This window comes from Xenopus tropicalis, chromosome 8 (genome assembly GCF_000004195.4).
Source record: "Xenopus tropicalis strain Nigerian chromosome 8, UCB_Xtro_10.0, whole genome shotgun sequence".
NCBI lineage: Eukaryota > Metazoa > Chordata > Amphibia > Anura > Pipidae > Xenopus > Xenopus tropicalis.
In genome coordinates, this window is record NC_030684.2 from 77749087 (window position 1) to 77885628 (window position 136542).

The window sequence follows — 136542 nt, forward strand, 5'->3', positions numbered from 1 at the left end:
GTCAAGACAGCTACTTGTCATGGCTACTAAACTAGAAACTGCTGATTATTTACTGATAATTTTCTCCACATGTGTTTTAGCAGAGGCAATTTCCAGTGCTTTCCATGGCACGGTATTTTCTGGGGTTTAGTAGCCGTAACAAGTAGCTACTACTAAGAAGCTCTGTGTATTTTTGACCTAAAGAATGGCTGAAGTTTATCAGAGCACAAGTTACATGGCTGTAGCACCCTGGGAAATGAAGCTGGCTAGCCCCATATGAAACGTCATAATTAAAAATAAAAAATCTGTCTGTGCTTTTGAAAAATGGATTTCAGTGTAGGATTCTTCTGGAGAAGCCCTCTTAACTTATGTGTTTTGAAAGAGATAGTATGTTCCCCTCTGGTAAAATTTAATAGGACTTTTGTTGAAATTACATTCTGCCTATTTTAATTAAAAAACAATATTTTCCTATGTGTGGCCATTATAAAGAACTAATTTGAAAGTTGAGCTATATTCAATGAACTTAGCCCCCACTTGTGTTATGAACAGGAAAATTTGTTCTGAGCTTAACAAACAAACAAACCCTTCTCTTCTGTAAGCAGCAGGCTTTGAGAATCTTATTATCAGGGGCTTCTCAGTGGACTGGCATTTTTTTTTTTAACAGCTCCTTTAAAGCTTCATGAGATCAGGAAGTGGCATGGAGTACTAAAGTGAAACCGGCTTCCTTTTCAGAAATAAATATTTTTGAATTAAAACAGGCAGAAAGTATGGTCAGCACAAGTCCTATTCATTGAGCTCATGTTAAAAAGGAGTTATAATGTCCCTTTAATACAGAATTGCATTGGCTCAACAAAGTAACATAGTATAGGGATAAATTAAACAGGTTGTTCAACTTCCAGTTTATGAGTTTTCACTGGTACACCAGTAATAAAGACAGTTTTTTAATTGCTTAACGTTCCACTACCTAAAGTTTAAGACTGGCATCTCAATAAGCCAGGGGCAGATTCAGATTTACTGTTACACTTTGCTACATTACTTGATACATTTCCCAGCAATATCTGTGAAATATTAGTAAACATGCATTGTCATTAATGTTAATACATCTTTAAGATTATGCTAAACCCCCAGAGCTGCTCCATGGAGACAAAAGAGAAACGTTAAACATCAATATTAGAAAAAGGTTAAGAGTGAAATATAGAAAGCTACTGTACAGAAAAAGTAGTTGTGGTTTGTTTTTCTTTAATGAAATTAATTCTGTGAATATCTGTGATACACATACTACTAATACAAGTGCATAGAGTAACTGCTTAAGAATATCTGCAGGGTCATCATTAGAGATGTTCTAAGGACCAATCTACCCCACCCAGCTTCTCACCAAACACAACTAAAAAACTACACTTACATTTTTGAATGGAGCAACCACCGATAGGTGTTCATATTTAGGCAGCTTTCCACTGTACTCAATAATACCACTGTACTTAAACAGAGACTTGTACTATGTAAAATAACAGCATAAAATCTGGTGTTCAGACAGCAAACTTCTCCATTAATTTTACACAGCTTTTACAAAGTTTTTTTGGTGGATTTCATTTTACACAACATAATAAATATGCCCCATAGTGTAAAGGTGGCCGATTTCAGCTACCAATATCAGTCCTTTAGACAGATTTGGCAGCTTATCTGCCCATATATAGGCAAACACTGGCAGTCCTCCCCGACCAACATCTGAGCTGAAATTGGCCAGATTGAGCAGGTTTGATTTTTCCCCAAAATGAAAGTGCCTGGGGCCAAACGATCAAATTAGCCCCATGGGTGGGAATATCAGAAGATCCGCTCACTTAGCGACTTCTAACAGTGTATGGCCACCTTTTAAGGTGGCCATACACTTAGCAATTCCAATCTTTTGTGCGACCACTGAAGTTTAGGGCTGAATAGTCACATATGGAGGTAGAAACAACAGAATTTCTACTTCTACCTGACGATTCAGCGCTAAAAGTAGATTTTGCTTGGGAGCGACGAGACGACCGATATCTGCAGGCTTTTGTGATCTTGGTCACCTCTTTGGGCCGCCATACACGCACCGAATACTGTGCGAAACGAGATTTTGGACGATAATATCAGTGCGTGTATGGCCGGATTAAGGCTCTCCTGACTGGAAGGCTCATTTGCAACCTAACTTGTTGTGATATATAGATCTTCACAAAGAATATCATATTCATGGCTGCTACAATCCCAGCTAGGTAAATGGTATCAAAATGTTCAGTTTCTGCTGAACATTAAAAATAACAATTTGTTACATATAAAAACAAAATCAAGAGAAAATCCCATGCTGGCACCTCCCCACTTAGTGATTACTAAGTACTTATAAAATTTAACTTTTAACAGTCTGCATCAAAAACAGCTATTCAGTTCTACAGACCAGACACCAAACAGAAATCCCACGGTTAAAAAACCCTGCTCCAAGACACTAATCATATGTGGACCTATTAATGCAGAGTGCTTAAGTGAACAACTGAAGTAATCCAGGGCAACATAGTGTCAGGTGGGCTCAGCCTCACCTCTATCCATGCCTCACTACGGGAAAGTAAACCGTGACACCAGTAGTACACTATTCTTCCCTAACCTCCTTCAAGCCCTCAAGTGTTTTGCTGGCTTTGTACTGTGCAGTTACTCACCAGTTACCATTTGATCACTCCTTGGGCAGTCACAAAATTAAAACAAAAGTACGACCCTCAGAGAGAAATACCTGATGCATGTTTCACTCATAAAAAGCTTTTCACTTATTCACAAAAAAGCACTCAAACGTCATCTGCAAATTCTTTACACATGGGCTAACAATATAATTTGTTAGGCATCCTCCAGTGACTACAATTTCTCATCTTTCCTCTGGACAAGCTCTCCATTCGAGGCACGTTCCTACAGACTACGGCCATTGCTTTTACTTGGCGCAGGGGTTAACATTGCTGTTTGTAGCACTGGGGTCCTCGGTTTAATCCCAGCCAAGGTGCTATGCGCAAAAAGTCTATATGTTCTTTCCAAGCTTGTGGGGATATTCTTTAGGTTATTCTGGTCACCCAACCCCACAGTCCAAACATACAAGAATTACTTCAATTTTTAAATTCTCAGAATTTGTTTTATTCTTAAAAATAGCAAACCTGAGAATTCTGGGCTCACTACAATAAGAATAAACATTAAAGCTGCAATAGGCACAGAATGGCGACAGGAGTTTGAGAACAATAGCTGTTGATGGGGGATCTCTGACACACACAACCTCCAACAAGACCCTACTTGCATTAACCCCCTCAGGGGAAGCAACTACAAAGATCCTGAGGACCGATCTCATAACCTTTGGGATTCCTAAAATACCAATGTTAAATCCGGCAGGTGACAACACTCAAAAATATTACCACCTAATGAGACAGACAAGATCCTCATAAAAAATGTGAGTATTTAGTGACTAACTGTAGTTATCCTTGCCCTCAGTTCCTCTAAAAATCTTAATGAGGGAAAGAAGTAGAGCATACCGGAGCAGAGCAAACCAAAACTGCGACAGATATTTTGTGTCCTATTGCACTGGTCCAGAGTTGTTAGATTCCACTAGGAATTTAACCCAAAGTGGAACTGTCCGTATATCTATCATTCACTTCTGTGCCCACCACTCACAGGCCAACTGTTGATCAGTATTAATGCAACCACATGTGCAAAATCAAGTTTTTTCAATACATTTTTTAATGTGGTTTATGTGGCAGGCCCATACACTGCATGCACTTTAGCAGTATTAGGGTATTTATAAATCCTGGTGCAAATGAACCTTTAAATTAAATGCGTCAAACTGTGCAGCAACCTTAGAGCACAGCACCATTGCTTGGAACCCAATCATATTACATGCTGAATTCTGTCATATTTTTTACCAATACAAAATTCTGAGTTATAGAGTTACCATGTGGTATCAGTATTGAGATTAACTGCCCACTGCATTGTTCACGCCTCATATTCAGGCTGTAATCCCCTGTATTGTTCACAATTTTAAGACCCTGCATTGTTCACCACTCGGGCTCACGCTGTAAGATTTCATATTGTTCACATCTCAGCATTGTATCACTGTATGTATTCCTTGACCTATGCTACCTGTTTGTGCCATACTCTGCCTGCCCTACGCGGCCTATGGGAAAAAATTCCATCCCTCTGCATCATCACAAAATTTTATTCTAACTGGCCCATTCCCAATTCAGCAAAGGCTCTAAACAGTTTATACAATGAGTAGGTAGGACACAGAGCACTCTGGGCCTTTCTTTGGGTGAGTATGCTGCCTTTTAAACTCTTATATAAAATGTGATATGTGTGTATTTATATATGCACTGAGAGGTAAACAAAGCAGCCCCCAAAATACTGCAGCTTCCTTCTTTGAATTCTTTGTGCAGTTCGCTACTTTCAAACCAGATATTACGTCTAACAATGTGACTTGCATACCTGTAGATTTGCTGGAGCTTACAGCAACTCTTAGTTGTTCCCTGAGAGGGTCACACTGATGTATCATCTCTGTAAAGGTCTGCAGAATATGTCAGCATTATGTATAAAATTATAATAAAAATAAAATAACACCGATAACAGCATAAACAGCATCAACTGGTGGCCAAAACTGCGCAATTGTAAAACCTACCCTGGGTGCATAATATCCATAGTGAAGTCTACAATTCTGATATTTTAATTGTCATTGAACTGAATCTTGCAGAAGACCTTAAAGGACAAGGAAAGGGAAAGTCACTTGGGGGTGCCAAAAAAGTTGGGCAACCCCGAGTGACTTAAATTGCCTACCTTTTACCCCGGGCTGGTGCCCCTGTTCGGAGAGAACAGCACCAGCCCAGGGTACCTGGGGCGCTTCCTCCTTCCTGTGCGCATGCACAGTAGAGTGAAAAAGCCGAACTTTACCAGAGAAGTCGGCTTTTCACTCTACTGCGCATGCACCGGTCATGGGGTCCTGGCAAAACGAAGCAGGAAGCGCTCGCTACAGGTACCCCGGGCTGGTGCTGTTTTCTCCTAACAGGGGCACCAACCCCAAGCTACAAGGTAAGCGATTAAAGTCACTTGGGATGCCTAATATTTTGGCACCCCCAAGTGACTTAGCCTTTCCTTTTCCTTTAAAATATGAAGAATGAGAAGTGTCAAGTTGTTGAGGTTTAAGCCTGGCCTGACAGAATTTATTGACAGTAATCTAGAAAAAGAAAATGCCATAACCAGTGCCTGATTCCTATTGTGATGATTTTTTAATAAATCCCCGAGATGAGATAAAGAAAAACAATTAAAATTAAGGTAAGATTGTCTAAAGGACCAAAAAGACATTGACATTACACTATCCTAAGTTGGGTATGTAACTATGAAATTACTATTGCAATAATTCTGGGCTTGCAGAAAGTAGAAGAAACATGTCAAATGTCAGATTTTAAAATGTCTCTGGGTATTTTATGGGCAAGCAGTTGCACACAAGTCAAATACTGTAAAGTGTTGGCTTGGGTGGTGTTAAGGTCACCACCATGGGGCAGTCTCTAAAGTGATGAAATACCATCTGGCAGTTTGATGAACAAGTCTGTATGGCATAAGTCAGGAGAACACTACCACTTTGAATACATAATGGCAATTGTAAAATTTTGTTGACAAGATATAATGGTCTGGGCCTTTTTTCATGGTTACAGAACTTGACTGGCCTGCACACAACTCTGGCCTCAACACAAAAACTTCTGTGGGATGTAACTTGCTATTTCTCTCTTGCAGCTGAATGGAAGCAAACCCCACCAACTTTGCTCCAACTTCTAGTGGAAAGTTATAGCAGAAAAGAGTGGGTCAACTTAATATTATACAATGAGGGAGAAGTTACATATTCTGACAAAAGTCTGGTACAAACAACTCATTTGTATACTAAGCAATGTACATATGTACACAGGTTGAATTGGAGTCCCTGGAATTAATTTCTATTTTTGTGTAAATATAGGCTGCATATTATCACTAACAGATGCTAAAGTAATTAAACTAAGCACTGGTATATAGTTACTTGCAGCAGCCCGTCATTACAACATTACTTTCATTTGTGTATAAACAGCAGCCTAATAATTCAGTTTCCCCCCTAGCAGTTTTTGTCCAGTTCTGATGCGTCTTAAAGCTTCCCCCAGCCTTGTCCACTATAATAATACTTTTCACAGGCACTGGTAGGATTCTGCACTTCTGCAAATACACTACATACTGAATTTGCATAAGCGCACAGTCCTATCAGCACCTGTAAGACATGTTTTCTATTACGTTAGGTGAGGTAGGCAATATTCTTTTGCACCCGCCAGGGTGGAAAGTTCAATGGGAAGAACAATATGCTTTTAGTATATCTTCTCAGGTGAAGAAGCCTCTGCATAAGCTTGATTTGAGTGCTTGCTATACTGTTTTTAAAGGGCGAAATCTGGAAAACAATAGTACAGATTATTCTGAAATGAGATTTCTATATGCCAAATGATATTGCCAGCTTGATACCCAATAGCTTTCCCCTGTTCTACAAGAAATACCATGGAAAATAGTGGTTTTCTAATTCAGTAATTAAGCAGTAAGTTGACCATTAAGCCAAATTAGCACCCTATCAATTCCATGCTGCATCTTCTGTTCTAGCTCTAAACTTTTATACTGACCTATATTGGACTTAGAAAACAACACATATTTTGGCTACATTCTCTATTTGTTGTTAAACAAGCACAGTCCAATGTCAAAAACAGTGTGATTACCTAAAAAATAAATGAAATGTTTCCATTGTATCACTGAGAACATTCTCTAACACAGTACAAAGTCAGGCTAGTAGGATTCAGTACTGGAGAGATCCAAACGTTTTATAGTTTACACTCTTTCGTGGAAACGTTATAAAATGAATTCATAAAACGCATAAAGTAAGCACACCATCCTTTAACCAGACACATTGATCTACAAATGGCTGCACCACTCAGTGTACATGCAAGCAAACAGCTGCTCAAAGAGTGGGATGAATACCCCAGACAATGCTGTATGGTACCAGTAAAAGAAATATTTAAGTAGGTAGCTCAAAAGATATCATTTTGGTGCTGGCCCACTTCAACTTACCTGGAATGGCCTGCTGTTGCTTTCTGTGTAGCCCTGGCACGGCAACCACTCTCAGGGCCGCCATCAAGGGGGGGGGGCATGGGGAACAGACGTCCCGGCCCCGGTGGGTTTCGGGTCTTAAGGGGGAAGGGGCTATGCTGCACTTACTTGGATTATCGGGTTCCCTGCTGTCACAGAGCTGCCTACTTCGGAAGGGAGGGCGGTTGCTAGGGTGCCTGCAAGTTCTTTCTCCTACAGCCCCAACACCGCAGCTCTCATCACGCGAGACTGGCGCAGAGACGTAAGCGCAGTGACGCACTATAGCCTACTTGTGGGAGTGACGAGTCGGCGTAATTCATACAGTAGGAGCTGCTGCTGAGACGCTGTAGTTCTACTCACAATTTGTTTTTCCTCTGCTCGCACCTCCTACTTCTGTTAAAGAACAAAAAAAAAAAAAAAACTTGTTTTGTGTTGGTTTCCCGCCGTGCCCCTTGCCACCTGAGATCCCAGTTTCCTTAGAAGTTATGCCAGGGGACTAAAAGAACACTTTTTCCTGATTGCAAAGGGTGCCTGCTGGCAGCAGAGGCTCTTCTCCGAATTTGACAAAACAGGAAAACAATTTTTGTGCAAACTTGTACCAAGTGAAATTGTATTTTTTATAGTCTTTTTGTGCAAACAAGGGGGGAAGAAAATGGGCGAAGTTAGCCAAAAGTAGTCTCTAAAACTGGCCATGCCCCAATAAGATCGGTTTTGTACGGTTTTTGGACCGTGAGTAGGCTCAGAATTATCATCCCGATAATTTTCTTAACCGCAGCATTAAAGGCCCCCATACATGGGCCAATTTTTTACTGTCAAACGACTGATTCCCGAACGATCCGATACTATCGTTAAGTTATCGTATAGTTGATGGTGTGCAAACGATCGTCGGCCCACTAATCGACCCGACATTATCGTCCCCAAAATCGATCGGCCAGGTTTAAAAATTTTAGTCGTTTAACGATAAAATCTGCCAGTTGGTGTGAGTGTCAGACATTTGTCTTCGAACGATTGTTTTCTGCGCATGTCATGATTGCCAGCAGCGGAAGTCAACAAACATAAATAAATAAATACCATTTCCGCCACGACATTGGATCGTACGTAGATGTACGATCATACGTACTTTACGATGATGATACGATGAAATCTTTTGCAAATTATCGTTGGCCGTGGATGGCATATCGTATGGAAACCCAATCACCATACGATCGTTTGTCGATATAATCGTTCGTCGCACAACGAGTGAAATCGCCTCGTGTATGGGGACCTTTAGTTGACTGGGCAGGTTAGAACATTTGGGTCGGATAGTGATAATATCTGTGTATGTATTGTGTATCTGACTATATCTTTGGGGGACCTACAGTCTCCTTCATACGACTGGTGTCTGCCAACTATCTTGTGTTCAGAACATCCTCCGATTTGTTATTTTTAGGGCTTTATCTTACAGTTTGAGTCTCAAATGTTAGTTTTAGATAGTTTCATTTAAATGTATGACAGATATCCTAACGTTTTTTGGAAGAAGACTAAAACCTGAACGTGTATGGCAGGGATCCCCAACCTTTTATACCCATGAGCCACATTCAAATGGAAAAAGTGTTGGGGAGCAACAAAAGCATGGAAAAAGTTCGCAGGGTGCAAATAAGAGGTATAATTAGCTACTTAGTAGTCCCTATGTAGTCTGGCATTATACTTGGTTTTTATGCAATTGAAACTTGCCTCCAAGCCAGGAAATCAAAAATAAGCACCTGCCTTAAGGCCCCTGAGAGGGTTGGTGAGTAACATGTTACTTATGAACCACTGGTTGGGGATCACTGGTGTATGTCCACTTTAACTCTTTGTTTACTCTGGTCCAAACTCTGTGTGCAGGTTCCCAGTCAGTTTTGCAGCAGAAAGTTTTGGGGTGTCAGTGAAAACTGGCGCTAGCAGTGTTTTTTATCTTGTTTCACAGAGGAGTCAGACCACATTGGCTATTACCTATGGTTACCCATAAATAGACTTTCAGATATTTTGAATTCTGGTCTGGTGTTTTATGTGACGACAAGGACAATATTTTTCACAGTTTAGGGTTCCCAGGCATTTTTTTCTGGTTGCCAAAAGTACCTGCTGCCATTAGCAGCTTCCAATTTGACCACAAAGTAAAGAGTTTTTGTACAAAACTAACACCAGGTGAAATGAAGGAATCTTACACATTCTGGCTGTGCATTAATATGATTGAAATCCTTATACTCTGTCCTGGGGGTACCCCAAGCTGTCAACCTGGAACATAAGGCAGTCGGGGGATGAATGGCGATTTTTTTTGCGCGTGTGATGTCACCGTGTACGTGTGTAACCAGAAGTGATGTCACTGCGGAACACCGACATTTTTTGTTACCAAGTAACATTTTAAGGTATGTGCACCAAAGCACCCCATAGGAGTTGAGAGACAAGGAAGTCACAGCACTTTCTTGCCAGTCTTCCCGTTGCTTCTGGATTTGCTTTACTTTCCCAAAAAGTGAACTCTGATTTGATTGGGTCCCTTTGACTATTTCTCCAATCTGATTGCAGCTCATATTTCTGGAGATAAATCATGCCCAGCAAGTGAAGTTCAAATAGTATGAATTCTCAAAGCAGCTGACTTGTTCTTCACCACCCATTCCTGTCTGCCAAGCAAGGATACTATAAAGGGTGGGGGCGAAATCAGAGAAGAAGTGAAAAAGGGAATGCAGGTTTAAAATAGGATTGCAAGAAATTGTGGAAAAATAAAGATAATATGAGGAAAAACACATGGACGGCTGAAAGTTAGAGTAAAGGGTATAGCATAAAGCTAAGTCATGACTGCCAAAATCTGGTTTGGGTTTCTGCACATAGGTTGACGTTAGGGCAGATAAATGTTGAAGAGCATCAGAGAGAATTCTGGTGGAGAGACGCCAAGGCACAGCTTTTTGCGCCCTTACCTTCTGGCACACTGAGCATTTTATCTGGCAGGATAAAAGCACTGCTTATATTTGCATCTTTTACCTAAAATCTGCCTCATGTATGTAGTGATAGGCAGATGTTTTTCCCAGCAGCCCTGACCACTCTAGTTACAACTGTGGCATTTAGCACCAGGTTATAAACTATATCAAGGGTGCTTGAGGCACAGTGCCTAAAGGGTTTGCAATATATAGTGAATAAAATACCCCCTAATGTAAAATAAAGGGATATTGTAAGTGACCATAAGAGAGAACACAAGATCGAAGGCCAATTGCTTTTATACAGGTCATGGAATTTAGAGGTGACTTCTAATATCCTTATATTCTACAACAGGGAGTACTTTATTATGATATGCATGTTTTAGTGAGTCATGAGACAAAAATTACATCACTAAGCAACGTTTATAATATACACTTTTTTCCCTTAGGGAAATGAACAAACTATATTATAACAATAAACACACAGCAGACAGCAGTGCAACATGGTACTATAGTGCAAAGAAAGTTGAGTATGGGAGTCGAAAAAGTTATTGGGCTCATTTCATTGTTGGCTTACTCTCATCAACCAGTGGCTATTGCTCCTGTCGCGTTACTCTTCCTTCTGTCTTTCTTCAGAATCCTGGGTCAATGCATGTGCACTTAAGTGAAAAAGCTGGCCTTTTTGTTAAAGTTGACTTTTTACTGCGCATGTGCAAAGACCAATGCGGGAAGAAGAATATACCCTGGCCAGTGCAGTTTTCTCCTAATAGGAGCACTGGGTCAGGGGTTTCAGGTAAGTGATTATAGTAACTGGGGGTGCTTTCTTTAAGGCTTGATAAATATTATGAAGAGGTTTCTGACAGGTGTCAAAGCAGGCACTTGACTCTTTAACGTTGATGGACTGAGCTCCTTCTCAAAGCCTGTTTGCAGATATTCAAGAGCATCCTTTCCAGCCTTTTCAAAAATGTAGTAAAATCTAAGCTTAAACTCTAACCACATAAGAAAGTTACTCCAGGTCTTGTAATACTTTTGTAAAGGTAAAGCTGTCTTGTAAGCCAACAGAGTCTCAGTGGTGTTATGCTATAAGCCTCTTTTTATTTTATTCCTTGCCTTTCATCTTCCAAGCCTTCAGCTTCAACAATACTCCTGTGCACGTATAAAAAAAATGAGCCCTGCAATAGAATCTGTAGGTCTGCTGGCAGCTTGAAAGGCTTCAAAACTGCTAAAAACAGTTGTAAAAACCAGGACCTCCTGGGCCACCATGGGAGTCATGGGAATCATAATCACTGATCACAATCACTGAAGCCCTGTCCTGGCTGATTTTCTTCAAGCACCAGGAAAGCAAGGTAACTGTTGAAACAGATATGCCAGCCAGAACGACCATTGAATACCATAGGCATCTATCACTTCTGTCCTGAAATCTCAAACAGAATCTCTGAAGCTTACAATTCACTGAACACACCATCAAGTCTATCTCTGGAATACCCAATTTCCTGATCTCCAAATGAAATATCTCTTGCTTCAATTCCCATTACCCTTGAAGAAATATTGCTCAGTTGGCCTGCCCAAGCGTTCAGTTTCCCTGGAAGATATACTGGTGCCGGATCTAGTAGGTTCAACTCCAAGAAAAAATGTTTTCTATCAGAGATATCAGACACTTGACCTTGGTGCCTCCCTGTTCATTCACGTACGCCACACTATGTTTATGGAATTTATTCTGACTGCTTTACCCTTCAGCCGCTGGTGAAAATGCAGTAGAGCCAGGTGCCTTTAGTTCCTTCCAATTGGAATGGAACCTCTTCTGATCATTTGACCAAATCCCCCAAAGCGACTCTTGAATAGTAAAAACAGGGAGGCACTAAGACCAAGTGTCTGATGGCTCTGATAGAAGAGACCCACAGGAACCATGCAGATAACTCTCTTTTGCAACAACTGGTGAACAGCCTCTTATAGAGCTATTTAGGCTTCCTGAGTCTTTGGTACGTTTGAACAAAATAATGGATGGTTGCCAACATCTTTTTGAATTCCAGAAGGTAACCCTTCTGTGTGGTATCCAGCACCCATCTGTCTGTTGTGGTGTCCAGACAGTACAAAAAAGAGACAATCTTGCTCCCACAGGGAACTGCTGGACTTGCAAACTTTAAGAACTGTTTGTTATCCTCAATCTTGGCCTCCTTGGCTGCCTGAAAAAGACTGACTTCTGTTCCTCCATCTATGTCTATTAAATAACTTGCTGGGTGATAGGATTTAGCATCTGTACCACTCCTGTCCTCAGGGAGAAAGGCAGACTTAACCACTGACACCTTTGAAATTATTTTATCCAGTTTGTAACCAAAAAGCAATTCACCTTCAAATGACAGTGAGGAAAGGTTTTGCTTTGAAGAAGTACCTGATCCAAAGAGATCTTGCTGCCACAGCCAGACCCATCACCAAAATTAATATATTAATTGAAGCCCCAATACAAAACTCATTCGCCAGTTTGACATCCACCAAAGATTTCAAGATCTCATCCCAGCTGATCTTAGCACATAGAGCACCTTCCATATTCTGTAGCCATAACCTGTTCCCCCCTAGTGAGGGATGTTATCGCCATGAGTGGCCTGAATATGGCACCAGTGACTGCATACAGCTTATTTAGAGTCCTCCATTGCATCTTTAAGAGACACCCCTTTATCCACTGGAAGAGTTGTCCTTATAGCTACTCTTGTTATAGAAGCTTAACTTTAGGAAAACAGTCCCATTGCTTGGCTTCCAAGAAAGGAAACATCATCTTCATATGTCCAGGCAAAAGAAATTCTTGTCTAGTGTCTTCCACGCCTCCTTTATAGTAGTCTTAATGACATCATGAACTGGAAACACATTAGCCCTTTTCTTGGCAGATATAAATATGACATTCATTAACATGAGGAATCCTCATCTACACAAAGGTTCAGAGACATATGCATGGCTCTAATAAGTGGTTCTTCTGAATCCAGTCTCTATTAGATACAAAAGTGGCCCCGTTTGAAAAGCTGATCTATAAATGCAGAGTAGGCAGTGGATTTCCTAGCTCCATCTATGGTGAAGATAGAAGATGGCTCATCTTCTGGATCTTCGCCATAGATGGAGCTTTCTGGCACATGCTCCAGAAAGCTTAGTGTCGGTGAACCTACTGAACAAAATCTGAAGACCTAGAACAAAAAAAAAAAAAATGGTGCATCATCATCCAGCCAGATAAAAAGCTTCTTTTCCTGGACTGTAATATGGCAGTGGGCACATGTTTTCCTTCTCCATCCAGGACATTCATAGAATGAGAAAGTTAGGTAGGGAAGACCAATCTATTAGCTAGGTCATTTCCTGTCCTTTAACGTACTGTAGCTGGGGGTTAACCTGTTGGTTGTCACTGCCATGAAAAGGACCAGGAAAAGATTGCCTGTACTTCTTAGGAGGTTAGGCCTAAGGTGCTTAAAGGAACAGTAACACCAAAAAATGAAAGTGTATAAAAGTAACTAAAATGTAATGTGCTGCTGCCCTGCACTGGTAAAAGTTGTGTGTTTACTTCAGAAAGGCTACTATAATTTATACAAATAAGCTGCTGTGTAGCCATGGAATCAGCCATTCAAAGGAGAAAAGGCACAGGCACATAGCAGATAACAGATAAAACACTATTGTATTCTACAGAACTTATCTGTTATCTGCAATGTAACCTGTGCCTTTTCTCCTTTTTTCCAGCTTGAATGGCTGCCCCCATGGCTACACAGCAGCTTATTATATAAATTATAGTAGTGTTACTGTAGCAAACACTCCAGTTTTACCAGTGCCGGGCCACAGGGCATTATATCTTTATTACTTTAAAGCTCTTTCATTTTTTGGAGTTACTGTTCCTTTAAGTCACTGCTAAATGTAATGTTACAAGAATTCTCACAGCCACAGTCCTTATATGCCAGGGATCCCCAACCTTTCGTACTCGTGAGCCACAGTCAAGATTTGGAGAGCAGCACAAGCATCATAAAAGTTCATAGAGGTGCCAAATAAGGGCTAAAATTGGCTATTAGGTAGCCTCTATGCACAATATCAGCTTAAAAGAGGCGTTATTTGGTAGTAAATCTTGTTTTTATTCAATAAAAACTTGCCACCAAGTCAGGAATTCAAAAACTACCTGGTTTGAGGCATAGGGAGCACCGTTGAAGGAGTTGGTGAGCAACATGTTGCCCCAGAGCAACTGGTTAGGGATCACTGTTATATGCCATAAAAATTAATAGGATGGTAACAGCATAATATGTGACTAAGTGCCTGTTTCTTCTTGGACTGTACTGAAATTCTGTTAAACTGGTAGTATACCCTTTTTCTTAAAATTATGCTTTAGATCTATTCAGACATTTAAAATATAGGGTTCTGACTCTTGGCAAATGCCATTTTTTAGAGCAGCCTTACAGGGAAAGCTACCATTGTCATGACCCATCTTATACACAGGTCTAGAAAAAAACATTTTTTGTGTGTGGACTATTCATCTAGATGTTGCCCACATTGGGTTTATAAGCAGCCAGCTCACCTGTATTGGTGTGTGTTTGTGTAGTGCACTCCAGTCACCTGTGTAAACTGCCTGTTTCCTGTACATTATCACCACCCCAGTCCAATGCCCATATAAGTAACACATGGTTTGTTATTTCTATTCAGTCCTTAAAAATATTTACTCAGTAGTGTTTTCTTATGTCATTCAAAGCCATGTGATAGTTTTATGGCTATTTACCTGGAATGATAAAGTGCAAATTAATCTACAGAGTGAGTGTAAAATAAGCATGTGTACATTCTCAGATTCGCAGCGATAAAGTAATTTTTATGTCAAAATAGCAATAACAAGTTTTATTTATATATATATAGAGTAGAATGTATGAAGCCGGCACTCATGTATAAAGTAGTCACTGGATGCCTGGGTGCAGTGTTGAAAAACGGAAAATTTACAGCAATATAAATACCGCACTCACAGGACTTATGGTGAAGAAAAAAGTTCATTTATTGTTCAAACATCAAACTGATGTTTCGGCTGTGTCCACAGCCTTTTTCACTTTGATATATGTATATATATATATATATATATATATATATATATATATATATATATATATATATATATATATATATATATATATATATATAAATAACACAGTTCTACAAAATAATTCTATGCTGCACTCATCATCCTGTGAGTGTGGATCCTCACAGGATGATGCTTGTGCTAAAATGATTTGTTCAATATTGAAGTGAAGTGAAGTGACCTAATGAGCCTGATAGATTTGACCCTAGTGTATGTTATATTTTTGTGCTTATGGTGGGATATTATAGTTCAGGTGGAGCATTGACTGATAGCTTAAATATTCTCTGGAACACTCTGGACTAATTAATTAAGACATAATAAATATGGTAAATAATATGAGCAGAGCATGTACTTTCAGGGAGCGGGAACACACCAGGTTCACACAGTTTCATCTGCCCCAATAGAAGTTCAGGAAAATTGCAACAATTGCAACTGCCCAATATACAATGTTAATATGAAGGTGGGCAGAGGGCATGAAATTAAGAATATGCTGGTGACTGGGGGCAACAAGGAGTAGGCCCCAGGTTTAAATTTTGTACCAATGCCTATGTGCCTCTAATAACACCACTGATTGTAGGGTTACATTTGTTCCCTCCAGAACCAAAGTGACGCTGGTTCAGGCATGGGATCCCTTATCCAGAAACCCATTATCCAGTAAGTTCCGAATTACAGAAAAACCATCTCCCATAGACTCCATTATAAGCAGATAATTCTAATTGTTAAAAATGATTTCCTTTTTCTCTGTAATAATAAAACAGTACAGGTATGGGACCTGTTATCCAGAATGCTCGGGACCTGGGGTTTTCGGGTAAGGGATCTTACTGTAATTTGAATCTCCATAACTTTAAGTCTGCTAAAAATCCTTTAAATATTAAATAAACCCAATAGGCTTATTTTGCCTCCAATAAGGATTAATTGTATCTTAGTTGGGATCAAGTACAAGGGACTGTTTGCTATTTACAGAGAAAAAGGAAATCATTTAAAAAAATTAGAATTATTTGCTTATAATAGAGTCTATGGAAGATGGCCTTTCCGTAATTCGGAACTTTCTGGATAACGGGTTTCCGGATAAGGAATCCCATACCTGTACCTTGTACTTGATGCCAAATAAAATATAATTAATCATTATTGGAGACATCCTATTGGGTTTATTTAATTTTTAAATGAGTTAAGTTAAGTTATGGAGATTGAGAGAATTCAATTTGGAGGGTTTTTCACCTTCGATTATTTTTTTCTGTTTAAGAAAAGCTTTGGTAATAACAAAAGGAGGCTGAGCACGAAGGAAAGTGAGGCTGCTTTACTGATTGCTACAGTGTTGTCACTATGTCCCATTGCCTATAGGAGCCTATAGGTACTTTGCTATGATGAGTTTAGTATTTGAAATACTAGTAAAGGCAGCCCTGCATTATCTATCCAACCGGCCATCCGTCACGCGCACGCACGCACGTCGCACACGACCCCCCGTGCGCGCGACTGTATTATTTTTCTATAGGATCAACTCAGTTCTGGTCTTATATATGCCAGTAGATAAAGTGCAGTGCCCATGGAACTAAGTGGAGAGGCACAACTTCATGAGTTGGGCCCCCCACAATATGACCAATGATCTTCTGAACACAAGCATCCTACTAAACACTAGTAATGCACAGGCTGGTTGCACTGCCCCTCTGCCAATGTCTACTAGCCCTGTATTACCCATCCAACCGGCCATCCGTCGCGCACGCACGTCATGTCGCGTCACGTCATGTTTAATGTCATCAATTTAATTTCCCGCAGCTGAAATTGTTGAACATCTTAGCTGACATTTGCTACATATGTGGGTTTCTGTAATATCACAATTACAATGCTCAAATATTGCACATGTAATTTTATAAAGGAGAAATCTCATTACATTTCTGTCCATACCTCCATACCACAGAATTCATTTTAGTATCTCAATTATGGATTCCAATTACTTGGGGTGGGGTATATTTTTTAGAGATAAAAAACTGGTAAAGAATAAGTAAATAGCACAGTTATTTTAATTCTACAGTGGAGTTTGGCTACTGCAACAAGAAATAAGAGGAAATGTAACAAAATAGGCTTGAACATGAAAGCATATGTGTTTGTAACATGCATAGGTTTGCCATCTTTTCAGCTTTTCAGCGTCTAGTCCATGACGTTGGGGTGGAGTTGTGATGTAAATGGGGTAAAATAGTGAGTAGGGTAGCCTAGAGAGGAAGGTGGGATAGGAGGCAGGCCAGGGGCCGAGGACAAGTTATTACAAATTTACCAGCAGGTACATTGCCGGTAAATTTGTAATACTGGCCCTGGCTGGTATTTTACTGGGTAGGCTGGTAAAATACCAGTCATGTGGCAACCATAAATATGCAAAGTAGAAAACAACTACTGCAAGAATTAGTGTGTTAAAAACGACATATTTGCGAATCTTAATGTGCAATTACATTTCATTTCACAGATTAAGAAACCAAGAAGACTATAATTATGGCATGCGCAAAAGGTTGTCCAGTGAGAAACTCATGCAATATAACATTGCAAAGCATATCCAGCTCCCAATTTCCACCGTCCATAATATCAAGAAATGGCAGTTAAGGAGAACTGTAAGTCAAGGTAAGATCTGGAAGATGAAAACTTTCACAGAGAACTGCTTGTATGCTGGCCAGAAAGGCAAAGGCAAACCCTCTGCAAAGGAACTGCAGGGCAGTTTGGCTGACAGGAGTGGTGTTGCACTGTTCCTTGGTGCAGCATTGCTTGCGCAAACACGGTCCTCATGGAAAAGTCATCAAAAGGAAGCATTATATGTGACCTCATCACAAATGTCAACATGTGAGGTATGCAAAACAGCACCTAGACATGCCAGACGCCTTTTGGAAAATAGTGCTGTCAGTCTGATGAAGTAAAAACAACTCTTTGGCCATAATGACCAATGGTTTGTTTGTATAAAAAAGCAGCAGCATTTGATGAAAAAACACCTTGCCAGCTGGTAAACATGGGGGTGGATTGCTTATGCTTTGGGTCTGTGTGGCAGCCAGTGACGCAGGAAACACTGTAGGTGTAGACAGAAGAATGAATTACACTAAATATCTGTAAGTTCTGGATGCCAATGTGAAACAGTCAACCTGCAACAAGACAGTCTCCTGCAAGAAGACAATGATACTAAACGTACCTCAAAAGTCGAATTTCAAAAAAGTCATCCAATTAAAAACCTGTAATCTCATAAATGGAAAGTACACCAACATTCCATAGCATACTAGGTGCTCATGAAAACATGTATAAAATATATTTATTTAATTAGTAGTAGCAGGAAACATTAGTCATAGTTTGTACCATAAGTTTATCTGGTTCCTAGATAAAAGATCAATTTAACTTCCTGTCTGAGTAGTTCGTTATCTTATCTGCCCTGTGACCTCTATAATCCCGATCCTAGAATTAATTTTTCCACCAGACCTCTTTATAAAATCGCAAGGTTATTTTTAATAATGTTGCTGACTGCATTGTAATGTGGGCTCTTTGGATCTTTAAAATAGGGACGAGGCAGCCTTATAGTACAAACTATGAATTTAATGTTTACTGCTGCTATAAAATGTTTAACAAATGTATAGTTTCTAGTGATAACGTCTGAATATATTTCTGAATATAAATATATATTATATACGTTTAAAATTAGCATTTAGTATGCTCTATGGGATATTGGTATAGTTTTTAAGAGATTACTGTTCTTTGTTTGAAACTACCTTCTCCCTTGAGAGGCGGAATGACTTTTTGTTCTTTTATTCTGCTTCATCTCAATATGTTATCTTCCCGAAATGTTTTTAATAATATTTGATAAATCAATAGTAAGGAATCCAAGTTTGGCTTGGGACTCCTTTAGTTACATGGGAGTAGAAGAAACAATAGGTTACCTGAAAGCAGTTCTAATGTGTAGCGCTGGCTCCTTCAGAAAATTCAGGCACAATGCACAGAGATGGCTGCCTACACACCAATATCACAAATAAAAAAAAAATTTTTTTTGGTTTAAGAATAAATAAATGTTTAAGAATAAAGTTTTAAATGGTAGAATGAATGATTTGCTATGTAAACTGTGTAATTTAGAAATAAAAAGAAAATCATAAAAATCATGACAGTATCCCTTTAACCTAGGGAGGAGACACAATGCCTCAGTCATCTTCACATTACAGAGATTCACAATTTTGCAAGGAACCACCTTGTTTGGTACCCTAATACATTGGTCATGTACATGGGTCCATTTGCACTGGTGACCAGATGAGTGACACCTGCTTAATCTGGCCACACAAGTGATGGGTCAAACATTTTTGTTTAGAGTCAACAAGAGACTGAAAAAGTGAAGTATACAGTTGCTTGGATGAATAAAGTCAAACGGAATATGATTTATCATATATTATTAAAAACATTTCGGGAAGATAACATATTGAGATGAAGCAGAATAAAAGAACAAGACGTCATTCCGCCTGAGCTCTCAAGGGAGAAGGTAGTTTCAATTCAAGAAGTTTAAATTGGTGTAGAAACTCATATCCAACAAAATCAGTAAAAGCCAGTTCTTCTCTGAAACACTGCTTGTGTGCACTTGTGTGTACTTGTGTGTATGTTTGCAATATTTAAAACCTCTCCTTACTTTTTTCCCTCTGTCTGATAGTCAACATAATAAAGACTTTAAACCTGCCCTGTCACCTCTGTCTCACACACAAAGAATGAGAGAGAGTCAACATTTGCACAACATCCTAATGAGGCGGAAATACCCGACCTGTTTGGCTGCATAGTGTAAGTGTTCTGTGTTTACTAGGAACTAGTGCTTTGGACCCACCAATGAACAACAGCAGAGAATAGTAGGTGCTTTTCTGTTTTCACTCCCCAGCTGTTTACACTAAGCAAGGAGGCGGTAGACTAGGAAACCTTTTCAAAGTGTGGATTTAAAACTTGCATATCCTACCAATACATGTAATATGTTTCTATATTTTATACCATCTTTTTTCCTTGGATTATTTACATGGGCCCATACACTGTATATTTTCTAAAATTAAGAACAAAAACACAACTCAGTAAAGGGACAGAGCTGGTATATCACTGCACGCTCACAGTTAAATAAAGCTGTAAACATCTAAAAAATATGACTGTTGGACACTTAAGGAATTCATTCTAGTTTATCTACATTGTTTGTATAAAACCAAAGAATATATAAGACCCCTTAAAAATGTGCCTGATCTGGAACAACCATGCCACCTTGGTCTCTTATTATTATGTTGGGTTAAAAAACCCAACATATTGTTCTTCGTCTTCAGCTTCTTATTCTTAGCTCCCCCCATTTTCTAAATGCTACTCCTCCTACAGTTTTAGGGGTACAACACCCAAACTCTCCACACTTTTCAAGATTTTCAAACTGCTGCCACACTTATCAAATTTAAAATGCTGCCTTTCTCACACTATTTATGTCAAGGTTCCCAAACTTCACCAATCACTGGCTGACTACATATTCAGGGTTAGAACAAGTGGGAGGAGCCACTAACAGCCAATCCATTTCCACCCATTAAATTTAATTGGTTTATATTTAAGCTAATACCATTATTTAAGTATTACAGGTAATTTCAGGGTTGTTAAACTTTCCAGAGTTAGTCACGGGGTATTTGCCGTTCAAAGTTAGAAAAAGTGGGTGGAGCCACCAACAGCCAATAACATTTCACCTATTTACTTTCAATGGTGAAGTGTAAAATGCTGCCAGTCTCACAATTTTTAAACCTGAGTCCCCAAACTTTGCAAAGTTGGTCACTGGGGGACTGCAGTTCAAAAATAGGAAAAGTGGGTCGGGCCAATAAGAGCCAATCGGATTTCATCCATTGAGTTTTATTGGTTTAATTTTAAAATGCTGTTATTCTCACACCATTTATGCCAGGGTGCCCACTGTTTTACCTATTGACCTTTATTGGTTTAAATTTAAACTGCTGCCGTTCTTTAACTATTAAACCTAGGGTCCCTAAACTTGAGTTACTGTCGAGTTACTGGGTAACTGCAGTTCCAGGTTAGAAAAAGTGGGCGGAACCACCAACCGCTAATCAGATGTCACTCTTTGACTTTCAGTGGAGAAATGTAAATTGCTGCCATTCAGACACTATTAAAACCAGGGTCCCCAAACGTTGCACAGTGGTTTTTACTATATAACTGTGCTCCAAGGTTAGAAAAAGTGGGAGGAGCCAACAACAGATCAGATTTCATTCAGTGACTTCACATTTTTCAAAGTTTATTCTCAAACCTACCGTTCTAGTTCCATATACGATCAAATAAAGGAATCCAGTTATTTAAAGAAACCTCTTGGTAAGGCCTAAGAACCATATTACTGTCTGGGCAAGAGCAAAATTTTACCCTGTTTCTTGAATAATCAAGGATTTATCACTGTGTAGATATTCACATTTAAACTAATAAATGTGGACATTCTCCTTAAAGAAGAATCAAAGGCTAAATCACTAGGGAGTGCCAAATGTTAGGTCCCCCCCAGTGATTGTAATCCCCTGGCTGGTGCTCCTATTAGGAAAAAAATGCACTGGCTGGGGGTATAAGCGAGAGTTCCTCTTCCTCTTGTCTTCTTTCTTTTGAATCCCAGGGCAGATGCATGCGCAGTTGAGCGAAAAAGGCAGCGTTTTTTGTTAAAGTCAGCTTTTCAATCTACTGACAGAAGCAGGATGACTAGATGGATGACAAGCTCGCATACACTGCAGCACCAGCCGGGGGTTTCAGGTAAGTGATTACAATCATGGGGGGGGCTGGGGGCATAATTTTTTGTTACCCCTAGTGATTTAGACAATATATACAATTGTTTATACAATTTGGCCAGACAGGAGCAGTCAAATTTTTACACTCATCATATTAAAATTCTGATTTTAATTATGTGCCTTCCATTTTTTTTTGGTTTTCTGGATAAGGGCCTTTCCGTAAATTGGATCTGCATACCTTAAGTCTACTAAAAAATTGTTTAAACTCAATAGGATTGTTTTGCCTCTGTTAAGAATTAATTATATCTTAGTTAGGATCAAGATACTCTTTTATTTTTACAGGAAAAAACAAAATCATCTGTAAAAATTTGAATTATTTAAAATTAGGAGATGGCTCTTCTGTAATTCGGAACTTTCGAAATAATGGATTTTCGGATAACAAATTCTATGTCTGTATATATTATGAAATGAGAAATGCACTATGAAATATGCATTGACCTTTATTAACTGTTTTCACTTCATAATTAACTGTTTTCCCTCCCACACAATACAGGCAATTTTCCCTGCCATCATAAGCAGAACCAACAAGTTCTGATGTACCAGTGTTACCCTGTAAATCGGTTCCAGTCTTTACTCAGTTTGTCCCTTCCTGACTTTCTAACATTCACTTTGTTGTCTTTGGTGCTTGGAAACACCATTTTAAAGCCCTTTTTATTAAATATATTCTGTTATGTAACACATTCTCTTGCCACATGTATTATATGTTCATATGTTATATGATCATCTTCTTACAACTTATTCAACCAATCTGTAGCTTATTTTGTTTCTTGATTTTTCTGTATAACTCCTGTTAATGTTACCTTTTCATTTACCCTTTATCCCTTATATTCAGAAATGCCAAACACAGGATATTTAATATATAGAGTCATTTTTATTCCATTTTGCTTGTTACCTCAACATATCTATAAAATGGAAGTGTACAAAGATATACTTTTGCAAGTGAGAAAGAGTTGTCAGTCTTTTTCAGAGGAAATATGGAGATTCTTTTTAAAAGTGTAAGAAGCAGAAAGGCATAGTGTGAATGCTTGAGACATGTGGGCATTGGTTAGTTTCCACCCAGTTTGGAATGCATGGTTCCTGTTAGCACTACTGAGACATAATAACCATAACGTCACAAGATGGTTAATTTATTGACTGCATTACATTGTTTTATTTTCATAAAACAACTTCATTTTAAATGCCTGATAATGTGCATGGGAAGTGGCATATAAAAAGGAATGAGGAAGGCTAGTTATAATCAAGCAGTGTGTTTACTGTTACATGTTTCATGGAATTAAGTGAATGTTTCTGGTGTGTCTGGGTAGGTACCCTTTATTATAAAGCAGAGGTCTGCTTGCAGCCTTTTATCTGCTGTTGGTAAACTGCAGCGGAGGGCGACCCTGGTAAAATGATTGTATGTTGTATATTTGTGCATATACAATATTTAAAATTTATGAAGTTGCAGCAACCACATTTGATGACAGAATTATTCATCCGAGTTTGGTTCCTGCTATTTAGAATTTACAGTATCATATTTGATGCATAAGGAACATGTAGAGTAAAGTGAAGGGCTGTTAATATAAGAAGCTTATGTCTTCATGTCAGAAAATCACACTTTTGTTTTAGGTTGCTAATTGTAGATTAGAACAACAAAAAAAGAACATCATGGGCCAGGGTGGGAGATAATCAATTTTGGTTGCAGTGGGTTTATGTCTTCATGGTTGTGTTGAGCAAAAAGCAACAAATGTATTTTAGCAAGAACGTGCAGCTAGTCTGATAATTTATTTAAAGGGATAAAGAGGGCTTAGGAAGAACAATGCAGCTGGACTTCTGGACATTTAGAAGCACTACATGAATCCTGCTTATAGGGGCACCCATACCTGTCGATGTGTATGTCATTAATACGATTTATTTTACACCAGGCTAAGCCATACATTGATGGGTTTTTTTATTCACTTGAATCTGTTACCTATAGACATCGTGAAAGGTCCAGTAACCCTAATCAGTGCAGTGTCTACTTTCCTTCAAACAAATACCATTTATAAACTAACAAATGTCCTTTGTATATCCAAGGCCAAAGTGATTACACAGTATTAGATTAAGGCTTTTGGGTTATTAGACACTCTTGCATTGCCCACAACCAATTTCTCCTGAGTAGGCCATAAAACCTTTGCAACTATATACAGAAAAATAAATATATTTCCGCCTTTTGCCAGTTTCTTGTAGATCTGTGGCCTATTTGATAAAGTAGGCATCAGAAAGGCATGGTGGAAAGTCTTTGGTTCTTTGAAGAATGGGTCGTGTCTGTAGTGCTCACTGTTGGATGGGGAGACAGTAGTTGTGATGGCGGGAGAGGACATAGCCCCGGGGACAAACACATTCATAGGATCCATCTGTGTTACGGCATTGCCCATTTAGGCACAGAAGTGATAGGTCCTCTGCTTCATCACACTCATTGATGTCTATAACAATATTAGTAAAGGAAAGATTATTATTCCCAAGTTACTTATTCATGTATTTCTTATTGCTGCCAGAAGGTGGTTTATATTCTCACTAGTTATATCTTTATACTAAAAGGCAAAAACCATACATAGTTATATTCTAGCAATTTTACATTTAGGGCATAAAATTGTTTTATCTTCCTGTTCCCAAACTCTGAATCTGATATTGGCAAAAACCATACATAGTTATATTCTAGCAATTTTACATTTAGGGCATAAAATTGTTTTATCTTCCTGTTCCCAAACTCTGAATCTGATATTTTCCATATAATTAAAAGTATTTTTGTCTTATTTTAATTCAAAACTATGGTACATGGTCCATCTTCTGTGGTATGCAGTAGTCAACTGCAGTTCAGCAGCTTATTATACTGTACTGAACTATCGCCAAATCCATACAAGCATTCTGTCTTTTTCTGGGTGATGTTACTTCATTAGAGCAAACATGGCTCAACGTAAAGTAGAACAGATACCAGTGTGTTTTGCTGAGCATTTACAAGAAGCTAAAGTAGGGTATACAGTATATATGCATTCCTGCTACAATGGGCTATGCTCAGTTGAACCCACCTAGCTGTGCCACTCTTCTTTGTGGAGTGTGTGTATGTATGTGTATATGTGTATATATATATATATATATATATATATATAAAAATAACCAGCCTAGGGTATTTCTGCATAGGATCCTCATTGCCCTCTTTGTATTCTGCCATCTTGTTTTCGTTCTGGTCAGGGCAGGTGCATATGCAGTAGCGTGAAAACCGCACTTAGAAATGAAAATCCGTCCTTATCGCTCTAGTGCATATGCACGTACCCACGCCCACAGAAATACCCTAGGCTAGTGCAGTTTTCTGCTAACAGGAGCACCGTCCCAGGGTATCAACATCTGGGACTCCCAGTGATTGAACCTTTAAAATGACTGAGTATTTACTATTTCAGCATGAAGGCCAGGGGACGAAGCCTACAGCAGGGTTTCTTGACCTTTTTCGAAAGGGACCCAAATTAGTCAGGGACTTGACTTTGTGACCCAAAAAACTGCTTTTGCATTTAATATGCATCTTATTTAATTACAATTACCTATTGTACCAGGTCATTTGGAGGTCAGGGAGACCCACCCTAAGCAGCATGTGGGCCCAATTTTAGGTCCTGAACCATAGGTGAAAATGATTTGGCTACAGCTTAGTTAGGTATTGTATTTATTAGCAGGGTTTTTACACTCTTGTGCTCTGTTGTGATCATAACACCTGTTGCTACATCAGTAGATACTTGTTGTGACTATGCTGAATCTGTGCAACCTATTATCACAATATAACTTTTGCTTTCTCCTCACTTTCTTACCTACGCATGCCATCAGTGTGATGTCCAGCCGGTACCCATCATAGCAGTCACAGGTGTAACCTTCTGGAACTCTGATGCATCGGCCATTCTCACAGCCATTTAGTATGCCACATTCCTCAGCCTGCAGACCCTCAAATTGCTCATACCGATCTGTGTGGGCACAACATAACATGTTTTTAGTATTGTGGTACACCAGTAGCTCTTTACAGACAGACTGCTTGTTTCAGACAACTGGGAAATTTTCTTCTAGAATGTATAGTCTGTGTGCAGTCCCTCAAAAGGGTTGTCAGCAGGAAAAGCTGGACAAAGCAGTTGAGCCAATGACAAGGGGTGGGCTGGTTGACGGTGATGATATCAAGGGGACAGGCAAGTGATGTTTGGGGGCTGTCCATTGACAATGTAGACATGACTATGTCATCGCATGCCACATGGTTTGATGCTATTTGTCCAGTTTTTTAAAATTGAAATTCTGGCTGTCCAGTTCAAAAATGGACAGGTGGCACCCCTACCCAAAACAAGCAATTTGATGAAACATACAAGCTCTTACATACCATACATAAAATATATTGATCAACGACTCATGCATTGGTGCAAATGGCTACAAATTGCACCAGTGAGTTTGCTAATAGAAACAAGTCAGCAAACAAGTTTGATCAATCTACTGCAATTGTGCTCTCTGTACTAGTGATGCAGCCCCCCCTCAACCACCTCCAACATTAAAAAAGGTAAATGTGAGGGGCGGCATCAGGTAGGCTGCCTCAGGGCGGCCCTGAGGGCAGAATCAGCCCTGTTTACCAGTGATCTGTAGATGTGCACTGTAGCTCCTCATCTTCTTTTTCTGCAAGTGTATACATTGTAGTTAGAAGTTTATGATCATAAAGTTTAAGCTACCATACCATATCAGTGCAAACCTCATATATATAAACTTTGTTTGTGAAAATGTATGCAGTGGTGGAAAATAAATCATATTAATGACATATACATCGACAGGTATTCAAAGACTAAATTACCATTAAAATGGGACTAGGGAATATGTGTTTATTAAACCCCTTCAATCAAGCCAAGTTAATTAAATGTAAATGGGTTTCTGCAGAACTGGGCAAGGCAACTTTTTTGAGGAAGTTATGTAATCTTTTTATTACCATCAAATGCCTCTCTTGGGTCTCCTCTCCAGCTTGATATAGAAGAAACACTCCCAGGATCACGGGATCCAGGTCTTCGTGGTTGAACCCTACGTCCCCCTGCATCAACTTCAAATCTAGAAGAGATATCAGTACTCCTTGATCTTGATCGAGGTGCAGATGGATAAGGATTGGGATCACGTGAGGAATCTGTCCTCCGAAATGGGTTTCTCGGCTCTTCAACAGAAGGGTCAGGGTAGTAAATATCTGAGTCAAAGTCTGGGGATTCATAAGGAGGGAGGCTGTAGAGTGAATCACGTGGGCCATAAGGTAATGATGGCCTTGATCCAAAACTCATTCCACCTGGAGCTGCAGGGTAAGATTCATATCCAGGTCTCACTATCCTAGGTGGGGGGTTGGCAAAGGCATCTGGTCCATATGGAACTCCATAACCTCCATATTCTGTGCCATAATCATAAAGGCTAGGTTGTGGTGGGCCAGGGTTTCCAGTGTCTGTAGGTCTCCAGTCAATACAAAGGGATTCAAAATCATCTAAAAATGGAACCAGAGAATATTTAGCTAAGAATAAGAAAATATAAGCATAAAGCATATCTTTATGATGTGAATTTGCTCTTGTATTGAAGACTACAATTCCACACAAAACTGAATCTCTGTCTGTTTTTCAGTCTTCTCTATAAACTGTTTCTCAGTCTCTTGATTAGCAATGTTCCCTTGTCTCTTTCTGTCTCCAAAAATGAACACTGACATTGCACTTATTGATGCTGATTATTAAAGGTACTTGCACCTATACCCAATCCCTGCGCAGATTTGCAGCAAACACCATAGTGCCTGTCAGGTCTGTTTTGATGAATCATGTGCAAGTTTTTTTATGAAAGACTGGTAAACCCTGTGGCAACGCCGCCTTAAAGGTGGTGATAATTGTAGCGGCTGGCTGCATCAATAGGTGCACTTATGTCTAAATAATGACTAAATGACGTTATTTTAAAACAGAGCAACACAAACTTAAACTACAAAAATGTTGATCAAAATATGTTGAAATATGGAATTGTGCTGAGGTCAAATCCACAGGCTGTGCAATGATGCTGGAATAATGTGGAGAATAATGGGTAAAACACTTGTCAAATTGTGTTCTAACTTCACTAAGCATCTTGTTTGTATTTCTTTCCTATAATGTTATTCTTTTTTTCTCATGTCCGCATTGCTGTTTGTTTGCACTTTAACTTTGCACCAGAGCAGGGATTGATATCTGTAGAGTGGCTAATGTCTATAAGGCTCTATATACAAAATAATAATAATCTGTTATAGTTTAGTGAGAATACCCCTTTCTCCTTACCAGTATCCCTTCCAGGACACAGGGCACAATGTAATCCCCAGGCTTCTCCATAATGACAGCAGCACTCAGTATAAGTTGTTTGTCTTTCCAGCAGAGGGCGTTTACACAACATATCTGCTCCAATCTCCTGCCAACAGTAGGAGAGATTTTCATCTAGGAGAAACAGAAGCATTAGAGCTCAGTATATAAAAAATAAATATATATATTGTATGTGTGTACAGCCGCTATATTTGTACTAACCTATAGTCTGACTGGTGTTAGCGACACACCTCCTCTGGGTTGAATCCAGCACCAATGGGGGGTTGCAGGTACAGTAATAGGATCCTACTGTGTTTATGCAGTTGCCCCCTTCACACAATTCCTCCTCATGACATTCATCATTATCTGAGATTCAGATATAAAAAAGTACAAATTAAGAACATAAAGAAGTAAGTTAAAAAAATATACGGTCCTAGTTAGGAGACATTAGGGCTGATTCACTAAAGTGCGTTAAAACGAGCGCTATTTATAGCATGCGTTAAAAATTTTATCGCGTCTAATTTTTCGCGTCTTAACGCACGATTCACAAAAAGGATACTTGCGTTAATTTAGACGTGATGCTGTTTGCGTTATTTACGTCGCGAAGACTATTTTTGTGCGGTATTTGACGGAACGCGCGCTAATGAGGGCATCGCGTACAAATAGTCGTCGCGTGTGAAAAAACACATGCCATATTAGCCATACACGGCATTACTTTCGTAAAACTACTTTTAAGAAAATGACCATTTCCCTGCAAACTGGAGGCTGCATCACTCTAGGGCCAACACATACTTGAATAAATCACACTGCAAAGTCTATATTTTATTGCCAAAAGCTCATTAACTGTACTTTAATATAATTACCACCAGCCTCAAGTAGGTATTATTTTTTGCACAGACAAAAGCGATATTTAGCGCGTCTAAGTGTTTGTGAATCATGCGTTAGTATTATTTCTGTGCGCAAATTAATACAATGCGTTAAAATGAACGCATGCGGTAGCGCGACTTAACGCACGCGATAATACTTTAGCGAATCACGCATTTTTTCAATTTTAACGCAAAAAAACGTGCGATAAAACTTATCGATCTTTAGTGAATCAACCCTATTCTGTTTCAAAATATATCAAGTTCATCTATCAAGTCCAAAGGTAATTAGTTTAAGAGTGAAGACACACTAGTAGCAGCTACTTGTCACTGCTATTAAAATAGACAATGCTGATCTTTTACTGATAATTGTCTCTACTTGTGTTTTAGCAGAGGCAATTCTCAGTGTTGTCTATGGCAGGGTATTTTCTGGGGTTTAGTAGCCATGACAAGTAGCTGCTACTAGTAGCTCTGTGTGTCTTCATTATTATCAGGGCACTATAAGCGAAATAATACTAACACCATGGGTACTCGCTTTATTCAAAATATATATTAGAATTCAATAGCATATTATATAATACATATTTCAGAATAAAGATAATATATATTAATTATTTATACATTCAAATTATATTTTACTTTTTATTATACTTTGCATAAATCTTCTTTACTTTCTGCTTAAATACTTGTTTTTGTTACCCTAATGTTTTTTTTAAATAACTAACCAGGCTAGGAGAACTTCAGCCCTAATTAAAAAGATTTGTTGGAAAAAGAAAAACAATTTTCCACACCCTATTATATTATGCTCAGAAGGAGCTAGTCGTGTACTGGATGGGTCACTCACCTACCTAATGTAGCACTCCCAGTGAAAAGATCTGGGCTATGTATTGGGATCTCTTATAAAAAAACCAGATATCCAGAATAAAGACTATACAGTCTATTTATAGCAAACATTTACATTTGTAAAAATGATTTACATATTTATGGTTATAAAACATTCTATGCACAAAGTAAGAAATGTTTTAATGTAAAAATTGATAATAAAGAGTGTATTTTCCCTATAAAAGTGATGAATATGATAATTCTAAAGTTCATACAGATTACGAGGAGATTTAAACTAAATTGTAAATTTTTCACCACTATAGGTTTGTGAAGGTTTTTATTCAATTTGCATTAAAGGAGAAGGAAAGTTACTGAGGCAGTTTACTGCCAATTGATTAGTCACACTAGTGCAGGCTAGAATAATATATTTATTCTGTAGAATGCTTTATTATACCTCAGTTAACAGCCCTAAAGCTTCCTGTGTTTAAAATAGCAGCAGCCAATTTAGCTTCACTTCCAGGCAGCAGCGTGCAGACAGGCTCTCGGCTCTGATTACAGCAGAGAGGGGAGATGGAGAGAGGAGCAAACTGAGCAGAAACGTGCCATGTCCTGAGAGAAGGAAGTCTGACACAGAAGATCATGTATACAGAACAAGTTTTTTCTTTTCACTGAGGAATTGAAGCAGCGTTTCTGTGAGTGCTTATGGCTGTATTTATATAGACCTTTCTGATGAAGCTTACTTAGTTTTTACTTCTCCTTTCACTGATGGATAGAAGGCCTAGGGAGTGCACTCAGGTTGTTTCCCTTTTCTATCTTACCTACACACTCAAGCCGCTGTACATCATAGTAGTACCCATTGGAGCAGTAGCAAGAAAATGAGGGGATCTTGTTCAAGCAGAAACCTCCCTTGCACAATTGGTTCCCAAAGATTTGGCATTCATTAATATCTGTCAGAAAATTAGAAGTTATTCATCTTGTGTATCATTTACATTCAGGCTTCTGAGTTTCACTTGTATGATTTAACCACATAATATTCATAAATGAACCTCTTATTCAAACAATCAGAGACCAGATTATGCTAAAGAACACACTACATCAAGGGTACGTTTTGACCTTACCTGATAAAAGGTGCTTCACAGCAATTGTGACTATTTATTTAGAAAATTATATTTCTGTACTAATAGTTGATAGAAACATGTATGCTGCTACCTAAAGGACAAGGCCAGATATTACATTTATCTGTATCAGAATTTCATAAACAAATCCAGTGAATTATCAACACTAGAGAGCTGCAGAAAATGATGAGAGATGCAGGGGGTCAGCGGGGGTGTACAGTATTTGCACATTTTGCAAGTTTTTAATTTCCCTACCGCTCTGATGTAGTTGGAAGTTCAGGATTTTGCAGACACTTTTCTAAACGCTGATATAGGCAAATTTTGTTTCTCACTCACCTTTTCATGTTTGCATCAGCGACTACTTAACCACTGTTGCTCACTTTATAATGTATTAAAAAATTTTCTTTACATATTTTATTAATTTTCACTCTGTTCGCCCCAAAAAAGTTTTGGTTGCCGTTTTATTGCATTTTTAGTGATTTTTTTCCATTTTCAGCTCATCATTGTTTATGACCATCTGTTTTAACATGTAAAACATTCATTGCTCAGTGATAGTAGGGCAACTGGGATTGTGGCAACCAATATCGCTGCACAATATATATATTTTTCTTGTTTTTAAGTGCATAGATTACTGATTTTTATGCATAAAACATTCATTAATATTTTGCACTTTTTTACTAAGAAGCCTCTGTATAAATAAACCCCTTGCTTCCTGGGCGTCTTAAGGTGTAATTGAAAAAGTGCAGGCCAAGGTGCAAAATGCAAAAAAGGCTGCAGCCTGCATGTTTTTGCACAGCACAATGGGTTTTTTTGTGAATGTTGGGAGTCAGACACACATCCTGGGAATATTTCTGCCCAGTCTTCCTGATACATACTAGGCTAGCAGAGAAGTGAATAAGGAGCAGTGTTGCATAGCAGGCTAGCGATGCATACTGACCATTCATGGTGTCTATCCTGTTGGCACAGGTATCTAACATATTAACTAATATTAGGTCTTGGATTGAGTGTCTTTTAATTGAACTGAATTCTACAGTATATTGTCATTACCAGATGTTTTTAAGAGAACTGTCTCTTGTACCTGTAATGTTTGATTTAGGTAGCCCCTTGAATGCCTGTTCAAGTTTGCATTCTTGTTTTAGATAACCTGTTTCTTTTAATATTACACCTTACCTTTTAATCCTTGTTGTGATATAGTGTATCCCCCTCCCCGTGGACACAAGGCCTGGTATTCAGCTGAAAAATATCAACACAAATATCAAAGGGCATACAGAAAACAGTAATAGGGACAATACAGGTATTTTAACACATGTTTCAACTGCATAATTGAAACACAATTACGTTTAGTAAACAGTTAAACGTAGTTAAATAGTGCAGCAGAGCCTCGCCAGGGCCTGCTATCTTGGGCACAGCACTGCCTAATAAGGGGGAATTGTGTTTCTGTGCTTGTATAGGGAATAACAAACAGCACCCCAACTTCCAATGGCCATAGGCAGTCAGGTCTGTATTTGGAGGCTACTTTAACTCTAAGAAAAAATGCACTTTGAATAGCATTAAAGGAACAGTAACACCAAAAAATGAAAGTGTATAAAAGTAACTAAAATATAATGTGCTGCTGCCCTGCACTGGTAAAAGTTGTGTGTTTACTTCAGAAAGTCTACTTTAATTTATATAAATACGCTGCTATGTAGCCATGGAGGCAGCCATTCAAAGGAGAAAAGGCACAGGCACATAGCAGATAACAGATAAAACACTATTGTATTCTACAGAACTTATCTGTTATCTGCTATGTAACCTGTGCCTTTTCTCCTTTTTTCAAGCTTGAATGGCTGCCCCCGTGGCTACACAGCAGCTTATTATATCAATTATAGTAGTGTTACTGTAGCAAACACACCAGTTTTACCAGTGCAGGGCAACAGTGCATTATATTCTTATTACTTTAAAGCTCTTTCATTTTTTAGTGTTACTGTTCCTTTAAGTGCTATACACAGGATGCTTGTCCTGTGCTTGACCTGCTAAATGATTTAGATTTCAGCTGCAGTATCCCATAAACCAATATAGATCTGGCTGCTCAAGAGTTTTACAACCCAGAACAGCCAATCTAAAATGGCCTTTAGTCAGATCAGAGTTGTTATAAAAGCTATTATCTGATTGGTAGTTCTGGGATACTGCACTAATGCAGCTCTTTGCTTTGTGTATCTTTTCCTTATGTTTCCTGCTACTTGCAGGAGGGGTAACATATATGCAAACTGTTAAAATGATGCTCAGTACACAATATTTAACACTTCCATTCACTTACCTGTGTCTATTGCTGGGCATCTCTCACAGTTTTGGCCCCATCCTTCACCTATGCTACAGCAGCATTCATCCCGGCTTACATTTCTAGCAAGGACATTCCCACAAACTTCAGACTCTTCCAAATTGTAATAACATTCCTTGTGACCTGAAGTCAGTGTGTCCACTTGAGATGGGCTAGGAAGGCTGGGCAGCACAGGGCGGACTAGGAGTCAAATGAAATATAAAGAGTCTAAGGTATCATTTTTGGAGACACCTTTAATTTAATAACATGATCTGATTTACTACTAACTGCCAAGAGATTACTTTTTTGCGATTGGTAAATTACTTACTAGTAGAGTTAGATCTGATGCATTTTCCAGACATTGGATCAAATTCCTCCTTGCTATTTGGACATGTACAGAGAAAGGAGCCCTCCACATTCTCACAGAGAGCTGTGCCACAGACACTTTGCAGGGTTAGACATTCATTGACATCTGCAGATGGCAGAAAGAAAATATAATGTGTGGTTAGAAACCCTAATTGTCAAATACACAGGCATATACAAAAAAAATTCCTCAGTCTTAGGCCCTTTAATCTATAAAAAAACATTGCTAATTAGGACACAGACAGTTTCTGCATGGGTTTGACCCCCAAAGGAGAATCCTAAAAATGAATATGGCTAGAAATGACATTTTATAAACTGAAGTTATTGCATCAGCCTAAAGGTTCAGCATCTCTATAGAAGTAATGATCCTGGCCTTTTATGCTCCCCATCTTGGATTTTGTTAGGAGTGTCAGTGACACTGCACATGCTCAGTGCTCTTTGTTTATTTGTATGGATTTTTTGGAGCCATATTCTTTTAAACATTTACTTTCACCAGCTGATAAATATGAACCTAAAATCCTACACAAGTGACTAGAGAGTTGAAAATCCCCCGTGGCTCTGCTTTTATAGTTTAATAAATATGCCCATGTAGTTCAATCACTCACCAACACAGTGACGTTCACCCCTTGCTCCCTCATATCCTTGGTCACACAGGCATTGATAGGTTCCTGCCAGATTGTGGCACATTGCATGGTCACCACAGACAGTCTTGTTCAGACACTCATTGATATCTGACAAAAGAAAATAAGGATTGTGCTAAACTTTACATAGGCATTTAATCCACTGAACTGGCAACTATGCCAAATACAAGATTCTGATTAATTCTGTTTAATTATTGTTGTTCTAACTGTCCTGCATGACGTTTGCAAGGGATTGTATGTTCTCCGTATGTTTCTATAGCTTCCCACTGCCTGCAAAATATACTGGCAGCTTAATTTGTTACTGATCAAATTGACTAGTGTGTGAATATAATAGAGTTCATAGATTGTAAGCTCCCTGGGAAAGGGACTAAAGTAAGTTTTAAACATCCTTTTTTAAACCAATACTGGCCTATACAGTAAAAATACATGGTAATAATAATTATAACTTCTAGGACCAGCATTTTCCTCACCTGTGCAGTCACCTGAAGAAGATAACTGGTAACCTGGCTCACAGTCACTAATACATCTATAGGATCCCGGTGTATTTTCACAACGCTTTGTCCCACAAATAGATCTTCCATATTCTAAACATTCATCAACATCTGAAAAAGATAAAACAGCCAATGTTTTTATGGTCAGGTAAACAAATTTTTGTAACAATGGGAACCAATTTCAACAGGAATAAACTATTTTTCTTGCAGAGGGGATGACTATAAAAAGCGATTGGAAGTTGATTGTTTCCTTCAAAAGTTTATAGGAACAAACAATGTGTTGAACAGAAAAAATTCCATGAAAGCATTTTATTATACTTCTATCTGCTGTAAAATTGTAATTAGTTGTCTCTAGTATAATATGATGAACTTTTCTAGGCAAGTTAAATATATACAATGTCTATTGAATTAACACTTCAAAGGAAAAGGGCTAGGAGGAGCCGCAAATGTTTTTTTCTGTATGTATTTGGGCTAAATAAGCACTTATTCGCGGATTTACCTTCTCAGTGTGGTACTGGATTTTTTTACAACTGTATATTGATCCCTATACAAGGTAGGGCTCTTCCAGTAATTGCACCTGACATCCTATTTGGGTCCATAATCAGAGGGTTGAGCTCCCCAATAATAGGAATATTGAATTAACACTTGTTTATGCTAGTCAAACATGACCTAGAAATAAGTCACATACCAATGCAGTGCTGACCCTCACTGGACATCTCATGGCCCCAGTTACAAGTGCAGCGGTAGGAACCTAAAAGATTTTTACATACTGCATTGTCCCCACATATTGTAGAATTGGCACATTCATTGATATCTGTAAACAGAAGATTTACAATGAAAATTAAGTTTCCTTGTTTTCTGTCTATAACCTGTTTAATCACAACCACACTATAACTATGACATCTTCTGCAGCAAAACATATTTACATGACAATGTGCGGATCTCCCTGCTTACAGGGGCTTACAATGTAATATGTACAAATCTACTGAGGTTGCCTGAGAGCCGCACATATGTTCTTAATGTGCCAAATGGTACCATAGTTACATAGGGTTGAAAAACGATCAGAGTCCCTCAAGTTCCTTCAACCCTTCCAAGTAAACACAGCACACAATCCTATACTATACAAGACCTATTTAAACACTCACATGCATAAACAAGCCTTGGATACTATGATTGTTCAAGAAATCATCCAGGCCCCTCTTAAAGGCATTAACAGAATCTGCCATTACCACATCACTAGGAAGGGCATTCCACAACCTCACTGCCCTCACCGTGAAAAACCACCTACGCTGCTTCAAATGGGAACTCTGTTCCTCTAATCTAAAGGGGTGACCTCTGGTGCGTTGATTGTTTTTATGGGAAAAAAGAACATCCCCTATCTGCCTATAATCCTCCCTAATGTACCAGAATCTTTTAGCTCAGAGAGACATGTGTAGCACTTTTCTGTACCTTCACAGTCACCGGATGCTGTCAGCCTGTATCCCGTATCACACTGCGCAATGCACCTGTAAGAGCCCAAAGTGTTTTCACAGCTCTGTGTGCCACATAGGGAAGTTCCTCTTTCCTGACACTCATCAATATCTAGGAGGAAGGCATGAACATTTAGTTTTTGGGATTCTTCTCGGATAATTTTTTCTACCATCATCTTGTCTATACCTGGATTTGTTATTTTAGTTGTTAGTTATTGAATTTAGTTACGTTCCCAACCAATAGACAATAAAGACTGGTATGTAATTCTCTTTTCTTACAGTACAGGGACTGCTGTGATCATTATTAGGCCCTTCATGCACCCTCTGAATACAGAGCTGCAGTGGCGTAAGTACTAAGTGCAGGGTTCCCCCCACAAAAAAAATTTCATATGAGCCCAGAGCTCACTACAATCGCTATCTGTGGCTGGCTAGCTGATTAGCTTGCGTACCCCACTCCCCAACTGCTCACTGTCAGGTAGGAGAGCACCCAGGGAGCAGGGATCTTTATTGTTAAAGAGGAAGCAGACCCCTCTGTCAGGACCCCCCATCACCCAGCCCATCCCACGACTGTGGGTTCTGCTTCCTCCTATTATGTTCTGGATTAGTTTCCTCAATCTTACCTGTGCAGGCTGCTTTGTTAAAAGTGACTCTGAAGCCAGTAGGACATTGGCATTGGAATGACCCTTGTGTATTAATACATCTCCCTCCTTGGCAGAGGGTGCCTTGTTGACATTCATCTTTATCTGACAAAGAGAAAAGAAAAACATGCTCAACTTATATACTGTATTTATAGCATATCTTTACAAGCTGTGCAAGTTTCACCCTGATAAACACAAGCATCCGTACACACTGGCTAATGTATAAACAAGTGCAGTTATATACAAGGGAGTGCTAGCAAATTCCTTCAGTACCACTTCTCTTGGGAGAAAGATGATTGCACATATATTAAAAAAGACTGCATAACACCCCCCATAGGCAATAAAAGGCAAAATGTTTTGCTCGGGTGCAATAAACCATAGCAACCAATATAATGTTTGCTTTTAAACAGGTAACCAGTAAATGCTGAGTGGCTGCTATAAATTATTACACCTGTAGCAAATGCTGCAACTTTTATTACATTACCCTATCTGTCTTGTAAACAACTTGAATGTTTAGTGGGTGTTGTTCCATAAAGACCTACCGACACAGGAGGCACCATCAGGAGTAGTGACGTATCCCTCTGCGCACACACATATGTAAGAACCCTCTGTATTCTGGCACTCTCCACGTGGAAAACAGAAATCTCCCTCCAGACATTCATTAATATCTGAAAACAAATGAGGGAAAAAAGAAATGTAGAAGGAGGCAGCATATGAGTCCAACTGCTGATTTTACAAAACATTAAAAAATCTGCTCATATCTGCTCATCTCTTCCCCTTATTTGATATTTGGAAATCTTTTTTTACTTACCTCAGGTGCCTTTTGTAGCACAGGCCTTTAAAAACTCTGGCAATTTAGTTTTAGGTATTACGTCAATTGTGCATTTTTAAAGTGGAGTGTGTGTGTGTGCGTGCGTGTGCGCTAAGTTAGGATGATTTAGCCCTGTCCTCAGCTTGAGCTAATAAACATTTCATTGCTCTAATTCATCTAGGGCTCAAGATTAATAATGAAGAACAAGAAACACTTAGGGGACGATTTATTAAAGTCTGAATTCTGAGTAAAATTTGCGAAAATTCGTATTAAATACGAAAATTTCTGCGTTAATTTTGCAAAAAAGTTGCGTCATGCTTGTACGAAAATATCGTGGTACAATCCGAAAGTTATTAAATTAACGACGCGAAAACCTTTCTGACTTTGAACCTTCGGTGCATGATTTTGGAAGCCTCCCATATTACTCAATGGCACTCTGCAGCTCCAACCTGGCCAAAGGAAAGTCACGATACTGAAACTTGAATGAATTCCGAAACTTTCATACAAATACGACAAATACGATTTTGTATGAAAGTATGAAAAAGTTGTGGAAAAAAATTGATAAATGGGCCCCTTAGGGTTAATATTTTATCATTTTAATCTATTAATCCAGTTTACCAAAATTTGCAGTTTACCATCAGCATAGACAAGTAAGGTCCTGCTTGCATCTGCCAAACCCAAACTCTTCCATCAGATTGCCAGATGGTAACCACCCAGACAATGCTTGGCGTCACACATGGTTATTACTGTGTTCAAACAATGAGCATATCAGTTCAGACAAAGGGGCAGATTTATCAAAACACGAGTTCGAATCCCAAATGGGAAAAATTCGGATTGCAAATGAAAATTTCTGAAGATCGCAAATATCACGAAATTGCTTCTGAAAAAAATCGTATTAGTCACGATAATATCGTATTGGCGATCCGAAAGTCACCAAATTTTCGTACCGACCGATTGTAAACAGCGGCAAAACCGATCCGATTTTTTTCGCGTTCAAATACAAAAAAAGTCGCACAAGCGTCGAAAAAGTTGCGCAAGGTACGAAAAAGTCGCAGAAAATACAATTGGACCGATCGAGCGAACGGTCGGAGCGTTCGTGGATAAGTAAATGTGCCCCAGAGTGTCCAGATACTTGGTCTTCTAGTTTTTCTGTGTTAATGATTCAAAATGTGTTTGACTACTTTCTGCCTTGTAGAGCGATAGTGCTGAACACTAACGCAGGTCCAAATCTTCCGTAGTGCACACTGTACATGCAAAGAAGGAATTTAAGCAAATATTTTCCAAACTGGAAGAGATTCCATGTTATATGCCCCGTGTGACTTAAACATTTTAAATCAATAGGCTTATTATTTGTCATTTTGAATGTTTCGAAGCGTATCCTTTCCTTCCTATGTCCCATGGGCTTAGATCAAGTACAAAATGCCATGAGATTTTTTGAGATCGACATAACTGGATTAGGCACCTAGTCAGGGAGATGGTGGGCAGAATGGATTAGAGTTATGCTGAGGGTAGGGTGATGAAGAGGTTATTCTATGAGGTGGTGTTCAGACACATTTATGGGAGTATCAGGGGATTGGATGCAGTCAGAGATAGAAGGGTGGCAATTAGTTTTCCTTAGAAACATAGTCTTCTACCTGTACAGCGGTTTCTGTCATTAAGGTGGTATCCTGGGAGACACTCGCATTCAAAGGAGCCCTCAGTGTTAATGCATTTTCCATGACGTCCACAAGCAGAGTCTGTTTGACACTCATTAATGTCTAGAAGAAAGTGAATGGTACTCATTGCAGCTCACAGTATGTGTCAGTGGAAATAGACTGTAAAAGTGGCCACTTACCCACACAACGCCGGTTCTGCAGCCTATATCCACTATGACACTGACGACATTGGAAGGATCCAGGTGTATTTAGACACTCCTGCCCAGCGCAGGCTCCAGGATTCTCACACTCATTTATATCTGAAGAGAAAAAAAGCAATATTTGAAATATTTGATTGCTACTTTGTTTTACTTGACTTGCACATTTATATATAGGGGTCAGTTGCAAAAGGGAAGTCTGTTCTGCAAGTACAAGCTGTTCAGGTATTTTTGCACTTTCTAAATAAATACATATTAATTGATGAGTTGGTGGGACTGGTTGAATTTTTGTAGTGAATTCCTATATGAATTTAAAATACTTTGTGAACTTTTTATTGTTTTTTAGCTCATGTAATGAATTTTGTGAACACTTTAGGGCACATGTATATTCGCAAGTGCAATCGCTGTGTTTTTTTTCCCATTACAAACTTTTTTGCTAAGAAGCAATAGTAGGAGGCAGCTCTAAATAGAGCTTGGGGTAAAGTACAGATAAAAGCAAACAGAAAATATATAATATAGTGTAGTAGTTTTAGTACAGATTCATTCATTCCACCATAGAAGGTATATACTCAGTGGAAAATGTATAATACACCTTCTTAGAACAGTAAAACTATTCCATACTTGTTAAATCTTATTGGTTCACCATCCGTGATATTAGGTGGGTACATACAGATGTTCATTGGAAGTCTGTGGTGTCTTACATATACCTGTAGCTGGAGAACCTTCCTGTATGTGCTCTTTCTTTTTAAAATTGCAATGGCAATACATTTGCATATAGTCCCCATAACCATCTGAACTTTAAGCTGCTTCTGAGGGAGTAACTGTGCTGGCATTGTATTCCTCTGTGGCGTGTTCATGTGGGGGAGCTCCAGGGTGACGTCAGACGCAGTCCACCATCTGGCATCATTGCGGTTGCAAAGGGGATATGTAATTGGACTGCGCCTACCACAATTGTGTCCGATTCACCAAAATTGATGCAACTGCATGTGTGCTTTGTCGCAGTTGTGGCAAATATTTTCGAAGTCTGTCTGGCATCATTTCTGGTGTTTGGTGTGTGAGTGATGTGTGCACCCTATTCTTTGAGCTGTAATTGATGCAGGGCACTTAGCAAACCCTGGAGCCGTCCCGTAGTCCAGAGGTGAGAGTAGCTCCAGGGTTCTCCTGCATTAGTAGGTTAAGCAGCCCTCCATTAGGAATGGAGGGCAGGAAGGACTGAGTGGCGGAAAGCCAACTATAGGGATGTGCATATTTTGATGCAAAGTACCTTTAATGAAAGTGCTTTTACACACAACTGACTGCAGGGAAACTGTGGGGACTATAACTGCCCTTGTGTACATACAGGAGCAATTTTTTTTATTTCTAAATGAGTAGGCTGGCTAGCCAGCTGGAGCTACCAACTGGTCAGGAGTTGATGGTAGCTCCATGGTTCTCCTGCGTCAATGGGCTCGTCATCGCTTGATTTGGAATGCATGAAGGACTGAGCAACGCCAAGCACAACTATACTGAAGTGCAAAGTGCGCATTTTAATGCAAATACCTGTAATGAAGCAGCAGAAGTGCATTTTTATATTTGCTTACTCTTGTATCTCAATAACCTTAAACAGGAAAGTGAGTATTGTTTAAGTCCCCAGCAATTTGGGTTTCTTCAATAAACTATTTATCGCATTACATTTAATATAATAATATAATCATTGCATTACCAGGTAAAATAGGTCTGTCTCTCCTTACCAATGCATTCATTGCCCTGTGGTGTTAGTCTGTATCCAACTGGACATGAGCAACGGAAACTGCCGGGAGTGTTCTGACATCTACCAGATCCACATATTCGAGGAGTCTGACGACATTCGTCCGTGTCTAGAAGATAATTTTTTAGGTGTAATCTTTTGTTTCATAATATATATGTGATAATGACCCTATGCTGTTTGAAGGCCAATAGAAGTTATTGAGGAGCTCCAAAACTGTAGCAGAATGCCTTTAAGTTTAGGTTTAGGGACAAGAGAAAGAACCCAAGGGAAGTAAGTGCTTCAATACTTTTCAAAAGGCAAAGCAGCTTTTAAAGACTGCAAAGCTTACATTATTAGAGAGAGAAAGATCACAGAAGACAAGCAAGCCATTCCCACTTATCAAAACTTAAGCCTTAATATATAATGTCTGTTGGGTAGACACACTTTTTTTTATCAGGAGTTGTTGTACTGGCTCATCATTTCATTTGATTTTGTGGGCTTTTTATTTTTTAAATAAAGGTTATTGGGTAAGTAAAATTAATAATTTTATTTAATGTTCTTTTGTTTATTGGGGTAAATGGAGGATAAAGGTCTTAGACTGACTAACTACTCATTTACATAGATAGGAGGGGGTGAGGGTGTGCTGCTTACCTTGGCAGTCTGTGCCTTGTGGATTGGCAGTATACCCTACTGGACAAACACAAAGGAAGCTCCCAGGGGTATTTTCACATCGGCCACTCAAGCAGAAGCGTCTTGGGCTAATACGACATTCATCAATGTCTGCAGTACAGAAGACAGGAGGATTAATACATGGCAGAGTTTTTGTAAATTATATAACTCTGCATCCAGTGTTTCAAAAAGGTGCATGGAGTGAGTACAAGTAACAGCCAATAAGTGAGTCCCATTTCAGCAGCCAAGAAAGATACCTGTCTAGATCTTTTATCCTTCTATCCACTTGTTGGTTAAAAGATAACAGCATCCTTTTGACTTATTTACAATTGTTCTTTTTGTATGTGCTGTGATAAAATGTTTACTAGAATCAATTTTTTTCAAATGTCCAGCTTAATACAATTTCATGCATTGTATACAAAAAAAGCCTTTTGGAAGCATAAGCACTGTACTAAAAGTCACATAGTATCCCCCAGCTCATTGCTTGCTAAGGATTACTGGGCTTGTTCAAATTGTTTGGCTTTAATTACATTAACCTAATGCTAATATGATATACTGTATGTAGCATGTTATTTTTAGCCTAATGTGGTCAGATTATCATTATTACAGTATCTTTTTGATTATTTCTCTTTAAGATCAGAGCTATTCCAGAAACTGCCTAACAAAATAATGGTTTGTAATACAGGTATAGGACCCGTTATCCAGAATGCTCGGGACCAAGGGTATTCCAGATAAGGGGTCTTTACGTAATTTGGATCCCCATACCTTAAGTCTACTAAAAAATCAATAAAACATTAATTAAACCCAATGGGGTTGTTTTGCCTCCAATAAGGAGTATTTCTATCTTAGTTGGGATCAATTAAAAGTTACTGTTTTATTACTACAGAGAAAAAGGAAATCAGTTTTAGAATTCTGAACTATTTGAATAAAATGGAGTCTATGGGAGACGGGCTTTCCATAATTCGGAGCTTTCTGGATAACGGGTTTCTGGATAAGGGATCCCATACCTGTATTGTAAAGAAAATAAAAAAATCTCTTCCCTGGGATAATCTGGATTTTATAATCAAAACACTCGCAATTTACCAGTCATTAAACACTGTCAAAGCCAAACAATTTGTGTATTTACCGATGCATAGTTGCCAGCAACTTTTTTTTTTAACATACAACGTACATTTTTCTAGTTTGCTGTCAGCCAGTCCTTCTTGAAGGATTCAGTATTAAGCCAAATCCAAAAATGATGTAGTAGAAACAGACTACTAAATTTACCTAGGCACAAAGCTATCTGGTTCACATGTTTGTTCTTGTTTTTATATAGTGGACCTTTACAATGTGGCACTCAAAAGGGAAAAGTCAATTACATGCTTACAGTTCTCCAGATTTACATTGTGACAACTGTAATATTGCCACATGAGAAACTTACTCGTAAGCATTTTACTGCTATTTTATTCTTAGTAATAATGAATATGTTACTGATATTAAACAGGCAGTACCTTTAAATTATCTTTTAGTAGACTTTGCAAATTTGCAAATAGTCTTAATTTTTATTTCTTGCAGTTTTTAAATTATTTAGCTTTGGAATTTAGTAGTTATCTGGTTGCTAGGGTCTGATTTACCATAGTAACTAGGGAGTTGTTTGAATGAGGGACTGGGAGATAAATAGGAGACCAGATGAATACAAAGATGATTAATAAAAAGTAAAAATAAAAATCACACTTTAGCCTCATCAAGAATTAGTTTTTTGGCTTGTGTGGTAAATGACCCCCCTATTTTAAATATGGAAAGAGGCAGGAGCAGAATGTAAATTATTCAAAAACTATAAGAAATAAAAAATAAAGACCAATTGAAAAGTTGTTAGGAATAAGATATTTAGTAACACACTAAAAATGAACTTTAAGGTGAACTACCCAGTTATGGTGGAAATGATTGACATGTCACTGTCATAAGTTCACTTTGGCCCTAGGAAAGGTTGATCTATATGTATATCAACTAAAGGAGAGATGGCACGCACTCCTTAATTCACTAAAACTTGTCTTTATTGTAGATATCTAAAACAACAAAGTCCATAAAACTGAGCCACTTATCTTCAGTAAGACTGATAAACTATACATATGCCACAGCAGATCATTTGATCCTAGTGAGGACTGTCTTATAAACATGGCACCGTTATTAATATACAGTGCCTTAGCAGAGAACGCTTGTAAAAATATTCCTCCTATTATTACATGCTGGCTCTGTTAGTACTGTATATTAGTCTATGCGCTTATTACCTATGCAAGATTTGCCCTGGGGGTTCAGGGTAAAGCCTGGAGAGCAGAAACATCGGTAGCTTCCTGGGGTGTTTTCGCACCGGCCATTGTCACAGGGTGTCTGATCAGTGCTGCACTCATCAATGTCTGAACCCAGATGAACCCAGATTCCATACCCTTCTAATAAAGTAGAATTCATGTAACATTTTTTGGGTATCCTGAGAGCCCTAAATAGACCTGAGCTCCACTAGAAGACAAAAGCTTTCTGTATAAGTCTGAATATATTGCTAGCAGAATTATATCTTTTATTGTATTCCACTAATTATTTGATTTCTAGATAGGTTCCTGCGAATGATTTAGTAAAATGAAAAAGTCACCCCTGCCAAACCTTCTGAATGCCAACAAGAGCATTAAAGTAATTTCTCTGACCTGTACACTCTGTGCCTTGTGGGTTAGTACTGAATCCAGCAGAGCAAGCACAGCGGTAGCTGCCCACAGTATTCTCACAGCGCCCATTGGTGCAAAGGCTTGGCCTCTGTCTGCATTCATCCATGTCTGTTTAGAGTAGGAACAAAGTGAGCTGGGTATGCATATGAAGGCACTTGGCAATCAACTGTAAGGTTTACTTTGGTGTACCTATTAAGAGACTCTACAGCTGTTTGTTATTACTAATTACCAGCATTTCATTTATAAAAATTAGAATAAATAACCCTGGGGCATTTTACAATGAAGGCAGATTGCCAGCGACTGTTGTTTGTTGGCAGATATCGGCTGAGTGTGCCTTAACCTGGGCGGATACAATGCTCGGTGAAGGCACAATTAGAAGAATTTTCAAGTGTACAGGTGGATTGCCAGATTGTGCTTATAGGCCTGCTGACAATCCACCTGTACACTTGAAAATTCTTCTAATTGTGCCTGCCATGTGGGGCCCTTTTCTTAGAAGTAGTTAAATAGAGATGCCTTGTAAATTCCTATTGTCTCACCTCTTTTGGGTGACTTCAAACACATTTTTCATGTCATTCTCTAACCTGATTAATTATTTCCCTTAATTCTACAGATATAAGATCTGAAATGCTTGGGCCCTGGGCTTTCAGGATATTTTGTTGTAATTAGAAGCACTAAAAACACTTAAGTATAGAAAACAGGATGGTTGCTTAGCATGAACTTGTGCTAGCTTAGTTATCTTCAAGTACAAGGACCTGTCTATGTAGGTATTACAAAATGAACAAAAACTAATTTCTGACTGTAGGCAGGGAAATAAATAGGACTTTTCTGGATAATACTTGCCATACCTGATACTTCCTATTGTATCTGCCTTCTTTTTCACATGTTCTACCTCATTATTGGCATTTATGTCTTTAGTTTGGAACCATATACAAGTATATTATCTATTATCCAGAATACTTGGGACCTAGGGGGTTTCTGGCTAAATGATCTTTTTGTAATTTTGATTACAATGTCTTTAGTCTGCCACCGATATAGATTTATGCAGCTAAAACTGGGAATACATGTAAAGATCTGTTTATTTGCTAAGGTTGCCATATGAGTGAATCTTTTTCTGATATGCCAACCTTGAAGTGGTTGATATCGGGCTGATTTGACCGTTTGGCCTAAGGACCAATTCACAATTATGCTGAACTTTTGGAAAATAACTATGTATCATGGGTAAAAAACACACTAGATAGCATATTTTGTATATTATGTAAAAGAAAATGCAGTCTCACCAATGCAGTGTGTCCCCTGTGTGCTTAGCCAGTATCCAGTATTACATACACAGGTGTAACTGCCCAAACGTGGAACACAGCGACCTGGCCCACAAATCTGTGGATTCAACTCACATATACTAGATTCTGAAACACACAGATACGACAAATAAAAAAGTGTATGTATATATATATATATATATATATTATACAGACAGTGAGCCGCACACACCAGGACTTTGAAAAAAATGAAAAGTTTATTTGAAAAAAAGGTCCAACGTTTCGAGCACTGACAGTGCTCTTCCTCAGGGACCTGAGGAAGAGCACCGTCAGTGCTCGAAACGTTGGACTTTTTTTTCAAATAAACTTTTCATTTTTTTGCAAAGTCCTGGTGTGTGCGGCTCACTGTCTGTATACTATTATTATTTTTTCCAGCACCCTGGGCATTTTAACCATTATAGGGTTTGCTCTGTTTGTTCTTTTATATATATATATATATATAGATAGATAGATAGATAGATAGATAGATAGATAGATACAGCACTATAGTTTGCTTATATGGTTCAATTTACAAAAACAGATTATAACCTTGGAGCTTTATAGAAACTTTTGTATAAGTTTTTGTTATCTTTGGATATTTTGTTATAATTTGTACACAAATTTAAACATTTTAAATTATCCATAAAAAACTGAAGGTATTAATATAATTATTATTATTATAAGTAATAATTTGTCTTAGATTCTTGGGCACAAATATGTGTGCAGCATAGGCATCTCATATCAAGAAAATACCTTGAGAGGGAGCTTCTTTTTGTGTTTCTGTAGGAACTGGAGCAGGCAATACTGAGACCCTGTCAGGGCCAGAAATAGATCTGTTGGCTGATACGGGTTCCCTGGAAGGTACTCTTTGGTTTGGTGACGAGATTCTACTCTGGTCAATATCCTGCTGTCTTTCCACAGTGATATGGCCTATGATAGATGCAAGTTAGCATAGTGTATGTTATAACTTAGCACTTAGTACAACTGTATGTGTCATTTAAGGTTAGCAAGAGTAAAGGTGGCTATCCATGGGCAGATATACGCTGCTGATTTGAGTCCTTCAGACCAATTCGGCAGCTTATTTGCCTGTGTATGAAGCCCCCCGACGGGCATCCCCGTTTGATATTACAGGTAAAAAACTGAAATTTATCAGAACACAGGTCACATGGTTCTGGCACCCTGGGAAATGAAGAATATAGCTAGCCCCATGTGAAATTTCAAAATTAAATATACAAAAATCAGTTTGTGTTTTTGAAAAACAGATTTCAATGCATCATTCTGCTGGAGAAGCTCTAACTGATACATTTTGAAAAAAACATGTTTTCCCATGACAGTATTCCTTTAACATGTATGGCCACCTTAAGTCTATTACACAGTGGTGATAATGTAATAAACAGGGTGCTTCTGCCATGATGCAAGGGGAGAACATTGCCTCTGGCAGTAGCAACCCACAAATTATCAGGTGTGAAAAAGAAACTAGGAAATTTCATAGCCAAAATTCCAGTAATGAAACTGGAAATTCAACTCTTTTAGTGCAGAGAGCACAATTGTAATGCCCCACCCTGCATGGGAAGGCCACCTCAATGTAGCCTGTGGCCTGAATCAATATAAGTGGCACATTTTGAACAAGGTCTAGTAACTCAGAGCAACCATTTAGTAAGAAGTATTTTTGGTCTCTTGTTTAGGAGCTAATAGAAGATCGGTTGCTGTAGGTTGCAATACCAGTGTTAATTTTTCTAGTTTTACTGTTTTACCAGCACAAGGACAAATGTATTAAAATCAATCTTGGACATGAAAATCTGGGGGCCACCAAATGCCATTATCTCTTACCTGTAACAGCATGGTAGACTGGGCTAGCTGTGGTGAAAGGAAATCCTCTTGATGCTGGTTGGCGAAGGAGTGGCACCCGTGCTTGGTCCTGCCCAACATACCGGGTGTTGATACGCAGGTCTGAGGCAGAATAGTGGTACCCGGGCCCAGCAGGACAGGTCTCTTTAAATCCTTCTGTAATATTAATCATTTAGTCAGTTTCTTATCATCAAGCAATAAGATGTCATATATATGCTGTTACACTAGAACAAAATTATTTGTAGAATATCTTAAATCATACTGTCAGACAGACCCATATTTAGAGGCAAGGGGGCTCAAGGGGAATTCCATAAAATAAGGATCTCCAAAATGAAATGCAGACCTCAACGATTTAGCTAAAACTCACAGAATTCACCAACAGCTGGTAAATGCATTTAATAACAATTAGTAAGATTGAGAAAGAAAACCTAAGATGTATCTCACTGAAAGGTCCTGAAATAACATACAATAATTAAACACATTATTCAGTGAGAAACACAACCATTTATTGGCTCAGAATTTAAATACAAGATTCAAAAAACAAAACATACTATACCAAATGGAAGGTACATCCCATGCTACATGGCACCCTCTCTCCTTCCTAAAGGAGGAAGGAGAGAGGATGCCATGTAGCATGGTATGTACCTTCCATTTGGTATAGTATGTTTTGTTTTTTGAATCTTGTATTTAAATTCTGAGCCAATAAATGGTTGTGTTTCTCACTGAATAATGTGTTTAATTATTAAATGCATTTAAGCAGCAACTGAAAATTGCAGATTGGACATCTCTGTGTTCTGAAAAAATGTAGAGAATTGTAGTAGAATATATGCTTCAGTGCTGACCAATCAGATGTCTGCTTCCTTTGTTCTACCTGCAGCTGGCTGAATACATCTAATCAGTGATTGGTTTCGCTTTGTTACAGCCCAGGTGCAAATTTGCCCAGTGTTTATAAATGACCCCCGGTAACGTTATCTTCAACTCTAATGAAAATGGTGAATACTTGCTGAATAACAGACTTTTAAAATGGTTATCTATCTTTTATGCATGTGAGTGAATTTGATTTAAAGGGGACTCAAAGGATTATTCTTAATCCTTTTCTTTTGTACTAGTCAGACAAAATAAACCTAACTCATACAAATGATTCAAATTAGTTCCCTTCACTCCTGGAAGTCACAATCACAACAAACAGGCAAGTGCCCATTAAGACAAGCTTTGCATTATCCCACAATATTGTATATGTGCCAGAATAGGGACCTGATGTCTATGCCCATACACAAGCTACACAATTATAGGTGGTAAGGAGGGAGGGGGAATAAGACAAGTGCAGCGACATCTAGAAAGTGCAGAAATTAAAGTGAAAGTAATTGTCTGCCTCATCTGTATGTCTGAGGCATACAGGTGGGGCAGGCAATATATGATTGACAACTGAGATTTTTAAATACCTTAATAACAGGTATAGAGGTTTTAATAAAACATAATTCGAATTTTATGTTTAATTTAAAAACAAGTTTTAATATACATATTTTTATGACTGGCTGACAGGTCCCCTTTTTGTACCAGCAATTTCAGAAAGAACTAAAAATAAAGTCAAATTATTGTAAAGGTAAGGGTGGAGAAATGATCAGCCTCATGATCTCACCCATAAAATAAATCACATATATTTGAAAATGTTGGTCAGAAAACAAGTATATCTGTCTGGATGTGAATGATCAACATTTGCCATTTACAGATCCTTTACTATTCATGAGTGGGACATGTCATCACTGGATGATAATGTTTGTTTGCTCATACACACAAACTGGTGTGAACAACACTGTGCAATAGAACTGCTTTCAGATAAGCTATTTCTGTTACTGAATATTATTTCTCCAAATCAGGTGGGACTTGGCTGTCTCTTGTTTTGCTTCAGTGCTATTCTCATGTCTACCACTAGGTGGACCATGGGAGCATTTTTAGCACTACAAATCACAAAACAAAAACTGTAGTGTATTTTGACCTATAAATTGCAGAAACCTTCTCCAGCCTTCAAGTAACCTACTTTTTAGAAGGGTAAGTGTGATCTGAGGTGCCAAGAACCATTGCCTTTCACTGTATTTTATATATTTATGGCTAATGTTCCAACTGTCTCTCACTGCATTTAATGTATTTGGGGCCAATGTTCTTACTGGCTCTCACTATATTTAATGTATTTGAGATGTCAGGCAATGTATTTTGGATCACCGAATGGAAAACACATTAGTTGTGGTAATTGGGCTTAATTGTTGGGAAAAGAAGACATTTTCCCACAATTACATTTGATCCTAGCACATTATGCTTTAAATGCAGTCCAAATGTTAGTCAAGGCAAAAGTATCTTCAGATTTATTAAAGTGTGGTACAGCAGATCAACAGCAGGCAACAGATCTGGTCTGCCATCGCCCAGGCACACTAGGAGAATTGTCACACATGTAAAATCTGTGCTACCCATGACAACAAATTTCCTGAAAATCGTGTGACATTATTCCAACTTGCAACGCAAAAGTAATGGGTAACTGAAGTTTATCAGAGCACAAGTCACATGTCTGGGAGCACTTGGGAAAGTAAGAAAATGGCTAGCCTCAAAGGATATGTAAACCCCACACATAAAAATGTAATCAGTGAACAGCCTCTTTATAATCTTTCAATACCTGCCACACTGGTTGTCCAGAGATTAATAGTAAGGCTGCAACATCCCCTTAATCACTTAGATTTCCTTCTCCTCCTGTAACCCACTCACCCCCCTCCCTCAGGAATTTGCTTTGATTTCTGGCTTGTGGGCATGCTCAGTTGTTCTAAGCTCAGATTACTAAACACGCCCTCCAGTCTAGCAGCCAGTAAATAGATGGCATTGCTGGTTCCCAAGGAAACTCAGCTGCCTGCTTCAATTTTTTTCTCCTGAGTTCAGCTTTACCATTACAGTGCTCAAACAAAGCAGAACTTTTATCAGAGACAGATCAACAGCATACACACACACAGACACTTATTCAGCATGCATTTAATCAAGAATACAGACTCACACAGGCCTGTGTGAGCCTGTATTCTTGATTAAATGCATGCTGAATAAGTGTCTGTGTGTGTGTATGCTGTTTGCAGATTTAAATGTAACTGATTATGTATCAGAGGAAAAATGGCCACCAGGTGAAAGCTGCTATTTGCTTTAGGAAAATGTGATGGTGCTGGCAAGCGGAGGGGATGTATGCAGTACAAATGATGCCATTTGGGTGGGGCAGACCTGTCCAACTGATATACATTGTAGGCAAATGTAGGCTTTACATGTCCTTCAAGGTAAATTTCAAAATTAAAAATAGATAAAAAGTTTGCTCTTTTGTAAAATGGATTTCAGTGCAGAATTTTGTAATTAATAGGTTTTAAAAAAGATGCATTTTCCCATGATGGTATTCATTTATGTTTATAATAACTGGTACATTTTAACGCTGAAAGTGAGCTCTGGCCCTGTATGTACTCTGAATGGCAAGAATGGCTTGCCACAATTTACCAATGAAAATCTTCAATGATCTTTATTTACTTGTGTAGGATGTTTAGAGCATACAGTATTAAGCATTGGGTGAAAGTCATAGTTTACCCTAAATTATCTTTTATAACTGAATAGAGATCTGTAAAAACCTGTGATAACTATGCCCCTAGATTTGTTATTGCTCTATTTATGTTATCTGACCTGTACCAAAGGGAGGGCACTGCTCACAGCCCTTGCCCCAAGCCTTTCCAACCCGGCTGCAGCAACAGATTTGCTTGGTGATATTCCGGAGGATGGGGAGGGAGCATTTTCCATCCCGTAAGATTCGGAAACACGGACCCTTGACTTCTGATATCACATGATGGGCTAAAAGAAAAGGATCTCTTAGTCAGAAGGCCAATTATATCTTTGCACTTATACTATGTGAGGTCTTAGTTGCATGATGATATCAACTAACATAGGTTTATACCAGTCCTTGCTCTAAGATATTGGACCACCATTTTTTTAAAAATAAAATGACATGAGGACTAGCATGCGTTGCTATTCAGAAAAACTTGTGCCCATCCATGTTCTTTGGTGAGTGCACACATTGCACAATGACACCATGAAATTAAAATTAGCCAGGACCTTGCAGTGATACATTATTCCTAGCTCTAACTCTGATTAAATGGCTTTGCTATTATTAACACTACACGCAGGAGTGACGCTATTCCAACACAAAAATAAAACAGGCCCCACAACTTGGCAAAACTGTCCGTGATACTGAAAGATTAGTTTAGTGTGTAAACTTACAGATGCAGCTGCTCCTGGAGGAATCCAGCAAGTAACCTTCACGGCACATACAGGTATAGCTCCCTCTAGTGTTGGTACAGTCCCCATTCACGCACAGTGTAGAATCGGTGCACTCATCAATATCTAAGAATTGGGAGGAAATGGAGAGGCTAGGCAAAACTGCAAGCACGTGCATACAGTATACAAAAGTATGTGAAACTGTATATAACAATGATGGGAGGTTGTATAGATAAGATGCAAGTGAGAAGAGACGATTAGTAAAATTAAGAATAGGGAAATGAGAAATGATAGGAGAAAAAAAACATAAATAGAGGAAGATGCACAGGGATCAGAGAATGGGAAAGAAGGGATTGTGGGGTCACACTAAGTACCCTAGAGAATTCAAAACCGTCAACAAATCCTGAAATAAGAGAGATAAAACTGGAAAACAGAGAGGAAAAATGAGGAAAATTATGAAAGAAAGAAATGAGAGATAGAGAGCGGCAGGATGATTGTGAAACTATGCAAGGCTAAGTAAGAGAAGTCACCAGATGCGGTATCATAGTTCTCATGAACTAGAGTTATTAATTGGGTTAAATCTGTGAAATTATCCAGACAGGCTGATATTAACCTCTCTGTTACTATCATCATCACCTATACAACACTATACAACAATTACCTCACCATGGCTAGTGAACTACTTATTATTTTAAATAGAGAAACTGGAGAAACTATGCCACCAGGGTCATGTCATTTCAGTATGGTACAAAACATTTTTTTACATACAGACTGGTTCCCCTGGCTATGTTGAAGCAACTTGATAAGAAGACAGAACTAACTAAAACATCTTTATGTTTCCAGAAAATAAGAGGATATGCCAGGGTCACATTAAAGGGGTGTTCACCTTTAAATAAACTTGTGGGTTAATGTACAGTATAAGGTTATATTCTGAGACAATTTGTAACTGCTCTTCATTTTTTATTATTTGTATTTTTCAAATTATTTAGCTTTTTGTTCAGCAGTTCTCCATTCTGGAATTTCAGTAGCTATCTGGTTGCCAGGGTCCAAATTACCATAGCAACCAGGCAGTGGTTTGAATGAAAGTTTGAATACAAGACTACAATATAAATAGGAGAGTGCCTAAAAATAAACATAAGTAATAACCAATGTCAATAACAATAGAATTGTGGGGCTGTCAGTAACCCTCAGTTTGAAGGATTCAGAAGAAAAATACAAATAATTCAAAACTCAAAAATAAAAATAAATAATGAAGACCAACTGAAAAGTTGCTAAAAATTAGCCATTCTATAACATACTAAAAGTTAACTTAAAGTCGAACCACCCTTTTAATAATGTAACCCACCTTGACACATACAGAATACAAATGATATGCCTGAAGTTTACATTGTAGTCAGCTCTAATTTAGGAAAATAAGGCAGCTTATGGGTTCCTGCTGTGGTAAAGAGGTGATGGAATTCTTGAATCCTTGGAGACCAGCAGGAGAGAAGTTTTATGTCGTATTAAAAGCAGTCACTGTAGGAGGTGTTGTTGTTACTGATGAATTTGAATATGAATCATGAGTAATTCTACAGTTTTGACCATGAAGGAATGCTTTTTCCATACTATAAGAGATGATGGAAAATAAACCTCTGTCCAGAGTCTCAGAAAAGCACTCCGGAGTTATCTGTTGCCTGTTCATTAACTTCAGAGACTTGTATGTTTACTACTTGCTGCAGGGCTATGCTTCAAACAGAACACATCTCTTAAAGGAGAACTAAACCCTAAAAATGAATATGGATAGAAATGCCATATTTTATATACTTCACTTATTGAACCTAAGGGTTCAGCATTTCTATAGACGTAATGATCCAGGCCTTCAAAGTTGTCACAGGGGGTCACCATATTGGAATCTGTTAGAAGTGCCAGTGACACTCACATGTTCAGTGTGCTCTAAACAGCTGTTGAGAATCTATTCTATGGGGTCATCACAAATTATCAAGCAAAAAATGAGGTTAGTCTGTGATAGAGGGTGATGCTACAGGGCTGATTATTAAATTCTGATGCAAATTGCACTGGTTTCAGAGCTGCCGTGCACTAATAATCTGTATTATTTACAAATTAACCTTAAATATTGTAATTTCCCTTCTATTGATTGTGCATTGGCCTGTAAGCTCAGGTAACGGACAGCAGCACAGAGCATGTGCAGTGAATCAGCAGACAACAAGATGGGGAGCTACTGGGGCATTTGTGAAGGCCAAGATCTTCCCTGCCAAAGGGCTGTAGTTGCCTTGGGCTGGTATAGAAACTCAAAACATAATGTACAACATTTCAAGCCTACTTTCTAGCCTAAAATGGCATCCAACCCTTTCTTGAAACTATCTAATGTATCAGTCAATACAGCCAACAGCCTCAGTCTTCACTGAAACTTTACACATTTTGAGGTGGAACCTGCTTTTCTTTTAATTCTTCCAGCCCTTTAGTTCCCTGGAAGGACCTATGGGTGAATAAAGTATCTCATAAAGTACCTCATAAAGGACAGATGGCTCCAGGCAATACCAGATGTGACCCAGGAGGACTGGGAGGAAGCAACAGAAAATTGTTACAATTTCTTAATTTGCACTAGTGATAAACTAGTCCAATACAAAAAATACTAAATCAGGTATATATTACCCCCATCAGACTCTTTAAAACAGGGAGGAGACCAGCTGACTCCTGTCCTTGTTACAGGCTACCGAATTCCGACTTTTTCTACATGATATGATCCAGTCCACCAATAGCCGACATTTGGTTAAACATTATGAATATCTCGGTGAGCAATCTAGGTTTCCTGCATATAGTAACCCCCAAAATCTGCCTTCTAGGTATTCTGGATGATGTCATTCCCACCAACTACACCCAGAACTGGTACCAGTCCCTGCTATTTTACGTCAAAAAAGATATCGCTATGTACTGGATTGGTATAACCCTACCTAATATCCCCTCTTGGCAGTGACTAGTTGACAAAGCAATACCACTAATTAAGTTTACTTCTGAGGTCAGGGGCAATTAAACTAAATTTGAGCACATCTGGACCCCATGACTGGATCTAGGGCTGAAACAATAATGTAAAAAAAAATTGTACATTTACATTAAAAAAGAATGCATAACAGGAATAAAACAACAAAATGAAAAAACAAAGGATAGACATTGGTACAAAAAGCACTTACCTATACAGGTGCCGTTGATTCTTTCAAATCCCTTTGGGCAGGGCGTATCAATAACACTTGCGGATAAAACATCACCTACAAAGACAATTTATGAATGAAGTAGAAGTAGTAGGAGCTGGAATCTAGTAATATGCAAGATTATAGCAGTTGGGAAACTAAACAGAGTAATGTAAAAAGAGTCAGTTTGTGTCAGGTCTAGTAACGCAACACAACTAATGAGATGTTTGCTTTTAAGTAGATGACCATAGAAGCTTACTTTAAATTAGACCTGGTGCAGAGTTTGTGATTTTTATTACATAACATCCTAAAAGGGTTATGTAATAAAAGACACTAAGTTTTCCCAGGATCAGTAACCCAGAGCAACCAATCAGCACGCAGAATTTACTGGTCACCTGTTTACAGGCAAACATCTTATTAGTTGCTATGGGTTACTGCTCCTGGGCAAACTTAGTGCCTTTTATTACATAAAACTAAGACTTTCTGTTATTATCTGTAAAGTACTACAGGTCATTTACAACTTCAAGTGTAGGGGACTAAGTGCAGTTTTAAGCAGTTTGCCAGGGGGTGTGCCTGAAGCAATTTCAGACAATGTAGCAAAATTGTTGTGTTTACACTGTATCAGACACAACTGCAGTGAAAATTTTTGGGTTGGTGTCATTTCCATTGTTTGTGGTGACTGTGACATGTTCATTTACCCTGTAGATATATGCGGGTCAAAGATTTTTCAACCCTCACCCATCCTAACCCAACCCAAGACCAACCCTGCCTGCTACACATATTTATATTCTGGCGCCTGCCACTCCTTCGGATATCACCAGAGGGTCAGAGCAATCATGAGTAGCTCTTTAGCGGTAACAATGGGACTAATACAGTGCAGAGACATCACAGCGAGGCTGTTGGCAAATGCAGACCGTCACCCACCTGCAAGCCACCTCTTGGGGCAATTGGTTATCAGAAACCTAGACAATATGCAGGTAAGCCACATTACTATTCATCCACATAAGTAAGTGAGACAGCTTGAAATTTGGAGCATGAGGTAGGCAGCGGAGCCGAGCACAACTATATGGAACTTCAAGGAGTGTGTGTTGATACAAGTACCTTTAATGAATGAGATTTCTTGCACAACTAACTGCAGCCAACTTTGCCCTACTGTGTCCATATGGGGCAAGGACCCTGAACGACACCAAATATGTAAAAATGTGTATACTCGTTCTTAATTATTGCAGTATTTGTCCTCCCTGTTTGTATTGTTATTGTATTGTTTGCAAGCACTAGCAACTGTTAATACATACAACAGTGCATGCAATAATGATACATAAATACTACAAGGAGCAATTAAATTCCATATTAAAATGCCAGCATACAATTTCACTAAGAATTTATGGCATTTGATTAAATTTGAACATAAAGACAAGGAGAGATGAAGCAGAATATGCAGTGCCCCTGTCCTCATCAAAGTCCACCAGCTTCAAAGCCAGTGTTTTTGGAGCTCTCTGAACTCTAAAAGTGACAATGATGGCACAGACATTTTACAAAATAGCAGTCTCTATGCAGTTTTATTGAATACTGAGTGCATCTAACTCTACATGTTGCCCTAAATTTTAACGTGCAAAATATACGGCTCTCCTTTTTCTTTTGTTGTATTTTGAATTTTGTGTAATATGTCTGATATGTATTAGATATCTTGAAAGCAAAACAATACTTATTCTTAAAAAAAAAGGTTTGAGTGTGGACACTGGGAAAACTAAAGGGTTAAGGTAGAAGATTTGTGGAAATCTCTTCTCCGCCTATTTAAAGTATTCCTCCTGAGGAAAGGAAAACTCTTGTTTTGTAATCTTGTTTTATTTACCACAGATGGACATAAGAACTCTTTGCATTCTGGATTCTGATGTGGGACAGATGTCTACTTGGCATGTCTTATTCGACAGGATGGTGTGGGCGTTTACTGGAAGATACTGACACCCCCCTAAGAGTTTTGGCTCTGACTCTGTCAGCTTAGCCTGCTCTGTCACAGCCACAAGGTGGGGAGCTAGGGGGAAGTTTTTGCTTGGGTTAGTGCTAATCCCCAAACAAGGACAAAGACAGAATTTGAATGAATTAGAATAGTAGGAAGTTGTCTTTTGTACATTGAAATTGTACACCCAATATTCATGCAGGTGGAGCACTTACCCCAAAAAGGCACCACCAGTACATTAGGGGTTTATTTATCAAACTGTGTAAAAAGTGGAGTGAAACATTACCGGTGATGTTGTTCATAGCAGCCAATCAGATCTTTGCTTTGGTTTCCTAACTGTTGAAATCTAATTGCTGATTGGTTGCCCTGGGCAACATCACCGGTAATCTTTCGCTCCACTTTTTACACAGCATGATAAATATACTCCTAAGGGTGATGGCCCATGGGGAGATTAGTCACCCTACCGCTTTAAAGTGAAACACCAGTGGAAAGGCATATGCGTTACTTTGTTTTCCAAAGTGGGGTGAAGTTTCCTGCAGCCGAGGTTAACTGGGGGGCAACTAATCTCCCTGAGTGCCATCACCCTAACTTGTCTTTTGCACTTTAACACATACCCAGTTTCAGAAAAGCTATTTTTTACTTGCTATAGCTCACTGTCCTTTGTAATTACATTTCCCTATATAAATTCCTGTCAGATTAACTAAAGATTCCCAATTATCATGACTTACAAATCAGTTCTTAATAAAGATTTCCACTGACTACTATCTTTATTAAAAGTAGGTAATGTCATATTTACTGTACCACAATAATGAGCATTCAGTAAAGAGTTCCCTGTCCACTATATATTACCAAAACAGTGTACAGTAGCAGAATCAGTAGCAGACCTTGGCTATGCTGGTATGCAGAATTGCATTGATTACACTTGTTGCAGCTTATTTATGTAGGAGATGCTAAGCAAATATGTGTTCCATAAAAAACATCATTATGCTGTCTGCCATGTTTTTCAGATCATTCTGCACATGTACTAGCTGTCCAAAGGAGAAGCAGCGAGCTGTAATAGGCAACACACAACCCACAAAGAGCAGTCCTTTGCTTTACCACCTAGGCTATGTAGCTTAGCATGCCAATGGTATAGTTGCAGCCATCTGGTGGCAAATACAAGCCACCAATTACACAGTTGACAGGACAGTTTACCTTTGATTGAGGTTTATTAAGTAAGACTTGAAGAATTTAAGAAAGTAATCTTACCTTGGTGTCCATTGCATGGAGTGCAGTCATGGACCCCCCAGGCCACTCCTGAGCTACGGCAGCAAACTTCCTGTGTTCTCAAGCCAGGGATAGGCGAGGCACACTAAAAGCCAAGCATAAAACAAGAATCAGCTTCATGGGAAAGCAGCTGTTCTGTCAGTGAGATAACTTGAACCTAGAAAGTATGAGACTTGGGTTCCATCTCATAGGGAAGTAATGAAACTGGTGTCATTTACATATATAACATATGTATGCCTTCATTTCTCTTCAGAAATCAAGCAGAGATCTTTGTCTGAAGGGAACGGTTCTTTTTTTTATGAGATCTCAGGAGACAATGTTGTCATCTCTTGGAATGACATGTTTCTGCACAGATCATTAGATCCACCCCCAGCCTCTTACATAAGGGTTAGTTATATTACACAAGGGGAGAGAGGGATGAACAGTTAAAATTCACTATAGCTTGATTCACAAAGAGTAAAACTTTGTGAGTTAAAATGCAGCCAAATAAGAGATGGCTGAAAAGCTCTGTCCATTACTTTATTTTCCAAATGCTTCATTTTGATTAGCTGTATAAATACTTGATCTGAATTAGTCTATTATGGAATCAACCATCAGTAACTAGCCACCCTGATGCAATGTCAGGTCCTGGCTGGCAATCTGTGGATTCTGGCAAATACCAGAGGGGCTGCTGTTAGATGCTACAGACAGTCACTATTTATTGGGCCTGTGGTGCAAAGTTTGGGCCTCTGTGTACTTGAAATGCCACGGCCTATTTTCAACCCCAGTCCTGGCCTGTGCAATGTACAATAGTTTTGCAGCAACAGGAATATGCACCCCTAATTACAAAAGGGCATCTATTTTGTACTAACCCTGGCCTCAGGGTGGTCTCACCCCAGTGAAACAAAATGGAACCAAACAAAGCTCAGAGACCAAAAGTGAGAATATGGAAATATTGGGTTTCATGGTTGTATAGGGATAATGGCTACTACAATCCCATTCCTTACCAGGAATGTGCAGGGTCTTAATGACTGTTTTAAAGGGAAATTAGTTTTAGACTATTTGAAAAAACAACCAATTCTGCTGCAAGAAATGCACCTAGTGGAGGTAAGTTGTTGGCCCTCCAAAGACCCAGGGTTGGGTGGGCATCTAATGCCTTCTATTCCACCTAAACAGGAGGTGTCACCACCCTGATCAAGAAATCAACACAATTTAAAGGGATACTGTCAAATTTTTATGTTGTACTTTTTATTTCTAAATTATAAATATAATTTTTTTTTAGTTGTAATATTGGTGTGTATGCAGCCATCTCAGTGCCTGAGTCTGACATTTCAGAAGCAGCCAGCGTTACACATTAGAACTGCTTTAGATAACCTTTTGTTTCTCCTACTCCCATGTAACTGGAGGAGTCCCAAGCCGGACTTGGATTTCTTTCTATTGAGTGCTATTCTGGGAGCTGCTATCTTGCTACCTTCCCATTGTGCTGCTGATCATCTGCTGGGTGGGGGGGTGATATCACTCCAACTTGCAGCTCAGCAGTGTGACTGAAGTTTATCAGAGCACAGGTCACATGACTGTGGCACCCTGGGAAATTTTAAAATTAAATATAAGAAAAATCTGTTTGTGTTTTTGAAAAACAGATTTCAATGCAGGATTCCAGATTCAAATATAAACAGACTTGGAGAACAACACAAGCATCATAAAAGTTCTATGCACACTGCCAGCTTACAGGAGGCTTTATTTGGTAGTAAATCTTGTTTTTATTCAAGCAAAACTTGCCACCAAGTCAGGAATTCAAGAATAACTTCCTGATTTGGGGCACTGAGAGCACCATCCACAAGCCACTGGTTGGGGATCACTGATTTACACCATTGAACCTAATAGAACAGATGGATATGCTTGGGCTAACAGAGGAATAGGGGCACATGCACCCTAATGAGAAAGGTTTTTCATGCTTCTCAACATCACATATGATCTTATGTAGACTACATATGATGTTTATATATCTTAAGACTTACTACCCAATATTTGATCTGCCATATACCTTCCACAGGGCATCTCAGACCATGCACCTCTGTTGATAGACTGGTTTCCAGTTTTCAAGTCTTAACACCCAAACACAAAGTAAACCCTGGTCTTTTAACCCTATCTGGTTAAACATTACCTTATAAAAGGCCTGGTCCATAACTGAACTATATGGCCAGTCATAACTGAACTATACGGCCCCCATGAGCAGTAAATCACACATATTACCTTCCATCACACAAGATATCTCACATTTTTTGTTGAAATTCAGCTCTCGTGTTTTTTCAGGAACTAAACCTCTACTAAAATATGATTTAGGATATTACAGAGTTGGAAGTATATGAAGCCATTACTGCTTTCCCTACATGTAACGCCCCAGGCTCCGATGGCCTTCCGATTGAAATCTACTAAAGGTTTCATAAGGAATTAGTCTGACAAAATTATTTAATAATGGACTGACAACAGGTTCCCTCCTACCATCTCTTTACAATGCCACTGTAGTGCTTCTAGCCACACCTGGTAATGACCCCAAGAGTTGTGATGCATATAGACCTATCTCACTGCTCATCACTGAGAACGAAACCAGGTCATATTAAGCTCAAAAAAGTTTTTTAAAAAAAGCTGTTATAGTGATGCGAGGTAGATAGCTTACTCTTAGTCCCGGTGGGTCCAGCTGCTCAAGCCCCAGACCTGAGCCTATGATTGCCTTGTGGCACGAAACGCGTAAGGCTTTCCTGTATGTTGTGTATGGATTCAATAACCTAAAAAAGGTTTTAATATAACTGGAGCTGCATTGAGAATTTGTTCTTTTGAGTGCCAGCCTGCTTTTCCAGTGTGCATTTTAGGTCATATTTAGCTTAGTTCATGATGACCAGACAGATTTATGTTTGGTAAATCTTCAGTGTTGAATATTAGACACCTGTACATGAACTTAGTTCACTCCCATGATAATCCAAGGCAAAGAACTATAGTAACCCTTGACACAGCTAAAGCATTTGACACCATTGAGTGACTCTATCTCTGGCTAGTGCTGGAAAAATTTGGAATTTGTCATAAATTAATTGACATGGTCAAACTATTGTATAAATCCCCCAATGCATCTATACAAATCAATGGATAATTAACCAGATCTTTTCCACTAGGCACTAGGCAGGGTGTCCCCATTTACCCCTCCTTTTTGCCTTGGCTAAAAAGATGTACAAAGACAACACCTTGCTGTATATAGACAGAGGTGAAACAATTTTGTGCAGGAGGTTTTACACAAATTTGGAGCTAACTCTGGCTTAATTACAAATGCTACTAAATCAATGGCATTGTTATTAGACCCCCCTGAGCCAACTGAAAATCTCAATAAATTCCCCTTGACATACTTAGGAGTCCACATTGCCCTACCTCTATCTCAGGTACCTTACTAAATGTAAATTTATGACCTAGTAATAGATTGGATATCATTAAAGGTCAAGTCCTGGACTACATTACCACTAGGACCAATGGGTAGACTACATCTGGTGAAATTTTTTACTTCAGTCTTATATATTTTACTTCAGTCTCCGATATGGCTACCAGACACTATTTTTGTCCAACTAAATATATTATTTTGGTAGTTTATTTGGGTGAATTCTAGATGATGGTTAAAACTGGATACATTAATGCACTCTAAAGCAAATGAGAGGTCTTCTTTCCAGATATGTACCTACATTATCTAGCTGTACAGCTATCTCATTTAGTCAGCTAGATGGAAAATTCACACCACCTCACCTTCACAAATTGTTGGGCCCAATTAAAGGGTTGCAAAGACCACCTCATAGGATGATTACTGTAGAAACCAATAAAAAGAGGTAGTTCTTTAACTTAATCCTGGACACTATGCAAGGGGTATGAAAATGGCCTCACAAATGGTAACAGATTAAACTACAGATCTTTGGCAAAATCTAAACTACCCCAAGTTGCAGCAATGGGATCTATAAGGATATGATTTTATAAATGCATAAACAGCATATGGGGTATCTGGAAAGGGAATAACAGTGAGCTACGGCAAATGAAAGGCCTACTGGCTAGCCAGTGGCTTCATTATATAAGTATTAAAGGAGCCCTCATGATGGTTCACAGAACTGAAGGTACCGTTTACCTTAATAGATCCCACACCAAGGGCCTCATATCTATATTATAAGGACTGTTTTTACAGGAAAATAAATCTGGCCCACTAGAGGGCCAGCAGACCAAATGGGAAAGGGCTGTAGGTATTAGATGATAAATGGCAGGAAGCTCAGGAAGGTGTCCAAATGGTCTTGGTCTTGGATAGGCTCCAAATGATCCAAAGTTATGTCCTGCACAGAGCCTACTATACCCCCATCAGATATGAATGAATCCCACTATTCTTGAACGAGATGTGATCATGACAGGGGCTCCCTGTCATAGCATATACATATGCTATGGAAATGTCTAGACATTAATTTATACAGGTCAACAATTCAAGACAAAATAGATACTAAGTTACAAATTACATTAAACAGAACCCCCAAAGTATGCACCCTACACATCCTTGGAAACTCTGTGACCAACCAGTACAGTTGAATACTTGTCCACAAAGCCCTATTTTTAGCTAAGAAGCTTATCACACAAAACTAGAAGAGTAATACTCCTCCAGAAGTGCAGGCCTGGGAAAAATTGATGAATTAAACTTGTAAATTAGAATAACTGGTCTACCTTACAATAGGGAGTCCAGAGAAAAGTATTCGGACAATGGTTGGGTGATCACCACTCTCTAATGCAACTGTTGAGCTGTAACTACCTGTGTTATTAAATTACCCAGTGTTAAACACTGATGTAAGCAATACATGGTCTTTTTCTGCAATATAATCATTGATACTGTACAAACATACTATTTTGTATACCTCACTTGGCTGTTTAGTAATTTTTTTTTATTATGTTAAATAAGCTCTCCCTGAATTAAATAAAAAATAAAAAACTTGCTGTAGCAAGCTATGCCAGTCAGCGGCAGCAAAGGCTAGAAAGGTTTTGAACTGTATTAAAAGGGGTACAGATTTATAGGAGGAAATGGTAATTCATCCTCTTTACAAAGCACTAGTGAGGTCCCATCTTGAATATGTTGTGACGTGTTGGTCTGCAGTGCTTAAAAGATATATTACAAAAATAAAGGAAGTCCAAAGAAGGGCTACTACGCTAATAGAGGTTATGTTAAGTCTCAGTTATAATGAAAGACTGGACAAATTAGGTCTGTTTACAGTGGGGAAAGGTGCTTACGGTGGGTGGGGTATATGATAACTTACCAGTAGGTCCTTCTAGAAGACACAAAAGTATACCTCAAGATTAGAAGAAAAGAGGTTCCATCTTAAAATGCATAACAATGTGTTTTTTATAACAGAAGAAGAAGTGTCTGTACTGGCAGATACACTGGATAGTTTCAAGGGTGGGATAGATTTTTACCAAGGGAGAAAATACAGGGTCATTGACTGGTCTGGGGGACTGGTCTGATCTTGGAGTCAGGAAGGGCTACTTTCCCCCCTCTAAGGTAAATTGGGGAAGGCTGCACATGAGGTAGGTTTCATTTAGATGGAATGGTTGAACTCTGTAGATGTTTTTTTCAACTAAAATGTTCTATCTGCCTTATCTATCTTATGTGAAATGTGAAAAAGGCTTTTAGAAAGAATATAAGTTACCTGACCATTCTCCAAGCGTCGAAAGCAGTAACCAAATCCTGAATTTTCGGTGTAGCCATTAATGCGGGGGCTACTTTGAGCCTGTACCCCATACAGTGGAATTCTCGCTCCTAGTTGCTCATGATTTTGAATGCCATTCCTCGCTCTGTCACCACTTTGCCCATCTATACGCTCAACCTGGTGAATGTTCACAGAGGCCTCTGGGGGGTGCTCCACATGGACCTTGACAACAGAAGCAGCTCCTATAGTAATATTACATACATAAAGATAATATATCAGATATGCTTAACATAAGGCCCAGTGTGTGAAATGGAATATCGCTGCCACAAGTAGAAAGAAACAATCCGGACCCTTAAATTTGTATAGGTATGGGACCTGTAATCCAGAATGCTTTGGACCTGGGGTTTTCCGGATAAGGGATCTTTCCATAAATTGGATCTCCATAGCTTAAGCCTGCTAAAAATCATTTAAATATTGAATAAACCCCATAGGATTGTTTTGCCTCCAATAAGGATTAATGATATCTTAGTTGGGATCAAGGTACTGTTTTATTATTACAGAGAAAAAGAAAATACATTTTAAAAATTAGAATTATCTGCTTATAATAGAGTCTATGGGAGATGGCCTTTCCGTTATTCTGAACTTTCTGGATAACGGGTTTCCGGATAAGGGATCCCATACCTGGGCTTGCAAGAGAAGTTTGAAATATTGGAGAATACCCTCTATTCAGTCCTTATCTGAATTTGCTTATACAGAAGTGTTTGGGGGCACTTAGCCAACTATAAATACATGGAATGGAATGATATTGGTCCAATAAAGGGGTGGTTCCCCTTCAGGTTAACTTTTAGGGGCACATTTACTAACCCACGAATCCGAATTGGAAAAATCCCGATTGGAAAACGAACATTTTGCAACTTTTTCGTATTTTTTGCGATTTTTTCGTCGCCTTTACGACTTTTTGGAAATTGTCGTGACTTTTTTGTTACTAATACGATTTGCGCGAAAAAACTCGAGTTTTTCGTAGCCATTACGATTCGCTCGTATCTTGTCGCGACTTTTTCGTATTGAGCGCTCGTAAGCGGTGGGTGAAACTTTCAGACTTAGCATGATTTTGGAAGCCTCCCATAGGACTCAATGGCACCCTGCAGCATCCAAGCATTTGGCCCGTTCCTGAGTAAGTAAATGTGCCCCTTAGTATGTTGTAGAATGGCCTGTTCTTAACAAGTTTTCAATTGGTTTTCATTTTTTTTTTACAGTTCTTGAATTATTTGCTGTCCTCTTCTGACTATTTTCAGCTTACAAACTTTTGCATTGTGAAATTACAGTTTTATTGTTATTGTTACTTTTTATTAATTATCCTTCTCTTTAGGACCTCCTCTATTCATATTTCTGTCTTTTTTTCAAACCAGGGTCTGGTTGCTAGGTTAAATTAAGACCCTGACAACCAAATAGCTGCTGAAATTCCAAACTGGAGAGCTGCTGAGCAAAAAGCTAAATAATTCAAAAACTGCAAATAATAAAAAATGAAGACCCATTGCAAACTGTCTAAGAAAAACCTTCTCTCCATAATACTAAAAGTTGATCTGAAGGTAAACAACCCATTTAACAGAATTAATTTATCAGAGTAAGATAATAAAGCTTAGCAACACAAAGATATCAACTACATAGCAGTTTAAATATATCATCTTATAAAATCTTGACATAGTTAGCAACAAAAACTGCCTATCACTAATATGAAATTTAAGGATGATAATTTTAATATAAATCAGACATTGGGAAGAATTTACATGTAAATTTAGGCAGAGGAAATCTGACTCTTTCTGCACCTAATGGCACTTTCTCCATAATGTAGCTGACACACACTGAGCTAATTATGCATCAGAAGTAGCAATTTTCGGAAAATTACAAAAGAGTGCAAGAAGTGCTAATTAACTGCTGCAAGTGCTAGATAGCTAAAGGGTGCAACATTGTACCCCTTTTCTGCTCATTTACAGAGTACTTTCTTTAAGTGCAGCTTGTACCATGTGCATTGCTGCAGGCACAGCACAGCTCTGTACTTATTACCTGCCATAGGCAAGAAGTACAGGGTACCAAAGTACATTTTACTTATTAGCACTCACAAGATTGTGTAGCTGAATGACATAGAAGTTAGGGGGCATCCAAGGTGATGACCACCTAGCCCTAGCCCACTCCTTATGAATATAGCACTGCTGTATTTATCGGGGAGTATTTATTGAAGAAGTGAAGGTCTTTGGTTTCAATTGTGGAGGACAAAGGCCAGTGTCTATGAGTGCTAAATATCTCTGCAACTGGTGTGACAGAGATTTCCCTGCACGCTACGGTAAACAATGTGCTGTTCTTGCTACACTACAAATTCCATTGTGGGCTATAAAGCATTTCCGAAGTTACGTAGCTTATTTAAAAATTAAAATATTTACTTTATTCCCTTCTCTGTTGTTACATCTAGTAAAGCCAGCTACAGAAACAGTGGAAAAAGTTGTAATTAACTTTTATACATTGCGCCTTCAAAAATGTCTTTTATTAATGTGTCAGTTACTTTCAGCATTTCAATGCTAATAGTTCTAAAACTCAAGAGCCATAGCTTTTTAGGGCCAACATAAGTCAAAGTATCTAACACAGTCATCCAGTTTCATGACAAAAAAGAAAGTTACAGGGTGTATTGTACCCAGAATCAAGTATATTGTACCCAGTAAAGTGCCACATTGAAGTTTCTACATGTTCAATGATATGACATATGGTTTCCTCATAGTTAATCAGGGAACTCCAAGGCTTTAGAAAGCACTGGATGGAAATGTGACCAAACACATATTTATGATAAATTAATATATTCTATGCTATACCATCTTTTTCTGGGTGGTAATTGGACAGTAGAAGCGTATGGACTGATTTGGTCATTGTGTTCTGCTCCACACTGCTGTTCTTGTGGTCCTGTTTAATATTCCCGCCATCAGTTGATATTGGAATCTGGCAAAATTTTCCAGTGAAGTTTGGTGGACACAAGCATTTATCCTTCTTCAGGCAAACACCCCCATTTTGGCAAAGCAGTGGACAAAGAACTGTGCAAAGACAAGAGACAGAAGGTCAGCCCAATATGATATTCAGTAATAGCCATGACAAGACAGGTGTTGTACTGCATTTACACTAAACACTCAACTTCAAAATATTCAAAATGAACTATAAAATACCAAGCTATTTTTTTTCTCATTTTTATTTAACACTGTTGCAAGCTGATCTTTTCTCTGTGTCACTCAATGATCATATAAGCTTATTAACTTATTTCTGCCTTGTTAACTGACTTGTGATATCTAGTTATAGATTTAACTGGTGCTCCCTTTCAGCCTTCAGTGAATGTGTTCAATGCAAAGAAACATTTTTATCAGTTATTTCTAAAACATAGTTTATCATATTGCTTCTGAAACTGTTAAGGAAAGTTCCTTCCTCAGTCAGTGAAGAGCTATTATTTCTAGTTTTCAGTGCTTTAATATCACTCCTTTTAAAATCTACGAATGTAATTCATTCCTGCTAAACCCAACCTGGGTACTTGATAACCACAAAATGACACTAAATAGATAAGTCATTACATGAAGAAAACTAAGAAATATACACAGGTATCGGACCCCTTATCCGGAAACCCATTATCCAGAAAGCTCCAAATTACAGAAAGCCTCCCATAGACTCCATTTTAATCAAGTAATTCAGATTTTTAAAACTGATTTCCTTTTTCTCTGTAAAAATAAAACTGTACCTTGTATTTGATCCCAACTAAGATATAATAAATCCTTATTGGATGTGAAACAATCCTATTGGATTTAATTAATGTTTTATTGTTTTTTCAGTAGACTTAAAGTATGAAGATCCAAATTACGGAAAGACCCCTTATCCGGAATACCGTATCCGTATATATTATTTATTTATTTTTTTTACTAGAACAAAGTCCCAGCTTCCTTTTAAATCAACATAATATTTCACTCTGGAGAACCAAATAAATCATCCAGTCATTTGTTTATTGTGTAGTGTAAAACATGTTTTGGATCCAAAGGTTACTCATCAAGTGCTTATTGAACAGTGTATATAACCCAAATTACTTATAAACCCCCACAAACTCCAACAAGGGTGTCAGCTCCATCATGTGGCTGGACACATTAAGATACATAATATATATAAACAAAGGGACATACTCCCATCATGTTAAATTGTACCAGCTACATTGCAATAGATAAAAATATATTACAATGTAGCAGTGAATAAATCGGTCATCAGAAAAGTCAGAAACATGTTGACACTTTTTGTCAGTGTCCCAACTTTCTCAAATGAACTGGAGGGCTTTACAGCTGTTAAAACACTCCGCTACCTTTGAGAAAGTCAGGACACACTGAATGGAATTTTCACCATTAAGTTGAAAGTGCAATATATTTTTATTTGAATAGCACGGTTTTTTTTTTATATTTATTTCTAGAGGCAGGGCCCCACATGAACATTTATTGGAGATATCAAAGCATTTGTTTTTATTTTTTGCAGTATTTGGACAATATTTTTTAGGGACTTTGTCATTTATTTATACCTTTTTTCTGCATATCGTTACCTAAAATACCAACAAGCACTCCTTTTTGTTATTTATATATATATATATATTTTATGTATTAGGATACATGCTTCAAAATTCCCTAGAGTATTGCCCTCTAGAGACCTGCTCCGGTAACGCACCAAAATTCTAACATACCAATTGTCATATTGACCCTATAGATATTTCCAATTACTAAATCATTACCAACTTAATGTCCCAACAGGCAAGACAGGGACAAATCACAAAGCCCACCAATCTATATCGCATGCAGAATTCTTGCAGATTAGCTGCTATATGCCTTGAGTAACAAGTTCTCATGCAATATCTTATACTTCTAAGGAGGTTGATCATAAGCAAAGCAATGACTATATTTTGACAGTGAAAAGAAGCAGACAGAACAAATTTTGGTCCAAGACATTCCTGTTATGTTGGAACCTGGCCCATTTGTCTCATTAAAGCCTTCATAGTTCTATGCTTTTTGACAAGAAGCAGACTACTGAGTCTGATCCGTGTGTGTAAAGAGAGGAAGCAATAGAAGGAACTATCATATGGAGATTTATATAAACTCACATTTAAACTGTATATAAACCTACTCTCTCATTGCACATTACCTACTTACTACATTGTCCAACTCTAACCACTGTTATTTGACTTTAGACCAACCAATGAAGGTTTATGACTCATACATGCCCTGAGCAAAATTATTCAGTAGTTGGTTGCTAAATTGAATCCACACATTTTTCTGTATACCCAAAGCAACATGTGATCTTAGTTTTAAGTTTAACTGACTTAAGATTACTTCTAATGAAATCCTAGCTAAATTTCATGATGAAACAACAGGATTGGGATCTATGAGTGGGCTACATTTTTTATTGTAGGCAAAACTGTGGCCATTGCTTGTAATGTGATTGTTCCCTAGTTTTCCACATTATTCTCCACTGATTTCTGAATAATTCTTTACAATATTATCTAGTAATACATGTAGTGCAATCAAACTATGACAGACTATTCCACAGAACATCAGGGAAAAAGAAATTCTCTAAATTTGCAAGGGACTGGTCCGATTGCCATCTTGGGGTCAGGATGCATTTTCCCTCTATCTTGGCAAATTAGAGAGGCTTCAAATGTTTTTTTTTTTTGCCTTCCTCTGGATCAACTAGCAGTTAGGCAGGTTATATATAGACAAATAAGAGTTAACTTGTTGGATGTGTATTTTTGTTAACCTAACTTACTATGGTACTATGTTACTATGTAAAGAAAGATTAAAATGAACATTATAGGTAACCCACAGCAGCCACAAGATGTTTTGCTTTTAAACAAGTGACCAGTAAATGCTACCTACTGAGTGGTTGCTATAGGTGACTTATCTTATATCAAACATTGCACCTTTTATGATATATTTCTTCTCATTTATGTGTACTCCCACCTTTACTTGTAAACATGTGTCCCAATGGCAATACATCTAGTCAAAGCTAAGCTTTTCTTCTATTGGCATAAAAAAAACATTCCATAATTGTCATGCCAGTAAAGACAGGTGGCATAATGTGGAACACCTTATTGCAGGGATCCCCAACCTTTCTTACTCATGAGCCACAGTTAAATGTAAAAAGACTTGGAGAGCAACACAAGCACCATAAAAGTTCATGGAGGAGCCAAATAAGGGCTAAGATTGGCTATTAGGTAGCCTCTGTGCACACTATCAGCTTATAGGGGGCTTTATTTGGTCGTAAATCTTGTTTTTATTCAACCAAAACTTGCCATCAAGTCAGGAATTCAAAAATAACTACCTGGTTTGGGGGCACTGAGAGCAACATCCAAGGGGTTGGTGTGCAACATGTTGCTCACAAGCCACTGGTTGGAGATCACTGCCTTATTGGATAAGACAAATTGAACGTAGCACAACAAAATCTACACTGATTTATGAAAAAAAAAAAATATATTGTTCAAAGGACCAAGGTTAGCAGACAAATTAAGGACAGACTAAGAGAATGAAAGCTAAATAGACAAAGAGGTGAGTCACTTACAAAGAATGAAGTGCAAAGTTACTAAGGGGTGCAAAAGTACGTAGGGCATCAAGAATTGGGGAACAGCATGCCACCCACTGGCCACATCTGCATTGTGAAGTTGGTGGGACATTTTAACAGTTATTTGAATCTCCTTCCTGCCCAGCCTCCAATTGAGCCAACTAATCTTGAGGTTAATTAGAGGAATACTGTCATGGGAAAATATGTTTTTTTTCAAATCTCATAAGTTAATAGAGCTTCTCCAGCAGAATCCTGCATTGAAATTCATTTTTCAAAACATATTTATTAATTTTGAAATTTCACATGGGGCTAGCCATACTCTTCATTTCTCAGGGTGCCACCGCCCTGTGACCTGTGCTCTGATAAACTTCAGTCACTCCTTCCTCCTCCCTTCCCTCCCAACAGCCAATCAACAGAACAATGGAAAGTTAACAAGATAGCAGCTTCCTGACACATGTATTGCTAAAAGTGGTAGATATCAGAGTAGCACTCAATAGTATAAAAACCGGCTTAGGACTCCTCGAGTTACAAGGGAGTAGGAGAAACAATAGGTTACCTTAAAGCAATTCTAATGTGAAGCAACTCCTCCTGAAAGCTCAGACTCAGGCACAATGCACTGAGATGGCTGCCTACTCACCAATGGTACAACTAAAAAAATATTTGTTGGTTCAAGAATATAATTTTAAATGGCAGAATTAATTATTTGCTATGTAAACAGGGTAATTTAGAAATAAATACTACACCATAAATATCATGACAGAAAAAAGAAAGGTGATATTCCTTCTTTCTTTGTTTAGTTCATTCTCAGCGGGTCTCTGCTTCTTGGCTACTCCCCTCTTCTTTTATCTTGTTGCTTTCGAGGCTATTTTGTTTTCTGTTTCTTCCTTTTATTTTTAAGGGACAAAAAACAAAGACCCTCTTTACCTTTTTCACTTTTTCCCTTCCCTCTCATATATGCGTTAAAAGTTAACATAAAGTATAAAAAGGAAGATTACTCAACTTCATTTTTCTTTTATATAATCTCCATTTTGCAACTTATTATGTATGTGACTCTAATACAAAAAGGCTGTAACTTTTTGCTCATTTATTTCAATAAAGACTTCCTTGAATACAAAAAAAAAAATCATGACAGAATCCCTTTAATGTACTATACCAGTGGCGTGGACAGCAGCAAGGGGTGTGTGAGGGGGCCGAGCAGCCTTGTGGCACCTACAGCACTGCTTGCTATGTGTATAAAACCCTATAGGGTTGATTCACTAAGGTGCGTTAAAACAAGCGCTATTTATAGCATGCGTTAAAAATGTTATTGCGTCTTATTTTTCGCGTTGTTTGCGTTATCTAAGTCGCAAAGACTATTTTCATGCGGTATTTGATGCAACGCGCAATAATTAACGCAGCGCGCACAAACTGTCACCGTGTGCAAAAAAACGCACGCCATATTAGCCATACATGCCATTACTTTTGGAAAACTACTGTTCTGAAAATGACCATTTCCCTGCAAACTGGAGGCTGCATCAATTTTAACGCAAAAAAGCGTTATCGACCTTTAGTGAATCAACCTTATGTTTTATGTGTATTTTAAGTACATCGTGCTTTGTGAATAATACAGGTATGACTTGCTATATGTTAAATACAGAGTTTTATTCCTGTATATACCATACAGAAGCACTGCTGTGCCTATACACCCATACATACAATTCTGTGTGTATGAAAAGATACCCATTACTATTCCCAACCAACCCATATAAAAATAATTGACTGGCGCTGCTTCACTCTTCCCCTCTCATTGTTGCCAACATAAGTGCTTATTCTGCGACAGACATTTCCGCTGTAAGATATTCAGAGCAGGTTTATTCTGGCAATAATTCTACCAGCTGTGAAAGTTGGGAACCTATTTGTATGATTACTTATCAAAATAAACCCTCTGTGAGCATAATTGCCTCTCAAGGGGTATTTCAAAACAGATTCACATCTTTCTACCCTTTATGTGAACTCATGGCATATGAACATATCCAAGAAAACAGTCCCAGACAAAATATATAAATATGAATAAGGCTCAGTAGTGTAAAATGTGGATACTGTGCCAGGGTGGGCATCCAGACTAAACAGATTAACATTTAACATATAGCAGTTAAGTCTCAGTCAGGGGTGCCTGGCTTTTTGCAACCCTTATCTCTTGTGCCTTGTAATGGAAAAATAATAAATTACATTTATCAGCCTTGTGTGAAGTTAGGCCCCAGTGTTACATAGAAACATATGTATAAATGATATCAGCAGATAAAGAATTGCAAGCCCATCTGGTCTATCCTTCACTTAATTTAGTGAAACAAAGAGCAGACATAATTCTCCATAATAATTCCGGCTCATGGTTACCTTATGTCTTTCCTAAGATTTCTAACATTCCCATATGCTGCTTATGTACTAACAACTAAAAGATCATTTAGGAATTTGCATTAATACAGTAAAGCTAATGTTTGTCCTAAATGGTTTATAAAAAGGGTGTGTACATATACAGGTTTTGGAGTCCTAATGCTGTATTGTGGTGCATTTAAATGGCTGGTATACAGAATCAACTATACTATATTGTCCTGGTACTGTATGCTTGCTAAAAAGAATAAGATGTTTGCTAAGACAACCAAACCAGCAATTAGATTTGAACGATCACCTAAAGGTTAGAAATCCAAGCAAAGATTGGTTGCTATGGGCAACATCACCACTGATGTTTGTCTCCAATGTTAATGAATATACTCTGAGGGCATAATATTTAGTAACCTATTTACTTTTAAAGATCTGACCACTAAATACAACTTGCTGTTTGGTTGTCACGGTTTACTACAACTTTTGCAAAGTTTCCACCTGTCATTACATTCACATGAATTTAATCTGTTTCTATTGCAAGATGAACACCTGTTGAACTTGATGGACGTATGTCTTTTTTCAACCCAACTTACTATGTTACTATGTTCAAATACACATTAGCATAATGCGTACTCGTGTATACATGTAGGTATGTGATTTAAAATGAAATAAAATAAAATGAACCTGAAGCAAAAATACTGACTCATGTGGGCTTATAGTCTGTTCTGACCCCTGTTTAATGCTTACAAAGTTCAAGGTCTGCTTGCTGCCAGTTCCGAGACCCATGTCTTTTTTTGCTTATTATCAGGGTTTTTTTTGCAGCTTTGACACTACCATCTCCTCGTCGCAAACTCTTTATTCTTTTGCATTCTGTAAACCTGCTACTTCACCCTCCAGGAGGTGGCAGAAAAAAGGTTTTTTTTTCTAAAAAGCTGGCTGTCCAGTTCAAAACCGGACAGTTGTCAAACCTAGTTCTAAATACCTGGTTTCTGCAACAAAGGATAGAATCATAAAACTATAAAGGTTATATTTTAGAATTATACAGGTGTGCCAGAAAACTGTGTCTTTTCTTTCTTTGTTGCATATTAATTATATTACACAGTGCGCACCCTGTATTATAAACAAAGTGTAGTGCGAGGTCTCATTATTTATAGACAAAAACTATAAGTCAGTGACTTCATACATGAGCCAAGCAGATCTGCTATAATGAAATATTCATAATTTTGGTTGAAATTATGAGGCCCACTAATAAACCAATGTCATAATAATTTGGTACAAAAATAACAAAAAATGAGACTGGATCAGTAATTAGTCCTATACAATGATCATTTTATAGGCGTTTGCAAAAGAAGCATACGCTTGCAGGCAGAATTTTCTAATATTTAATCTAACCTGGAAAGCAGATAACCTTACTTTGTATAATGAGTGGCTCAATAACAATTAAACTGTACAGAATGGCTGGCATTACCAGGGTAGAGTGCATCTAAATTAATTGACTAAAATGCAGGATGTGGAATCAGTATTTCTCCTGTTTTAAAAGGATGCGGTGGCACAGCCATATTCTAGTATGACTCCTGATTTACAGTACATTGTCTAAATGTAAGAATCAAATCTCACTGCTGTGGTAAAAAAAATGAAAGCACTTTGACTCAGAAGTACAATATTTTTTTTTTGCATTTCTAAAATAGGATATTGTACTCCAGTTGTTATGGTTACAGCTTGTCTGGGGTTTTGACAACTATTGTATAACAGTAAGGTTTGCAGACTTACAAAGTCTAAGTTTAAAGCTTAATACATAAAAACTCACCCACGTTCTATTTATTCCTATGGGATCTTTAGAAGCATATTTATCAATGGGAGAAAGTTAGAGTTCACCATTTGATAAATACACTTCTAAAAATCCTATAATAATGAGTAGAACACAGATGAGTTTTTATGCATTAAGCTTTAAACTCACATTTTGATAAATCTTCCCCTTAATGCTGGTAAAATTATGAGTGAAAAATGAGGAATGAAAGAGTTTATTGAAGTATCGTTTGAAACAATTCTTTAGATTATCCCCTCCATCACCCGCTTACTATGCATGTCAGTCTGGAATTATGCCTCACTACTTACATATCAGGGGTTATGTAATAAAAGGCAGTAAGTTTTCCCAGGAGCACTAACCCAAAGCAATTAATCAGCAGGTAGCATTTAATAGTGACCTGTATAAAAGCAAGCATTATATTGATATGGGTTCCTGTTCCTGGGCAAACTTATCTTTTATTACATATGTTTAACTATTGTTACCACTTTTTGTGGAAAAAAAATCAACCTTCCTTTATATTTATCTTTATTCCCTATTAATAGAATTGTGAAGGAACATCATTTTATGAAATACCAGCCAAGTGGCAACCCTATGTTTTAACCAGCCATGACTTACCCTCACTATATCATTCAAACATTCCAGTTTTAGTATTCTATTGAAAGTACCTCCTATGTAGTATTTGTCAAATAAATGGTGAAAATGTGCTGGGTTCATTTAGATTTTACCCCCTCGATAAGGGAATTTTGTTCCAGATATGTTACCAGGCTTTGAAATGGCACTAAAGTCCTATAGCAAGAAAATTGTTTGCTCATTATGGGCAATCGTTTTATTGTCAATATCTTTTTAGTAAAGACCTTACTATTGCTTGTTATGTTTTCATTACACCACAATTTCAGGCTCATTTCCCAAAACTGGGCAATTTTTCACCTGGGCTGTAACCCATAGCAACCAATCAGAAATTGGCTTTGTTCAGCAAGCTACAAATAGAACAATAATAACAAAAAAGATTGGTCGTCATGTTTGTCTGGCCAAGTGTGGATTTGCTCAGGGGTACATAAGCCTGGTATAGGTCGCCAGTTGAAAACGCGAGAGAATGCAAAGTCTCGCGTTTTCATGCGTATATCGGCTACATGTGCCTGCACCCGAGCGTATCTCATTCATTTGGGTGCAGGCACAAGTAGCAGGCGTAGGGCTGAATTTTCGGCAAGCGCTTTTCCGCTTGCCGAAAATTTCAGCCCTACGCCTCGTGTGGCATTAGCCTAATATGCCACCCATGGATTCCTTGGGGTTTTTTTCTGTTGCTTCTTTCCACTTGAAGCTGCCCCAAATAACTCCTTGGTTTGACTAGAATCATTTAGCCAGCAGTGTCCTAACTAGAATTGTTGCCAAGACACTCCCTGCAAAATATTTGCTTGGCATATTGACATTATTATGTGGATAGCCCCAGAATAATTTCCAAAGCCTGGTATTGTATACACATCAACAAGGGGATAATTAATAAAGCGCATTCTATTTTCTAAGGCCCAACTCCAGATGGGAACAAATGTTGTTTACACAAATAGCCAGACCTCCTGCTTTATCCATTTAACCATTTACCAATAAGATATAATTTCATGCTTATGAAATGGAAGGTCACAGGATTGTTTTCCAGCAGATACAATATAAATAGTTTTAGTTTATCATTTATGTCTAGTTATCTAGATCTACTAAGCATTAAACACATTGGGCTATGGATGCAGTAAATTTTTGCATGCAGTAAGCCTACAGCCAAATTGTGACTTATTGCAGGCACGCACACGATTGCCAGTATCCCTAATTTTTCACCTGGAGTTTTTTTTAATTAAGTGCCACTAGCAATGTGTTTAGGAGCTGATGATCAGCTGTTGGGGGCCTGTGTCTGCCATACTACCATGCCTAAATTAATCTTTATTCCACTCCCTGATGGGAAGCATCCACAAGTCACTTGACATGTGATACCATTATTTTTAGAATAATAAAATAATTAATTTGTTTATATTTGAACTCAACTCTATAGTAGGTGTAAACAGAACATTTCTCCTCCTATGGAAATCCATGGCTAAAGCTGGGGACATTTTTTTAAATAAAAAAATAAATATATAGGCACCTGAAGGTGTCTTATTATAAATATGCCCTGCCTGCACTATATATTTGTACTTGTTTGGGTAATGTGATCCACCATTTTCCACTGATGTGTGTAATATACTTGTTGGTTCATGGCACAGGATAGGGGTATCCTACCTCCTTATGACCCCTTTATCTAGGAGCCCTTTCCACCATCTTCTCTCATGCAATTCATAACACCCCTGTGTGCACTCCTGATCCATGATCCTCATATTTTACACTTGCTACAATTTTATAACTACATGGTGTTTTTACTTAGGGAACCATGCCATTATAGTAGTGAAGGTTGGTGGGCTCTATTTTACACAGCTTTACAGATATTCCCCCTCTGTATTCACAGGATCAGAGTGATTGTGGCTAAGAAGTTCGACAGCTGGTAATCGCAATGACTAATGACTGTCCTGCATGGGATCAGATAAGGTCTGCACTAATGCTGGCATCGCAAGGCTTGGACATTGGCCAAAATAAATGTCTTGTTTTACAGCCTCAATTAGATGCTTGATCTCCTGTTAGAAATGGATTGGGCACTCTGGACAGATAATATAAGCAGCATGCTCAAGATAATATTTTACTTAGTGGATTGTTATTTAATCACTCTATTTGTGCCTAGTGTACAAGCAAAGGTGTTGTGATGGCAGGGAAGAGGTAAAGCTTGGATGTTTAGGGAGGTTTTTCTGTTAGAATTAAAGGTTGGAATTTGTGCAAGTAATTAAGTGAAGCTGGTTTACAGAAGGGTGACAAACCTCTAGGTAGTTTGTAATATAAGTAAATGGCTGCTTAAATAAAAGAAACATATATGAAATGACTAAATGGGTATAAAGCTTTTTTTTTAGCAAAGTTTAATAGAAGAGAAAGCAGGGACAGAGAGCTCTAGTGTAAAGGTTGAGAGATACAAAAACATTCATTTAGCCAAAAAAAACATGCAATGAAAAGGCAGCTTTCCAGGCCTTTTATCAAGCCTATTTACACAAACTTCACATCAGAATATAAAGTGACAGAAAGTCTGGGTTTGAAATTCATTTATCCCCAATGATGACATTACAAGTGCAAAAGTCCAAAAATCAGCTTATTAAAAAAGTCCTTATGCAAGAAACCACCCCCCATTGCAGAAAAAGGGGGTTTTAACTGTAACAAGTGATATAAAAACAAACATTTGTAATTCAGATGAAGCACACCTGAGAAGCACTATAGACCCAATCTGCACACTGCACTGTCGAACGTTTCTGAGATGCATACTGATTTGCAGCATATGACAGCACTCAGGGTGTTCAAATCGAACACTATTTTGTTTGAAAAATGGATCATTCCAAATTGGGCCATTGGTGGCCAAATTGGTTATAATGTTTTGGCAATCTAACAAAAGGAGATAATCAGCTTTATCCCACCCGGAGTCCCATTTAACTCCAGGTGGGATATTTAAAGGAGTTCAGTTCTGGCACAAACCCCACCTTCCAAGAAATCTTACATCCCAGTGCAGTGCTACCTTCCCCAAAGTATGTATCCACACAAGGCCAGGTTCTATATGCTTAAAAATAAGCCAATATGCCCTCAATAGTGTTCTAATAATAGGTATGCTCTTAGGGTCTTACTACTTATAGACAGTGACATTAATATGCAAAATTCCCAAAAACTATTAATACACCAAAAAAAATGGTGGTCCCACCACGTCTGCCAAGGCCTATCTGTACTTCTTAAATAAGCCGAATATTGAAATTTACCAACACAATTTGGTGGCCCCGGTGTTGCAGCCCTGACCACTTAGCAAGGGGAGTAATAACAGATACAAACCTAAACAAGGTACACACTTCCAGACCACCAACATGTAGTATCAGGTCACGGTCTGACACTGGAGTTGATAGGCAGCTCTGTAGCTCTGACACTATCTGCAGCAATGCTGGTTGACTGACCACCATTGTAGCTTAGTAGCTGCTACTAAGTAGCTCCATGTGTCTTCACCCTTACCTATTCCTCCGGTGGGGAAAGATAGCGACCCAGAGATGTCAACTAAGTCTGTGTAAGCAGGGCAATAATGATCCACCTTATTTTATGTTATGAAGAGTGAAGAGAAGTTAGCTCCCAACTTCAGTTCAGAGCCTGCCATCGCTGGAGACCTAGAGTGTGGGATTATATAGAAAGTCTGCAGAACATTGCCTCCCTTGCCTACTGATAAAGTTTGGTAGCCATAATGCAATACCTTGTGAACTCAAGTCTAAAGTAAAGACAGGCACAACAAAAGCATAGGTTATACTTTGCATTGCATCAAAATGAATATGCCTATGTCTATTTTATATGAATGGCTCAATAATAATACTGTACTTCTACCTGATCATTATAAGCTTACATATATCCCTTTCACATCCTTAGGCAATAGAATTATTGATGGCCAAGCCTTTCGTAAGCAAATTATATATATAAGCACAACAGCAGAAATCCATTCTCACCCCGGGCAAAGTCTTTGTGCAATGTTTAAGGCCCCCATTTACATACAGAACACCATTCAGTATTCAGTTTTTTAAGGACCTTTTACATGTCGATACAGCTGGGATCATCTGACTGATTTAACAGCCAAATTTTAGGCCAAATTTTAGTATGTACATACATATATATATATATATTTTTTTTTTTTTTTAATTTTTACTTTATTATTGTAGTCCTTTGCTTACATACTGTTCCATTAATCAACTGATTATGAAAGCTTGCTACAGGGTTACTCATAGTACCAAATGAGGACCAAAGCTGATCCTGTTTTTCCTCTCTAGCAGAGAACTGCATGTTTAAGAAACGTCTGCCCCTCATTAGTACTCTGACATTCCACCCATACCACCAAATTACTGCCCACTGGCCGAGCTGGTGTGCTCATGGAAAACTTGCAAGCATCCAGCATATAGTTTCCATGCTTTGCCTTACAACTCTCCCTTTTTAGCATTTTACTTTACCCCCCTGCATTTTGGAGGAAAGGAGGGGCTCTGAATGATGGCTGGAGACCACTCAGGCTAAGGCAATGACATCATTGGCACTTATCCAGTCATACTGTCAGCAGCCGAGCCCCAACCCCCCTTTCCCTTCAGCTCTTTTGTGTTTTGTAAGAAACAAATGATGTGCCCTAGTAACATTCCGGCAGTTTGCTCGTGTACTAAGGTCTGCTCTAACGCTGAAGCAGGTGGATAGAGCCATGCTGTGTGCTTGTTTTTAGGAGACATGCTTGCAGCTGGGAACAATTGGGCCTGTATATCCTACAGAATTTTAGGTTCTCCACTTTAAAAGGCATTAGTAGTTAAAGCACACTATTCTGCTGCAGGAGGCCATTTTGTAAGATATACCATTCTTCACTTACACATTTCTATACTTTCTCTGTACATTACATATGTAGGGGCTGCATTTTTTTCTTGCATACATTCCTTCCTTTATCCCCGTTATAGAGAACTGTTAGATGGACCTATCCTGAGCAACTTTTAGTCTTCATGGGTTGAACTGAAAATGTTATCTGGTTGTCAGGGTCAGTTACCTCATCAACCAAAAAGACTTTAGTTTTATTTTTTTCTTATATTTTTATTCAGGCCCTTCACTATTCTTCTTTTGTTCTGTTTTCCAAACTGGAACCAGATAGCAGTTATTACAAGCCTAAAAACTCAAACAACAAAAACAAACAGACATGCATTCAAATTATGACCAAAATGGTTAGTGTGCGCTTTAAATTATACTCCTGCATAATACAATGTACACTAATAAGCACAATTTGGGAATTGTTCCTTGTACTACTTTGCTCAAATTTTGCCTCTTCCCTGATTTTTTCCCCTGCTTCTAGAATCTAGGCCATGCTTTTGTCTGCATATTCTCCATTGAATACACCTTCACCCAACTGGCTTGAGTAGTATTTTTTAAGGATTTATGCAAAGAATTTTCTTTTCACATAACTCCTTTCTAACTGTTCATCTACTGCACTTTCTTTTAAAGACAGTGGCTGCTATGATTTGTTAATCAGATGGTCTTGCTCAGATGTAGTGCTGGAAACAGCAACATAATCTTGCAGGTACACATATACCCCACTTTCTCACATGTACTTGCATCAGTGTGAAGTCTATGAGCAGACAACAATGGTGATATAGCATCTAGTCATTTGTTCTGTCCCCTTTGTCAGTTCTGGTTTTGTCCTTGTATCCATTGGCCTAGGATTTAAGGAGTGCTATCACTAGGTCTGTCTCTCTTTATATATACAATATATACATGTACTTCTGTGCAGAAAACGTAATGGGTTAATGGCATACTGACAACTCTTGTAACGACGAGTGTTTACTATAGAAAGCAAATCTGGCTGCAACATGGGAGATGCCAGCAAGATGTATGGGACCTTTATAAAGAGATTGATCTTTTCCTTATTTTCCACTGTGTTATGGCAGCTTTAAGCTTACATGAACAAAGACATTTTTTACATGGGTGGTTTTCATTTTCAGATCTCACCAGATGTAAAGCCCCGCTGTGTTTGAACAAATGGACGATGGCCTGAAAAATCTCATAAATGGAACAATCCCTACAACTGTCCTCTGTTATCTGTTACAGATAAGTTGTATCCTTTCATGCAGATTTGCAGAAATGACAAACAAATAGAGAATTACTGCAGAAATTATTCTTAATATCCCATTTGCTCCAGCCATGCCTATAAACCTTGCTAGAAATTACATTTCAGTATAATATCAACATGTTTTTACCAATGAAGTTGTTTTATTTAGGAACTTATGTCAGTTACACTATGATAAACCAAGCCCTAATAACGATAAATATGCCCCCTTGTGGTCTATTATATGGCTGCAGAAAAATATAAGCTTGCTCATCTTATACAGTATTTCAACATAGTAATTTGAACTTTGTCAGACATATTAATTAATCAATAAAACAACTTACTAATGATCATTTCATATTTATTAAACTCCACTTTTAAATGCAGCAGAGGGATTTGACATAATTTTGCCCCTTTATAGGTCCCTGGTAAGGCCTCATATTGAGTATGCAGAGCAGTTTTGGGCTCCAGTTCTTAAGAAGGAAATGAATGAGCTGAAGAGAGTGCAGAGATGTGCAAATAAACTGGTAAAAGGGGATGGAAGATTTAAAGGAACTGAATCAAGGATCAAAGACAGGATCAAAAAACGAAAGCGTATCAAAGTCATTAACATATTATGTACTGCCCTGGTATTATTAACGCCCTGTACTGGTAAGGGCTCTGGCACACGGGGAGATTAGTCGGCCACCACAAATCTCCCTGTTCGCGGGCGACTAATCACCCTGAAATGCCATCCCACCGGCGAAAATGTAAATCGCTGGTGGGATGGCAAACGAGGTTTCCTCTCCAGGCAACTTGTGTATGCCATCCCACCGCCGATTTACATTTTCGCCGGTGGGATGGCATTTCGGGGAGATTAGTCGCCCTCGGACAGGGAGATTTGTTGCAGGCGACTAATCTCCCTGTGTGCCAGAGCCCTAAAAGTTGTGTGTTTGCTTCAGAAACCCTACTATAGTTTATATAAACAAAGCTGCCATGGGGGCAGCCATTCAAACTGAAAAAAGGAGAAAAGGCAATGGTTTTAAAGCAGATAACAGATAAAGTGTGTAGATTGCCATTGAATTCTACAGAGCTTATCTGTTATCTGCTCTGTAACTGGTGCCTTTTCTCCTTGTTTCCATTTTGAATGGCTGCCGTCTTTGAAAAAAAGGGCACTTGCGGGGGGATTACTCTGTACAAGTACATTAGAAGGGATTATAGACAGAGAGGGGATGTTCTTTTTTCCCATAAAAACAATCACTGCACCAGAGGTCACCCCTTTAGATTAGAGGAACAGAACTTTCATTTAAAGCAGCGTAGGTGGTTTTTCTCAGTGAGTGCAAGGAGGTTGTGGAATGCCCTTTTGAAAAATAGGTCAGTATAGGTTTGTGTGTGCCTTGGGTTTTACTTGGAAGGGTTGAACTTGATGGACTCTGGTCTTTTTTCAACCGTATATAACTATATATGTATATTAAAGCAGATTACCTGCTACTAACAAGGGTTTAAACCCACCTTCACATATCCACTGAGTGGTGGGGCAGATGGAACAAAACAATAAAAGAGGTGGTCCCCAAGACTTTAAATTGAGGAGTGGGGTAGTGTTAGCAAGCCTCCCACTATCAGAGTGGGACTGGGAGTGAGTGAGTGAGTGAGTGAGCAGGCGGAGGGACTGGTAGGTATGGAGGGAGCGAGCGAGCCCACCAAGGGGATTTAAAGGGGAGGGATGTGGAAGAGAATAAGCCGCAGGGGCATCGAAAGTTCCTCGTAGGGGGGCCCCTGAAAGCTCCTCTGCAGGGGGGCCTGACAAATACTAATTACGCCACCGAGGCAAACTATGGTTACCAATAAATAATAGTATAGCATTTTGAGATGCAGGCCATAACATTCGAATGCCATACTATACTTAAAAAAAGATAAACTCTTAATTTATGATTCATTAAGCCCTCTGCAGTTACGCTGGGCTTAATTGAAGTTAAAGGAATTCTGTTATGGTGTACTTTTTATTTTTAAATTACACTGTTTACATAGCAAATAATTCACTCTACCATTTAAAATTTTATTCGTGAACCTACAAATGTATTTTTTTAGTTGTAATATTTGTGCGTAGGCAGCCATTTCAGTGCCTTGTGCCTGAGTCTGAGTTTTCAGAAAGAGCCAGCGCTACACATTAAAACTGGAGTCCCAAGCCAGATTTCTTACTGGTGAGTGGTATTCAGATGCTGCTGTCTTACTCCCTTCCCATTGTTCTGCTGATTGGCTGCTGAGGGGAAAGAGAGGGGGGTGATATCACTCCAACTTGCAGCGCAGCAGTGTGACTGAAGTTTATCAGAGCACAGGTCACATGGTTGTGGCACCCTGGGAAATGAAGAATATGGCTAGCCCCATGTGAAATTTCAAAATTAAATATAAAAAAAATCTGTGTTTTTCAACAGATTTCAATACAGGATTCTGCTAGAGAGGCTCTATTAACTGATGTGTTTAGAAAAAATATAATAAGTTTTTTGATATGCTTTAAACAGAGATGCAAACTCCTTTACTGGCAAATGTATGATTTTCCAGTGGCAAGAAAATTGTCATCTAAAAGAAAGATGCAAGGTTATCAATCTTTTTCAAGAATTTTCTGTTAAAGTATAAGTAAGCCTTTTATTTTAAAATCCCCTAAAATTACTCTAAACAGCCCCCCTCTTTGAGGTCATCATAGTCAGAGAGAGAAGAAGTGATCAGAAAGCAAAAGGGGGTGGAGCTCCATGCTAGACAAGGAAGTCAGTAAAGATCTGTAGCTAAACTGGCTGTAATAGAGAAAAGAAATAAATCTGGATGCAGGGAGTAAGGTGTGGTATTCTGAGGGCTATACCGAGTAATTTTAAGGGTATTCTTTAAGGGTTAACAACTGTACTATATGTCATTCTTCCTCTTTCAGACATTTATTTGCAATCACTGACTTTATCATAGTCTGAATGTTTCTAACAAACATCCGTACAAATACACATAGGTAATATCACCAGCATTCTAATTCCCCCATCATGTCACAGTGACTACTATAAGGGCTATAAAGGACATGAGGCATTTAGATCAACATAACTACTACCTGGAAATACTTCTTTTTCCCATGATTAGAAATTCATAGACATCAGCATGGTGAGTTATAAAGAAATGAATGGGGGGTACAAAGCTTTCCCAAGTGTTTAAAGTGAAAAAGAATTGGCTTTTGTCAGGGAAGGCTGCTTTGATCACCACATGTGCAGGCACATGGAGTGGATTTTAGGACCAAAAGGCGTAAGTATGAGTTTGACACCAAAATCATCTCTGTGTGCCTGCACCCTGGCTGAAACACAGTTGCTCCATGGCAAGACACATGAGAGGGACTGACTCCCACCTGGTGTGGCATTAGCTGAAAGAAGCCTACAAGATTTTAACTTTCACATTCTCTAGATTTCCCTTCCACATCCAATCAGATTTTGATCAAATTGCCTTAAAATGTGGGTCACGTGGATCATTAAGTCACCTGGCTTTTCCCTATCTGATGTAGCCAAGGACAAGGCTGTAGTCAGAAGAGTTAGCACAGCATAAAAATGGCCTGGAGTTAGCAGGAGAACTCCAGGGCATAATTACTTATGGCCAGAAGAGACACCTAACTAACATAATGCAGAATATCACTCCTGACACTTAGGCCAATGTCCAGCATTTATCTATAGGTCACTATAGCACTGATCTAATACATAAAGACAGTTAATTAAATAGGACTATATTCATTTCCAATTCTGGTCTGTTTTTATATAATTTTATTACTTAGATCTCTAGTAAGATTTTGGATATTTTAGAAATGTTGTAAATTTGTAATTTTGTTCTTTTTTTAATTGTTTTAGCACCATTTTTGAATAGGCATATTTTAAGTGGCTTCACTATTGTTCGTGTTGGAATTAAAAAACAAAAATACCTTGTTCCATTAATCTTTAGTAGAGTTTGGATTTCCATAGTTGCCTTGTTTCTAATGCCCCAGTTGCCCAATAATGCTGTTTTCCCAGCATGTAAACATTTAAACATTTTATGCTCTAAAAATTATTGTTTAAAAAGTAATTTTCTACTACAAGAAGGTAGTGCTTGAAAAGGAACACAGTTAATCTAGTAATAAGACGTTTCCTAGAAGCAGATAATGAGATAACTTTGTGCACTACAACACAGTTGGCGGGTAAAATCCCAGGTTCAATATTTAAAAGCACAATGGAACAGAGAATCATGCTAGTGCAGCTTACTGCCGAAGGGAATACTTACATGCTCTGAAGCCATGTTCCCCATTGTTACCGGATAACTCGTCACTATAGACAGTGGTCATGTTTCCCCTCTCACATTGGTTAGTGCATCTGTCCCCTAGGCATCGTAAACGGCAAACCATTGGAGTAAACATCACTTTGACCTTCTCCACCTGTCCAGAGGCTGGTGTCCACCACAAGCAATTCAGAGACAAAAGTATAAGCACCAGTTTCCCTGCCATGCTCTATTCTAAACACTCTGTTAGATTGTTAGCTCTTGGGTATAATATTAGCAAGACGGTTCCTCTGCTTTGGGCTTTGTAAGTTTTTGCAAAGCTTGCCTTCTTGATGAACGAATCTTGCCTGAAGTAAATCGAAGGGAGGGAGAAGGGGGGAACTTGGGGGAATCTGGATGCTGTTGCTTTCTTAGGGGTCCTGTAGTGCCTTATGCATCTCTCTTATGTTAGAGAGTGAAGTAGAGATCGAGTGACAGTCCCACTTTATGAGAGCATGTTACGTTTAAAAAAAAAAAAAAGGAAAGAAAGAAAGAGAAGGGAGGACGGATGAGGGAGTGACAGAAAGCATGCGGGGTTACACAGCAAGCTGGCCATGATATGAAATGTGGATCGACTAATTAAAAACACTCACTGGGCAGTGGTCCAACAACAATGTTTACATGGGTCTCCCATCAGCCATTACTTTGCTTTGATTAACCCCTTCTGCCTTCTGACTCTGTGATTCCATAGTATGAATGTTTTGGGCAGGGTCGATAAAGCTAGTCACATATCTAAGAGAAAGTAACTTGCACAGTGTACAAACAATGGAGTTACTCAGTAAAGTTTAGTTTTAACTGATTTTTGGATAGTTTAAATCACTCAGCTGATAAAGATTTTTTGCACATTATTTCATCTTTTCACACCCTATCAGAAGGAGTTAAGTTTCAAGGGTTAAGGAAACTTTAGGTTTCTACAAAGCATATGTAATTGGTTGAAACAGTCATCACAATGGAGTACAGTAAAGGCAGGTAACAAGTGGAATGCCTCATGGCTCTCTACTGGTGTATGACCTATCTAATGTTTTGCTAGTGAGGTAACAGATGGCCCAGAAGAGAAAGCTCTCCTGACAGAACACAGAGTTACAAGAGAATGTACATTCCAGATGGGGTGATTAAAACTAACAGTTTTCCTAAATTAGTAGAAAGAACTAAATAAGGAAAGTAGCACTTTAATCTAAAGGGTAAAATAATACAGTTCTGAATGCTACATATGCAAGTTCTCTATGCTTCACATATATACATATATATTTTTATATATAGACACACGCACGCATGGGACTTTTAATGAAAAAGCAGTGTAGCTAAATAAAGGCATGAAGGTACTGATATTATGTACACTATATAAAATTAAAAACAAACATTTTGATTGACATATTCCTTTGTGAATTATGCATACCAAATGTTACAAAACTTACAAGCTTACATGCCTTCTATAAAAGAACAAAATGTTGATTTGTAGATTTTTCCAGGTGCAACATTTTTCTTGTACTTTCAAAACTCTATATATCTTATTATTGCTTTCCAATAATAAAGAGGAAAACTGAAGAAAAGTTAGTCTACTACAGGGTATAATGGTCCACAAATGAGGTGCTCTACCTATTGTAATGCGATGTGAGGTTGAGGTGAGGTAAGCCTTTTGTGATGCAATGTTCAGGCACTACCATAGGGGCAAAATTTCATCTAACCATACACAAGGTGAAGCACTTAGAGACCTAGGAAGCTTAAAAGAGTAGTAGGAGGCTGTTAGTCTGTAATGGGAGTTGTATTTGGAAAATCTTTTTTTGCTGTCTTAGATACACCTGAAGGTCATTTAGGGTGAGAGCTGAGATGAAAACATTTTTGCTTCCCTAGATATTCTTGAATATTCTTCTGCTGGCCAATGACTGGGCCTTCAAGTAAAAATGTGAATTTAAAAAGTCTGACAAAACTGTTCTAATCTAAGATTCTAAGAATTCATTATGTCTCACCTGTACTTTCCATGGACTTAATGTACCTTTGTGCAGTGACCTACAAGGATTCTAGCATAAAATTGTGTAACATAACAAAATGTTCTGCCTAAGAATGTGCTCAGATGGGTTAAAATGCCAGTTATTCAATACACTGGCATGCTTTGAGCTGTGTAAATGGCCAAATACAATCTGTAGTGGTGGCAGCCCTTTTATTTTGGCTTAATTCACACTGTAGATATTTGTCCCTGTGTCTGTGAGACTGAAGAAAGAATACAATTAGTCAAATAATTGTTATAGCTATATATCCAATTTTTAATTGATAAATAAATTACATTGCACCAACCATTTGTCTTAAATTGACTGTACAATTTGCTATGAGCTGAACTGGAACACATTTATGGACCCAATTGCTCTGGCTGGACAGAACAAAGATGCAGCATGCTGCAGCTATACTATAGTAAAATTCTGGATTTCATTGCATAGTGTGAACAGATCCATCTGAATGTCACAGACAGGCCATATTACTATCCTCTCTATGAATGATAAGACTATCCAACTGGAAACTGGTTTCCAAGTTGGAAACTTTATTTGGGACAGGTACTGCATAAAATTGTGTAGGTTTACCTTGCATTTATAGAGAGCAATAAGGTACTTCACTTGTCGCAACCCTGAGATTGTGACAATTACCTAGTTGTAAAACGGATCATCCTAGTATTGTGGTACAAAAGGAGGTTGATTAAAAAGCAAGTAAGGAGTCATTTGGTGACCCCATGTAAAAATTATTGAATCATTGTATATATGTCTTTTTGGGCACAATTCAAAAAATTAAGTAAAATGCCTGGGTGCTTGGTAAGGTGTTATAAGGTATGTGAACTTGCACATTAAAGAATTATTTTAATTTTTTCATCAAGTCCTGAGACCATTGTTATATATATATATATATATATATATATATATATATATATATATATACAGAACTAAATGGAGCACACCCTAAAAGGGTCCAAACGCCCAAGGTGCTGGCAAAAAATTTTTTTTACACAGACAGTAAGCCGCACACACAGGGACTTTGCAGAAAAAATCACAAATTTATTAAAACAAAAAAAGTCCAACGTTTCGAGCACCAACTGTGCTCTTCCTCAGGGACAAACCCTGAGGAAGAGCACAGTTGGTGCTCGAAACGTTGGACTTTTTTTGTTCTAATAAATTTGTGATTTTTTCTGCAAAGTCCCTGTGTGTGCGGCTTACTGTCTGTGTATATACAGTATATATAAAATACTGCAGAAGGAGCCAGCACTCACAGGACTTTAGATCAATCAAAAGAAAATAAATAGAGCTTTCAAACCAAGTGATGAAGCATGGTTTTTTATTCGTCCGACGTTTCAGTTCCAAACTGGAACTTTCATCAGGGAGAGAGTATATATCAGTATCAGTATATATATATACAGGTATGGGACCTGTTTTCCAGAATGCTCGGGACCTGGGGTTTTCCGGATAAGGATCTCCATTACTTAAGCTCTGCTTAAAAACATTTAAATATTGAATAAACCCTATAGGATTGTTTTGCCTCCAATAAGTATTAATTATATGTTAGTTGGGATCAAGTACAAGATTCTGTTTTATAATTACAGAGAAAAAGGAAATTTTTAAAAATTAGAATTATTTGCTTATAATGGTGTCTATGGGAGATGGCCTTTCCGTAATTCTGAACTTTCTGGATAATGGGTTTCCAGATAAGGGATCTCGTACCTGTATATATATATATATATACATATATATATATATATATATATATATATATATAAAAGTTGGACATCAAGAAGCCGCTCTCACTGGTCTTAAGCGTCAAATAAAGATTCTTTTTATTACATGGTGAACTGACGTTTCGGCTGAACACCTCAGCCTTTTTCAAAGTTACAACACAATGTGAGTACAAACCATAAATACAGAAACTGGCGGGAAAATACAGACAAAAAACCTACAGGTATGACGTCACACTTTCCCAAATACACACCCCTACTCCCGAAAGTGATAAATTACCATATCCATAGAAACAATAGGCACAGAAATAAATTAACATATAGGCAGAAACCGAAACTCTCCACCCAGTATTGGTTAACAAGTGTAATCAACAAAGTACAGTTATATACATAATCTTAGCTCTTGCTGCACAGAAGAAAATGCTAAACTAACACGCAAGGCTGAAAGAGCAAAGAGAAAGGAAAGAAACCCAAAAATTATACACAAAAATATAGTTCAGATCCAAGTGAATAAAATTATATACGTGAGTGCAAAAACAACCCAACAGGAGACGCATATTAGTATGTCTTTACCGTAAACTATTGGCGCTGCTGGCGGGAAGCATTATAGCGGGCCGTTTAACAATGAAGCTCCTGTACCTAGAGCCCCGGAGGGTAATGAGCAAAGGGGTATTAGGTATATGGGTCCGAGGAACTTACTTGATAGGCACTCAGATTGTAAAAACGGATGATGTCTACATCCCTAGCCACGAAGGAGCCACATGATAGACAGCTGTCAAAGTCACAGAGAGCGTATAGAACAGTTGCCGTTCCTCCTATAGTACGGATGGCGATAGCGGACACTCCCATAATAGCACCAAAGTACATGGTGTTGAGGAATAGAGGTCTACTGGCATACAGTATCCGTGCATATGTATCCGTATGACCAGCACTGTAGATGTGAGGTGCCAGGCAGCATATGCAAGACACCAGTCACATCAGTGCAGCCATCCTTGCTCGGATAGAAGCAATAAACTGGACAAATATCCTTTACCTATTTTTGTTAGCCAACTTCAAAAGGCTACATTATGGCTTACTGGCCAAGAGAGGAGACTGGTCAGCACTCGTGGTATTCGTACCCCCGAGTGGATGTCAAGAAAATTGCTGATACACTTAGGGGCACATTTACTAACCCACGAACGGGCCGAATGCGTCCGATTGCGTTTTTTTCGTAATGATCGGTAATTTTGCGATTTTTTTGTATTTTTTACTGGCCAAGAGAGGAGACTGGTCAGCACTCGGGGGTACGAATACCACGAGTGCTGACCAGTCTCCTCTCTTGGCCAGTAAGCCATAATGTAGCCTTTTGAAGTTGGCTAACAAAAATAGGTAAAGGATATTTGTCCAGTTTATTGCTTCTATCCGAGCAAGGATGGCTGCACTGATGTGACTGGTGTCTTGCATATGCTGCCTGGCACCTCACATCTACAGTGCTGGTCATACGGACACACACCAATATTACAACTAAAAAAAAAAAATACATTTGTTGGTTCAAGAATAAAATTGTAAATGGTAGAGTGAATTATTTGCTATGTAAACAGTGTAATTTAGAAATAAAAGTACACCATAAAAATCATGACAGTATCCCTTTAAATTGTAAGCTTGGACAGGAGTTGGATGTAAATGATGTCTAATCTATGTAAATGTGCTGCAGAATATGTTATCATAATATAAACTAAGAATAATAATAAGATACAATTATAATGGGATATTTTTGAACACATTATAGTATGATCAGCCACCCCAAAGATCAACCCATATTTTGGTTGTATTTCCTTGCCTTGACAAGATTAAGGGGCTGATTTACTAAGACACGATTTCGAATCCGAATTGAAAAAAGTCCGATTGGAAACGAACATTTTGCGACTTTTTCGTATTTTTTGCGATTTTTTCGGCGTCTTTACGTTTTTGCGTAAAAACGCGAGTTTTTCGTAGCCATTACGAAAGTTGCGCAAAGTCGCGATTTTTTTGTAGCGTTAACACTTGCGGGCAAAGTCGCGCCTTTTTCGTAGCGTTAAAACTTAAAAGGCGCGACGTTTCGCGCAAGTTTTAACGCTACGAAAAAATCGCGACTTTGCGCAACTTTCGTAATGGCTACGAAAAACTCGCGTTTTTACGCAAAAATCGTAAAGACGCCGAAAAAAAATCGCAAAATTACCGATCATTACGAAAAAAACGCAATCGGACGCATTCGGCCCGTTCGTGGGTTAGTAAATGTGCCCCTAAGTGTATCAGCAATTTTCTTGACATCCACAGCCCAAACCCCAGGAAGAAATCATTTGCACTAAGTAGGTTTTTCATAAAAATATGGTGTTGTTTTGCTGCCAGTCCAACTAATATAGCACACACCAACAGTACACAAAATATGAACACTAAACCAGGAGATACATGAGACAAACCATGCCATAAAAGGTCCACATACATTTTAATTATTCTGCCCCCAAGAATGTAGAGAATTCTACATGTATTTTCCAATATTTATTCTCCTCTCAGACAACGCAACATTTTTCTATGCACACGTCTCAACGGGGGAATTAAAACCCAAGTATTAACTTTGTAGCCATCAAACCCACCTCATAAAAGGATTCCTGAATGCTTCTGCTTATGTTATTTTTTTTAATCAAGCAGCTAGGTCAAAAACTGTCTTGGATAAGAAGAGGATGAATTTCCATACATTTATCTGGCACTTAAAAAACAAATTAGGGAGCCTTGGAGAAAGGCAAATTAGAGTATTGTGTAGCTGTACAGTTGGTAGATGGATAAAGATGGATAATGTTGTTAATATATACACATGCTTGTATTTTTTAGAGAGGTATCAAGGGGTTCATTGAAATTCATTGAAAGAGAAATGTGTAAGGCATAGAATTTGCATGTCACATGTTATTTTCCAACAGAAAACACAATGGCCAGTACATTATAGTGTTTGGGTTGGCTGTGAGGGTAACATGAATGGATCATTCTGCAGTTAAGAGAACTGGCAGACTAAAAGGGCCTTTTCCTGCAATCAAATGAAATTGAGCTAGAGTAGACATTACAGCAATTTACTTTTTCTTGTAAAAGCAGTGTAGTTGTGTATTTCAAGCAAAAGCACAGTATGTACTGTTACAACACTGACAGTTTCGTCTTAGACATGGGGCATAAGAATGATGGGTATACACATTCAGTGAAGACTAACACAAATGTGGCAAAGATAAGTTTTAAAATAACTGACAACGTTTTTCATTATAAGTTGGCATGAACTAGAGAACAAAGAGAGGAATTAGCCAAATTTGTATTGAGCCTTGAAAGCAGCACAGTTAAAGGACAATACACTAGCAAGCAGGGCATATCCTAATGCTGAAGGGTCACACAGATTTTAGGGCAGGCTGATGCTGTGCAAGCATTTAGGGCAGGGCACTGAGGTTGAAAATGTTTTTCTTTTACAGTAAAAGAGAGCATAGCAAATTGGGTGTGGAAAGAGACCCTTGGCTGCTATTGCATTTTCTCTTTCAACGGCTGCAGGAAACTCCTATCAGTGTAAATAATATTATTTTCAGCTGGGCGTTTTCTGATCTCAAGTCTGAACAGACGAAGGGAACAATAACAGGACACAGTCTGGAGTTACAGTGGGTATATACTATTTGGCTGTTGATAAAGTGAGGCCCTGGGCCAAATAGCTTGTTTGGGGTTGTATTGTAAAAAATCTTGGAAATAGAATTAGACACACCAGTATGGATAAAGGGAGTGATTTACGCAGACCCACACTGTTGTTAAAGAGGCAGTTCACTTTTAAAGGACCACTAACACCAAAACAATTTTTTATTAATTTAAAACAATTAAAATGGAATATCCTATTCATAGCAATTTACAGTTGGTCTTTGTTTCATATCATTTTTTTAATTATTTGCCTTCTACATCTTTCCAGTTTTCAAATGGAGTCACTGACCGCCCAAAGCCAACAAACAATTGCTCTGTAAGCTTAGAATTTTATTACTGTTACTTTTTATTCCTTATCTTTCCAGTTAATTCAAAGGTGGACAATCACTTTAAGGGCTCTGGTACACGGGGAGATTAGTCGCCCGCGGCAAAACTCCCTGCTCGCGGGCGACTAATCTCCCCGAGTTGCCTTCCCCCTGCCATCCCACCTGCGAACATGTAAGTCGCCGGCGGGATGGCAGACGCGGCGGGGCGATTTCGCGCAAATCGCCGAAAAAGACTCGCAAGGCTTTTTCGGCGATCTCCCAAAATCGCCCCGCCGCGTCTGCCAGGGAACTCGGGGAGATTAGTCGCCCGCGAGCAGGGAGTTTTGCCGCGGGCGACTAATCTCCCCGTGTACCAGAGCCCTAAAATATAATGTACTGTTGCCCTGCATTAGTAAAACTGATCTGTTTGCTTCAGAAACACTACTATAGTTTATATAAATAAGCTGAAAAAATTAAAAATGAAAACCAAGTGCAAATTGTTTTAGAATATCATTGTCTGCCTCATATCAAGATTTAATTTAAAGGTAAACAATGCCTGTAAAATACTGTTGCCCTGCATTGGTAAAACCAACCTGTTTGCTTCAGAAACCCAACTATAGTTTATACAAACAAAGCTGCTGTGTAAAAATGGAGGCAATTGAAATAGGGCTAAAAAGCACAGGTTAAATAGTTAATTACAGGTTTATATTTTAATTACTTTAACACACTATCATTTTTTGGAGTTACTCTTTCTTTAAACTGACTTTTGTAGAGAGTAAAATTATGAGGCAATTGGCTTTTGGTGTATTATTTTGGAGTTTTTAGTAGCTATCCGGTTGCTTGGGTCTTTGCTCAAATATGCCCCCCTGCCTCCCCCAGCCCAGCAGTACCTACTGTTAGAACAAAGGGAAAAAAACTCCAGAAGCCATGCTGTTTGCTTTGGTCATGTTGGGCAGTGCAAGCCTTCACAGGCTGAATATAAGTGGAAACATTACTGTAGCATATAGGCATAGCCTAGCCATTCTATAACATGTACAAAGTTAACTAAAACGTTAAATACCCCTTTAAGCACCAGCTATTTTTTCCAGAACTCAACAAAAGGACTCTTGTCCAGATCAGCCTTCACTTAATAGTAGATCTTACCAAAGGGGTGGGCCCCTTCTTTGCATGAGCTCCGAAGATTATGATGGCACTTTGCCCAGTACCACAAAAACACATCCACAGGACAATCAAAATTACACAAGATTTTCTGGATTTGGAATAATAATGAACATGATCGATTGTTACCCAAATGACACCCAAGATAATTTTTTTTAGCAAATCAGAGGTAATTGGATATAGCAGTCGGACATACTACTGTATATGAGAATGATGTTCAGCAATTATAAATAGACAAAACCGGTTACTGTCTGGTGAAATAGCATTAACTATATGCAAGTGCCATGGAAAATCCCAGAAGCTGATACAAGAAAAAAAGTTAGAGAATAAAAAATTTTGGTCCAAAGAAATGTTAGGAGTTGGTCAAGTGCCTAAAGCAGGGTAAAAATTAATGTTAAACATTAGACATACTAATAGTAGAGCTGAGCACTTGGATACCCAATACTAAACTATTATACAAAATAGAATATTCATTTATGTGAGGCCTGTAATCCATGCATAAATAAGTACATTATGTTTAGCCTATTTAAAGGAAATTAAGCTAAGAAAATTGCATTTCTGAAATGCAATCATCTTTACAGCATGTTGTACCTTGCTTCCTCCATGTTTAGTGGTCTCTATGCAAAAACATAATTTAAGGAGGAAGTTATTACTCTAAAGAAGAAATCTGTCACATAATTGGGTCCATCACATAAATGACTCCTCATGGACCACATATAAATATTAATGCACATAACTCAGGCAGTGACCAAACTCATGTCTGATGAACTTTGAGATATGGAAAATATTTTATTATGATTTGGACCTAGATTTTTCACTTCCCTATGGTCATTCTGGAGTTTTGTTTATATATTATATATCCACAGTTATGTACAAGAGGGCATGCAGCATTAAGCAGTCAGTTAAAAATGTGCTTGTTATACTTGCATGACTTGTGCAGGGCAGGGCTGTCTAGCTTTTGGGCTTGGGGTTTGCACGGGGCCTATAAGGGTTTTACAGCCCTAACCAACATGAGACTAATTTGTATGATATCACCATTTTTGAATACAAATAGCTGAGCCAAACCATATAAGCAGAAATAAATGCTAAGATGTGAAACCATTGCATTTTTAGTTCACATAATATTTCTAGTTGTGCATGTTTGCTTTGCAGACTGGCAGTCTGGAAACTCTGAGAAATGCCAGAGTAGCTGCTATAAACTGCCATAGACCAATGCTTTATATTGGACATTTGTGGGGCCATTTGTTCTATGTGTCCTTAAAATGCCAGGGTCTATTTTGAATCTCAGTACAGACAAAAATGGTCATTTACAAATTACAAATACAAGCGCAAAGTGCAATTTTGGACACAATTCACCATATTTGTTATCCACAATTTCAGCATAATTGTAGGTGCGAGAGTTGTGCCTTATGTGACAAAATGCAAGCAATATTGCTTGAGGTTTGAATTGGATGCAGTTACCTTGAAATTTTCCCAGATGGCTTTATTTCCTATATCAGGTGTCTAAATGACATTTGCACCTGATTCTACTGTGCATATTAACACAGCCGCAGTGAGAACTCTGGAATTCCCAGCTTGTTGCCAGTATTTCCAGGATTCCCCTACATCAATAGTTTTTCACAGGTGCAGATAATTCATGCATGCAGTTCATAACAGGAGGTGAGACAGATGCACCAACGCTGATCTCAATTTTAGAAAATTATATAAAAGTCTTTTGCTGCAAGTACCTTTAATAATGTTGTCAATATGTGTAACCACTGTGTCCATTTTTGTGGCTGTGGAGAAAAATTATCCCTACGATTCCATGTAAACCTCAAGTATAAATGCAGGGTGCAGGCAGATTTTAAAGGAAACGTAAAGCCTGGGAATTATTCCTCTATATAACAATTTGACTTTACCTTGATCCCATCCTAATTCACAGAAGATTACATAAACCCTAAGTACAAAAAGTGACACACATTTCATGATATAAACTGCAGAGGTATTTAAACTGTGGGACTAGACTGTACCACAAGGAGGGGGGGAGATGCGAGTGCAGGGAAAGCCAGTGTGTAGGGGTGCAATCCTATGGGGGGAGGCAGAGGGGTGAGCGGCCTTGAGGCGCACTACTCCTGTGTGTAATCTTGCTGTTTTGGGAGGGTCACCGCAATACTATACTTTTCAGTTAAACATCCTAATACAAAAATACAAATCATAGGATTAATAAATGCAAAAGCAGCATAGCCTTAGTTCTAAATTAGATCCTGGCGATAAAAAATCATATTCTGAGTTCTCAATAAAAAATATTAGATATCTGATCTTTTGTTATTAAGGAACCATAGTTAGGCAGCAGCTGATGAAACAGAGATGGCATACCCATTACCTAGAGAGAAATTTGAGCAGTATAAAAGAAAGCAATTCAAACAGGTCAGCTGTGTTCCTTTCATACTCTTTGCAAAAGAGTGGCGAATGTTCAGCAACTTTTTAATGGATCTTCATTTTTGAACTTCTAAAATTTTTAATTGACCCTAGCAGGCAAATATATTGCTCCATGAGGCTACAATGTTATTGTTACTGTTAATTTGTATTACTTATTATGCTGCTCTGGCCCTCTCCTATTCATCTTTCAGTCTCTCATTCAAACCACCGCCTAGTTTTTAGGATAAATATGGAAAATATGATAAATTATGTGCAGCAACTCTACATACAGCTTCAATTAAAAATCAGTTTAAGGTTAAGAGATAACTATGTAACTTCCATATGAATAGATTTATTTTTGTAAATGAAAATGACGTGCATGATATTTTTTTGACATGTGCAACAAATTTTTTTGACGCACATTCTTTTTTTATGCTTTCAAGTTTTTTTTTTGTCGCACGCTAATTTTTTCTGCACATTTTGTGAAAAAAACGTCGAAACTCTGAAATTCGTAGGGAATCCATGCCTGCCAAAAAATTTCGCTCATCACTATATGTAACATGTCAAATCTATAATATGTCAATTATTAAAATGTAATAAATAAATAAGTAGGAATTAGAAAAAAATTGGTGGACAGACCTTAATCTACTTTAGTTATGATAATATAGGGGCACAATACCACCTTTTCAAATACTTTCTGCACTGTGTAATAATTTTACCGTCTACTGTGTAAAAAGTATTTTATTTGGTTGGAGTGCTTTCCTCCTATTTTGGGCCAAGTTTTTACAGTGGCCCTGTGGAGGTTTGGTGTTTACAAATCAATAACTTTCCCAATCAGTTAATGCAGAAATTATCTTTATTGTACTATGATACAAGACTACATCATGACTACATTAACATGACTACAATGAGATTATCTGAGAGGACTGCTGCATCAACAGGTAGATGGGTGTATTGCCTATAGAAGCCATGTCAACTGCTATTCACTTCCGTTCACTTCAATTGTTCCTTCATCAAGCACACAGCTAAGTGGTGAACCTGCTCGATCTTTCGTTAAAATTCGTTAAAAATCTAAAATTTTAATGTATTTTTAGCATTTTTGATTAGTATGTTGCGTGCTGGTATTTTTTCCATATAATAATCTGTAACCTTCTGTGGAAGCAGTATTGTATAAATATAGTACACAGGGAGGAGCACACCCTATACAAGTCCAAATGCCCTTGGTGCAGGTCAAAAACAAAAATATAATAGAAAGAGTGCCGCACACGCAGGGACCAGTGGTGGTTTGTCCCTGAGGAAGAGCACTGGTTGTGCTCGAAACGTTGGAATTTTTTCAATAAAAACACTTATTCTTTTGTATCAAGTCCCTGCATGTGCGGCACTCTTTCTATTATATATATATCAATCCAGATAGTGTCAGCACTCCAAGGCTCAATGTTCCACGGGGTGCACAGCCAAAATATGAGTATACAAAAAATAATCGTCCGTAGCCGGCACACCCTTCAATACTTTGTCAAAGTACTGAAGGGTGTGCCGGCTATGGACGATTATTTTTTATATATATATATATATTCGTAGGTTATGACAGCACTCACAGGAGTTTGCAAGTGATGAAAGAAATCAAATTAGCTGAGTGACGTTTTTAGGTTTAATACATGCAACGTTTTTGTTCCTGACTGGAACTTTCCAGTTTTTATTCCTTTTTTGCTTAAGGATGCTTGCTAATACACATATGGAGTACTCTCAGTATGGTTACTACAAAACTGCAGCTCTGATGCTCGCTCAGGTACCCTAATATCATGCTCCATGCAATAGTCCAGTGTTGCGATGATTTTACTAAGCGCACAGATTCCCCTTGTTGGTTGCCGATTAGGGCTAGGGAGCCCTTGACTTCTATTGCCCATGCACATGTGGGAGGACTTTCTACACAATATATATATTACATAAACTAATTTAATTCTCAGAACTAACCCGTTTATCATATGAACTGATCCACCATTACTTATGTCTCTTGACATTTGCCTGGCAAAATACACTGACCACCTCCATAATGTAATTACTGTTGAATGAGGTCCATGAAAACCCATCTACTACTACACCCTTCCACAGCACTATCCCAATATATAGCAGTGTTCCACTTTGTACCATAGAAGTACAATTCCAAACAATTAGACACTCAGAGTAGCACTCTTTAGAATTGTTGACCTGCATGTAATAAAATAGCCATTCTAAAATTATTACTTAAAGGACAATGAAAGGTTAATATAAATTAAAAGTAAGTCTAAAGGCATTCTTTTTAAGTACTTACTGCATATCTAAATTCCCAGATCCCTGCTTGCTTCTCTGAGATATGGTGCTGGCAGCCTACAGCAGTGTGAAGATTACAGTGACATCACTGAAATCTCTCTCCCCTTCCTGTAGGTGCCAGCGGCAGCCTTCCTATTCTCTGAGCATGTGTGTAACTTGATCCTGTCTCCTGTTCTGAGCAGCACATGCCCACCAGCCAATCAGAAGCGGATCTGGCAGAGGGGAGGGGGGGGGGAATGAAACACATGTGCAGTATGAAGCAAGGAGGGAAAGGAAGGGAGAATACCTTTTTAGAGATGGCTGCCTGTTCTAGAAACTGTAAGCGTGACTGAGTAAATATTTGATTAGGTGAGCCAAAAGTGTGGCGTTTTTAATAAACAATAGGAGGACTATTGGGCAGTATGCTTTTTAAATTTTGACTTGCATTCTCCTTTAATGTATGCCACACTGGAGTCATTTTGACTCTTGCTTCATTATTGCTTCAAGTTGCTGCAAACATAAAGTGGTGAAAGTGGTGCTGTTTCTAGACATGCTGCTTACCAGCCTTGTGGATCTGCTTATGATACATGTATTCTTCCCTTGAGGTATGTAGAGCTTTGTTGGTGTAGAGCTTCTCTTCACCACTGTAATTGCCCATTAAGCGTTTCTGAGTTTCCAGGTGTGTAGTGAGTAAAGTGGTCATCTTCCCCTGTGAGGCCAAACCTTTTCGTTTTAGAATGGACTGAAGCTCCCGTAGACTGGAACAAACAAAGTTTATTTTTAGTAATGAACTGGAGAATACAACTCTGCCTGCAACTGTGGTAACTAGTGCTGAATAATGAAAAGGCAAGTATATATTTATAGAACATACTATTTCTCAGTATTTAGTGTAATATATTGCGCTGTCACCTTAAGTTTGGGACAAGAGCTAGTCACATGTTCTCTGCTTCCTGTCCCTATACAGAATATGTTAAAGACTAGGCCACCATTTTGCAGTGTGCTGTTATATGTTGTGTGTTAACCCTTAGTCAAAGCTGTGTGCCTCTCTTCTGGTTCACTGTCTCACCCACATGCTCCTGCAAAGCCTCTGTAAGGTGCCTAAACAGATTTAATGAAAGACAAGACATTTAGCCTGTGGCCCCCCTGTCAAACAGATCTTTTGAAAATACTGTACATTTAACAGTACCAGAACCAGGTCATTGTATTAACACCCATTGTATTAAGCACCTTTATTCATTGGACCCACACCTATGCCGACGCTGCTACCTTTGTTATTACGCCCATGTTGTCTTGCTGAAATGATGTTAGGTTTGTGAGGACACATCAACAGGATTATGGGATAATGGATAATGGGCAGATACATAGGTGTAAAATGCAAAATGTGCCCTGACTTCACCCTGCAGTACGCTGTACAAGTCTGGGACCAGGTTCCATAATGAGCTGTAAGTAAAAGCCCACATGGGGAGTGTTCACTGCCTGTTAGTGTAAATGTTATTACTAGTTCCATGGGGCATCCCTTGTGACTTGGTTATCTGTTTTATTTTTTTGGCCACTGGAAATATACTCTCTTCCAGGCATCAAATGTCTGAAAATACCTTCACCTCTGGATCCATTGCTGAAAAATATCTTGAAAGTGCAGAAGAATCAGGCGCTTTGTTGCCTGCAAGAGAGATTTCCCATGTGTGACAATGCCCCCTGTGACTGCCTTTAAATCTTCCAGTGCCACTACTGTCCTCTGTCTCCCCCAGAATTATTCTGGGGAGAATTTGCAATACAGTTAAACCATCCTCAATAATAAGTGCTAAACTCTTAATGGATGGTTGGAGAATACAGTGTACAGGATCACTGCAGCTTCACTAGTTTTACTATAAAAGAAAATGAACAACACTTCAGTTATTATACAATGAGGCCCTCTACTGCTCATTTCAGCAACTTACACATACAAGCAGGGAGTAAGTATTACCACTTCATTTTGTGCAAATGTAATAGGCTTTGCTTTGTTTTGTGATGCCAAACAATAAAATTGCCCATTTGAAGGCTACTCTGGGGTTTCCTATAAACATTTGGAAAATTTTAGTAAATCAGTTTTTTAAGCACTACTGTAAATTCAGTATTTCAGTATTCAGTACACTTCATCAAAAACTCAAACTTTATTTTGATGATAGCACCCTTCATTTGTTGTTTGCTTGGGGGTTGCGGTGTAATGTGACTAGTTTAAAGGGTTGGCAAAAACTGATTTCCAGCATGACTGGACCTTTTGGGGCATCTGTAGGCAAGGGTATAAATATATATATATATATATATAGAGAAATTATACCCTTCAGCTGTAGGAGGGCAGATGTGTATTAAGCCCAAATGAGCCCTAATTAATAAATAATTTCACCATTGTTGGTAAAATATGTTTTGTGGGACCCTAAAATTAATTTGCTGTGGAGCCCTGCAACATCTAGTTAGGCCACTGCCTTTAGACACAACATGCAAAAGGAGCCCCGAAAATACCACCTGTTCAAGGCAGATGGTAACTGCAGGGATAGCTTGTGCCTGCACACCCTTGAGCTAAATTGGTACTCCATCTGTGTTAGAAGCAATACATGCTATCATGAACTGATAGTTCTGCATTCAAATTTGTAACAATGTTTTACACCCACTGCTGATAGTTATAGCATGCACATCAGTTTTGGATCAGAATCTGCCCCTTGTGTGCATTGAGAGGTGAGTTCCAATTCTGTCATTGCTCACACATAGAGATAAAACAGTTTTATACAGAACTGCATTTCCATAAGTCTCTTAAACAACTGTCACTTAAAATGCATAATTTTTGAATGAAGCAACCTTCAAAAAATGTGTAAAAAAACTTCCCCCTGTGGGCCTATAAAAAACATTTTATTTGCCACTTTTTATGTCTACTTTGTGTGAAAATGGTCAGGTTATCTGTGGGCATAAGAGAACCAATATGACACTGGCCACCAACATCAGGTAACTGACTGACTGTGCAGTGAATCAGAAAATAAGTTAGGGAACCACAGTCAGATTCAGAGTGATATTAGTTCTGGATTTGGCACCCCTTATTAGCTATGCCCTAGTAAATTTACCATTACTAGGTTGGTTTTAAAATACTTAAGTTTAAGGTTTTCAAACTTAATCACTTAGCTTACATTTGTTACTTTTCATCAGATAATAACTACAGCCAACAGCATATTCAGCCTTAAACCTTACAGCCAACAGCATCTTCAGCCTTACTGACAATAAAAAACTACTCTTTAAAATATTAATGTACATTAAAAGTTACCTATAGGTCATGCTGATCATATTTTGCTAATAGGGCTGCTTTAATAAGTAATTGTTACTTGAAGTTCCTAATCCCAATTTCTCAGCCTGTCAGTTATAGCTTCTAATTCTAACGGACTCCTGGTGCACAAATGTGGCCGCCCCCTCATACATGAACATGGGGGAACAGATCGGTAATGTAAAGCATCATGCAAATACTTCTAAGACAAAATTATGAAAAGCATGCAAAGACAATGTTATGATGTAAAAAAAAAAGTTTAATTTCTGGTGTCAGTATGTTTTTAAGACTTATCACTTATCTAACAATGAAGAAATGTATCCAGGGTTGGACTTGGACACTGGCAGATAGTGAAGCATGGTGTGCGTTGGGGTCAGCTTTGACTCTGTTGGTAATCAAGGGCAGCAGAGAAGAAGGTAGTACATGTGGGGCTATTACTGAGGCATCCTAATGCGCCCTGTGTATCGCAATCCAATCACTGAATGTATCTCTATTCTCTAATAATCTCCTGACTGAGGTAGCCATAAAATACTAGATTAGAGAATATTACATACAATAAATCTGAAGCATCGTAGCTTTGGTTTGTGTAGGTTTCCTACAGTGGAATGTAATGCCCCATAGATTTTATTGTGTCTTTAAGGTGAACAAGATTGGTTTCATGGCATATAGTATGGCTGGATATGTACAAACTAGTTTAAAAAATCCCAGCCATGAGGCAAATTGCAAACATTTTTTTGGGTGGCACTTAACCAGGGGTTAAGCCCTGGGAAAAAGGCAATGATCAATAGTTTCTTTCTTCCTATTACCCTGCATGTATCAGTCTTTGCTACAAGACAGCTGTGCTTTACTCATGCTTTGTTGACCATACAGCAGCTCCAGGAAAACCCAGCGTATTTATAGGTACTTACGACAGAGGCTGCCATCTAAGTGATGTTCTTTTCTTATCTGAATGGATATGCAGCTTTGGGTTATTGTATTTCAGTTCAATACTAGTAGTTGGAAAGTCTGTGTTGACCATGCTTCCTGTTGTGCTTATATCAGGAGTTAAAGTTGGAACCGTAGTGCGTTGAGTAGTAACTACATCAGGCTTTGGAATTACAACCTCAGATTTACCGAGGAGAGACTGATGCTGACATTGCGGGCCCCTAAAGCCATTCTTACATAAACAAGTGCGCAGTTTCCGACATACTTGTCCACTGTTGCATTTTGGCGTGCATATAGCTGCAAAAGAAAGCAAAGCAAAAAACTGAGGTTTTCATTTCAATTACTTAAAAATATGTTTATACTATGATGTTTCATACAATACATAAATGATATCTGCAAATATAGGTAGACGTCCTGACGTAGCTTCCAGTGTGTTCAGTAAGTACTCCTCAACAGGTAGCAGTCCCCGTGCTGGCTGTATAACTTACAAATACGATTCCAAGAACCCGGAGAGTACACTTATTTGTAGTGAAGCAGTGTAAATTTTATTGAGACATCTTTGTGCACTACATGTTTCGGCTAAACAGCCTTCCTCACCTTGCACCTGAGGAAGGCTGTTTAGCCGAAACATGTAGTGCACAAAGATGTCTCAATAAAATTTACACTGCTTCACTACAAATAAGTGTACTCTCCGGGTTCTTGGAATCGTATTTGTAAGCAATACATAAATGAATTTCAGCTAAAAATCCTACCTCTGGTGCACATCGCTGTTTTAGGTGCTGCCCTCAAACCAGAGCAGCATTTTGATCCACACATATTATTGCTGTAAAACACAAACAAAAATAAGGCACAATTAAATAAAGAAAAAAAAATCATTATAAACAATTCTGATACATTAAGGGATGGCCTAGAACCTTTCTATCTAAGATGAGGCAGGCTTAAAGCCACCCTGAGAGGTCTTTAATAGGCCTTGTGCTTTTATATTGCCATGGAACTCATTGATGACATATAAATCCTTACACATTACTATTGGGATACATTACTCTCTTCATTTTGTTTTTTACTGTTGCTTTCTATAGTAACTAAGCACTTTGGTGCCATCTTGTTTTGAGAAGGTTTATGGGGAAGTCTGGTCACTATCAGTACTGTTTGCATTAATGCCCAGAGGAAGGTCACATTCAGTGACAGATACATTGGACTCGTGGAAAGATTAAAAAATGTCTTTATTTTTGTTGTGCAGGTCATAAGAGTGCATAACATGCATATGTATACTTTATTTCGCTAAGTACTCTTCCAAGTGCTTAAACATTTTTAAAGTAGCATAAGCAGGAACACAAATGTTTAATCATTCTATACATCAATGAATAGACAGCATGTTCTTTTGCTGGCATTTATTATCACTGTCTCCTTTTCTCAAAGTGACAGACTCATCACTCCAACACCCAGAGAGAATGGATAAAGGCTTTCTATTTGAAAAAGAAAAAGTCCTTCTCTTATCACCCATCTGTGTAATGCATTCATCCACCGACTTTCCTCTCAATGGTGCAGTAAAAGTTCCTTTGAAAAAATGCTCAGTAGACTTCTACCCCTCCTACTCTTTTTTCCTGTGGCTTGACCTCTACTTGTGGCTGAACAAATTATTCATCCATATAGAAGCATTCACCAGCACCTGTGACTTGACTCATTTTTCTTCAGAGATTAGAAATTATGTATGTCTTTTTAAAATGGTCCCTACAGCCATGTACTACCTTCTGTGTTGGCAATACTTGAATCTTGCCCATGAGAGAGATTGACCTAAATGCTAAGAGCTTTTAAATGCTAAATAAACCAACTATATCACAGTGACTCAGATGTACAGTATAAAGAGGGCAGAACAGATAAAAAACAGTTCTGTGTTATCACTGCGTATTATAAAATAATTCCATTGCACTGATCACAGCGATAGATCAAATAGCAAAGGCACAGTAACAATTCATAATAATTTGCTCAAGTCTTTTTACCAGGCATAAAATGTGTCTGTCTGGTGCTGTTCTGCTAAAACTTAACCCTACCAACAAAAGCTTAAATTATTATTCATATGATTTTGTATTATATCATATGTAAGGCACCCACCTTTGGACTCAGACCGTAAATGCACTGATGTTCATAAGACACTGAGGCAAATTTATCCACTAAAACCACAACTATCTAGTCATTTATTAAAAGATCCATATCAGCGGCTTAATTTGGTCACGTCTGCAGAAAAATCTTTTGAGAGGGCACGGCACAACCAGTCTCTCCTCCCATGCCCTCTCTCCCGGCCCCAGCCTCACCACATCTCTCGGTTCCAACCGTGCCACTATATTTAAGGTAGAACCGGGAAGGGGAGACTAAGGTACTGTGGTCTTAGCACCCCCTGCATCCTGCCCCACCCCGATGTATATATAGTTACGCCACAAACAAATTATAATGCAGAACAAAAAATGAACACAAGTTTTTTATAATTTCATAATAATTTTTGTGGACCTAGAAACAAAAAAACTCTGAAAACCTCTGTAACACTTGTTTGGCTATGAAGGGGTTAATCCAGGCTAGTAGATGATGTAGAGCATGTGTTACATGCGACCCTCTTTCTTATGCTGGGCCTTCGCTAATTGGAAGAAAGCTGGATAGGAGCTGAGGGTGTAGTTGAACTACAACTTGGTAATACTGTGTAGTGCCGTTAGTACAAATGGACGCCAGAGAGGTTCTTATGGTGAATTATAATACAGATTTATTGGTCCAAGACACAGATGTTACGCAGGGTTATCATACTCACAGACAGGCAGATTGAGATGGTACAATAAGGAAATGCTCTTTTGCAGAAGAGAGGGTATGCACCGTTTTATCCCACCTCTTGGTAGAGTCTGGGCAGGGAAACACACCTTTTAACCAGTACCCTTGGAAGGTAGTCCAAGTAGTAGGAACTCCTTCAGGTTGATAACCTCTAGTGGATGAGTCCTTCGGGTGAGTAGGAATCAGGGGTTATCCCGCCTGTCACTATCTCTACTGGATATAATCACTCCTTGAGGGGGTTAATGGCTGCCCTTTCTTGCTAGAGCTAACTACCTTCACTTTCCTAGAAAGTGCTATTAAACAATCTGACTGTGCTTGCTAACCTCATTCACGGGGCCCTGTCCCCAACTTTCACTAGAGGTATAGTATCCTCTAGGGTACAATGGCTTCTGGGGCCTAAGGTCTGCCTCCAGGCTCAATGGAGTGGTGCTTGGAAGACAGCCTGCAGCCAAAGAGGAAATCACACCCTCCTGCCAGACACTATATCAGTCTGCAGGGGGCATGTACAATCTGACTAAACCTATAGGGAATAGTTTTAGAACTGTAACTTAAGTACAGGGGCTCTTACCCAATAACAATAAAGGTGTGAAGAGGTAGGGTGTAAAGCCATAGGGAGCTTAACCCTATGGGTCCCTACACCTCTAAAGCCACAAATTAAGTAAAGATTGTCATACTCCAATGGACTTCTACATGACCTCTGCAGGTTTTAGATGGCACATTTTTACATTTGTGTTTTTCATGGTTTTGGCACATAATAAATGGTATTTTTTAAACACAAAAAAGAGTTTTAGCGCAAAAAACAGGAATCGCAGAAAAAAATTACTAACTTTAGTAAAACTACTCCTTTAACTACTGCCACAGAGGGATGAGAATCAGCCATTATGATGGCCTCTGAGGCATGGAGAGTATAAAGTGTATTTCTGCACAAAAATGCACGAGTGTACATTCTTAAAATGAAAATTGGATATATACAAGTGGGTTCCCATAAAAACTACTTGTTGTATTGACTAATGCTGAGCTACTATGAACAAGGCAGGTTGCTCATACCTCCCCATTAGAGAGAATCTCTGGAACACTAACCACTAGGTAAAAAGTATTATTTAGATGCTGGGATTATATTTTAATCTAATCTTGGAATTGTGGATGTAAATGACAAGGAAAGCTGACCCACTGTATAATTTATGGAATAATAATAAACATAGATACTATAAAACCCTTTGTACTCTAGTAGGTACTTGTTATTTTTACAAGACTTCACTTTGTCTATATTTCTGTTCAGGGAAGCTGCCATGATGCTTATTACCTTCTCTAAAGCACCCTGTGCTGACAAGTCCACAAGAAAGTGACAGTAAGTCATCAGTGTAATAACAAGTGTTATAAAAGGAAGGTAAGTGGGAACTTTCCATATAAGGGCTGCCATAGTCTACTCTTATTAAAAAATGTTTAGATTCAGTGCTGTTTTATAACTAGTACAACCTAGTTTTATGGGCAGAGCACCTCTATTTAAATAGCTGAATATGGGATGATCCAGCACAGCTGTTTGTGCCATTAAGGAACACTGAAGCCAAGCATGGGTTTATTACAGAAGGTTTACCTATCTAAGCCCCTGCGTATATTTCCTTTCCTGTTCCCGTTACTATGTGCTTGCAGTAAAATGGAAAAGAAAAAACCTTGCTGCTCAAAATGGATCACTCTGTTTAGGCTTTGTACTTTAATGACATATTCACATAAGCTGTTGCTGCAATAAGGTGTTATGTTGTCACAGATAATTTAAACAGACACTATTTCTGGACCTTAGGTTGTATACAGATACAATTAACCTCAGGTTCACTATACTAGAACATCTGTAAATTGAAAAATGAAAATGGTCTTCAAAAAAGCGTGTAACAGAAAAGTAGAAAAAGCACAATATTTTAAGAGTGGAGCAACTTACCACTACATCCCCTTACATTCTGGTTTCAGCTCACGTCTAGGTTAATCCCTGCTCTCACCTTTCTAAGGTCACTTATCTGGCTGCCTATTTCTTTTATAATCTCCCATCTCTTATAAAAGGTATTGATTCCATAGCATAGTCAGTAGTAGGCCTAGATTGGCATTTAAAATAGGCCCTGGCATTTCATTTACACAGAGGCCTAAACAGCTCCCACCAGCCCACTAAATATTTACTGTCTATCTTACAGCAGCCCCTCTGGCATTTGCCACTATCCAAAGATTGTTAGTCCGGCTTGGTTAATAGCCCCATTACCTTGATCCACGTTGCCTGTAGTTCATAGAACTGCACTTTATGTGCACGTTCATCTTTGTGCACACACTTATAATGTGTAGTGCATGCTACCCTGTATGGAGAATATGTAGATTCTGACTCTGGACTGCATGACCTTAAATACCTGTGGTTTTAAGATTTCTTGTGTTGTGGTCAAACACTGAGTTCAAGATTAATACAGCTAAGAGTGGAATAAAGGCTACAGTGACTTTGTGGCTGAATGGCAAAGCAGAAGGGGGTGGGCAAAAGCCAAATATTCCAAGAGGAATGTGTATCTAGGAAACAAATAGAACATAATCCTGCACTTTGCTAGCCAGTCATGACCAAGGGAAAAAATCATAAGGAATTTGTATCATAAAAGTGTCTTAGTACTTCTACTGGACGTCCATGCCTCTACCTCGTACATATTCCATTCACACACAAACAGCACGAGATATACTGTATATCAGTGCTGTCCAACTTCTACAGTGCCGAGGGCCGGAATTTCTCTAGTATACATGGTGGAGTGCTGCTAATGGAAGCCAGTTTTGACCACTCCCCTTTTTGAAACCACACCCACTTCAAACCACACCTATTTTATCACAATGGTGGTAGCACAGCAAAATCCCAAATGCTTGGTCCTTACTGTGGGGATATCAACCATCATTCATATGTGAAAGAATTATGTCATATTAAAAAATTCCATATGCCTCCTCCTCCCCTGTGGATAGCACAGCAACCCCCAGTACATAATTACACACCTTTGGGACCATTTAATGGCTATTTCCAACTGCTAACAAACTCCCACAAGAAACCCCTGCCAGGTTCACCTCCCACAAGCAGCATAGGGCAAGCAGAGTATGGCACACACAGGCAGCACTCTGCCTGTCCTATGCTGTCTGTGTGTGCTATACTCTGCCTGTCCTACCCTGCCTGTGTGTGCCATATTCTGCCTTCCCTATGCTGCCTCTGTGTGCCATACTCTGCCTGCCCTACCCTGCCTGTGTGTGCCATACTCTGCCTGCTCTACCCTGCCTGTGTGTGCCATACCCTCCCTGACCTATGCTGCCTGTGTGTGCCATACTCTACCTGCCCTATGCTGGCTGTATGTGCCATACTCTGCCTACAGTACCTATGTCTGAGGTGTGAAGAAGTGAACAATGGGAGTGATTACAGTCTGAGCCTGAGGTGTGAACACTGCAGGGGGTGAACAATGCAGGTATTAAAAGGTGCGAACAACACAGTGGATTACATTTTTAAACAATACAGAGGGATTACAGCCTGAATCTGAGGTGAGAACCATGCAGGGGGCCAGTTAATCTCAGTACTGATACCATTTAATGCTTACTCAAAGGTAAGCCATCAAAGCAGCCAGACAGGTGGGGGGCCACACAGAGGGGGGTCGCCAGTTGGACAGCACTGCTGTATATGATATGAGAACTAAAGGGAACTACTTTGTACCTCTTTCACCTGTGCCTGGGGACATGAGAAGTTAAACCTATAGTATCTGTCCTTTCCCCAGCCTACCTCTTACTTTCTCCTAATATAAAGACATATAAAGTTTTTTTTGCTATTAGTTTCTCTTAATACACAGAAATTAAGCCACCTACACATATGATCTTCATTCTGCACAGACCTGCATTGCCTTGATATTAATAAAGCAAAATAATAATAATAATAATAATAACAATAATAATAATAATAATACTTTTTCAAAGTACACAAATATTACATAAGGCACCTACATCTAACCTAATCTTAATAAACAGACTTCAAGATACCTTACTCTCACATTAGTCAGATACAGATACATCAAGACTTTTACCTTTCTTATTCTTTTAATATGCCGACAATAGATACCTGCCTCTGCCCTTACCCTAATACAAAAATATCTTCATCAGGGTACCTTTCTCTCATTTGATCCAAATACATAAAACAGAAAACTCTCTGCCTGCATTAAATGATCATAGGCATATGCACACCAAACCTACTGCTAGACACAACTTCCATGACGACTTCAATTTCACTTCACAGCTTCCAGGACTCCCTAAATTTGTCTCCTACTAATACACAGATATAAGTATCTCCACCTTAGGGCACCTACCTGACACCTTATGCTAATATACAGAACACTTACCAGAACACTTATCAGAACACTTACCTCTTACCTGTTTCTCATTCTTATTCATCAATGCACCTACTTCTCACTTTCTCATAATGTTCCCTGCAGTTAATACACAGCAATTAGGGCACCTACCTCCTTCAAATATGCAAACATTAAAAGACCTACCTCTCACATTTTATTAATACAGAAACTTCAGGGTACTTAACTTCACTAATACAAAAACTGCTGGACTCCTACCACTCACATTCTTGTTACACCTCAACATTAGGACACTTAGGGGCTGATTTACTAACCCACGAATCCGACCCGAATTGGAAAAGTTCGGGTTTTGCGATTTTTTCGGATTCTGTACGAATTTTTCGTTACCAATACGATTTTTGCGTAAAAACGCGAGTTTTTCGTATCCATTACGAAAGTTGCGTAAAAAGTTGCGCATTTTTCGTAGCGTTAAAACTTACGCGAAAAGTTGCGCATTTTTCGTAGCGTTAAAACTTAACGCTACGAAAAATGCGCAACTTTTCGCGTAAGTTTTAACGCTACGCAAAATGCGCAACTTTTTACGCAACTTTCGTAATGGATAGGAAAACTCGCGTTTTTACGCAAAAATCGTATTGAATCCGAAAAAATCGCAAAACATACGAAAAAATCGCAAAGTACCGATCATTACGAAAAAAACGCAATCGGACTCCATTCGACCCGTTCGTGGGTAAGTAAATCAGCCCCTTAGTTTTTATCTAATACAAATACACAGATACCTAACTCTCACCTTTTTCAAATTTACTACTAATACAGAAACATTACAGGTACATTTTCTTTCAGTTCACATACATCAAAATGGATACTTTTACTATAACAACATCAAAATGCACATCTACCATTTATTGTCTGACACAGACTATCAAATATCTACCTCTCCTCTTCTCCCAATACACACATTTTAGAACAGTTACTATATGAAAAGGGACATTATAGAAATCTACTCAATTATAGGTCCCACTCCACAAGTTGTGAATCACTGCTTTGTGACATCTCTCTTAATACACAGATGCAGAGTTTTTAGTTTGCATACATTTCATATTTTACAATTATGCCAAATCTAGGTGCTAAATATCAATCAGCTTGAAATAGTCAGCTACAAGTTATAAGATGAAAGCAAAGACCTGAATTTCTGCTACTGGCTACAGCACTTGTACAAGTTAGCACCAGTGCTAGTAAGTGAGCCCTAACTACCACTCCTGTTAGCATTGCATACAGCCTGCTGGGCACCTATTTCTCCCACTTTAGTTATAGTACACAGCTATTCATCTTGTTCTGAGCACTGAGAAGAATATACCAATCCTGATCTCAATCTTTTTCAAAGATATGCTGCTTCTCAACAATAACAATTCTATTTATACACAGCCAAAAACATACCTAATTCTAAATTATCCGGATATGTACCTCATACATTCTTTTCATTAACAGACTTTTTTCCTTCTACTTACCTTAGGTTTATAGATCCTTTGTGTTGTACTTTTTTACCCTTCTTTACCTTCTGAGTTACAGCTTCCATTCCCTGTCCTTGGAGTCTCTCTGAAACAGACTGACCTGCGCTAGGCAGGACTGTCTGTGATTTAGCCTGCGCATTTTGGTTTTCCATGTGCTGCATCGTTTGCCTGCCAGTTTTGCCTATGTCTAAGTGCTGTGACACTGCCAGGGAGTGTATAAGAAGTTGCACAGTCACGCACAGGAAAATAGTCATCTTTACATCTGCCTACTGACCAGCTCATATACACACAAAAGGGGTGAGAGTGTGGGAGAACCAGGGAGACAGAGGAGATAAGGAGAGAGGGTGGCAGAGAGTGGGCTGAGTGTTAGATAATGGAGACTGAAGGAGAGGAATGAAGAAGAGAATCTAGATATGCAACAGAGTAAGAAGAATGAAGGAATGTGAGATGTGGAAAGGAAACTAAGTGCAGGGGCATTTTACAAGTTAATACTATAAGCCCACATGCTTTAAATCCAAATTGAGCACTCCCTCCTTCAGTTCCACATAAATCCCCTCTTTTCCTTCCTCTGCCAGCACTGATACTTCCTTTAGCTAACCAATGACAAAACAGCAAATACCCCCCCCCCCCGGATTTGAACGCAGTCATCAAACTGGAAAGGAGGGTTGTATGATACAGGTACCTGTGCAAAGGGGACATACAAGCTGTAACTTACTAGGATAAGGACAAAACAGTGAGTAGATTAAGAAATGTGAGCTTTGTCTAAGATTTCACACTCAGTTCCAATTTGCATTAAGTGTAAGGAAGAGTTTTATAAAAGACAATAAAAATTATTATAGATTAAGGGGGACATTTACTAACAATCTGATTTTTTTTTAGTGCTAAAAGTCACAGAAAAAAAATGTTGTGAGATTTAATATGCGACAATACTGAGGAAATTCCAAATCCGACAATTTTAAAACTTCTCAAGATCATGTAGAAGTCATGGCAGATGTCCCTTTCCTTCCCTGGAAGACAAAAAATTTTTTTTGGAGTTTTTGAGATTTTATTGCAACTTTTCCTGCATGTGCCTTTTCAGTTCAGATTTTTTGATCAATGTCAGACATTTGTGAAAATTAGTTTATTTGAATTTTTTAAAATAAAAAAATGAGAAGTAAGCGTTTTAGTGACTCTGCCCCTTAGAATTAGCATAGTGCCACATAGGGCTAATTCTTGGCCTGAGGAAAAAAAACAAATCAGCCCTACGCTGGCACCAGCCTCCTAACTTGCATGCACAGAGAAGCATTATCTCCACTCAGATGCAGGCAGATATGGCAGATTCCTGCTGGAAATGCAAATTCTCAAACTTGTTGGCTGATATCCACCATGTCTGCCTGCACCCAGGTTGAGACAATGCTTCCAGGTGCAGGCGAGGTAGCAGGCTGGTGCCAGTGTAAGGGCTGCTCTTCAGCCTGTGCTTTTCCGCAGGCTGAGAATCAGACCCCTGTCACACTAGCCTGTGCTATGCGTATAAGGGCGAAGACACACTGGTCTACTTAGTAGCAGCTACTCATTACAACTACTAAATGCCAGAAAATAACCTGCCATAGACAATGCTGAGAATTGCCTCAGCTAAGACACACCTAGACACAATTATCAGTAAATGTTCAGCATTGTTTATTTTGTAGCCATGACAAGTAGCTGCAAAAAGTTTGGCCCTCGAGCCAAACGATCGAATTATAATGGCGGCAATGGGGCAGTCAGTTTTGGGACCGCATCAACGAACCGATGCAGTCCCCAATTCAACTAAATCTTTTATCCTGCACGATCGATATCTGGCCAATTTCAGGCCAGATATCGGTCAGGTATGCCCCTCATTCTTGCCCCTACACAGGCCGACAAGCTGCCGAATCGGTCAGAGGGACCGATATTGGCCCGTGTATGGTCACCTTAAACCATGGAGGCAAAAAAAAAAATCACAAAGTTTGCTTCAGTTCCAGTAACCCATAGCAACCAATCAGAGTAGATGCTACCTCCTTCTTGGTTACTATATGTGGAGCAAATAACTGTGATTACATCACAGCATGAAAAACAAATATTAGATGCATATATATTAGATTTGTTTTCTCAACTGATATCAATCAAAAGCTTGAATTTACACTCTAAAAAAATATCTCATTGGTTGCTATTCCTCGACTTGATTTGATCAAACCTCGTGCTGCTACCTATATTGCTACAGTGAACTGTGTGAGATATGAGCTCATTTGTGTTAGTATTTTATATCCTACAAAAGTAAAAATAACTATATAGAGAGCTAGTTAGTGTGCTGTCCCATTAAAATACATTCTTACAAAGTACTATACAAAAAAGTACAAAGTACTATGTATAAGACTATACTATATGACTGAGAATGAGAAAGTATGTTCAAGGTAAGTCAATAAAATCATTGGCATTCATGGGTTTGTGGCTGGGATCAAGGGTCTAGGTTTGTATTTGTTGCCATATCAACAGTGCTATGTAAAGCCCCCAGTCTGACAGCAGATCCTTCATCCCCTGCCACTTTGTGCCAGAATATGGTTGTTCCCACACTGCTTAGGAAAAGGAGGGGGTGGCAGCAGTTGGTATAGTTATGTGGGTACAAAGACACAAAGGGGAACGATGAAATAAAACCTCACAGTGTCTTTCAGCCACACTGCATTTGAACAAAGAAACCCAATCTATGGGGGGATGGGGAGGAGGCAGCATACTATGGAATGGGGAGCAGAGAGTGGCACACTGAAAAAAAACCTTCATACTCAGTCCTGTACAGCCCTATATAATTAACAGTATTTAAACACATTAGGAAATAAACACAGAGGTGCCCAGCCCAATTACACTGGCACGTCTATGGGGTGCCATTTGTCCAATGTACATTTTGTCTATAAAAATACATTGTATATACAAAAAGCAATCTCCAGTACACAGACTTAAAGTGTGGATATTAACATGGTAAAAAATATACAAAAGATATATTTCTAGTGAAGATTGAGAATAAAATCAATTTTGTGCACAAAAGGATATTATTATATTATAAACTTTATTCTGTAAATTATCACAAGCATTCTGTCTCACAAATGTATAACATCCATACAAAAAAACAGTTATGTGTAAAGTTACTTACAGAATGAATAATGTAAACCAAAACTTAGACAAAATATATAATGGTGTAACTGAATAGCATATTCCAGCTAGATTTTCATGACAAAATAGATGTGTGTGACAGAAAGTAAGATTCTATAGCACAGAATTCATTCTATCAACAAAATAAATATACAGTTCCACAAAACTGATAAAATATCCATTCTGTGAAACAACACTGTCAATCAAATTCCTAAACCAATAAGAAACAAGCATATTCATTATCCAATAATATGCAGGTTTTAACTGGAGTCAATTTACTGGTCTCCCCACTGTTTTAATTTGTCTATAAAGTATTCACACACATGCACACGCACACATTATTCATATTAGCAGCATAACTACTGGGTGAAGGGCCCCTCGGTAAAGTACAATACAGCAGATATTTATAGAAGCAATGTAACTCAGTATATCTGAGATAAGTACAATATAAACCATCTAACTTAAGTTCCTCCCTCCAAGGATACCAGCTGATTCACATCAATACACTACAACATGATTTTTCACAACTCTACATAATTTCCCCGCCGTAGTAATGACTCTAAGAAAATTGTAGATGATTGTTAGACTCCAATGTTTGGCTTCCTCCTATTATTATGTAAAATATTGTACTAGTTAGCTTACAGCAGACTCTTAATAATGTGCTTATCCATAGTTCAACTACTACATTATTTAACCACAGGGGAAAAAATTCCAGTAGGCCCCTCTTTGGGTGCACCACCCCCAACCCCAATAGCGGATGCAAGGAGGAAGAAGGGGGTATGCAGTGTGCATTAGGCTGGCAGCGGTGGAGAAGTTGGCAACTGAGGTGAGGGGCTACTGGGGTGGCAGCCCTGCTGAACCCTGGACACCCCGGTGCAACACCACGTAGACACATAATACATCATATAAATAAATGATGATCCCCCTGAAGTAACAGTATGTAAATGATCCCTTTTGTTTGCACATAGTACTCATATATGTTGTAGTTGAACTACAGCTAACTAGGATACTGCTCATAAGGCCTACACATCATACTATACAAGCAGCCTGTCTGCAACAATTTCTGAAGTGGCTGAATCACATGGCTATGCGTATTATGTAGTAGTTGAACTATAGCTAAGCACATTATTAATAGAGTGCTATCAGCTAACTGCTGCAATATTATGGCTAGGAGGAGGACAGACATTGGAGCCTAACACTCATCTACAAAGCTTATTAGGGTCACTACTACAGTGGGGGAATTATACAAACTTGTGCAACTTCATATTGTAGCGTAAAGATATGAGTCAGCTGGTATCCTTGGGGGAGGAGCTTATGTTATATGGGTTTGTGCTCTACTCACTGGTGTATTTATAAGTGTCTCACATATAGTGAGTTACACTGCTAGTATAAATATCTGTTTGTATATTGTACTATACCTAGGGGCCCCCACATGAGTGGTTATTCTGCTAATGTTAGAGTTTTTTTTAAATAATGCTATTAATTTCTTATGTTTTATTGATTTGTCAGGGGTAGGGTTGCTACCTGGCCAGTATTTTGCCAGTCTAGCTAGTAAAATACCAGGCAAGGCCATTATTGCAAATTTACCAGTCTACCTGTCATTCTACCTCCAGCCTATCCTTAACCTGCCCAAAATTCCTAATCAAGCCAGGTTGTTATTGCCCATACACATAGGGTTTCTGTTGCTCCGCCTCCAGCCTGCCCACCTATATCACTAATCCAACTCCTTCTGCATCACGTTGTTGTCTCACCCCCTCCATGTCACCAATTTGCCCCTCAGGGTCCTACTCCCACTCCCTTAGCTTCAGAAAGAATCTTTTTTAAAAAAAAGGGGGGTGCAATCATAATGAGGGGATATTAGGCCTATTATAATGATGGGAATAGCTGACTTACCTCAGGGTATCATATTTATGTTTTGAATGCTTTAATTTCAAATTCATTTTTAGCTGCACAATCCATAGAAACATCATTAGATCAGTTTTGTACCACAGAATCATTACAGCATTAGGGTGAAGACACACAGAGCTACTAGTAGCAGCTACTTGTAGTTGCTACTAAAATAGACAATTCTGATCATTAACTGATAATTGTCTCTACATGTTTTTTAGCAGAGGCAATGTTCAGTATTGTCTATGGCAGTGTATTTTTTGGTGTTTAGTAGCTGTAAAAAAAGTAGCTGCTACTAGTAGCTCTATGTGTCTTCTCCCTTATAGTTCTCATCTCCCTGTGAGACATTCAATTTAAGACCCTGTAGGTTTAACAGCTGCCCTCTTAAGAGTGTTTGTTCTTTGTTAATGGTTATTGCTATGCAGCACAGCCGGCACTAGAGGGTGCCTCTATATCAGGCACATCATCTATTCATTTTGTTTATAGAATGAATTTTGTGCTATAGAATCTTCCTTTTTGTCACAAGCATCTATTTTGTCATAAAATCTAGCTTGGAATATGCTAGTCAGTTACACCATTATATATTTTGTGCAAAGTTCTGTTTTACATAATTCATTCTGTAAAAAACTTGTTCTGCTGTATGGATGTTATACATTTGTGAGACAGAATTTTGTTAAAATTTACAGAATGGAGTTTGTAATATAATTATATCCGTTTGTGCATAAAATTGATTATTTTCACAGAACTATGTCTTTTGTACACACATTCATTCTGTGTACTGGGGATTGTCCTTTGTATACAGAATGTATTTTTGTAGACAAAATGTACTTTGGACAAACAGCACCCCATACAAGTCTGGGTTTTATTTTGATAAAATGGGTGGTGTGGTAATTAGGATTGTGACCTAAAAGTGGGAATGGTCAAAACATTTTTACCTTGTGAAGCCCAGCAGGGCAAAGGGAGTCAATTGGATCTTTGCTCAGGGCCCACCGAGGCCTTAAAGGAATACTCTCTTGGGAAAACATGGGTTTTTTTTCAAAACGTTTTTTTCAGTTAATAGAGCATTTTTTAAAAGCACAGATTTTTTTTATATATAATTTTGAAATTTCACATGGGGCTAGCCATATTCTTTATTTCCTGGGGTGCCACAGCCATGTGACTTGTGCTTTACTACCCCCTCCCTTCCCCTCCCCACCAGCAGATCAGCAGAACAATGGCATGGTAATAGCTCTCTGACACCTGTATTGCTAAAAGCGGTAGATATCAGAATAGCACTCAATAGTAAGAAATCCAAGTCCGGCTTGTGACTCCTCCAGTTACATGGGAGTAGGACAAGCAATAGGTTATCTGAAAGCAGTTTTTAATGTGTATCACCGGCTTTTTCTGAAAGCTCAGAATCAGGCACAATGCACTAAGATGGCTGCCTACACACCAATATTACCATTAAAAAAAATATTTGTTTATTCAAGAATAACATTTTAAATGGTAGAGTGAATGATTTGCTATGTAATCAGTGTCATTTAGAAATAAAAAGTATACAAATCATGACAGAGTCCCTTAAGCCTTTCCCTCCCAAGCCTGTATGTGCTACGTTCTTGCAGGAAATGGCTTTACCTGGCAAGCACGTAGTGCCTGCATTATTTGTAGTAAAGGCTTTTGCTGCCAGTGCAGAGAGTCAGATGTGCTCCCAACCCCCTCTGCAATAAGCCAAGGGGACTGCCAAGTTGGGCCTGCAACCTCTAACAGCAGACAAGATTGGCCATGTGTCTGCTGTTAGAGCTTCCTTCTCCAGCCATCCAGCGCCCGCCCACACACTTCCTGCTTCAAAGACTCTGTGATCCTGGGACCCTTTATCACTACCAAGGACACCCCTTCTCACAGAAATGGTAAGTGGCCTTTTTTTACACATATGTACACGCAATACACCTTTTACTTATTCTAGATTCTGCTTTTCTAGCTTTTTTTTGCTTTTGCACTACTTTTGAACATATTTACACACTCACACACTTTTTAGAAGTGTGCACAAATTATACACACCTCATTCACATTTAGGTGTATGTGCAACATTTTTAGGGGATTTTTCAGAAAACTTTAGAAAAACTTTGCCATTTGGTTGTTCGGTGTAAAAAGATGTCTTTAGCTATTTTGAATTCATTGGGTTTCTGGGGGTCTCTGTACAGTTAGGGGGTCTTACGGCACATAATACACTGTCAGGGGGCTCTTTATGCAAAAGCTGAGTTGGCAGGCAAGAAAATTCATATTCACTATTTTTATTTGGTGTCAGTACAAACCTCAAATTTTTGTGTATCTATGCATATTAGGCATCAAACTGTTCATTAGACTTCATACTTCATATTTTGGCTGATTTGCCTTTGTATGTAAGAAATTGTGTGACATAAATGTCATAAAAACTGCTATATTTAGGAAAGTGTTGGAGCATTGGAACTTTGATGTAGAAAGGTGTCTTTACACATGTTGGATTTGTAAGAATTTGTACTTTTCAAAAATATATAGTATTCTAGGGTCTAGGAGTTAGCAGCCAAGAAAATTCATATGCACTATTTTTTATTTGCAGTCCATATATATCACATACTTTGGTAAATTTATGAACATTGGACATCAAACTGTTCAGTAGACATCTGTCATTTATATTTAGGGTGACATAACAGAAAATTCATAAAAACCGCTAATTTTAGGAAAGCTTTGCAGATTAGTACTTTCCTGTAGAAATGCATCTTTAACCATGTTGGATTCATCAAAAAGTGTACTTTCAAAAAATATATGGTTTTCTTGGGGTATTTGTACTTAGGGGGTCTTATAACACAGGCTGCAGAAACTGATTTGGCAGGCGATAAAAATCCTTATGCTCTATTTCATCTGGTTCAGTACATACCACAGCCTTTGGTATATCAAACTGTTCAGCAGACCTCTGGCATTCGTATTTGGAGTCACGGGTCTTTTTTCCAAAATTCCTTCTGCTTTGCATTCCACACATGAGGATGATATGTATCTCTTCTACCTAAATGCTTTTCTCATAGATACAGTATCTGAAAAGCATCTTACAGCATTTAACCACAAGGTGGCAGGTTCCCCAACCAGTAACATTTTTCAGTTTTCAACCATAACAGTATGTGAACTGCTGCCCAAAAACTTTCTTACACACCATATGGAACTTTATGGTCTCTTTCAGGGGACCCATTTGGAAGGGGCAATCCTATGAACTGCTTTAAAGGAACAGTAACATCAAAAAATGAAAGTGTTTTTTAAAGTCCTAAAAATATCATGTATTGTGCTACATTGGTAAAACTAGTGTGTTTGCTTCAGAAACCCTGCTATAGTTTATATATATAAACAAGCTACTGTGTAGCATTATTATGTCTATCATAATATATATACATATATATATACATACAGAAACAAAAGGAGCACACCCTTCAGGCAATCGAATGCCCTAGGTGCTGGTCAAAAAAATTCAATAAACAAACAGAGTACTGCTCTGTCCCTGAGGAAGAGCACAGTTGGTGCTCGAAACGTCGGATCTTTTTCAATAAACCTTTTTTGTTTTTTCATAAAGTCCCTATGTGTGCGGTACTCTGTTTGTTTACATATATATACATATATTTTTTTTAAAAAGGCAGTCCAATGTGCAGATTTTGTAAATGTCAGTACTGCTAGATATAACATCCATACAGAATAAAGTTTGAAATAAGTAGTTCTTTACTAAAAACATGGTCCTGAGGGTGAGGGGGCTGCTGCTTGTTACATAGGCTGCATTTGTGATTTCACATGAGCTGCTTATACCTAACTGCTTTTCCTCAAAGGAAATTAGGCCGCCATTATAAATCCGTGACTTTATTTGGAAAGTAAAGATGTATTTTTATCTGCACATTTCTGTTTACTTGTTTGTGCTTGTTCGGAAGACTACAATCTAAAATCACATTGACTTTCTTGAAAGTCTACACTAAACCTAAACTTTAGTTGTAATACAGTATACCTTTGAAGACATACTGTAAACAAAGTGTTATTTTGCCTGTAGAACAAAAGGTTAGATTGTATTTGGCAAAAATGTTTTATTTTAGTACTAGAAATGAGAGAGGCTTGTCAAAAATTGCATTAGAGACAGATCATTCATTTTTGCATTGGCATTTTGCAGCATTTTATGTAAATCATAGCAAATTGGTTTTTTGCAAACATGATATTGAAATCTTGGTAGGTTTTAAGTGTTGAGTTTTTTATTATTATTTTGTGATAAACAAAGAAATCAGGCAAAACACACAAATTAGTACATCTGACCCTAAAGGTTTTTTTTTTTTAGCCCTGGTCTGCTCAAAGGCTCCATAGACTTCATTATATGACATCATCATTTTATTTCAATTCAAACCCTCTAACATGCTGTATAAGATATAATTGGCCCACTACATGTAATACATTGGGCAGCAATTGTCAAACGGTGTTTAGAAAAAGGTCCATGGTGTCAAATACATTTGTGTAGAGAAGAAAATTGACTTTTAAATCCATGAATCTGGCATGTTGCCTTGGAAAGATTTTCTACCACGGTGTGAAAATTCTTGGCTGTGGATCTATTGATCAGTTTCTGGTTGGCTCTTCCAGTGAAAATCAATTTCTGCTGCTTTCTCTGAAGTGAAATATCACCATTTGGGATTTGACACATCTCTCTGGTCACTGTGAGTTATTGCGACAAGGGAAACACGTTGTGAAAGTTTTCTGCTTGATTTAATGAGATTCTCTTTGTAGGGAGGATTGTAACAAGACAATACTGATTGTGCGGCATTGATTGCTATATGAAATGGTGCATCCCTTTATTTTAATTGGAGCGAGGCAGGAGACGTTGTTCAGTCTACTGTAACTCTTTCTGGTCCACTGCAACCTAAGCAGCAGAACTTCGCTGAAGTGATTAATAATAGCATTATTTGATAGAACTATATACTTCAACTCCAACTTCATACTCTTTCCTAAGCAAGGATTTTTGTCATTCATTTTGTATAAAAAAAAACCCTGTGGTTTAATTCCTGTAACTTATATGGCACCAAAATATTCTGTAGAGATTTCCAGAGAACCATTCACACCCTGCCCAGATGAAATCTCATTTAAGCCCATAAGTGCAGTGTGCTAAGTGCAATTTTAAGTGCAGTTGCACATTTTTTTTCCCATAATGCCAAATTTTCCAGCCAGAATTTCAGAGTAACTGCAGTCACAAAGGGGTGATGCACCTGACGTTGTTCTAGTGCTTGTCTAGTCATTTTTACAAATGTGTGATAAATGATGAGTGCTAAAAAAAAATATACGTGCTTCTTTTTAAACTAGTGACAGGAAACATTGGGGCTGGGCGGAAGATTATTTTGTCTTATGGTATAATAGATATAATTTAAAAGCCTGCATATACATTTGAAGACTTTCTCTTAGAGGCATCTTGTAATAAAGAGAGTTATTTATAGCCTGTATGTTAGCAGTATATAAGCAGGCAATTTTTATTTTCTTATGGCTTTGAAGAGGTTAAGCGAAGCTTAGCTGCCTGTACAGAAGACTGAAGGAAGGGTGAGGGGTAGACGCCATCATGAATCATTTAATGACCAATCCATCCATTTCACACATGGTTTCATGAGCTCCTACCCTAGGGACCTAAAAACCTCAAACTGGTCCTATTAGATAGTATGGATGGGCATAATTGTAAGTTGCAATTAGGTGCAAAAAGGAGTTGCCTGATGATGTGGTGTGATCTAGTCATTTTTACAAATGTGTGATAAACCTATGCTTTACTAAATAGTAGGGCTCAAAAAATCATGAAGATTTGCACATTAGAAAGTAATGCACAAAATGCATTTGTGTCTAGCGATGTAACTTATAGCATCACAAAACACAGAAAGAAATCGCCAGCGCTCGGTCTAACCCACGCTGTAGCGTTGACCAGCTGCTAGAAACACACTATTGTGCCAGCGCTCGGTCTAACCCACAATCTGGAGTTGACCAGCTGCTATAAACGATAAAAAGCCATTAATTATACAAAAAAAAAGAAAGTTTGGCTGCGCTTAGTTTGCCTTTAAAAATAACTTTTACAAAAATTAGGTGTTTTTTTCTGTTTTGATATTGCTAGCTTATGAGTTGCAAGGCCCACTATGCAAAAGAACCCTGTTCTTTACTCCTGCCCTTAATCATGCCTAAAGTAGAGGATTCTCTATTAGCATTGTACCCACATGCACTAATTTGCACCAACTAAACATTTGGAGGGCAGAATGTCTGTCCCCTACCAACATGACACCCTTAAATGAGAAGGAAAGGCATATTGGCAGTTTATTGCCAATAGATTAGTCACAATAGTGTAAATTAGAGCGCTATATTTATTCTGTATAAAGCTTTACCATACCTGAATAAACAGCCCTAGAAGCTCCCTCTGTTTAAGATAGCTACCAGCAACCAGAACTGCAGCTTCCAGTAGCATAGATTATACAGCACAGAGGGGGGTGGGGGTGGAGAGTTGAGATGGGAGGGGGAGAGAGAAGCAAACTGAGCAGACTCATGCCGTGCCCTGAATGATTTTTCAGAAAAGCCTGACACAGAAGATCATGTATACAGAAGGAAAGAAATGCAGTGTTTCTTTTAGAGGAGGCACAGTTCTGGGACTCTGGGATTCTGTGGGATTTTGGGAAAACCAAGACAAATTATTGAGATGTTGGACTGTGAAAGTGAGTGAAATTTTGGATTTTTTTCTTTACACTTTTTAGCAGTAAGTTTTATGGATATATGTATATAATCTGCCTACATTCCATTTATTAACTTTTTTATTTATTAATTCAGAAGGTAAATGCCTTTTAGTAGGACCACGTTTGGCCTAGAGTCACCACTGCAATGCTTCTTTTTTTTTTTTTTTAAAGCAAGTAACCTTGTCTAACCTAAGTTAGAATATGGCTATTGGTAAGCTTCTACTATAACCACAGGGAACTACAGATTCGCTGATGATAGTAGGTAGGTCAACAGTTTAATTTGTTGTAGAAGTTGTTTTTGCAAGACATAGCTGTTCATGAATGATAGGGATACAGTAGCTGTAGATACTTGCACCACCTACAATTGTAACCATACCATACCCCTATGCTCCCTACAGACCAGTTCAAGGACCACAGGTTTTAAGGGTAGTTTCTGCTACTGTGGATACTGTGTGTACAGCTGCACAAATGGATATTGACATCTGTGTCTAAATTCATTATCAGCAATAACTGTCCTAGCTGTTTTAGAATATGGTCTGTTTATGTCAGACTCACATAGAGGAAAGTCTCTTATGGTTTCAAAGAAAGAATATCTGTACTCTTCAGATCAGTGCATTGTAGAAAGTTAGGTGCTATGCCCAACATGAGATCCTGGGAAAGTTGCTGCTGAAGATTGGTAACAGTTGCCAGGAGTTATAGAACAACAATATCCAGTATCCTATAAATGCTGTACAAGAATTAAAGAAAATGGTGCAATAAGCTTTGCCGCTAGCAAGTCAAAGATGATCTGCATAACTATGCACAGACTTCTGACCAGGCTGCATTTGATGTTATGTGCCTTAACACCTCAAAAACTGCAATATCATATAACATATGAACCCCTCTCATTCCATCTGTACTTAATAAAATAGCAGTAATGTTTTATTAACAGATACCAACACATCCTAACATGTCATGGGCAGTAAAAGTTTAAACTAAAATATATATATATATATATACTATAAGGGCAGCATGGCAGCCCCTCAACAAACCTCTTTACCTCTAGATGCTGACCTTTACTCAGATTCCTTTCTACCCCATACAGGTATATATGAGATTTAATGGGCTGAATATATTAAAAACAATATCCGTTGTTTAACTTTCGACTTCTTTGTTTACTTAATCAGTTATTATATGCCTTCTTGCAGATCTTGACAGAAAAGCAACATTTTTTCTCTTATGCTGCCTTGGAAAAGTGCTTTTTATGTGTGTGTTGTACAGATTTTAAAGGGGGATTAATTGCTAGTTAATCAGCCACAACTTATGACTATCTGGGGCTGCTTTACCTTAGACTGTGTCCACCCATCCAACTCTCTGGAATCAAGGTTCTTATTATTCTTATTAATTCTAATGTAGTAGCAGAGGGCATCCATTAGAGCCAAACATACAAAACATTTTACTTGTATAAGAAACAATTCTTGGCTGTTGACAGTATCACTTTAACTCATGTCATTATGAAATTAATGTGATTTGTGCTACCTGCTGCTTTGTCAATCTATCTGCTTTGCGGTGTGATAAATTATTTAACTAAGGATGCACCAGATCCAGGAATCTGAATTTGAACCATTAAAGTAAATTTATTGTACAGCACTGTGGAATATGTTGGTGCTTTATAAATACATGTTATAATAATAATGTACTTTAAAGCTCTGGACAAGTGAAAGCAACAATTTTGTGTTAAAATTTTTCTCAGTACACCAAAATCTTTGTGGAGGATCTTGTATTCAGCCAAATCTAAAAAACTGCCACTGCATGAACCTTACCTGGGTTCTCTAAGGGCTCTAGCACACGGGGAGATTAGTCGCCCGCGACAAATCTCCCTTGTCACGGGCGACTAATCTCCCCGAACTACCATCCCACCAGTGAAAATGTAAGTCGCCGGTGGGATGGTACATGCTGCGCAGGTGATTTCGTCAAATCTGCGAAGTTGTCTCGCGAGACATTTTCGGTGATTTGGCGAAATCGCGCCGCCGCGTGTGCCATCCCACCGGCGACTTACATGTTCGCCGGTGGGATGGCAACTGATGGCAACTCGGGGAGATTAGTCGCCCGCGAACAGGGAGTTTTGTCTCGGGCGACTAATCTCCCCGTGTGCCAGAGCCCTAACAGTTCCATAGATATTGTAACTTAATTACAAATCTACATTGCTCTAGTTAAACAAACAACATTCATTCTTCAGTTATGTTTGTATTTTTAAAATAAAACTGAACAATAGGAGCACCAATTAAGGTGACCATACATGTAGCACCCATTGGGCGCAGGAAAGATCATTTGTTTTCCTCACTGATGTTCAGGGCTGAATATGGAGGTAGAAAAAATAGGAATTCTACCTCTATCTGGTGATTCAGCACTTAATGTAGATTATGCTCAGGCACCTTCAACAGCACCCGATCAAAATCTTTTAACCCGCCTGATCGAGGAGACAACCAATATCCACAGCCTTTGTGATATCGGTCTTCTCGTCAAGCCGCCATACACGCATTGAATATTGTAGAAAACAAGGTTTTGTATGATACTATCGGTGCGTGTATGGCCAGCTTAAGGATAACCTAATGAACCTGCTCTTGAGCAGCTATCAGCTAAATATCCACCTTTTGGGTACCCTGATGTCATCACAGACCCAGACTGGCATTCTGTGGATTCTGGCAAATGCCAGAGTGGCTGCTACTAGATGCCATAGTCAGTCACTATTTAGTTTGCTGGTGGGGGCTGTTTGGGCCTCTGCATACTTGGAATGTCAGGGCCTATTTTAAATTACAGCCAATATCACCAATAGCCTTTATTATTATTTTAGAACTATGTAAATATATATATAATATATGTATGGCTGGAACTAGGGGTAGGAATAGTAAGCACATGCCTATGATCACATGAAACTGCAGCTTAGCAAATGACATGGGTGGGATTGTTATCGAGATGGGGGGCCTGTTGTGACAATTGGGTGTAACCACAAATGGCAATGTTGTGGTGAGGCAGCATGCAGACAGGCAGGCAAGTGAGGAGGGGTGGCAAGCAGAAGCGGGTGCAATAGGTACTTGGTGTGGTTTCACATATTTTTATCCACAAATTTGTTAATTCATAAAACCAATTATTTGCCTTTTTTTTGTTTACACACCTCCTGTGGAAAACAAGTATTGGATTTGTGAACACATATGTCAACTGTGCATTGTCTTTTCCCTGCATTTTACTTATAAATAAGGTTTCCCAACTTGTCAGCAAAATCATTAATACATAGCAGAAATCAATTATTGCCAATTACACGAGAAGCTGATGTTACTGAATGTTCTGAAGATTCAGATATCGTCAATTTTCCCTTAGTCTGTTTGTTGTGATCATGCTGTAATTTTCAAACACCCCTCTGTCAAACTGTCAGCAGTGTATGAGTTTATTCATTAACAGACAGCATAATATTGATATCAGCCAGGATGGTGCAGTCATTTGTTGGGGATTAAAACAAAATATGCTTTAGAATTTTGGATATATATGGTAGCCTGCTGATTCCAACCAATCTCCATGCACTATGGATATTGTTTATTTCGGGGCTTGGCCTATTTTAAAATCTTTTCTGCCTATGCACCATATCTGTGTAGGGACCCATAGGGTTAAATGGTCCCTATGGCTTTAAATCCTTACAGGTTTAGTTCCCTTAGTTGCTGGGCAGAAGGGAATGTATCTAAGTGAGTTCATTAACATGTGTGCTATTGGTTAGAAGGTATAGTGACCACATCCTGCCTGACTTTGGTATAGTGTTGGGAGAGGAGTGGCACCTTCCTGTTGTTTGCTTCCACCTTAGGGACAAGATGGATGTGTGCTGAGAGCCCAGGCCCAGTTAAGTCGGGGAACAGGGCCCCGTGAATGAGGCATTAGATAGTGGCAGGTGTAGCTCCCTTTATAGTACACTCTAGTCCTCCTGCCTTACACTCCTGTAAGGCAGTTAGGGTTGAGCTAGAATGAGCAGTATGAGCTCCTGCATAGGATTTGCAGTTTTTCTGGAGATAGTTCTCCCAGGCCACATTGCCTGTAGTGTAGGGATCCAAGTGAATAGGGAATCAGGATAGAGAATTCCCTGAGGGATCCACTACAGGGTGTGTCGCAAAGGTGAAGGGAGATTCCTGCCAGTCTGCCAGCAGGAGAGTGTTAGTCTGAATATACACTCGGTATGTGTTGCATGTACCAATGGCCTCTGAAGCTGTATTGTGAGTAAACTCTGTGGATGTTCAATAAATACTTATTACTTTGTTATTTGCAAGAACCTCTGGCGCCCTCTGTTTTCATTTTTCTGCATAGCAGCAAGAGAGGTGTAGCTGCACAACACCCTCACCTTCCTCTTCCACTTAGCGAAGGCCCATTCTGGGTAAGAGAGTACAGTGTAACCCATGTTCTACTGGTACTAGTCCGGGAAAGCAGCTATTGAGCTCAAATAGAGGTTACATCTGCGTTAGCAGAAATTGAACTGAAGTGGACAGCTCTTTACTTTCTGCTCTTCCAGTCATTCAGGTTACTATTAATTATATGCAGACCTCTGTATCTTTTATTTGGAGAAGATGCCTTTATGATTGGCACACAGCTGATAAAACACCAGCTGAGACCTTTGCTGGTATTGGGGTTGAACCAGACAGCGTGGTTTTTGAAGTAGTTGTCCTTTTCAAAACCTACTATTCTTAAACCAGCCAAAAGTCAACACTTTAGGGCCGATTCATTAAAGTGTGTTAAAACGAGAGCTATTTATAACATACGTTAAAATTTTTATCGCTTCTTATTTTTTGCAACTTAACGCACTATTCACTATAGGATACTTGCGTTAATTTAGACGCGATGTTGTTTGCGTTATTTAACTCGCGATGAGTGGTTTAGTCATGATAATATCGTATTGGTGATCTGAAAATCACAACATTTTCATATTTAATGATCGTAAACGCCTGGATCCTGGATTCCGACTTTGATCCTTCTGTGCATGATTTTGGAAGCCTCCCATAGGACTAAATGGCACTCTGCAGCTCCAACCTGGCCAAAGGAAAGTCACGATACCGAAGCTTGAATGAATCCGAAACTTTCGTACTCAGCGCAACAATACGATTTTTTCGCACAAATTTTGTCGAAAAGTACGATAAATCGCAGAAAATACACTAAAAGCGTTCATATATTAATAATTGTCCCCCATACTTGAAAAACTCCCACTGCCAAGTCCATGTTGTGTTGCCAAAAGCTCACAAACCACAATTTTCTATAATTACCGCCTGCCCCAAGTAGGTGTTAATTTTCGCACAGATTAATGCAATATTTAGGGCATCTAACGCTTCTTATGTGTTTGTGAATGCTTTAGTATTATTTCTATGTGAGAATGAACGCAATCCGTTAAAATTAATGCCTTGCCGATCATGCGTTATTTAGCCTATGCGATATGTGTTTTAACGCATGTAATAATACTTAAACAAATCGTGTGTTATTTTTTGCGTCAATTTTAACGCAAAAAAGCATGCTATAACGCTTATTGACCTTTAGTGAATCAACTCTATTGTGTGACATCATAACCTTGCCTCCAACATCACTGGTCCTCCTCTATTTGTTGCAGATAAGATTGTTTGTTTTAAGAGCTGAATCATCAAATGTGACGATTCAGAATTAATGTTCGGGTGCCTTCAAAGGAACTAGATAAAAATATTTTTATCCTGTTCGATCAGCAAGATGACTGATATCCAAGGCTTTTGCTGATATCGGTTGCCTCCCGCCATACACGCACGGAATATCATACCAAACCTTCTTTTGTACTATAATATCGGTGCCTGTAGGATTGCCTTCTGGCCTGTATTAGATGAAAATATAGGAAGGCTGATTTTTCTTTCCAAAAAAGGTGATCAACCCTGATCCCTGTTTCCAGTGTGGCCAAGAAAAAACTGAATCTGCTTGTATCTGTCCGTGTGTTTGAGTCTGAGAGAGGAAATGGAATCAGAGTGTGTAGGAGAGAGAGCCTGATGAGTCAGGCTGCGTGTGTTGGAGTGTATGTGTGTATCTATTTCAAATATTTCATTGCATTTTTTTATTGTAAATACTTGTACCTTTATTGCACACTTTTATTATATTTAATATTTGCATTTTTTTTTTGTCTATTTAAAGTTGGGAGGAACACGGGTCAAAAAAATGTCATTACGGTAATGATGCTTCATTGTTATTTGTATATGACAATAAAACTTGAAACTTGAATCTATGTTACTGTGCAGTAAATAAGAAGCACCGATATATCAAATCATAGTGTAAGCCCTTCTGTATGTATACATGTATGCATGTTCTATTTTTTGAATTTCACTTCCAGCAAATTTATTTTGCAGGCCAGTTTCCGCAGTGATTGGCAGGTGTGCATATTGATTTGCAGTTATATTGTATCACAGTATCATGCTTTGGTAATTCTTTAGGTAAGTGGCCCATCCACTACATCCTGGAATATTTCCTGTGGATGCCCAGTGCCTTGGGTAAGGAGAGATTGACGCCCCCTGAACATCTATGATTCAAATGCTACTGCAAGGTGGAGCCAGGGTCTGCATTTAAATCTCTGCTCACTGTCGGATCTCTGGTAGGAGAGCAGGTGGGAGCGGGAATTTAAATGCAAACTGATCTGGTGGATGCATCAAGCTGGCAGACACATCAGCGTGCAGGGAAGGGGAAAGGTGGGAATGGGACTAGGTGGGTATGCTACTCTGCGCCAGGCTCTCCCTAAGATTTTTTGGCAGGGGGCCCAACGCCCCTGATTATGCCACTGATTCTTGCCAGCCGTAAGGAACTGGAGACCTTCTACAATATCTCTTGTTAGTACAACTATCAGGGGTTACATTCTGTTCCATTTTTCATTAGCATTATAGCAAGATGGATTTTTATTAATGCTGGGGTTTTTCTTTAAATCAGTAACAGTACAACAGGACCCCCTACATTTCCTTCACCCTGATAAACGTGGTAGGAATTCTCATTTCACTATATTATAAGGCTGATAAAATTTCAAAGTTAAATTTGGGAACACACAGTTAGGAGCAGGCCATGCAAAAAAATCTATAGGCTATGTCCATTTTTTCTCTACTTCTTTGATGCTTGTGTTGCTCCCCAAGTCTTTTTATATTTGACTGTGGCTCACAAGTAACAAAGGTTGGGCATCCCTGCAATAGACTATTGACTTGTTGAACAGGGCCATTTTTACCTCTTGTATCTGTTGTATACGTGCCATGTACTTTTTGTACAACAATGCAGAATTTTGTTAATAATATAAATAATAATTTTAATAATAAAAATATAATAATAGATTTTCTGTCTATGCATAGACAGCACTTTACTTAAAGTAATCAATTCACTTTACAGTGTTTCACTCCAGTAACTAGACAAACTGTGCTATTTTTGGTTCTGGCTCACAAAACTGCTGAAGGAATATTTTTTCTATTCATTGCTTGGGCTGTGTTTGAAATCAGGCTTCATATGTTAAAATAAACCTTTATTTTTTTTTTATCACAGGAGGTCACTACAATCTGCCATTACTATGAGTAAAGGGTAACCCAAAGCTGAAAGGTGCTGGTAACTCTACTTGCTGACCAGAGAGCCACAGGAGTTATGCAAACTTACCATATTTCTTTACAGGAAAATGCTTTGAGTATTTGTTTGTTTTTAATAGTTAACAAAATTTTCAACCAATTTTTGCAATGCTGTATAAACAGAGGCATTGTATGTAATTGTCTCATCTCTTGGTTTTGCATACATATAACACTTCTCTGTTGCATGGGTATTTTTGGATATTTTTTCCCTCCTTAGAGGGGGTCCTTAGAAATATATCAGGATTATGTCACTATCAATTTTATAAGCTCCTGTGTGGGAAGCATATCACTGCAAGTTGCTCAATTGCTTTACCACAGACCACTGTTACTGATCCTTTAGAAGTTCTTTCCTCGAAGCCTTAAAAGTTGACATCAGGCTGGTTGAAGGCGGGGAAAAGTTCTGATAGGCTGAAGACAAATGTAAACATTCCCAGCCTATTAATTTATCCTGCTCTCAAAGAAAAGCATTGTCTGCTGGGACATTGAAAAAAGAAACTGAATTGAACTCCAACACAGGTCTGTTGGGTCCCCGGTGCAGCAGAGGGACATGGAGGTCAGCAAAGGAGGTTTGCAAAACACGGCTGCACAGTGCAGTTCTGATATACTCCATGTAATTAACTTCTAGGTGAAAAAGACACCAGGATTGGATACCAGAAGTAGCTTTCTGAGCATTTAAAAATATATGTTGAACACCAAGAGGAATTGTACACTCTACTAACTTTTTTTTCCAGTATTTGTGGTTGTGAAGCCAAATGTGGAAAGTGTCACTATCACTTTAAGCAAGATGGGTCCTAGAATAGTGGGTAGTGTATAATCCATTCACTTGGTGGTTTCTTTAAATAAGCATAACACTGGGTCCCAGAATCACTGCAGTGTACTTTCTATATATTCAGTTTGGCTGTGGCTTTAAGCAAGCATAATTCAAATGAAGAGCTCCTGAAGAGCTAAGTAACATATATTCTAGATTCCATGAAAGCCAGTACATTAGTCTCAGAACCATTATGGTCCATGCTCCATTACAACCATACATTAACATATATTGGCCATAATGCCAAGAGGACATTACCTGAAACTCTTAGAGATACTTTTTGGGCTACTAAGTAAGGAGAGTAATCTCCTCATTACCTTCAGGTGAATGTTGCACAGACATAGGAATCACATGATTACCGTCACCTCTTCAGAGGATACCCATAGCCTAACTAAATAAATGAATCTACTGATAATTTCCCTTGTCTATCCATAAAAATATAGAGGGGTGTCACATACACCGCTGCTATTAGAAACCAGGCCAAGAAGACATATAGATCCAGGCGAAGTGATAATAGCCTACCTGATCGAGAAGATACAGTACTGAGGAATCTAAGCAAACAAGGTTATGTGCTGGGGGGTAAGCAATCTAACTGACCAAAACTCTAATCCGCTGAACACATTATTAGCAGGCCTAATCCTTTCTCAAGGTAAAAAAAACACTACTTCCAATAGGAGCATAAGGAACAATAGCAAAAAAGGGAAATATGTGCTCACCACTAAACAATTTTAAGACAATAAGGTTTAAAACTGTTAAGTGATGAGTACAATTTTCTCTTTTTTTGCCACAATTTTACAGGAGCAGCGGGCAGAATTGTGCTGTAGCTCCCATATTTTCCAGCTAAAGTCCTATCCTATGTTTCCACACACCTTGACATTACTCCTAGGGGTGACTAATTTTGTAATATGGCTGTGCTTAAGCAAATTAGGATGTTAGTGAACTGAACACATACACAAGACCCTATTAGTGGAAAGGTGCTACTCTGCACAGCTGGAAGGGACAGACCAATATAAGAGGTTTCTTGGGAGGAGAATATAAGGATAATTTATTATGCTAGACATGGCATATAAGTGGACACTTAAAGACAGCTCAATGCATGGAAATAAAATGTTTATCTTTTTTTGTGTAAGGCTAAAAAAAGTCTTTTATTATGATTATCTTTATTATTATTAAATGACAATGACATGCTGTGTAGTTTATCACTTTCATTGTTACATAATATTTTTCCGTAACACCAAGTGTCAATTAGATATTCAAAGACCTCTGTTTCTTTGATCACTGTTATTTACAATATTTCTGTTCATTAATTAGCAAAAAAAGGAAGGAAGGAAGAAAAAGAAACAAAGTAATAAGATATAGAAATGCTACAAGGGAGAAAAGAAGCATAATTTATTTTATTCTTATAAAAATAAAATCTCCTCTTACATTAAGGGGATGCTTGATCCAGCAAACACTGTAGCTTTACTGCCATGCCGAGTGCTTGGTTAAACTGCACTGACTTAGGGAGGGCATTATTCCCTGCACTATGAGTTCAGGGATCTGAGTCTTTTAAGGTAATGGACTCATGGTCACTGGTATGAGCTGCAGAAGATCATTTTTTGATCCCATTGTTCAGATTGCAGGCAGGGTAAACCATCTGTATATATATAGTCAACTAATTGTTTAGGGGGTGTGTGCAGCTGCTTGAAAACCATTGCACCCACAACTACTTCTTGGGATATACTGTATATTGTACGAAGCATAGGATAACCTACAGTGACCACCTTGTACAAGATGAGAACATCATTCATGGCACAATTCCTGTGAAATCACAACTCTGAACAATACACTTTTTTATCTCAGCCACTACTATTCCAGTGAAAAATATGTAAGATATTTCTTCCTTTTCCCTGAGAAATCACGGTGCAACACACAGTTAAAGGCTCAATCCACAGAACAAAAGTTCAATATATACTTTGTTATATACAATGATGGACCCCCTGATGACCCCTTTCGTCAGAACAGCCCTTTGCATTGATAAAACTAGCACTGTTGTTACTAGATGATGTTTAGAGATATTACAGTATTGATACAGGCAACATAGTGTGGTTGGGGTACAATACTGTAGACTGGCTAGTACAGAGACATCAGGTGTATAAAGGTCATTTTGGTACAGGCTATCACAGAGCCTACTGAGATGCCAGCACTGATATAAATGTGGCTCACCTTTGGTCCATCTGATACAAGGTGGTCTTCTAATTTAGCGATATCAGGGGTAGGATCACACATGAATAGATTTCCATCTATCACAGGGTGGCTGAGTGTCACAATGAATGTAGTAGTAATTATGAGAGGTTGTTTCTTATTATCCAGATAGACTCACATATTTCTGGGTTTCACACAAGGTAATATTCTTACTGCAGATTAGGTAATGCACAATAGTGGTTTTATATCAATAATTAACCATTGTGTTGTGTCAGGGATCTATTACTAAGTAGTAATTCGCATAGGACTCAACACAAATAATGCTGGAGCTCTCAGTAGTGTAAGGTTCTCAAAGTACTCACATACCAAAGAAAACTATTATATGGGGGAATGTGATATATGTCGCTAATGGAAAAACAGTTGCAATGGGACAAAATTTTAGCTTTGCAACAAAATTTGTGTTTTCGCAACAGAAAAATACCATTTGGAAACCTTTTACATGTCTTGCGACAGTAGGTTTGTGACTGCAAATTATTTAGTTTGTGCAAGTGTAAATCATAAAACCTATTAAACATTCACAATATAATAAATGTTGTGAACAGTACAGGTATGAGATCCCTTATCCGGAAACCCATTATCCAGAAAGTTCCAAATTACGTAAAGGTCATGTCCCATAGACTCAATTTTAAACAAATAATTCAGATTTTCAAGAATGATTTTCTTTTTCTCTATAATAATGAAACAGTGCCATGTATCTGATCCCAACTAAGATAGAATTAATCCTTATTGGATGCAAAGCGATTCTATTGGGTTTATTTAATTAAGTTATTTTTAGAAGACTTAAGGTATGGAGATCCAAATTATGGAAAGACCCCTTATCCGGAAAACCCCAGGTCCTGAGCATTCTAGATAACCAGTCCCATGCCTGTATTATATTGTGAGCAGCACTAAACATTTGCAAAAATGCCATTTTACACACCACCTGCGATTTTTATCACAATCTCGTGTATTATCCCATATATGCAGTATCTTTACTCCTCAATCAAATGTGGAAGCAAATTTACATTTATCCCTGCATTAAGTACAATGCACTGCACTACTACAGAGACAAAGCCAATCCATCAAGTTAAGCATTGTTTGTTTTAAAAAAGAACTGTATGGGAAACAGTATACTGAGCTCTCTGGATAATAATTAACATACCTGTACAAGGTTTGGGAGGCCTGCATTTATTATTGGAAATAAATTAAAACACTTCAGAAAGGCACATAAAATATGTATTGCTGTCTACAGCTTTCTTTTCATTGCTAATCTGTAACTGTATGCAGATCTGAAGTTAATCTGTCCGATCAATATCTGCTTGCATTTTCAGTTTTATATTGGTCAGGTAGGCCCACTGGAGTTCCCCATACACAGTCAGATAAGCTGCTGACTTGGACTGGAGAAACCAAAATGGCAGCTAAAAGTTGGGGTGTATGGCCACCATTACACGTATAAGTATCCCACTTCAGTTTAATTTTTATTGTTTTTGATTTATTAAAGTGCCCTTACTGCTCCAATTCAAGATAATCTTTCAACAATACTATAATTGTACAATGTTTACTTGAAATTGAACTTGGAAGCCCTTGGAAATGTATCACATTTCTGATACTTTAAACTTCTGTACAGTGGACAATCTGTAAGGTATCTATACAGTAGTGATGAGTGAATTTTTTTGCCAGGCAAGGATTCACTGCAAAATTCTGCATTTCGCTTTTGGCAATTTTTTTTTTGTGATACGGCCGCATGACCTTGCCATGGAAATTTTTTTTTAAAATCTGTAGAGTGAGGAAAAAGTCACAGTTGTGTCAAAAAAGTTGTGGTCACTCCAAATACATTGTGGTAGTATCA

The 136542-nt window shown here is 38.4% G+C and overlaps 2 protein-coding genes across 8 annotated transcripts in view; both read right to left on the reverse strand.

Moving 5' to 3' along the window:
• Nucleotides 1–7244, reverse strand: part of akt2 (v-akt murine thymoma viral oncogene homolog 2) — a 46993-nt gene extending 39749 nt beyond the window's left edge. Inside the window, exon 1 of one of the 2 annotated variants that reach the window (NM_001123464.1) lies at nucleotides 7234–7244. The gene's annotated coding sequence lies outside the window, so the exon portion shown is untranslated. Of the gene's footprint in view, nucleotides 1–7086; nucleotides 7187–7233 lie in introns of those variants that run through there. The other variant, XM_031890196.1, reaches the window with a different exon arrangement.
• A 15488-nt stretch (nucleotides 7245–22732) lies between these two features.
• ltbp4 (latent transforming growth factor beta binding protein 4) lies at nucleotides 22733–112788 on the reverse strand. Of its 6 annotated transcripts, XM_031891274.1 has the most exons (34): nucleotides 112309–112787; nucleotides 104396–104466; nucleotides 103628–103940; nucleotides 99995–100191; nucleotides 67010–67225; nucleotides 64149–64390; nucleotides 58447–58549; nucleotides 55245–55319; nucleotides 52060–52182; nucleotides 51469–51633; nucleotides 47758–47931; nucleotides 46681–46857; nucleotides 45910–46035; nucleotides 44615–44740; nucleotides 44207–44332; nucleotides 41922–42050; nucleotides 41275–41400; nucleotides 39530–39649; nucleotides 39330–39452; nucleotides 37427–37552; nucleotides 36867–36989; nucleotides 36227–36358; nucleotides 35466–35591; nucleotides 34757–34888; nucleotides 34251–34376; nucleotides 33611–33754; nucleotides 33283–33483; nucleotides 32157–32219; nucleotides 30690–30818; nucleotides 28409–28552; nucleotides 28169–28321; nucleotides 26836–27366; nucleotides 25694–25843; nucleotides 22733–24322 (listed from the first exon to the last, which is right to left on the reverse strand). In XM_031891274.1, the coding sequence occupies exons 1-34, from the start codon at nucleotides 112563–112565 to the stop codon at nucleotides 24174–24176; spliced, it is 5418 nt and encodes a 1805-aa protein (XP_031747134.1). In that variant the 5' UTR covers nucleotides 112566–112787; the 3' UTR covers nucleotides 22733–24173. The 6 variants fall into 6 exon arrangements, with proteins under 6 accessions (XP_031747134.1, XP_031747136.1, XP_031747135.1 ...); XM_031891276.1 differs by lacking the exon at nucleotides 44615–44740 and having other exon boundaries at nucleotides 112309–112788; XM_031891275.1 differs by lacking the exon at nucleotides 35466–35591.
• Between the last annotated feature and the right edge of the window lie 23754 nt (nucleotides 112789–136542).

What these genes read in the sequence shown, in the direction of transcription:
- ltbp4 (XM_031891274.1), bottom strand. Translation starts at nt 112,565, where the DNA reads ATGACTATTTTCCTGTGCGTGACTGTGCAACTTCTTATACACTCCCTG. An exon ending in TTACCACCCAGAAAAAGATG is followed by an intron (nt 64,391 to 67,009) that starts GTATAGCATAGA and finishes ATATTACTATAG; the next exon opens with GAGCTGCTTCTGTTGTCAAG. An exon ending in GTGCCCTCCCTTTGGTACAG is followed by an intron (nt 47,932 to 51,468) that starts GTCAGATAACAT and finishes TTAATATTACAG; the next exon opens with AAGGATTTAAAGAGACCTGT.